A 144,179-nucleotide genomic window follows, 5' to 3' on the forward strand; every position below is an offset into this window, starting at 1 on the left:
CAGTTTTCTTATGCCAGCAGCCATGACAAAATTATTTAACAATGCAAATTGCCTCAGGGTGGTTGATGTCGAGTGGATGTTTGAAGTTGCAGCCGGTGCACGGCTTTTTGTCTGGGCTCAAGTGGGCAGCAGGCAGAAAGAGACGTGTGACTGGAAACGAGCAGCGGGCGCCGAGATCTGACTTGCTGACGACAGGTGATTTTATCGGCGCCCGCTGCCAGCCAAACCCGCACACTAAAACACAGACACTTGGGGTGGGAGAGGATGCTATGCATGACTCATTGTTGGATTGAGAGGCGTGTCAGTAGGTGCCAAGGAAGTTTTTGTATTGCATATCACGTATGTGTGTGTGTGTGTGTGTTGGAGGGTTACTTAGTGGGGCAAGTCCTTGCCATCTGTCCTCACTGTGAGAATCGTGAAAACGGCGCTGCCAAGTCAGGCATGGAAGCGACGTGAAGTCTGTCAGTGTGTGTCACACACACACACACACACACACACACACACACAAAACGCTCACATGAAATGCTTGACTTGTTCTCTCTGAGCACATAAATAGACGTCTGCTCCCCAGTCTGCAGCTACATTAGTGGAGATGGGCCTGGGAATAAGGCACGTGGGTGTACTTTGATTATAGACTCTCAAATAAAGCTTCAATACCCAATTTGTAGGTGAAGCACTCCAGAGAGACCTCTTATGCACAGCTTCTTTTTCATTTTCAATGTTTTCTCTTAAAGTGAAAGTATTGTGTTAATCTACTGATAAAACAGCAGATCTGATACATTATTAAATAAGCGGATCAGGATGACTTTTAAATCTATGCACACCTTGAATTTTCTACATTAAATAGTACTGTGCCAACATCTAGGATGTTCTCTAAAGAGTTTTCTTCCAGCAAAGGGAAAGAGCAGTGGATGTGAAACAGATGTTGTTTTCCTTCTGGAGACCTTCACAGTGACTTGAAATATTGTCCTTCCTGCCAACAAGCACACTATGAATACTTTTACAGTACAAGGACACTCATAATAAGCAAGTTATTTCTTGTTTTTGTAAAAACTGATCATAAGTGAAGTGAATGGAATATTGAATACCCCATTAAAGCCACAAGCAGACAGACCATAACATTTGTGAAATAAAATGTCTGTTTTTTCGAAGTGCATGCAAGAAATATTTAATACTTTTTAATTTCATACCATCTGGTTTTGAGTTTGTTGATCCAAATCCAAAACACACAAGAAATAAAACTCAAAGAAAAGCTCAGCAGCTGCGCTTTATTATATTCTGAGTCCAAACTGGAAGCACCAAAATGTGTCTTAGCACACAAAACCAAATTGTCTCCCTTGTATGTTTTCTACGTCGTGCTTGCAGGGTAATAACTCAAATCCCCTTCTGCATACAACCCATAACTCTGTGCTAGACTCTGCAGTACAGGATCACATCATTTCAGCCACACTGGCGCAGCTCGAGGGATTATCTGTCACTTCGGTCCAGAAGGATTTATCACAACTATCGGATAGATTGCCATGAAATCTTGCACAGTCATTCATGCTCCCCAGAGGATGAATCCTAATGGTAATCCTCTGACTTTCCCTCAGCGCCACCATGAGGTTGACACTCGTGGGTTTATGAAATTTCCCCATTTCTAGTGGTTCTCAAGCTGAAACCTACACAGATGAAGTTCAGCTCCACTTGAAGCATTTTAACGGTACTAACCTTTTAATTTGTTTGGCTGGTGAGGACCCATCTTTCTGGTACTGACGTTAGCGAGCACAGGCCCGCTTAAACATCTCACGTCCCAACACCCACTGCATCGCTCTGATCTCACATGGCAGTTCATTATCACCTCACCTCTGAGGCCACTCAGGAACCCGCAGTGTCTTGTTAGTGAGGCAATTAATTGTGCACCTACTTGTGACTCATTAACAGCTATGATTAGAGTGGAAACTGCAGTGACATTGTTGCGTGTTTGCATTTTCAAACGGTACCTGATACAGTGAGCGACGTCTCCCAGCGAGCGCTGGCGAGAGCGACTCGTTCGGCTCTCTGATTACACAGGACCTCAGTCAGACGGGGGAAAGGTCCAGGAAGCACACTTTCTCTCGTCAAATATGAATGATCCCACAATCCAATTATCTTTGCCCTTCTCTCCCCCTCTTATTTTATCTGCCTATCTGCCTTAACCCTCATTCATTGTCCTCCACTTTCTTTCTCTCTCCTGCTTTTCTTCCACTTCGCCGTCTCTACTGCACAGGTAGGGTTGAGTGGAGACATCCAAGATATAACACACAAATAGTGACTCTCCGGCGGGAGTGCGGGTCTGGCGCCATTTTCTCTGAGTAAATGCAAAGAGAGGTGGCATTATGGCCCCCGAGAGAGGAAAACCAATGTATGCTGTGTCTTTCTGATGAAATACTTTGCCTCCTCTGATCTGTTTCACCAGCAATTTTGTGCACTGACAAATTCGGTTTAACCTTTTGAAATAAAGGTCGTCACCCTCACTCCTCACAGAGCAATTGCCTTGACATTTACAAAGAAAAACAAATTAAAGGACTTGGACTTAGTTTTTGATTATTTCTTTTGTGTAAAAAAAAAACTTTGAAGTTGAAGATAAAGGGGATGAATTACAGAGTGGATGTGGTGAGGTGAGATAAGTGTGTGTGAGTGTGAGTGAGAGAGACAGAGAGTGAGAGAGAAAGAGAGAGAGAGAGAGAGAGAGAGCAAATGGTTTATGATCGCTGTGGTCCAGGAGGACATCTTCCAGGTATAAGCACCAGCTGCTGCAGTTATCTAGCTCTCAGAGCTATCCTGCCCTGCGCTATAAAACCCATTATCACCACTGGCTATCGTGCAAGGGAGCAGCAAAGGCGACAAAAGGCCGTACATCACAAGCAAACCAAAAACTTAAATTCACACCTTTCCTGCCACCAAGGTCAGGAAAGGTTTGTTGTTTTTTTCCCGGCGCACATGTTCTGTATAATCAATTCCAATCAGGGAAGGAAGGTCTTGAAAGTTGAAGGTGATTCACGCCTCTGGCTCTCTCTCATTTCCGACCATCTGTCTAATCTAAATTTTTGCATCTCCTCGATCCTCGTTTCCTTTACTCTCCAGCTGTAATATCCTTGTCCTCTTCTTCAGAATCAATCTATTACAGCCACATCCTCTTTCAGAGGAAGGCCCCTCCTGGCTGAATAGAAAACATACGGCTGGTACTTTAATACTTTAATGGGCATTCACAAACAGAACACATGCTCGCTCAGAGGTTTAGGGACGTTGGCAACGCATGCATTAAGATGCCACACACTCTGAGACCACAAAATCTATTTGGCAAAATGTAGTTTTAATGGCACAGCAGAGTAAAGCGGTTTGACTCTCAGTCCTCTTTGTCACATTGTGTTTGCGAATTGGTGGCTGTAGATGCATTTGAATATCTCTGTTTGGGGAGCGGCTATTAGAGCAGCTGGAGCCTATTTTGCATTTTTCAAATTAAAGTGATTTGTATTACAACATGCGAAGAAATACGATTATTTTATTTCGTTGCCAGAGTTCCTTCCACTTGGTTTTATTTGAAGGAAACTGAGCCACAAGAGTGAAAAGACGGATAGAGAAATATAAACAGACCAGTGATGATGCCCTTGTTTTAGCTTCAGTATGTAGTGGTACATCACTTTTATCTTATCGATTTGACCAAAAGAGAGAAAGACTAGATATTAATAGCACACGTGTCTGCACGTGTCTGCATCTATGTGAGGCTTTTAGCTCAATGCTAACATATGCTCACAATGACAATGCCAACATGAAGACGTTCAGCGGATTTATAATGTTCATAGTTTCATGCTAACATATGCTAATTTGCGCTTGACACAACGTACAGCTGAGGCTGATGTGAATGTAATTAGCTTTACTGTTATTTAGCAATAAATCAAGCCATGAATTTAAAAAATCCTGTGATGGTTGATGCTCTTAAACTTCATCACGAGGGGGCCCAAGTGTCCAATTGTCCGAGCAATCCAGCTCATAGTTGTTGAGACATCTCACTCAAAGCTACACATATAGATGCCGCGACGGCATTTGAAAGTTCAGAAGATCACCAAAGTCCTTAGGATTCCTTCTAAGGGCACAATGAACGTTTATACTGAATCTCACGTCAATCCATTCAACAGTTTTGAAGATATTTCAGCCTGCACCAAAGTGCTGGACCGAGCGACCGGCCGCTCACACTGAAATCCATATGCGTCGTCTCACTTTTAGCAGATCAGTTTGTCCTTTTGTGACCTCGAGCCTCAGTGAGACAAAAAGCAGAGCAAGGTTCAATGCATATTTCTCAGGAGTCATTACGCTGTCATCCTCGACAATTATTCAAATTTAGGGCACAAGGAAGGTGATGAGACAAGCTGCGCTAAAGGCTTTCTTCATTAAAAAAAAAAGAATAATATCCTTGAAAGGCGTAATTGCCACTAATTGCCACACTTTATAATTCCCAGAACGGCTGTAGATTTCTCTCATAGCTGTTTTTTTTTTTAACATCAGCGGGGGACTAAAACAAGAATTGGTGCAGCTTTTAATTATTTCAGGAGATCTAAAAGGAATGATGTGTCGTATTTAAGATTATAACCATAGTAAGACTAAGCGTCTATCGACTTTATGTCTCTGAATAATGATTTAGAAAATGTATCCTCCAAGGACTCTGAAATCTGCCTCCCAAAACCAGCTCCAGGAGTGCTGCTGGCAATAACATAATATTAAAAAAGAGAGAAAGATGATCAAGGAAATAGGCTTGTGGGTACGTCTGAATTTTGTATCTAAATCTATATAAAACAATTCATAATAGTCTACCTGTTTGGATCCATATACTGACCCTTTTACTTGTACGTCCCTGTGTAATATGCTGAAGCCTTCGGGGGCTAAAGTAATACTGATCATACCACGAGAATAAAACAAGAGGACTAAATAGAGGTTTTCCAATGATTCTTTATATACAAAAACAATATACAGAGTTTGGACGTAACAGTAGCTGTTTTGGGGATATATTACATCATTCTATGACTTCAAAGATCAATAAAATGAATAAAAAAAGAGAAATACTTTTCAACGCATTTAAAGCTGGAAGGTTTATATTGGAACTGACACTTGTGATCCCGAGCAAATCACGAGACCTCGCTGGGAATTTCACATGATCAAGAAACGATTGCATGTTGAAGAATAAAGGCTTCAGGGTCAACAGCAGCAGCGGTCTGATTCTGGCTCTTTGATATTTTTTGATAAGGGGCGAGGGGGGTGATTTGTGGAAGTGATAAAAGAAGCCTGGAGCGCCACGACAGCAGCAAACATCCTCAAATGTAAACATTTTCAAGTTCATGGTGGAGGGCTCCAGCGCTGCACATTAACAGCAGCAGCCGAGAAAAACAAGAGTCAACATATCGGTGAATGCTTTAAAACCAACTCAGCTGGAATTTTAGAGATTTTTTTCCGAATAAATATAATGGCAGGAATTGTATCTTTAATAGTTTAACGATGCTAAGACATGAGGGTTGTGTTATTCTAACGTTTCTTTGGGTTCATTGTGTATATTTCACAGTTCCATACCAGATGAGATGAAACAGACTGCAGACTCGCTCCTTCTGATTAATACTGACTGGTTATAACTTAATAATCCTGGACTACAATATGGATGTATGCATCAGTGTTGCAGGGAACACATGTATTAATAAATGTGATGACAGTCCAGACCAGGACGTTTTTATGCTGTGTGTTGGTAACACTTATTTTTTACCCCTCTATTTATTTATAAGCAATATATTAACACATCATAAAAGCTTTGAAACCCACCACCTTAATTTGTCTTCAATTCTAACTTATTTAATTATAACTTGTTCTTATGAATGATTGCTAGCACAGTATTTCATGACTGTGTAACTACGAGATATTCACACAGATTTAAAATCATTCAGAAAAAAACATTGACGAATGTGGTAAATATGTGTGATCAAATCAACTAGACAATCTGCAATGATGAAATGGTTGTAATATGTGACATATTAATTAACTTTTCAGTTGACGTGGCAAACATCGACGTATTTACTAATTCAGCAGACTGCAGACGTCACATCATCATTCATTTGAAGCCATGTTTGAGGCAAACCGGCAAATATGAATCAAATATTCACTCTCTTTTAGCTGTTTTTGGTGTCTATCATCTCCTGAAGGACGAATATGTATATTTAGCTGCTGAACGCACCAGTAGGTTCACCAGCTTGTTGCTGAGCAGACGCTTTAAAGTGCTGTGGCAGAAATGATGCCATGAGGGCGGCGAGAGTGAGCTATATACTGCTTATAAATGCTTAATAGGCTTAGTTAAAATAAATGTTACCAGTAATGCTTTAGAGATTAACTTGTCTTTTCAACAGAGATGCAAGCAGCATATTTATGTTTACTTAGCCACAATGGGATAAAAGCTGTTCCACCAACACTTTATACTTGTGCATCGAAAATGTTCATTCGTCTTTGATGCATTCTGTTCACCTTTATAGAAGCTCATTTTATGTGCAACCAGTCCAAATCTCATGAAAGGAATCTAGATTATATACTGTGCCTGAACCACATTTAAGTTCAAGTTACGTCCGGTTTGTTTTTCTTAAAGTTTGTGCAAGACGACCTACGGTCGTCTGAAGACATAAATCAGAAGTGAAGTCTCGAAAGGGTTATAAATTGCTTTTAAACAGTCTCTATCCATTAAATACCGACTGCACTTTAAGTTCATGTGAAAGTGGAACAGAATACAAAATAGGATGTATCATTACCTTCCCATATTCTGGCTTGTCCATGGTCTGTTAAGGTAACAGGTAGGTTTGGTTAAGACGTGGCAGTTATTCAACATACTCAATATGCTGCCTAGAAACAGCCCGTATACATGAACTGCTCATTTCTTTCTTATTGTCTGGGGGAAATAAAACAAATAAGACAAATAAAATCAAGAGTTTAAAACATTTACATGAAAGTTCTATTGTATCATATTGGTAGTAACATTGATTTCAATGTATGCACATGCTCGATATACATGTATGTGTACAAAAAAAAAGTATATATATATATATATATATATATATATATATATATATATATATATATATATATATATATATATATATATATATATATATATCAACATAGACATTGACATGAATGAATACTGTTGGTTCTTCTCCATCACTGTACATCATTTCATGTTACAAACCCATTCACATTCAGAAGCAGAAAGAATACATCTGATTTTTTCAGTTCTTATTTGTAAAAATGTCGAGGCTGGAGGTCTATTATAAGAACACTAGCCTTTGGACGTCAGCAAGTTTAATATGTCAACCGTCTTTCAGTCAACATCTCCTCTTTAGTGCTGGGAAGTTTTGGGGAACTGTTTTTCTCAACAGTTTAGTTCAATTCTTACATGAACATCTAGACCGAGGTGTGTTTTATTTCTGCCCCAGCTTCTTATATTAGTTATATTATATAGCTGAGAGCAAGATATACGTTCAGGTTTTCTGTCCTCCCACATTTAGCCTCTGACTTTTCTTTTTCTGCTAGCCAATATTCTGGCACTCAGACAAAAACAAAGCATTATTAATGGATCCCCTTTGCATTAACATCCATCTTGAGTATTGGAGCACTTCAAAGAAGAAAATCTATGAATGCACCGAAGGTGAACACCAGGGATCCATAAAACAAAACCACCTCAGCCACGCTGCCAACAAATCATCAATTTAAGGTCGAAACATATTTCCGAAAAATACATTATTCTGCTTCATAACCTCCCTTGTGTCTGCTTTATGACTTGATTTCTACGTTGCTTTACACGTGATATTAAAGGAAGACCTCAACCTTTTGGGTTATACTCTCATTCATATTCCTACCAGGAGTTATGAAGCTACAATCAGCAGGAGATTATCTTAGTTTAGCTTAGCATAAAGACTGGAAACATGGAGAAACAGCAAGCCTGGCTCTGTTCAACGGATAAAAATGTCTCTCTGCGTCTCTTAATCAACATCTTTTTTTTTTTTTAATGTGTACAAAAAAAAAAATAGGACAGCCAGGCTGTTTCTTTTTGCTTAAAGTATTCATGGTGAGCTAAGCTTGCAGCTTGCTGCTGGTATTGACCTTTACACCTAACACTCACCAAGCAAGTGTGAGACGGTGTTATTGTGCATTTCCCAAGAAGTTGAACAATTCCTTTATATCCTCCGGTTCAAATAATAAATCAAACTGTGTGTCGATAAAAGCAGATCTTTGGATTCAGTGTGCGTGTTAGGGCCAGATGTAAAAGGTCTATGGGCTGACAGATTGAGTTGCAAAAGCACATTCAAGGAAATGAAAAAATAAAGCGCGCCTCGACTTCTTCAAGGGGACTGTGGATTGCTTCAGTGGGGAGAGTCTTGGCGCCTGTCGGCCATTAATAAAAAAAAAAAACCCTAGGAAGTCCGCCACACTTAATCACTTCCAAATAAGAAAACCAACATAGAATCAAATACCTGCTTTTTCTTTGGCACCAAATTAGAGCTTCAGCCAAAAGCCTAAAATGAAAAGTCAAAGCTTGAAAAGTAGATCCCCTAAACAGCAAGTCCAGCACTTTGTGAACACAGGTTAGCACTTAATAACTCAACGTAAGATACAGTATATGATGGCGCATGGTCACCGTGCATCATCAGGACTGCCGAGGGATGAGAAGTGTCTCGACCTGGAGTGATTCCCGTTGCACGCCACTGCGAAGAGCCTCCGGGGGCCCACTGGCCCCCGAGGCTTCAGCAGTTTGAAGTACAACACTTGCAGATTATTCTTCATCTACATTCAAATCTTCATCCTCACAGACTACTCTAATGATATAATGCCCCCTAGTGGCAATATACTTTAAATATGTCTAAATCTGAACTGCAGTATTACAGATCCAACTCCGAGAGGCACTGAGACCAGTAACCATCCAATCGCTGCCGTTTCCTGTTCTAGGAGGATGCCCATATATGGGCATTTGATGGTTTCTACCAAGGCATACCTTGGCAAGGACACAAACTCTTTATTACAGCTGAGCCACATTGAATATACTAAGAAGGTAATTTTGCCCACTTTTTTTTCCTCCCTGGAGTCTTTTTATGATGAAGCGAACCGAAACAACAAATAAACAAAAAAACATCACATACCAGCATCTGGCCATCTACAATAAATATTCTAATCAGAGTGCTATACACACCACTGTTCTGACTATAGATATGTGCAAATGTTTCACTGGTGTCCACGGATGGCCAAGGCCTTAAGACACACCTGTTACTGCCACTATGGACAGAAATGTATTTCATATGCTGCAAGAGGGTCCCAAAGAGAAATGGACTGAGCTGTGTACTGAGGGTCAGGAGGGTTGGGCGAGGCTGCTGGGAGCTATGGACCGGAGATCTTGTGGCGCTGACGTCCAGCTGGCAGCGCGGAGTGCTTAGGGCCGATGGAATCTGGAAGTACAAACACAAAAGCGTGAAAATACAACACACACACGTGCATAATATACAATCTACGAATCAATCGGGCACGCATACATTGTGGTTTCGGGTTGCAATTGGTTGTACGTTTTTATTTGTTCCAACTTGATGTTTTTAAAAGTGACACCACATGCAAGACAAAATATTTTAGCAGGTGTTTGACAAAGCAAGAGATACTAAGAGCATAATCAGAATCTGCAGATTTTTTTTCTGCAGTAACACATTTGATTATCTACTGCTGCTATGTTTTGATCCAATATGGATCTTTATCAGGCACAGAAAACATGAATTTATTGATGCCTTGAGCTGCAGCAAATTGCTTGAGAGAATGGAAATCGTCTGGCGTAATGATGTTTTTGTGTTTTGTGCTGAGGATCTACGGCTAATCGAAACACTGCAGCAAGGATAAATGTGCTATTTGCTACATAAATTATTATGGAATACAAAATATAAGCTACAACTTCATCTTTCCAGAGGGAAACTGCTGTGCAGCTGTTGCAATGCAAAGTGGGATAGGTGCAAATATAAAATGTGCATTTATAAAAGTCAACAAAAACAACAACAATAAAGTGCAAATCTAAAATATATATAATGTTAAAATCAGATTAACAGCATGGGTCATATGAATATAAACATGTAAACGGTTACAGTGTTCAGATTAGACTTTTTTCTGAAATTGCAAAATAAATTGACATTTTCAACTGAAACATTATGTCATTACATATTGTAAATGCACCGTGTGATAGTTTCTACAGGTGAACTTGATCTGTGCAGTGATACAATATGAAACCATGTCACAGATCTCGCCTGAGAAACTGGAGTCGCCCCAGGTGTGTGTCATGGCTTTAATGTTCGTGGAAATGGCTTTGTGGGATCAGAGTAATAAAGATATTGATCAATGTGAACTCGTAAACGGCAGGATTCATGGTAATGGATCACTAATAAAGTGTTAGTTATGGTCCGAGTCGACTAAATGGTGGTCTTTAACCGCTCGAGTACCTGGTAAACTGTTTGCTGTCTTCATGAACCTCCATCTCTCGGCTCTTAAACTCATTCAGCTCCTTACGGATAGCAGCCTAAGGGGCAGAACACACAAGAACACACACGCACACGCACACACACACAGACAGAAATCATAAAAATGCGACAAGCAGGACAAGGCAACCGGATCCTCAAACCCACAACAAAAACACCGTTATTACACAACTGTGTTTTCTACTCTATACCTCCCATGAATATGAATATGTAGCTTCAGGGGAATACCCACAATTCATCATGAAATGTTGCAATGTGCTGGCAAGCACAATGTACACATGTACACAGCGGGCATTATTCTCCGTCCCCCTGAGGGTTATGTTTGAATATTTGAGTCTGTTGTTGTAAAACAACATCAAAATGTTGCTCACACAGCGTGTGGCCCCTCCTCTTGCTCGCAGTCTGGCTGTGCAGCTGAAGCGGATTAAAGTCGGTGAGGGTTCAGCGCTCAGGAGGCCTGTGGTCTCTGATTTTTCTCTGTTGTGCAGTATTAAACATCAACAGCAGAGGGCAGGTAGGACTTAGAAACTGCCCTCCAGCGATCCCGAAGGAGCGTTCTGCTTCTATAAACACTGAAGACGCTTGTTCAGTAGATCTGCTGCATGCACACACTTATTTGTGTCTCGACACGCGGCTCATCGCACTGAGGGGAAATTCATCAAGCGCAACAATAGCCTCCGCAGAAGAGAGAGGAAGCTGTTGTGTCGTCAGCTTATGTCTTAGAATCACAGTCCACGATCACACATGGGTGTAATGTTCAGCTGTCCTCGTCCTTTTGGTCCCGTTGCATTTGCAGGCTGATACAAAACGTAATGTTACAAATGTATAAAGTATGTAACCCAACTAGCAACAGCGGGATACGTTAATAATCTAATAAAGGAAAAAAAAACTAGTCAAACAATAAGAAACAAATATTACAGATATTACAAATGTGACGTGTTAACTTTCGCACCTTATCAGCGGGAGTGAGCCGTGTCCAGGGTTTGTCTGCCCGCCGGTCATAGTCTTTGGCGTCCGTTACCTCCACGTACTCGTTAAAACACAGAATCCTGCGCGCAACGAGCTCTGCCACTGTCGGCCTCACACTCAGCTACACGCGCACACACACACACACACACACACACACACACGCACACGCGCGCACACACACAGAAATAAATAAATAAATTAGATCATAAACATCACATTTTGCAAATAGCCCTTTCAGCGTATTTCTTTTTTTAGTCTCAAGTTAAAAGTCCAACATATTGCATATATGCCGATATGCTTATGCATAATGTATTATTACACCCTTTATTTATTATTTAAAAGGTTTCTAGGAAGCAAATGGTATCTTTAATCACAAGAACTAGAGACTAAAAACATTCAGTTCCATCTGTGTCCACTAGAGGGGGCGATCTCTGCACAAAGCATCTATTCTGCCTCCTAACTTGACTCACAAGGTGGAGCAAATCATATTAGTAGCTAAATATAGACTTGCTGTTCTCTCGTCTGCTCGTGTGTGTGTGTGTGTGTGTGTGTGTGTGTGTATGTGTGTACACAGTACCTTTCTGGAGAGTGTCCTTTTAATCTCTTGCTTGGCTTCTTGCTCCTCTGCTATATTCTTTTCTGCATGCACAAAACCAACAGAGTCACGTTACAACTACTGTGTCTGCTTCTTTATATAACATCAAGATATGATTTTCCATATTAAAATGTGTCGGTAGCTGGCTAATGAAGCCGTGTGATTGCCTTCATTTCTACCCTTTGATTACTTCTCGAGAAAGAATGTAACATGTGAGTTGAATCTGTAACGCAGTCTTTCTTGTGACGTATAATATGTACTGCACACTCTCACAAAATGCATTTGGGCGTGAATACATAGTTACGACCATCTGCTGAAGTTCAAACCAAGCACCAGCATGGGGAACAAATCCAATTCAAGTGACTTTGAACTTGGCTTGGTTGCCTGCTTTTGAGTTCACAAACTGCTGATCTCCTGATTTACACACAGAGACATATCTTGGGTTTACATCCAGTGAGCTGCAGCTCACTAGGCAAAATGCCTTGTTCATGGCAGAGGAGAATGGACAAACTGGTTTGAGCGGATAGAAAGGCAACAGTCACCAAAAAAAACAAACTATTTTTACAACCGAGGTGTGCAGACAACGGCGCTGGTGGAACACAAGATTTGCATTATGGACGTGCAGCCGACAAGTTTGCAACCACTAGATGATTGTATCATGTCAATATGGACTAGATTTCCGAGGAATATGCATATGTTGGCGTCAAAAAGACTTCTCTGGGATGCTGGTAAACCTACATGACCTGGAGTGGTCCCATCAGAGACTGATGTGTGTGAGATTCACAGCACAGAAACCAGTCGCCGAATTTCTTCCGTCCCATAATTTGAACTCGTGTGCAGAGCTAGTTTTTGCTCTCAGCTTTTCTTGCGAACGAAAAAGTTCCGCAATAAGTATTTGTCACCGCGCTCTTCGTGCCGTACCCGTCGGAGGCCGTGTGTAACACTGTAAGCCACAACACCTCCAGATGGATGCCAAGCGCTGAAGTAAGCCAGCGGGTTGCATAAGCTGGGTACAAAGGTAAACACATGCCCTTCAGCCCTCTTTACAGGACATTAGTGGTGAAGCCCAGGGGTCACGCGGCAGTTTAACAGCTGTTGTATATTTCAAAGTATTTTATGGACAACGAATGTCGTAACGAATGAATGAACTTGATCAGAACTACTGTTCCGATATCTTTGAGGTTCATACTTGTTGTACCAATCAAAGATTTCTGCGTTAGACTTTTTAATTCCTGTGTTGTATCCACTGGACTTTAACTTGTGGTTGTGGGTTGCTATTTTCACTTATGTCCCACTTAGCATAAAGCATATTTACTTCGCTTCTAGAAGGAGAAAAAGCAGTTTGAAACTGGTTTTGTTAGACCGAGAGCAAATTGACATTGAAATTAGAATACTCAGAGCTCTCTGAAATTGGCACCAAACGCGATCCAGCAGTGTGTGTGTGTGTGTGTGTGTGTGTGTGTGTGTGTGTGTGTGTGTGTGTGTGCATTGTGCACAAATTAACTCATAACTTAGATAGACACATTCTGTCTCAACTATTTGGTTAATAAGACACACAAGTTAAATAGTACCTGGAACGTCCATTTTCTTGCACATATATTTACATTAGACAGACACACAATATTGCTGTTGCAATTATGACCTTTTTCTTAAAAACAGACATGAGGAAAGCTTCACAGAAAAGGTATTTAGAATTGGCAAGAACATTCATTTTGTCATAATGAATATTTGTTCCTTGCGCTCTTGTTGTGAAGAACTAAAAGTGTGGCATCAGTAGAATACGGATCTTTATAAACATGCAATAAAGTTTAAGAGTTAAGGTCAAGGCTGCATATTGCATTAGCTTTAATATCTCTACCCGATGTGTGTTATCTGGGAATAAGGTTTGGTGACTTGAATAGAAGCAACTGCACATGTCTATGCAACCTTATTGATTTTTTAAATAAAAAATATAAGATGTGACTATTGAAGTATCTAAAAATCATGAAAATGGTGCACGACATCACCGCTAAGTTTAAAAGCTATTTCAGAAACTTACGCCTGAGGATGTTTCTCTGCTCCAGCTCCTCTGTGGATGGTCTTTGGCTCAGGCGCCTGGAAAGACAAAAGTGGGTTCACACACTTCTCGAGAAGGAGCACACACGACTGAACATTTGTATTTTTACAACTCTGTTTCCACAAAATAAAAAAAATAAAAATAAATATTATAATAATATGTTTTTATAGTATTAATTGCCATCAATACAAATGTTGGCCTATTGCTAAACTGAACTTACCTGTATTCCTAAAAACATATACAATATCCATTCTTTCATAAATTGCACAGATCTTTCGATTGATCTTATTTTTTATTTCACACACTTGTTTTTCATCAAAACGCTGAAGTTCTGCTTCATCTGCTACAAAACTAAACTTAAGGACAGATTTTTGAAAGTGCATCATTTGTACCAGCACACCGCCCACAACGCCACAAAAAAATTAAAATAAAAAAATGAACTGTCTGTTGTTTCCCCACTAATCTACTATGAAGATTCACAGCTTGCCACATTTTCCCAGCGTGCTGTGCGTGTGTAGGCGTGTGTGTGTGTGTGTGTGTGTGTGTGTACCTGACTAGTTTGGAGCCGATCTGCTGGCGTATGGAGTGTCTCTCCGTCACAGAGCTCCGCGGCAGAATGTTTTTCTCCTCCAGCTCTCTCTTGCTGGGACGGTTCCCCAGCTTGATGTTCAGGGTGTCTCGTCGGCGAATCTTCATGGCCAGAGCGCCTGGAACAAAGTCACAACAATGAGAACTGGTCACGGCCATCTTGTCAACCTGTACGGACAACCCAGATGCCACCGCAGTAAGGGCGGCTTCTTTACGCCCATAGACAGGCCGGTAGCTAAAGAGGTCGGCAGTCCGGGAGGTTCTAGAGCTAACATGCTTAGCATCAGCTATCTCGATACCCTTTAAGTCTGTTTGTTCTTTCTGTTCCGAAAGCTCCAGCTGAGTGACAAATGAAACAGAGGTCAGACTGATATACATCACAAACAGCAGGTGCTTATGACCACGACTTGTTGGAATGTAAAGATTGTGAAACTAAAAGAGATACCAAATGAACCGGAGACTCGGTGTCAAATGGAAAACCTCAAGCTGCTTGTTCCTCCGAGCGTTCACATAATAAGTACAATATCCTTTAATAAAAACTTCATACAAAATGCCAACACGTCCAAGTTAATAATGTGCGGTCACGAGGCGCTTCCTCTTGACTGTTCGCGAGCGAGTTCGAGGAATACAAAGTGAATCCCGTACTGGTGGTGTACTCGTCTTCCTCCTCGTCTTCCTCCTCATCGCGGTACAGGATGGGTCCGTCGGAGTCGGAGTCGCTGGTTTGGCTGTCTCTCGGCCGATCGGGGATCACCGTCACCATGGCGCGCTCCGTGTTCACGCTGAGGCCCTGAGGCCTTTCAACCTCAGCCGGCGCAGACCTGCGGGGAGCAAAGACGAGACGGCGTGAGCGCACATATTTACGTTTTGTGTGGGGGGAAAAAACATAAAAAAAAGAATAAATGATAAGGTAATGATACAACATTTTAATAATAATCATACACTATGAGACATCATTGGTCATCCTTGTCAGGAAAACTTAAAGTACTCCTCGCTCTCTCTCTCTCTTTTTCTCTCTCCTTCTCCATCTCTATTCTCTTTTTCCACTTCACACCTCCAATACAGCTCCGCTACACCACACACGTCCTCACAGGAAGCTTACGCAACAGACTGCACTGCAGCATCGCTAACACACACACACACACACACACACACCAAAACAAACTTTTATTTTTTGCCTATTCATTTTAGTTTGATTTATTTTGCGCTGCCATTTTGATCCTGTCACCAAATGTGCTACATTCTGTCTTGTCTATCCTCACCTGTCATGTCTCTCACACATACTGGTTATTTGTAGAAATGGGACAAATCCTGAGCTGTGTAAATGTTCATATGTCACAGCCATCCCCTCAGCGTTTACCGTGTGACTACAGTAAGACGGCTGTGTTGAAATGTACTTCAGAAGAACAAGAGGCAATGTGCAGAGAAGACGAACATGAAGGAATGTTTCACCAGCTCTCATGTCCTTCCTACATTTTTACCTCGGGCTGTTCTCCACAGCAGACTCCGTTTCTCCTTTCTTCTTGTCTTCTTCTCCACCCTCCCCTCTCGTTCTCCCCCCTTTCTCCCCCTGTGGGCTGCCGCCCGTCTCTCCCACGGTGAAGGAAGTGTCCTCTGTGGCGGTGTTGATATGGGGAGACTGGGCGGTGGGTCCAGGGGCCGTGCCCTTGTGCGTTTCCTCACCCGCAGTGGAGCCATTGGGAGCAGATTTCGGCTCTGCTGCCGGTTGAGGAGCAGCATGGGTCCCCTCTGTCTCATTGCCGGAGGCTTTAGATGAGGCGGGCTTGGTGTCTGAGGGAAGGAGCGAGGATTTTAACTCCGGCGGCTGGCTGGGAGTCTCCGCGGGGGCCTTTTGAGGTACGGAGGAAGAGGTGGGAGTGTTTGATTTCCGGTTCGTCCTTGCATCGGTTCCCTCAGTCTGTGCTAAAGCGTCCTTAGATCCACGGGAACGAGGGCTGGGAGTGGAGGTGGAGGTGTTTTTCGCAGTGGATCCTGTCTTTTTTGGATGGGAGGATTTGGCTGAGGAGAAGCAGGAGCAAGAGAAAGAGAGATGAGAAATATTAGACTTTTTCTTTTCCCCAGATGCTCCAATTTCCTCCCACAGAAGACACAGTTACATAAACAAAAAAAATCGCAATCTTCTTGTGTGAATCCTGTCCTATCGCTACAGATTATGTCATATACCAGGATTTAGTCCAACTTTAATTTTTTTTACAGTAACGAATATCGTCAATATGTTTTATAAATGTACAGTTAATATTATTTGTATGGTTAAAAGCAAGAAAAAAGGGTCTATTGGGGAAGTTTATTAAATGCTCCTTTTTGTCCCAGCTCCTTGGGGCAGAAGTATTGAAAAGTAAGTGCCACACCAACATCTAAAAAACAAAAACATGTTACATAAGTTTCTCTTTTGGTTGCTGATTTTCACACAAAGGCCATACCATTTGATTTTAGTATTATAATAACCACTTCTAATCATTGTCAATCATTAAACCTGCCTCAAATATGGAGAGGATATCAATATGGGCCTAAAGCCGTGTTGATTAATTAGTCCTTTCAATGTCTGTGTGTGCTCGTAAAAGCAGCCCTGTGGAAAAGAAAAGTGCTTAACTTGTTATGAAAACATGAAGAAAACTACTTTTGTCCCACTTCCCCAATAACTCAAGACTAAACTACACAGCAGCCTCCAGAGAAGAGAGCATGAACATCACGTGCAACAGTCTAGTTCTGGTCTGTTTGCTGCTTAGTTCCACCATGCTGGACGTTAATGGAGTACACAAGCACACACACGTACACACACACACACACACACACACACACACACACACACACACACACACACACACACACAGGAGAAAGGGAGATAATCATGCCCGGGCATCATGCCGTCAATCAAAACCACATGAGCGCGACAGACCTCAGTCACACTTATGTGCTCTTCTGCACACACACACACACACACACACACACACATACACACACACACACACACACACACACACACACACACACACACGCACACACACACACACACACACACACACAGTTGTCAGCGTTTACAAAGCAGAGAAAATGCGTTTTCACTTCTGCTTTCTCAGAAACGCTCCGACAGTCACGAAGTAACACTGGACATCTCTTTCAATTGGGAAAGGACACACTCAAGAGGGAGAGACAGCGACTATTTTGTGGTCGACGGGACAGAAGCTTGGCTTGACTGACTCTTACAATGCATGGCGCCATGGTTCACAGGTGCAGACAGCTTTACAGCGAGGCTTCATCCCTTCAAACAGTGATTCAAGCACATTTTTCCATGCAGGGATGCAGGCGGGAACACCGACAGGCAAACCGGCTTCAGGGCCCAACGAGCCGAACTTACCAATCCCGCGACTAGTGTTGTTAGTGCTCCGTGGGTTAGCTTTAGCTTGAGCGGATGAGCCTGCCTTGCCTGCGGTTTTGGCAGCCTTTTTAGTCCCCGAAGCACCGTCTCTGTGCTTAGTTGTGGCCGCAGTGCCGCCCGCCGGTTTGGAAGACGAGGGCAGAGTGGGGCTTTGCTGTTTTTTAGCTTGACCGTCTCGGGGTCGCACCTGCTTTGCCCGGGCGAGGGGTTTAGTATCGCACCTTTCTGAGCAGATCAGTGGAGGCAGGATGGTATTTAGAGGTTAAAATGGGGACTGAAAGCAATATAAAAGATGCACATGTGTGCAAAGAAATGCACAAATGGGCATGGAAGTACAGCATAGGAAGAGATACTGATGGATGAGAGGTGAGTCGGACAGAGAAGCCGATAAGAGACGAGGTTTGATCTATTAGTCTTGGGCATGTTTTATTTAGATTGTTTCAAAATGAATGATGTATAAGGCTTGAGATAAGACAGATAAAATACCCATTAACCTTCGCCATCCTCCAATGTGAAGGTATGTGTGTTCTGCTCCTGATTATTGACAAAAGAACAAACAAATGGCTCTGAGTTCAATGCTAACAGGGTTGAGATGAGAACAGCACAACACTTAGGCAGCATCAGACAGGAGAACAGTGGCCGGTCTCCTGAGGGCGAGGGAGGCATTAGGAGACGGCTACTGCACTGTTCAGACTGTGAGCTCCTGCTGCAGGCCGATACGAGGGGAATATCTATCTGAACACATTAGACCCTGTCAGAGGATTCAATGGCTGCCAGAAAACTGCTGCCGGTATAAATGACCGAGAGGAAAAGACTTCAAAGCACCCATCTAAAAGAAGTTAGTTCCAGCATATAATCATGATCTTTGTTCTTTACTGGACACATTGATACCACTGTGACTGTGAAGGTTTTTTTTCCACGAAAATTGGGCCAATATTTTATTTATTTTTTCCGTGGCTTTCAAATTGTATCATTTAGGCTCAATCCAAAGTGTTGTCACTGGGATAACGGATCTTCACACAGTAACAATCAGCCACTTTGAATTATTGAAATGGAAGCTTGTCATATTCAAGAACAAAACAAACACCCCAATGAAGTAAATTCTCAAGTGAGAAACTATTATTCCAACTACAGTACAGAGATCCAAAGGTTTAGGACCAACGACTAGCCCCGGTGTCACAGAACAGGCTCATCTTAGATACTGCGACTCATCCAAAAGTTACCCGTTTTGTCCTCCGTTGTGTTGGCCTGCTCCTCCAGCGCAGTTTCTGGAGACTCAATGTCAACTTTGACCTCCTCTGATGTCACACTAGATGTGGCGTGCCCGTTCAGATTTTCACTGCGGATCGTTTCATCTACAGGAGATAAACAATCGTTACGAGCTGAATGGAATCCTCTGCTCTTGAGAGACGTTCAGTTTTGCTTTCACTGGCAACAGGCAAACGTACACACATTTCAAACAGCTGAACTTCCAAGTTTGAAGGACAGTGCAATGAAATGAATGAAGAAACGTGTGAATACATGATCAGACAAACCTTGGTCAATGATGAGAACTCCTTTCTGGATGAGCTCCTCCCTCGTTTGTCTGGTGGAGATTTTTCTCTCCAGAACTGAAAGATCAACACAGTCAAGACCTTTATCTTGTCTTTTAGCTCTCGCAATCAATTTACATTGAAATCTATGAGCGCATTGCATAACAGATGCTTTCCCCGTCTCATTGCTAAATGTCTCGTGTCAGCGTCACATCTTCAGAGTCAAAGATGAGGAACTAAGCCACTTCTGTCGCCCTGCCGCAAACTAACGGCTGCTGCTTTCCTCTCATTAGGAATCAATTGGGTTCACACAAAGTGTTCGAGTCCACCGTTAAACCAGTGAGCTATTAATTTAAAGACTTTGTCTCATTTGAGCTCCTCAAATGTGTGAATGTGGTGCTTTTCTTTGTCATATATGACAGTGAAGTGAACACTGTGTATTGGAGGGATGGTTGGAAGGCATCACTGTGCGCTCTGGGGGAAAGAACAAAGGGAATCCTTCACGAACATTATATCTGACAAAATATGCAGCCCGACTAACAAACCTCTACTCCATAGAGACTGAACAAGCCAGGTGCGGCTCCAAAACAATGTTATATTTCACTTTCGATGTCCACGTGTGTTTTTATTTCCATTTCCATGGTTTAAATAACTGGGTTCAAACATTTCAATATGTACATAATGGAGGAATGATTCACCTGGCAGCCATGAAGAATAAGTGCTTTTTGTATTTACTTCTGTCCCTTTTCATTTCCCTGCCAACCCTTCAGGAATGAGTCAGTGAGAGCTACAAACAAACTGTTTACTCTTTTCCTATTTAAAGCTCCTCTGGGAGCATCACTTCTCCTGTTCACACATAATGTTCAGCACAAGACATGACGTTGTAAAGACACATTCGACACACAAGGCGTCCTACCCTTGGAGAGATCTTGGAACTTGTCGCTGGTCTTCTTCTTCCTCCACTTCCAGGGTTTGAACAGTTTGCCTAATGACGACAGCTTGCCTCGTTGCTGCCGTGTCGCAGGGGCATTCTGGGTATTGGTGGCGCTGTCCACCAACACGTCACAGCTGGCCAGTGATGATGATTTCTCCAACCCATCAACTATAAGATACAGGTGCAGAGAAACAAAAATACAACATCAGCACCATGGAAGAAACATGCATTACAGTTCTCGATATGCACCAGATGGAGCTGCATGGATATATTATATATATTTACCCTTCAAAAAACGGGAATGAAACAATCTGCATGGGTAAAGACGCCTCTTTTGTTGAACTCTAAATTTGCTTTGTTTTAAAAATGATGATGGTGTGCGAACACTAAAAGAAAATGAATAGCGATGGAGCATTTTGCTGTCAATTGCTGCAAAAATCTCTCGTTTCTCTCAGCACTCAATGGCTGAGCAGGAATATCATTCCTAACTCTGTTTCCGCACAGTACGTGCAGTGTGTGCGTGTGTGTGTGTGTGTGTGTGTGTGTGTGTGTGTTTGTGTGTGTGTCTTGGCTAGATCCCTGTCCGTCCACAAGTCCTCCTCTTCCTGTTGAAAGATAAGATGTCCTGTGAACCCTCTGGAAGACTTCAGGCGGTGTGCAGATAGTGTATGTGAGCATTGTGCATGTGCGTATGTGTGTGTGTGTGCATGTGTGTGTGTGTGTGTGTCGAACCGGAACCTTACAGAGGAAAGAGAGGTGGTGTGTGATTCCTCAGATTCAAGCAGAGGAAGGTTTTTGTTTTTGCAGTTCTGCTGACTCTCTCTCGGGAGCTCAGCGGGGACCAAAAGGTTATTATTTCTGCTTACAAACTTCAACAAATGTTTCCCTGAACATCATAATTTGTACCTTCAAATTACTAAATTAATTCCCTCTAAGGAATGTCAAGTTATTGTAGAAGTTAGGAGCTGAAGTTTGAGTCTGGTCAGGACAGTTTGGGAGAGTTAACAGCAGTGGTTTTAGTGTCCGGATGCCCTCGAACGACTGAAGTTATTCCCTCAAATGAAATGTGTTGAAAAGAATACGTCACTGATTTAGCTTTACGCTCTTATGACATTGTTGGACAGCAGCAGAAAAAGAGATGGTCTTTTTTTATATTCCATGCATTCTTCTTCCTTGTGAAAACCTGATGCCTTCATCACCCACAACTCAACCACTGACAGTTTCTTCTGCGATTGGGCTGTGTTATGCTAATGCTAGTAACGCTAACGCAGCCTTAGCTGCGAGCCTCAAACATTTTCTTTTGTCATTTCCACTTATTTTGTGTTACTCATTTCAGATACTTCACTTCCTGCCCTCGTGTATTTTCCCGCCCGTGTGATCGTCTCCCCCACCCTCCGTTTGGATTCACCTGTGCCGAATCATCCTCACCTCCCTTGTGTATTTAGTCTGTTGTTGTAGACTTTGTTTTTGCCATTTTCTTGCCTGCTTTTGTTTGCCTGATTACCTGTCCTGTTTACTGAAGCCATTTGATAAGTAAAGACTGTCTTACTGCACCTCGACATGCTCTCTGGATCATGCCTTTGAGTCATGCCTTTTCCCTGCGGGTTTGCCATACAGTCGTGACAGTTTCTACTGTACCACACTGCACTGACTGGATCCTTATGCAAGTTGTATTTGTGTGTGTGTGTGTGTGTGTGTGTTCACGCTTACTTCAGTTTAAACAAGTAAAAAAAAACAATTGTGCCTTTTAGAATAATATCATTTGCACGCTATTATTATCTTGCGTAGATGTCCCTCTAAGAGATGCTAACTTATACACACGCCCACATTTTTATTATCCATGAAATGCCGATGGGTGAAGATGCAAAAGCCAAATGCTCTCAGCTTCTGTCCCTCTCAGTAACTGACATAATAAAGGTTGGTTGAAAAGGCAACAGTGCAGTGTTTTCTGAAATCCATTTAAGAGGCTTATGCAGCAAAACAGTCAGCAGAAAAACAGCTGAAAACACACTCTGCAACATTTAGCACGAATGATTAGCTAGTGCTGTTGCCCAAGCGCACAAAGCCAGCATTTGAAAGGTAAATCACAAGAATGCAGCTGAACTCCACGTAATGGAAGTCTGTAATCTGTAATATGTTCTCATCTGATGGAGATAATCCGTGTCCTGGTCTTCAGCTGAATCGAAAACAATCAATAGCCTGTTAATTTGTTGGCCCTCGCCAGCACTGACGGACAGATGATGCCAGTGGATGTTGTTGGTCATCTGGTGCTGTACGCCTCCCTGAAGGTTACCGGCTGAACGCTATAAGAACAAACTGTCTCTGGCCGCTGCTAACTGGTGGTGAGAGATTAATGCAGAGCTTCCTGTATTGCTGTATCACATGTAAAGATAAGGCTCCAGGCATTTGGTCATCTGCAGGAGAGTTATGTCATCAAGAAACAGATGTTCAATTAGCATAAATTACAAAGTAGGGCTGAACGTATTTGAAAAAATACAATTTCGATAACATTCACTCTTCATTCAAATAATATTTAAATGATTAAAGTGTGATTTTTTTGCAGGGATCCGTACCAAATAAATATAAGTTTATATTTGTAAAGTATAAAGTGTACGCCAGGCCATCTCTGCAGCACATTGTGACACATTTTGCATGCTAACAATGATTGTTTCCCTTGACTTTATTAAGATGTTGATTATTGTGCAGCCCAATATCAAAGTGGGGCTTCAACAATAAAATCAGTAAAAGCAACACTGCAGCACGTTTGTTTTGTTAAAGTATTTCAAATCTGCTCACCTCACAACCCCGACTGTTGAGGGATGTCGCAGAACAACATGTACATACACAAGCAGGGCAATTAAAAGCACAAAAACCCAGAGCAAAGACATGGAAAAGAGGCCAGTACATGCTCTCCCAAGACACCAATTTAATTCTCCCTCTCGTGTGCGCGCACACACACACACACACGCGCGCACGCACTCATTTCCTGTTCCTGTGTTGATATCAAATCGCAACAATAGGTGCATTTCAGCAGCTGCTTTGTGCAGCTAATGATGGGAAAATCAGTAACAGCGATTATCATCACCATTAGACCACCGATTAAACCTCGAATGGGGACCTAACGTGGACAATGGACAGGCGTATTACTTGTAGAGAGAAAAAGAGAGAGAAGAAAGGAAAAGAGAAGTAGTGGACGGCAGTGAAAGAAAGATTACGGTTGACTGAGAATAGAGAAGACAAAATGGATGGTGAACTGACAGTCTTGTGAGGAGGAGGTGGTTTGCAGAAAATGATCTTCATCAACATTATTCTCTAAAAAAGTCCTTATACTTTTCATTAAAGAGGTTGAAGCCCAATGAGATCCAGATGGATCCCATTTTTTAGGTCTGAAACTTTGACATTTACGTAAGCCTACAGCCCCATGACACAAGAGCAACTGAACACTAAATCATCTCTTTATTGTAATGTACAGTTACACAACTTTGCACTACGTTAAAAGACATTTACTGTGTCTTATATGTAACATTTCCAGACATATTTTGGACATCAGAGTCACCATAAGTACATTATTGTTACTATGTTATAAAATAAAGGAAAGGCCGAGTGCCATACCTGATCTAATCCAATTGTTTGAGATAAATAAATAAAATAATTATTAATTTATTCATAAATGCACAAAGAACCAGAGTGTTAAACTACAATTGGGAATGCAACTGTATTCATTCACCTTTTTTTTTTTTTACTGTTATGGAGAGTAGTTGCTAGTTCTTTGGGAGCTCTGTTGCCCCTGCACAACCTGACATAAATACTGATCCTCAACTGCGAGCAACGAAAGGAAGTAATAACATCAACCACTGCAAGTAAACAGACAGCTAAAGAATACAACACAGCTTTGCCTCAAAGCTCCGGAAAGACAAACTTGTACTCTACAATATGACCAATAAACATACTATAAAGGACGCGTCCTCTTGAAGGGGGAAAGATGAAACAAGGGCAATACAGAGCTTCGGGTTATCAATCTGCTGACACAGCGTTAAGTATTATGCAAACCCGAGTCAGTTATGCCAATTAAAGTCCATTCATTACACACAGGAGCTGCAAGCAATCACAGTTTTACAGCAATCCTGCATTTCAGGCCAGACAGATCCATCCAAGAAAAGCAAAAATAACACCGACTGCAGCGTTTAAAATCACAGCAATGTGGCTCGAATCCACCTCAGGTTAACTCAGGGATGTTATTACGCTTTACAACCGCCGCTGACTCGACTCCATGATCCTTCCACACTGGATTTCACACGGAGGCCTTTTTTTTACTATTATTTTGGAACAGATGACTCGCGATGTCATGCTCCAGCGGTGAGTCAGGACTTGGATAAAAAGCAGCTGTGAAAATGAGTGGGAGAATCAGAAGACACGACTTGAGACACGACGGACACCTCAATGAAGCGGTCAGGAGTCAGTGAGCTGTTTCTCATCGGCGAGATAACTGTAAAAAGAAAGAAGTCACTGGGATGTGAAGGATGAAGTGGCGATGTTCGGTGACAAAGTGGCAGCCCGTCTGTGTCTGTGCCATCTTTCTCCAAGGCTGCAGGGCTGATAGAGGACTAGTCAGTGGCATTGGACACACCAGGGCCCGCCGGCTTTCATGCATTCAAGCGTTGAGCCGTCGTTTGTCGGCAGATCTCCTCTCGCCCAAGAACCTTTGTTCGGTTTCTTCTCTGTGTTTTCACAGCGCAACCTATTCCTCCCGTCCATTTGTTCCACTCTCATTTACTTCATCCGTTGAGTGTACCCGTGTCTCTCTCGTATTTGTCACAGTTTAAGAGCCGGGCTGTGACAGCCAGCATGTTTTGTTTTTTTTTGCTTCAGAGGTTATGGCAGGAGCATGTGTTGAGGAGAAGGAGAAGGAGGAGGAGGGGAGAGAGAGGAGAGGGAGGAGAGGGAGAGGCTTCCTTCCTTCGCTGCATGTCACCGGGGGACGTCGCGAACAGAGGAAGAGGGAGAAAGAGGCAAAGAGGGACAAAATCGAGGAGAAGTAGGGTGAGAGAGAGAAGGGGAGAGGTGGAAAGAGAATGTGGGAAGGCCGAGGAGAAGGAGGAGGAGGAGAGTAGGTACTAGCAGGGAAAGCAGAAGAAAATATGGCAAAAAAAAGGAGGTGTTGGATGAGAGCGGAGGAGGGAGGGGCGACCCTGGGCATTAGCTGATGTTTTAACACTTGGGTCATTCCTTCCAAACTTTTCTCCAATGTAGGTCAGAGAAGCACAGCGCTGGGTAACTCATGATACTCAGAGGGTCCGCTGTAACAGCCCGGAGTAACAGGCCCAAAAGAAAGCAAAGAGGAGACTGCAGCTTCACAGTGTTTCAAGGCACAGTCGTAACTCATGAGGGCAGAGAGGTTATCAGTTTTATATTAATGATCGTTCAATAAGACTCCGACAGACCATTTCCCCCCCGTCCTGCTCTTAGGACTGTGGATTCAGCATTTAAAGCCCGGCACAGCATCGTAATGTAACCCACAACGCTGAGCGTGTATAGATTATTATTATGGCCTCAGGTCCCTATGCATGTCGGCTTAAGTTTGCTACAAAACAGTCTTTACTTTGAATGCTGACAGCGTCATAAAAAAAGGTCCAGTTTGGTTTTCATCCGGAGTCCTCCGTCTCTTCCTGTGCCTCGCTGCCTGAAAGCGTTCCCATAAAAAAATGTGAGCAAATGGGAAATGTTTACTTTTATGGCCCACGGACAGACAAAGGACTACAGATGACAAAGGAAGAAAAAAAAAGGCGATTTGTAAGCGTGAAGGTACAACACGTTCTCACGCACGCCTGTGCTAATGTAGTCTATATAGTAGGTACGTTATCTTTTAAGGCTTTAAGTGACTCTGCACTTCATTGGGAAGTGAGGTAGTTCATCATGCATCCATCCGTTAGTTTCTCTTCAGTTACAGGCTGGGCGACCTTTTCATGTACGCAACAACCCGGGCAACTCCATTTGCCGAGGACAGCAACGGAGCAAAATTAGGATTTATCAGCTCTCAACCCACCCGATTTTGGAGGGATACTTAAGACTATGACACCACCATTAAAACATCAAAATTAGGGGAAATCTTTTGGAAGAACCGTGTGAATCTCTCTGGGACCTGGAGATTCCAAGCCGAGGCGTATCGGAGTTGACTTGTGTTGATTTTTGCTCCGACAGTCTCTAAGATCAAACACTCGTTCCTCTGAAGCAGTGATTCAAATTTGTGCGATGCGCGTTGAATTGGTGGTTTTCTGTTGCATCAGGTGGAGAATAGCATTCACTTTGTGCTGCAGGTGTGAGACGACACTCGACATCGAGAGTGGGAATTAAACCCGCCCTCGGTTACCAGAAGTGAGATAAGGAATATATTTAAAAAGATAGAATACTTTCTTTTTTTTTATTTAGGAGTGTAAAGAGTAAAAACATAGATAATATCCAAATAGAGATGACAAATATATAATTTGACATTTCATGGTACAAGTGAGGGCTTTCTGCTTTTTTAAATTTTTTATCATATGAAAATTGTCTGAATATATTTAGAATTTGGACTTTTGGCCAGACAAAACGAGACGTTTGGAAGACGTCAGCTTAGGCTTTCGAAATATGTGATTTTAAAGACCAAAAGAATATAAATAAATGTATTAGATAATCTGCAGAATAATCAACAAGGAAATTGTTCGTTCAAGCCCTAAATTAATCTTTCATGTCATTGTTCAAGCAACAACTATGTAGTCACATGTCTCTAAGTGTCTCTCTCTATAGTATATCACTTTATACTGAACATGTTGGGGGGTTTTAAGTGTTGGTTGGACCAACAATTAGGCAATTTGGTAACAGCATCTGGATGAATTTGATGGGCATTTGATAGACGAAATCATAATAAAAATACTCATTAGTAGCCCTCGTGAGAGCCCCAGCACTACATCTAAAGCGGTGCTTCTGTTAAACCCAAACTATAAGTCATATTTCTTATGAAACCTTATCAAAGACAGTACATTCACACGTAGACCTTGATTTTGTTTCTCGTTGCTAATAAGGTCCTAATGTAAGTCTGCACCGAGGCTTCAGAGCCCTAGAGGCTCTTGGAGGAAAACAAACTAAGCTGTTCATCTGGACTCGTGTCAAACTGGTTGCAAAACACATACACTCATATTAACTAAACAAAGCCATCATTATTATCCAAAGGCAGCGGCGGACAACGACACAACTCTGCGGTTGCACAACAAGTCCCCGCCTCAAAAGTTGGGCAGCAGCAGCAGCAGCAGCAACAGCAGCAACAGCAGCAACACAGCCCGGCGATGCGTTTAGAAACCGAGAGGATGCGCGAGAGGGTCACTTCCTTTCAGCAGGAAACCGCCTTGTCGTGCGCTCAACTGGGAGGAAGTTCCCGTGAGTTGACTTATCCGACACACATGGCGCAAAGAAACGCGGGCAGAAATATGAGCGCAGTGAAGATAGCGGAATGTGTGTGTGTGTGTGTGTGTCCGTGTGTGTATGTGTGTGTGTGAGGGAGGCACGTCCGTATGTACACGCACACACACACACACACACACACACTCACCGCTCGCAGGCTGAGACACAGCAGACACAGCGGTCTGACCCATATTCAGCTCCTCCGGACCGACACCACCGCGACCACCCCTCCTCCTCCAAGAGAAACACCCAGGTCAGGGGCTCCCTTCGCCGCTTGAATCCCCTCCGCGGCCGCCGAGTGAGTTCATTTCACACAACAAAGTTTCAGACCCGGGATGGCTGAGTCGCTGGAAACTTGGTTCACTCACTGACTGAGTCGCTACTATTACGTCGTAACTTCCCCTAGCTCGCGCCCTCCCTCCCTCCCTCCTTCCCTCCTCCTCCTCCTCCTCCTCCTCCTCCTGTGAGCAGCTGAAGAATGCCTCTCATTCCTCGCTGCAGATTAGAGGCGCTGTTGGGGTCAGAGGGGGGAAGAGGTCCGACACCTTCGGACACTGGTTTACACAGTGATGGATGAATTATTGCAATATGCAATACAACACTGTGCTAAGTATAGTCCTACAATACTACAAGTGAGAAGCCCTGCGTTCAAAATCAGAAGTACAAGTCTGAGGAAGCATTCTTCTGCTTTTTACTTCGACTCTGCAAATGGAGATATTGTTTTTTTTTTATTTGACGGATGCTGCTGACGTCATATCAAATCTACGTGATGATGCTATGAAATCCAGACATTTTATTTAAGACCCTTTAGAAAAGCTGATCAGCTCTACACTTCTCTGATGGTTTCGTTTAAATAACTGTTTGAGGCCCCGAAACAAAGGGGAAATCCTAATTTTCCAAAAAAAAAGCAAAGAGAGAGAATATTTTCAGTCATGAAAACTATTTTCTTTGTAGCTGTTTTTCTTATTTCCTTCTGCCATTTATCATCTCATAACCCCTCACACACGCACACACACACCCGCACACACACACACACACACACACACACACACACACACACACACATATATATATATATATATATATATATATATATATATATATATATATATATATATATATATATATATATATATAGTGACCTTTAGGAAGGACTGAATCCTGGGTTGAAGCTACAGGACACAATGACCTATATAACGATGTATAATGTGGATAAAGTAGCTCCACTCTGGCCAGCAACAGAATTATAGAGACGCTTGCACGCACATTGATGTGTCAGTAATTTTAATGTCATATCAAAGAAATGAAAAGGAAGAAAGAAAGAGGAACTTTTTGGTTTTAGTGTCACGTTGTCTAAATGTTAAAAGAGAGCAGATATTTCTCATCAGAACAATAGATAGGTTTTGCTGATAACTCCTGTGTTTTTACTTAAGTTGGACTTTTACCTGTAATTAAATAGTTTTACATTGCTGTATCGCTAGTAACACTTGAGCTAATAAGATGTGTGTACTTTTTTCAATAACTGACTATAGCTTTTAAAGAGCAAATATACGTTTGTGTGTGTGTGCAGACTATATACTGTACAGCTGGGGGTGCAGATCTGCAAATGTCAGGGTCTCATATTTAGATCTACAAATGGACCTCAATTCTTATCCGGTGAAGCTGGGATGGATAAGACGGGACGATGGGATGATGCTTGTTTGAGTAAAAAGGTCTGATGTAATGCTAAAGCAATTAATCGTTTACTTGATATATTTTCAGTAAGTTGAAGACCAAGATTATGCCATCAAATCGGCTGCATATATTTAGTTAATTATCATATGCGACCAATAAAAGCAGATTTTTTTTAAATTCTCGATCCAGTTATATACAAGGATAGTTTGTATTTTATTTATCTTTTTTTTGTATCACATGATTTGTTAATGGAATGTCCCAAAGGCCTTTTTATGTGAAGAAGAAGAAGAAGAAGAAGAAGAAGAAGAAGAAGAAGAAGAAGAAGAAGAAGAAGAAGAAATGAAGAAGACATTTATTTGTTTTGGTTTCACTGCCGCTGTGATAACTGTTGCATCATCGACATAGAAAACAGGCTTTAAATAAAACATTTAAAGATATCTGTGGGATCAGAATGGACAAACTTGCGGCACGATAAATTCAGCTCACGGTCCATGATGAATAAATCAGCTGAGGATCTGGACAGCGTCTGCGGCTCCAGATGAGCAGCGAGCTCTACCGGGGAGGCGATTTATTTTGAAAAAAGGGAAATGACAGTGGACCCTGAATCCAGCTTGGAGGAGGTCAAAGGGGAGCAAAGGCTGAAATATGTCACGGCTGGTGAGCACAACCTTTAAATGTGTTGATGGCAGGACAGATAAATACTGTCTGTTTAATGTTAGACATACGAGCTCTCAGCACTTCTCTCTGACAACTAACCAAACACTCCTGCCCCAGACTCTCAGGATGGGAGTCAACAGAGCGTTTAATGTGTGTGTGTGTGTGTGTGTGTGTGTCTGTGTGTGTGTGTGTATGTGTGAGAGTGTTAGTGTGTGAGTGAGAGAGAGAGAGAGACACAGAGAGAGAACATTATCTGTCATTACTGTCCACAGAGTGTCAGTAGAGATCTTTCAAAACCCAGCCAGACTAAATTGCACAGCCAGACAGCAGTCACAGACACACATATACACACTTAGACACACAAAGTTGAATTTTTCATAAGTTTTGTGGACAGTTCATTGACCTGCATTCATTTCCTGAGGAGTTACCCTTAGCCTAACTGTAACTTAGCCCAAACCCGCCTTAATCTAAACCTAAACCTAACCTTAAATCAGGTCATCACACCAATGTAATGATTGAAATTAATGGGATTTGCATTTTGTCCTCAAAAAAAACAGGCCAGTAACTACAATATGTCACACTTATGTCCCCACAAGATCAGAACACGCCCAAACATACACAAACAGACACACAGTTTCAGGACAATACTGCCATCTTGTGTTTTTACACAACTCCAATGACTAAAGGTGATTTGTCATGAACTCATTTTGATTTTTATTGTAAAACCGTTTCTTGTCTGTGTCTCTGTCCTTTTCTCCCCATAGTCATTAAAGTGTAAGAAGCCACAGACAGAGTTAGCGTGTCATAAAATCATATAATGACATTCAGTGAAAGAGCACATTCTTGCTTTGGATTACTACAGAACTCAAAACAGATGCTTCACATCCACATTTGCTTGTATACAATAATCCATGTACACATTCACACCTGGGAACGGACATGACGGCCGCAGTCGTACAGGGCGATTGTTAGCAATTGAGATGAAAGTGGATAATTGAGACAGGAAGGAAGTCAGTGACGAGGTAGAGGGTGGAAGTACTTAGTAAAGTTAACAGAGGGAAGTGACTGCATTAGTATTGACTGGGAGGTAATGTCATTAACTTGATGTATCAGCGACGCATGCTGAATGTGTTGGAGGCTACGCGTGTGTTAAAGGACCGTGGTAAATTCGGTGTAAATGTGTATTTGTCTTGTTTGGTGTTTATGTGTTTTATATTTCCATCTTGAGTTAGTTTTGTGAATTTGTTTTGTGTTTTTTTTATATATATGTATTTTCAGGCTGCCATAAAAAAAAAAACTGGCCAGGGACAGCAGATGAAAATTAGCCTCTCTGGCTAACTCTGGCTCACTTATGATTGTACTGTTGATCAGTGTGCATTGCCTCTGTAAAATAAACAAATAAATACTTAGATCAGGCATTATTTGGTCTTTCATGATGTCAAATTGTTAAATTCACAATGGTTAAATGATGATTCAGTTGGATGTGCTTCAAGTTTAATGTTTTTATTGTCTGTTTTTTATGTTCAAGTGTGTGTCCTGTTCCATCCGGTTCCAGGTTGGGTCGTTTTCAGGGAACAAACTGCCAAAATTTGGGAAAACTCACTTTTGACGACCTATCCTAACTTCAACAATCAGGTCAATGTCAAACTTTGATCATCTCACGAGAGTTTCGTAAATTCGACACTTGTCAACAACATTTTAGTTTCATCTCTTTTTAATTTCAATCTGTGTTAAATTCATATAATGCTTTCAGTAATGGAAAGTAAAAAAAACAATGGTTCTGAAAAAGGTAGAAAATGACATTCATCAAGAATTCCACCATTTAATAGACTTGTATTTTCCATGCACTCAGTACACCTCGTATTTACTGTACATTCACTTTAAGATATTGACCTGATGACCAAAGGTCCATGCGTGAACTTGTGAACGTGACGCACAAAGAGAAACGGACAAGAAAATCAAAGCCTTTCCACAGACAGTCCAAAGATAGAACCATAACATGTTTGATGGCATGTTTTCTTTGGGACCTTCTGGTCACTAACTCACTATTGACCCTCCTGGCTTCCACTGCTTCAATCTCTTAATTCCTTTCAATTACTGATCAAACAAAAGTCAGGGAAGAGCTCCCTCTGGATTCAGTTTAGATCAATCTGATGCTTTTACTGTAAATCTGTGCAAGAATACAATATCCAAAATGGAGCTCTTTGGTGAAATACTCAAAGTCAAGAGGACACCCGCATTAAGCATTGGAAAGTGACACTTTTTAGATGCAGAGTCCCGTTTGTCCTGACACTAAATAACAAAGATCAACTGAGGAGGGCTGACCTTTTCATTGACCGGAACAGAGAAAGTAAGGACAGGCGAGGAGGAGGAGGAGGAGGGCCAGAAGAAAGGAAAGGAGTCATCAAATATTAAGTAGTAGCCTCAGCGGAACAAGGGGGTAATAATTGTTTAAGTGCTACTTTCTCCCGTCCACTTGATTTATCCATTAAACCGAGGTACTGCCAGTCTTATAGTATTGTCATAGGCAAAGGACAGGGGGTCTTTACGCGCGCGTGTGTGTGTGTGTGTGTGTGTGTGTGTGTGTGTGTGTGTGTGTGTGTGTGTGTGTGTGTGTATGTCATTTGGGCCAATTTTCAAAACCGTCTTGTGCATTCATGACCGTTCAGTGATTGTCTAAAATAGAAAGGAGCACAGTTACCGCGTGGAGTAACTCGCCTTTTCAAGAGTGAGGGACGGGATCTCTCTGGACCACACAGTCCTACCAAGCTGTCATAACACTCAAGTGTGACTCAGCGAGGACCAGACTCTGCTTTACACAACTATTTTGTTCTTAAATGGTCTCAGAACACAACCAGGGAAATATCATCCTACTGTGGCACTGTGAAGTCTGTCAAATGTCATGTGTGTCATTGTTGGGATTGTTTATGACCCGCAAAATACACTGTGTGTATGGGGTTTTATGTCATTTGATTTTGCTCCAGCGTTAAGAACTTTCTTTATTACTAAAAACTTCTTTCTCTAGTTTCCCACTAAAATCTGCAAGAGAAGATGTGAATGAATGCACATTTTCATACGTTACTTTCATACAAGTAACACAACAGTTGGTGGCGCTAATACTCATGGTGTCTCATGAAAGCATTGCAGAAGAAGACGCTGCCACAAGAAAACGGAATTGTTGCTTATTGAGTCATACATATTAAATGTTATAGCTAAATATGTACAATTTGTTAGTTTTCAGGGGCTTGAACTGGGAAGTTTTAAGTCTGAATATTCTTCCTGTTTTTGCAGTCGAGCCACGAAAAATATGAATAACTGACTGATACTCAACCGTGTGCAGGAATTCAATGCCTGTGGCTGCGGGTGATAAGCTAAAGTGGTAACTTTATGTTGGACAATTTTAGATCCTGCACCACATGCTCACAGTGAAAGAAAGCCTGTATGCTGTACCTAAAACCAACTAATATTCAACTCTGTCTCCTCACAAACACAACTCTGTCCCCTCTCTCCACCTTTATAACTCTGTACATCTGTTTACCTCAACTGTACGGCCTTTTGTTGCAACAATACAGTCGTGGCTGCTGTCATTTCTCTTCCTCTTCACATATGCCAGCCAGCTCGTCTGAAACCTGATCTCCTGTTTGTTGTATTCTGTTTGGCACAACCCATAAGCCGCCATCATTGCTATAATGTTGCCTGTATAAATCAATAGTTGACATCCTGCCAGACAGGCAGCCAGAGAGCTGAAGATAAAGCGAGCTCCAGAGAGACAGAGAAAGAGACAGGGACAGAAAGAGATGGATGAAAGATTGATATTGTAGTGTGGGGGTCTTTAATAATAACCGCAGAATAAAGGCCACAGCAGAGAGAAAATGGAATAGCTCCATCAGATCACAGACTCTGTGTTTTCATAAATACGCCGTGGCTTTAGAAGGGTGTGACTGGAGGCCACAAGAGGACAGTGAACGGGGAGCGTAAACAAACAGCAGCCTGAACTTATCAATACAGATTCATCCGTACAGATGTACTGGAGTCACATCGGAAAAACAGCTGTCCTAAGAACGTCAGTTAAGTTTGCCTGGTTGTGACGTGTGGCTGATAGTCAGGACATTATGACTCTTTCGGGGACTCAACAGGGTTTTTCAAAGGCGCCACTGGCTGACAATGTTGCTGCTTTTGGGGCAGCGGGTTTTAACAGATTCCTCCCATGTGTACAACTGTGAACAATAATGGAAGATTTACCGGCCAAGATGAAAAAAAATGATACAACTTGCCATGAAGCCATTCAAAAAAAATCAATGTATTAATGCAAGGATATCTGAGTGAGTCATACAGACCTACCTGTCAAAACAAGGAGGTCCATGTGCCAAGATAGAAGTATGTTGTTGTACCAGAGCAAGTCTCTCGTGACATGGAATGAGCGTGTGAGAAAGAGGTGAACATAGTATTTGTTTTTTCAACAGCATTTAGGTGTATCCTTCATTATTCTCAAAGAGGGTGAATTCAGTTTGTGCAGAGAGTGGATGAGGCTCTATTAGACTGTATTCATGACAAAAGTGCACTGGTAAATAACACACATGGAGGGAGTTTGCCCTCAGGGCTTTCTGCCCGAAAGGTTCATTAACCCAACCACGATCTCTTCCTCAAACTAACCAAGGTGGTTAGCCATATCAACCGAATGAGATTTCTGGCAGAAGGCAAACTTCTCCAAAGTGCATATATGACTTAAGTCAAATGGTCGCACGCTAATACGCACATTACGTCGTTTCACTTTACATTGTCCCCTGAGAACACGCTCACAAAAAAATATGACTCGATCAACAGTGAGCTGAGGAAATAGAGAAGAGAAATAAAATAGAGAAAACACACACGCACATACACACACGCACACATCACAGTACAGGCATATGCAAGTGTGCACAGATGCTGCTTTGCCTTGCAAAATGCCGTTTCACAAACACACAACATTGAAGATTTGTCATGTAACCATTCAGTCCATCCACACACACGCACACACACACACACACACACACACACACACACACACACACACACACACACACACACACACACACACACACACAAAGGAGTGTGGATTAAAGTGGATTTATTGCTGAAAAGATTACCCAAGACAACAACAGAGAATGAAAAACAACAACTGGAGTCCAAACATTATCTCTGCCTTAAATGTCTGTCTTGATTAAGAAATAAAACACCGTGATGTGTTCAGAAAACCTCTGCAAACTGTAATTAAACCATATGACATAACGTAGGCCTGATATAGCCTTGCCTGCCTCCTCCAGCTGAGTATGACAGCAACCAATGCACTGACGTATCATTGTCATTTAGTGTAATAGTATCATGCACCCAAGATGGCTGCACCAGTCGAGCTGTCCAAGAATTACCGGCCTTTTCTTTCCTCTGTAGAAATATTTACAGTAAACGTACTGCCATGGCTTTGTCTCATTTCATAAACTCCAACGCATTAACGCAAATGTGGGCCGACTTACAAAAAGACTATAATTGCTTTTAAAGTTGCGCAAACAATCATCATGGCCTCATAAGTATTCATCACCGTATCCGCAGCCAAACCGGCCCTCACGGCACACCAGAAGCCTGGTTAAGTGAAGATGTAGCCAACCTTAATGTTATTAAGTGTTCTACTTGCAGCATTAGCATCTTATTAATATTGCACACAGGGCTGTTGCTAGTGTCTTTAAAGTAGTGTTCCTGTACATTATGCATGACCCTGTTGTTGTTGTCATTGATAGCACAGATTTATTTCAGATTTATGAATCACTGCAAAGAAGCCACCTGATAAATGAGCTCTAACAAAAGTCAGATACTCATTTTGCATTTAGTCAAAGCTATAGCAATACTGACTGACGTGCATGTTTAAATACACCATGCCCTCTTTTTTATTTGTTTAACTGAGTGGTTTTTAGGAAGATAACTTCAAATTAAACACTGAAGGCAGGCTGCTTCATAACTCACATAATACAGGCTGAGGATGTACAGTGTGCGTGTGTGTGTGTGCGTGTGTGTGTGTGTGTGTGTGTGTGTACACCTCGAGCAATCGCCAGCAAACAGGTGACAAACAAATAAGGACAGTGTGGGAAGAGAAGTGGTGGAAATAATCTGTCTCCGTGTCCACGACGCCGCGTGTTACATGAACACAGACACAGAACGCCAACACATGCGGAAAGAAAAAGATCCAGCTCATTATACGAGGAGAAAACTCACCGTCATGTTCCATGACTTGACCCGGGGAATAGTATCAGCAATGTGAATTGAATTGATCCTTGCCTCTTCCCGACACACCACCACTCTGCCTCCCTCCCCCGACTGACTCCCCCTCCTCTCTCTCTCTCTCTCTCTCTCTCTCTCTCTCTCTCTCTCTCTCTCTCTCTCTCTCTCACCCTTCTTCTCCTATTCTCTCTCGCCTTCCCTCCTCTCTCCCTTGCTGTCTACTTCCTCTCTCTCCCCACTGTCTGCTCCTCACTCACTCACCCCTCCTCCCTCCACATCCCTCCATCCACCCATCCCTCCCTCCTGCCTCCCCTCTCTCCAATAAAGAGCATTAAAAGTTAATGTTTGTTTCCATCTCAGTTCCTCGTTCTCCCTCCTAATCTGTGTCTCCTCCTGCGTTTATCTCCATCTCCCTGCATGTCAAGTTGTTCCTCCTTCCTCTGGCTGCTGTCTGGCTCCAGTCTCACTCCTTTTTTTTCACTCTCACTCCTGTGCTGATGTCCCACAGTGACGTAGAACGTAAGCAGAGGAGGGGAGAAGGAGAAAAGAAGAGAGATGCATGAAATGCTCTGGCAGTGTGCTGTATGTTTAGTGTGTTTACTTTTCAATGTGGCACTTTCCTGTATATGTTTTTAGTGCAGCGAGCGGATGTGAGCCGACTTCACACTATCAATACGATACAAAGGGGTAAACAGAAGACATGTTTGTTATGTGTAAGTCTAAAGTGCAGATTCAGTGGCACCGACATGGCCACCTACCGAGTGATTCTTCGAACATTACAGCTTTCTTGCTGCCATGGCGGTCTGCACCTCATGATATTCTAACAAAGCGACTAAACCACTCAACATTCATAAATTGAAGGTCTTTTCAACCTTATTAACCAAAAAATGTCCAATAATAATTACATTTACGATGGTCTAATTCTTTCTCTGAGCAATTGAATCGGCATATCATGGAAAAACCGCTTCAGTGCTTGTGCTCATACGTTCTGGTATCTAGAGCGCCTACGAACCCAAGAAATGTGAAATGGGACAACCCAGTCAGTTTTTAGTGGGCCGCCAAGATCAGAAAACATGTGATGCAACAAGCCATTCAGACCTGGCTCTCCTTCCTGTCACATGCAGGCTCATTATAATATATCTCCACCTACAGCTTGAGAAGTATTTTTTGCAAAGGTGGACCAACACAGCCGACTGGACTTTTTCTGGAAGAGGGCTTGAAGAGACATGCAGTCCACATTTCAGATAGTGGGTGAATACAGGTATTCAGACATATAATATGTTGGCGTTTTACATTGAAGCATGTAAACATGTTCTTGTGCAACCTCAAAATACAAGTATTAACCTGAAAATGAGCACAATATCTCCCCTTTAATTTATTTTTGCATAGTGGAATAGAAATATGGAGGTTATACAACTGAAAGAAATCAGAAATAAAAACTCAAGTTACATTTGAATCTTTTCAGTAATACAGTTCTTTCACTCGAGGTCCTGAAAACTAAATAAAATCAGTTTTGATTATTTCACATGAGAAATTTCTTCAACCAGAAACGTTCTTGTTTCTGTTTTAACGTGTGCTGTGCTTTCTTAATGGAGCGCATTAGTTAGACTGTGAGTCAATATAATGACATTGTTGTTTCTTTTAAACTTGATTGTTTTCTTGGCAGCACAATTTTCAATATTGTGGAGAAATATTTCAGTTGTACTATAATTTGATTTTAAACCCTTGGCTCACAAAACAACATCACTTATTACAGCTTATTACAGCAATATAAACCCTAACAGAGACGAGAGCTATAAATCAATGATGGAGAAAGAGGAAGACAGATGGTCATTTTCTTTCTGTTTTTATGGCACGCACACTCAACATTGTAAATATGTCATATGTATGCCAGTGACTGAATCCCGCAGCTCGCACGATAGCACACGACTGCTATTTGAATGAATGAATCAAGCGCAGTTGATTTTTAATTTCCTGTTCGTTACTAAAGACAATGTTATGTCTACACAACCATTATGTTATTGAGTACATAAGAGCAGCTGCTATCATTATCATTGTTGTACTGTAGAAGTTCTAGTTTTATGCCCTCTCATTTCCTCTTCTTCCCATTTAACTTCCCACTTATGTGTACAAATCCAAACGCTTACACACTTATGTTTCCTGTTTTTTGTCCACAATGTCTCTGTTTTCGCTGACTTTTTTTGTCATTAACAGCAGTTTTAAGCGTTAATTACATTTCCATTACGCACATACACTTACTGTACACACAGCATGGTTTGAGGCTGTGCAGTGTATTGACTCATATTAATAGAGTTAAAGGCTGAGCAAGTAACCGCACAGGGTTACTGATAGATAGATGGAGGGTGAGAGCAACAGAGAAAGTGAATGAGGGGCCGTTTAGGCCATAACTATTGAGACATAATATGAGGGGCTGTTTAGGCCCCTCATACAAGTGGGACTTTAACTTTTGATGCAGTCCAAACAAACCGCTCACAGCACGCGACAAGAAAAACAACTGGCTCATCATCTCCAACAACACCCACCCACGCACACATGATCGCACACACAAGACATGAAGTAGATGAAAAACAAAAAACAGTGCCATACCGCACACGGTATTTGAAAAGACATGTTGTCTAACCATTATTTCTCACCGTTAAACGTGAGAAAAACACGTACAGGCACCCAAAAAAACAGGGAGACGATCACGTGCAACACAGAGAGTGTGATAAGAAGAGAGAGGGAGAAAGAAGAGAAAGTCTATTTTGGTCAAATATCGGCCTCCGTGTGTTCAGACGACTGAAAGATGAAGACCCAGCTGTCTGTCATGACGCAATCACCTTAATTATCCTATTACAATCACCTGTTGTCCGCTGTCATTGTAAGCATGTGGTGTAGCTTCAGGGCACCAGGTGCTGCTAATTAGATCATCAAATCTGTTTGTAACTGTTGTTGAGAGGAGCAGACAGAGACATCACTGGCTTCCTCAACCCAACCTGACTCTAAACCCGAACCCTAAACCCTGACCCTAACCCTACCTAACCCCTAACACTCTAACCCTAAACCCTAATCCTAACCTTAAACCCCTAACCTTAACCCTAAACCCTAATCTTAACCCTAAAGCTAACCCCTAACCCTAACACTTTAACCCTCACTCGAAACTATAACCACGAAACCTAACACTTTAACCCTAACCCTAAAACTTAAACTCCTAACCTTAACCCTAAACACTAACGCTAACCCCTAACCCTAAACCCTAACACTTTAACTCTGTGACCTCCTAAACAAAGAAATAGGTCTGTATGATTTGACACCCACTGTGGTTGAGGTTCAGTCACCTTGAGGCACAAACATGGCCATGATTAAAATAAACCATTGTTGAATGTCAGTTGGAAACAGGAAACTAACTGCGGTTTCACTTGTAGAAGTCTGTTGTTTGGTTGAGCCGTCCGTCCACCTCGACCTCCTGCTGCTGAAGACTTTGTGTCTACAAGTTGCTCTTTTGTTCCCACCAGATACAACGGTCTAAGAGGGCTTTGTGACTTAAACGTGAACACTTGCTCACACATGATAAAATAACAATGATAGTTTGGAGCAGGAAAAAACTACAGCCACTACATACCAAAGAGTGTTGTGCTATAAAACTCCTTTGAGGAAAAAATAAACTGAAAACTGTTGGCCTTTGGCCTTGCTGTGACAGCAACGCCAAATGTTCTAACCCTATCGCCACAATAATTTGTTGATGTTTTTTAATGGAAATAATTTCTCAAACAATTTAAAATAATATTTTTTTTAAAGTGTAATTTAAAGCATTTAAACCAGAAGTCTCAAAGTACCGGTGCCATTTCCCTTTGGTCTAACAGTTGCTTACTTTGTTAGCAGAAGTTAATCACATGTATACCTCCGGCAAAAGTGACTCTTATGTGCGTGGGGATGTAAAACAGTGACGCACATGTCTGACTATCACAGCCCAGTTCTGTCCATAGCGATAGTTTGTAGACGCCAATTAATAGGCCAAACTAATAATCTGGCGACTTTGGATTGTGTTCTTTTTTTATGAATTAAAGGGATGATGGAAGTTATGTGAGAGAATTATTAAAGACGTGATTTTGAACTTTTAAATAAGGTTACTTTTAGCCATGCTAGTGATGTGGCTCTTTGGATGAGCTTGAGACTGAAATAACTCATACGCTACCAAATAAATCAAAACGACAGTCTGAACATTCATAAACCCCCAGAGGATGAAGTAGTGAAGTGAAATGTCCCGACAACTTGAAGGGACAGTCATGACAATTGACACGTCGTGAAATATGTGTTCAGAAAGATTTGTAATACCTTTGGTGACCCCTCAATGTTTCTCGCACATTCAACATTCAAACTCTACAATTTGACATTCTGAGGCAACAGCTGAAGGTGGTGATAATGATTCTAAGCGTAGGCCTTTAATTACTGAAGAAAACCTAAAGCAGAACGTTTGGGGTCTGTCGGTGGCTGTTAGCAGCTCCCACAGTGGCTGAGGATTGACTGTGTGTGGGCACGGAAGGGGACGGGCCACTCTCCGCATTACAGTGCATTTAACAAGTAGTTATTGCGGACTAAAAGGGTCTGTAATCAATGTTATTTCGAAGAGAGCCCGCACAGAGTGTACCAGCAAGCGGACACTCCTCTGCTGTCCTCTTCTTCTCTTCAGCCTTTCATCTGTCCTCTCCTTCTCCTTAATCATCCTGTCCTTGCAACCCTTGTTGCCTCCTCTCCGCTTAAAGCTGTTTTCATCATTACTTCATCCCCCACGAAAAACCTGTCTCCTCTAATTCATCTGTGACTCTCTTCCCTCTTCTCTTTCGGTCCCTTATTTGTTGCCTTTTGTCATTGATTCTGTCATCAATTGGACATCCTTTCATGTTCTGCTCATTTTTGTTTCACCCTCTTTTGTCTTCATCCCTCTCGTCTCTTCTTGTCTCTGACTGTGTAATTATAAGAGCGATAAAGCACCCATCCGGAGGACAGCATGCTATTTACAACAGATAGCAAAGAGCATCTCAGCCTACACATTATCACAAATTGTTTTTTTTTCACAAGCACATACTGCATGTGTGTGAGTGCTCAAGTTCAGATGAAGACACACATTAAAGTATCATATTCATATATAAGATAGCGATAGAAATTAGCATTACAAATCATCATTCACTCAACACACATTTGGCTCTTCAACATAATCTTCAGAATAGAAACAATTATAATCTTGTTTTGCATGCTTGAGAACTTTCAATATCTTTAACTATTTTTGTTAAATGTTGTTTGCAAAATTCAAAAAGCAAAATTGATATCTAATATCTTTTAAGTTTTGATTACAACTTGAATATGTTTGAGGGGGAATATTTTTTCTCTGCACATGTTTGTGTCGACGCTGACGTTATATTGGTAATAATATTGTGGCATGAATAGGTTAACACATTTTTGAAAAGCAATAACAGCTTCTAAAGTCATCCACATAATTTACAATGGCATATAGAGATACTAGTGGAGGGATGATATCTGCTAAGTGGGTTTATTGCATGTAAATGCACCAGCGTTAAAAGATCAAACTTAATCAGTGACTTGAGTTCTCCATATCCCTGATTTAAAAAAAGTCAAGAAATAATAAATACTGTTTACTTGTTATCAAGCCTGCAGGCTGCATTGCCTTTTTAGTCTCATGTTTTCTAAGAGTTTTTTTTAAATACAAATAAAGTACATGAAAATGACAACCCTCCCTTCAGCTTATTTATTCTGGTCATTTTCCCCACAGGGGCATTTTTCGCTGGGCTAGAGAAATATCTCATCATATGACCTTCAAGTTTATAAAAAGAGTGCTGTAATTACAAAAATAACTTTTGAGAGACTCACTGTTCTTTTTATAGTTCAGCATGTAGCATTAATAACTCTGCATGCTCTCCCTCTGTCCCAATCTGTCTCCTTTGTGAGACACTATTTTAACGCACATGGGGAAGTAGCGCCCCCTGTTGCTTGATTTACAAACAGTTGTGTTCACTGAACATTACAACACTGTGTACATGTGTGTACACTATTTTATTTTTGTGAATGTATTATACATGAAGCGTACTCATTTTCTGGCTCAGTCAAGTTAGTCTGAGACGGTTTGAACCTCAAAGCTTCAAAATCCAAAACCAACAGAGACATCAACAACTCCGGACATCTGATTTCTTGACTGCTCCGCTTATGATTATTTCCTGTATTTACAACTTTAACCAAAAACGCAGAACACTTCCTGCAGCTGAACACCAGCAAGATGACTGCAACATCTAAAATGAGTATTACCGAAATGTTCAAATAAACGGGCCGCAGAGCAAGACGGCCCTCATGGAAAAGCAGTATGTATAAACTTCATGCCTTCAGTAAAAGTCAGACTGCAGGCTGAGTTTGAGTCTTAAAACTGAAGACAGGATGACAGGAAGTGGTTCTAACCACTGACACAATACAAACCTCCACAGCAAAGGCCTCAAAGCAGCAAAACGGTGACAGTGACATTTAAGTACGACGCTGAGGACGCACAGTGGGTTAACACCGTGGCCAAAGTCTTACAATGCCTGTAAAAAGATTTCTTTTTTTAACAGCATTTTGACATTTAACACACAGAACCTTGATGTTCAAACCAATTCACACACGCACCATACCAAAAATTGAGTACAAATGTATGTACACTTTAATGATATACTATTAGAACTATTCAAAAACCTTGGATTTGTTTGAATTGTTCATTTGCCTTCATGCTATTCACAAACCAGTAGCCGGATATTCCAGTTACTGGTGTATTTAAGCTGACATCCTTTGTCACAGCTTGTATATTCAACCCATTGTGCAACTTGTGGTGCATCTAATGCGTTTAGGTAGGCGTGTCGTAATATAGGAGTAAATATGTATTCAATGAATTATTTCTTTTTGTGATGATGAACTTCAAAATTGCAGTCTCCTGTAAAGGGGAAGAGGAGGGGCTCACTATGTGAGTGTTGTGTTAGAAAAAAGACATGTATATTAGCAGTAAGGAACGACATGTTGTGTATTACAGTATTTGTGGCATCCAGAGCAAAATGTGAGAGGAGGAAGAGAGCAGGAAGCCACACTTGTTTTATCCGTTAAGTTGAGATGCTGTCTGTCTGGTCAAGAAAAACTAACTTTCTGCACTCAGAGAAATCGTTGACGTTTCATATTGGCAAGGAAAAACAGGTGGTTTAGTCATGGCGTCTCAGTTTGGTTTGGGTTTTTCCTACCTGAGCGGGCTCCCCGCAGCCTGAACAGCACTCGGGAGCGAAATCCGGAGGTGTCGCTGAGGGACCGGATCCTGGGGAGAGGCCACAGACTAAAGTGTTTCATCTCCGGGTGGGAGTCCGTCTCCTCCACTTCCATCTTCTCCCCCTCTGTGAGCCCGCAGGCGGGATAGGGGTGGCTGATTCACAGTGTCAAGAAGACATCAATGTGACCCTGATTAACACCAGCAGCAGTCTGACTATCACTCCTCCCGCTCACACTGATCTTCTGCAGCAGAGCAAAAGGTGTACGTGTGTGTGTGTGTGTGTGTGTGTGTGTGTGTGTGTGTGTGTGTGTGTGTGTGTTTCTGTGTTTGGTAACGCCCATCTTCTGAGACAGGTTGCTCATACAATTACTTAGAAATGTGATCCGACTACAAAGTCAAGACTTGTGAAGGTATTGGTGGCTGCATGCTCAACCTGATCTTATGAAATGATAAGTTTACGCAGTTGGACCAGAGGCTAAATTTCACTTTTGGCAAATGAATGCCCTGTAGGATATTTGCACAACAATACAGATCATATTAGCACCCATGGTGTCCGTACACCCGGCTACACATTAGATATTGAACGTGTGTATGTAGTATACTGCGAGATATATTGTTGCAACAAAAAACAAAAGAAGAATGATTGGAAAAGTCGCAGTGTGACTATTCTCACCTGAGTTAAAATAACACCTGAGAACCTGAGTTAAATAAAGCAAAAATATTTGTATGTATGTACGAATACGTATGGCAATATAACGCTATAAATTAACAAGGGCGCCATTTGTTGCCCTTTTAGTTTTGCTTGCATGCATATCAGTATCTTCAGTATATCCAGTGGGCATCCAATGCGAGTGTTTTAATATCGTGGCATTATCTTCAGGAAGTCTTCAGCTGGTTCCCAACAAAAACAAAGTATTTATTGAAGCATCTCGATGCAGTGCTTACAGTCCAAGCTGAAATGAAGACAGATACAGAGGAACAACAGCAATAACAATATTATCTTGTCATTGTGGAGAAATACAATTTTAAAAAAAGCCCGCTTGTTTGAAGAAATAGTTCTTCTGTTAAAATAAATGTATCGCAATGACAAAACGTCAACGTGACATTAAAAAATAGACAGACCTAAGTGGCTGCAGCTTTGAACCGCAAGGTGTCGCTAAATCTCCTCTCTCCGGTTCCCTAAATGCTCGTTTCAGACTTTACACCGACAGTAGAGGTGATGAAAAAGAAGGGCTCTCACTCCAATCTACTTTTCTAGGCACCAGAACTTTTAAAGAGTTTGATGTTTGAAGATCACAACAATTAAGGAACATATGTTAACACCCAGAGCTACTTTTTGTCTTCTTCTTCTTCTTCTTCTTCTTCTTCTTCTTCTTCTTCTTCTTCTTCTTCTTCTTTATACAGTCTAACGGTCCTGATCCAAACTAAATACTAGGCGTGTGTGTCATGTGGCTTCATCCCATGCTGACAGTTATCTGTACTGCTTTGTGCTAGTGGTCACCTTATCTAATAATGTGGCTCAGCCTGTAGCACAGTTTCTGTTTGTATCGATTGATCTGCAGTATTGACTGTTGTTTTAGTTAATGGAGCTGAACTAGACAGTCAATTTCATGGTGGGAGAAAAGCATAAAAAAATCTGAAACATTTCTGCAGCACATTTCATATTGAGCACCCATGTTTCCAGTTGCAGAACTGGCAATATTGTTTTTTTTAGAAAGGTTTAGCCTATTTGCATACTTTCATGCATCACTGCCCTAAGCACCATTGCTTTGTTTGCACTTGGCCTATTTTAAAAGAAGATAAGATAAGAGAGACTTTATTGTCCATGTGTCAAATGTGCATGCAGTGCAGTGCATTACATAAAGGTTTTTCTCTGGTACTGGTACGAAACAAAAAGAATGAATGACGCAACGTTCAACGGGAGTGAAACAAACATTCAGATGACGTATAAATGCAAATGACATATTAAGTGGTGGTCCGCTTATTACCTGTGATATAATCTTTAATGTGGCATAGTCTGGAGATGTTTTAATCAGCAGATTTGTGAACTTTGTATCTATCAACACCAGCAAAGATTTTGGAACATGGAGGTAGACAATACTAATGTGGGTTTATAATGAGTTCCCCTCACCATTTATACTTTTACTTTAATTTCTACACTTTGATTAGGTGACGCTTAAACTACTCACGACCCATTTTCGTTTTTTTCCCCCTACAGAGTGATCATCTGTATTATACACAATCTATGCTCCACCCTTGCCAGCAGCAGCAGCAGCAGCTCTGGGATCAGTGGAGATGGGTTGAGGCAGAGAGGACCCAACAACACCGAGACCAAGTAGCAGTTACAGACTCGGGTAAGATGACCCGTTACGTTTAGCTAACACAAGTAGTTCATGCTTATAAACGCAGCCTTGTTGTTTCGTACGGCTTAAGTTGCCAGTTATATATATTTTCGTGACTGGCTGAGACGAGTCGCCGACATTAGCGCGGGTTGGTTATCGTGCGTGACTAAACTTCTTTGCCATAACGTGAGATTCCGTTAACCTAGCTCGCAGCTAGTTGACGTTAGTAACGCGGGTTCAACAATAAACGAGTGGCATTTTTTCGGGGGCACGATAACATGATGCAATGTGGTTTCCTTGAGGAGTGAGGGGGAATCATTTTACAAGTTTGTGGTGTGAAGTCGTAAGCTAGCTGCTAACAGCGGGCTAACCCGAACCACATCTTCCAGTTAACTTCAGGCCGTAGAGTCGCAGATGGCGCTAACCAGCTAACCTAGTTAACTAACGCTATCTCGGACGTTGTCCGCGTGTCGTGGTGATCTGACGTCAGCCAGCTGTGACGGCAGCTGGTCGTGATTTGCTCAGGTAAACGGTAATTTGACGTCCATCTGCGTGCAATTTGGAAACTGCACGACTCGGTCGTCCGTTCCAGAAACCCTGAACACTGAATCGGTGTTACTGGTGATCATCATCTGCTCCATGTTGTCCTGCTCTGAGAGATGTACAAACCCACACGGGCATATTTCCTTGGTGCACGGGTCCCTGTCTGAACGGGAAATCGTAAAGGCCGAAGCCTGCCAAACCTGCTGGCCTTGTGTGCTGCTTTCAGAGAGCAAGACTGACAAGAAATCTGTCTTTTCAGCTCAACCAAAATTACCTGTCTGACCTTTGCCCCGGAGAGAGCTTAGTCCCCAAATTGCCTCTGGTTTGCTTTCACCACAATGCCTTTTCTCCTGGAGGATTTTCTTTCACTGGAAACTAAATGCACAGACACTACTTGGTAGTGCACTATGAAATCTGATCTCAACACCTAGATTAGTTATTTGGTAGGTAGGCATTAAAACGAGATATGCTTTCTGCCCCACAGCTATTTACAGCTGTTGTGTGGCTTTCAATGACACGGCAGTAGTCTAAATCATGGAAAGAAAATATTGCCCCTGATCCTGGGCTTTCCAGCTGGTCCTTACTGTTGTTTTATGACTTGTCCTCATGTTTGACCAGTTGGCCGCCATTTGATGTGGACAAAGCCTTGCAGCAAATTTAAAGTGAGTTTGACGTGGGAAGGTTTGACCCAGAAAGAATAATGTCACGCCGCTTTTGTCCTCCTTCAGAGTTGGACCTTATATTTGGTTGTATGCTGACTCCTGGTTCTTACTTTGCATATTTTCATTTATTTTGTTAGTCTGTCCCTCTCACTTTCTCTTGTTCACTTTCTCAGTCTTTTTACAGTATGTCTTGCTTCACACAGGGAGCCCTGCTCTGTAGCCACCCAGGTGTGAGTAGACAGAATGGGGGCCTTTGTACTCGTATCCTGGCAATGATCTGTTTTTGAGGTATCCTGGTTATGTATTTGAGCATGTGAAAATCATATCCTGGCTTCAAAAACCGAGATGTGCTACCTAGACTACTCAAATAGAGGTCATGCTGTGTGTATTTGTCCTCAACACAATGGGTAAGTTAACGTAGTAATCTGACTGTAAAAAGTGGAAAACAATTCAAACATACATAATCCAATGGTAATGTACAAACTAAAATAAATTTAAGTCTGAATGTTAGGCGAATAAACAGTAGAGTAAGATTATATTGCAATAAGTTTGATTGTCAATTTCTTATTTCATTACGGCCGATAAGCCAAATCCAGCACTGTGTACATGCAGTCATGTCCATCAGCCAGACAACACGCTTTGTTCATCTTTGATTACTCATTAGTTGAGTTCAAAACATCCACGTCATATTTATAGGTACAAGCTAAATTCAGATATGATTACAGAATACAGAATGGTTGGTGCAAATTTGATGTCCAGGAAGTAACAAGAAGTTGTGTACAGAATATGATTTAATTAATGATTTAAAAAATGTGTCAGAATGTGTAAAAGTGTCACCTTTAAGCTTGTATGGCAACTTTGTTCGTGAAAAGTTGATTATTTATACATTAAGCTGTTACGGAGCAACATTGTCATTCATTTGGACTCATATTTCTGGCCACCTGTCGAATGGCTCGTCACTAATGGCCATTTGGGGCCGAGCAGGTGGTGTACAGTAGGTTTATTTGTGCTTTTTCATGATAAACAGCTGCCTGCTGAGTTAGAAAGCTACGCTATGAGAGTGGTGAGAGAAACCAAAAATAGGAAAGTTGCAGGTCAGACAGCTGAACATGATCTGAAACTCACATTAGCTCATTAAAACTGAGGGGATCTGCAGATTCACTGGATGATTCTCTGTATGTTCATCAAGATGTGTGACCTGTTTTACATTGTCAAAATGTTTTCATATTGTCATTTGCTACATTGATATTATGAAAACACGGATTTTTAGCCAATTAAATGTTCGACTTAGTACATATCTTGGTCACGATTCTTAAAAACAAGTAACCTTTAAAAGAAAAAGATCAATCACATTTTTTTAAACTCTCAAATATCAGTAATCCTATCAACTTCAAAACTTCAATATAGGTGACTCTTGCCATATAGTTAGTACCTATTTTTCCTAAAAAAAATAAAGGCATTGAATTAATGCTGACTGTTCACCATTTTGGGATGCTGTTTTGCATTATTCCTAACATATGTTCTGCATCACTGCAAATGCAGAAGAACTTGTGCACATCACCTCTTTTACAGGATCACTAAACTCAACAGAGACGTCTATCACATAACAATCCCTATTTGTGTAGTGTTCAGATAGTGCCCTCCGACAGCGTCGCTCCCTTTCTCGTGCCTGTGATGACTCGGGTAGATGCAGGGGCTAACTGAGATGCTCTCAGCTCAGTCCATGCACAACAAGCAGGCCTTTTGTCCCTGCGTTGCCCTCGCCCGCCCACACAGCGCTCATAATGTCCTGGAGAAAGAGCGTCTTTATCTTTGCTTTCCAAAGACTCATCTCAATCACATATTTTAGGCTCAGTCCAAAAGGACAGCAGCTTAAACGGACTAATGCGACAATATGCCTTCAGTAATGCTGCAACCGCCCACACAGGGTTTGACATGCAAGCACTCTCACTCGTAGGACTAAATGAATGTACCGTAATCATTTACTTTTTCCAGAGAGCTGTAGGTTTCAGGGATGTGTCGAACCTCGGCAGGTTAAATATTGCACATTCTCTCCCGCGCTGCTCCTAAGGGCGTTTGTGTCGTGTCTTTGTGTTGAACATGGCTGAGCTCAGTGGCGCTTTCTTTTTTTTTTTTGACCATGCACAAGTGGGTGCTCAGCTGTGGAGGGAGGGGAGCAGGAGGAGGAGGAGATAAAAGGGGTTGGCCAGAGGCTTGCCAAATCGGATGAGAGAGCAGAAGGGAGGAGATAGCACATAAAGTGAGAGAAGAGAGGACTGCGAAAGAAGAGAGAGAGAGAACTCCAGGGTGGGCGAAGAAGAGGGATTGACGGTGTGTAGCGAGTCTTACACAAGAAAAAAAGAGGGACTCTGAGAGGGCAAAAGTGGGAGAGAGAGAGTGGGTGAGGCTGATATGAAAGGATAAAGGCGGGGTTGTGGTTTGTGTCACGTGATCTCGCTGGCAGGCTGTAGCCCAGTGAGCTCCAGGTGGCAGAGAGACCAGCGATTCAGTACACGAAGAAAGAGGGAGCGGGTCACGCTCTCAAGGCTCACCGCAGAGACAACTGAAATTCACACACATCTCTTTCCACTCTTCTCTCTGTCCTTCAGGTTTTTTCTCCCGGGTCCCGCTTGCCCCTGCTCCTCTCCACTCCCGGCCCCAGCAGGCCAGGGAATGTCCCGGCGGCGAGATGCCTTACGTGGACCGACAGAACCGCAACTGTGGCTTCCTGGACATAGAGGAGAGCGAGAGCAGTGGGAAGTTCCTGCGCCGTTACTTCATACTGGACACGCAGCAGGGAAGCTTGGTGTGGTACATGGACAACCCACAGGTAAATTACACATGGCTGTGTTAGCTTAGCTTAGCACTTTGCTTTATGTTCTAAAACAAATCCCCCAGGTAACTGCATGGGCTAATGTTTAATTTGTTGATGGAAAAATTGACAATTTACAGGCAACCGGACGCCAACTAAATGAGTTAACCGTAGTGAGGGAGCAGCGTGAATGATCAGCTCTCGTGCAACTGCAGAGTAACTGCAGGCCACTTCTAGCTAAGCTGTCGTCATTCATTATGAACACAAAACTAAGTACAGGCTAAATGTTTCCATCGCCAGACAGTCATGCAAGGATGGGAGAACTTGTATTATGTAATTCTAGCTGAAGGCAGTGCGGCCCATATTAAAGGCACAGGAGTAGGTCAGGGCTAATGGTGAGTACATATTTTAGGTACCAGCAGACATTTGTATAAATCAGTTAGAATGAGCTCATAGTTTTACTCTAAACCTGGGATTAGTTTGTATTTGTCTTCCAGTGGTCTAGATAAGCCTGTGTTGTGAGCACCCATATTTGATTTGACCACAGTAGCCATAATGTTCTGCTCTGTGACCCTCGGGTGTCACAGTTATTACAGCGTAACTCTCCTCTTAGTTTGTTCGTCATGCTGGTTTGGAGATGCTGCATTTTTAAGTGCTCTGTTACATGAAGTATTCATAAATCATGTCGCGCAGGAGGATTTTTAAATAATTCAGTAAGTCTCTTTCTTTTTATAGATATGAAAAACCTTAAATTTTAATGATGTTAAATCTGGATCCCGTAGTTTCAGAAACAGAACAACGATCATGGTGTGCCTAACGCATACTGTGCTAAAACTCTGTAATATTGATTTTCTCTGAATATGACTTGACTCTCCCACCACACTATATTCTGCCGTTAATTCACACCTAAGGCTCCTGCCTCATTAAATGGTTATTGGTTAGTTTAAACTTCCGCTGCCTGCATACAATATTGTTATTTTTCTCCAACAGAACCTGCCTGTTGGTACAGAATGTGTTGGTTCCCTGAAGCTCACCTACATCTCTAAGGTAAGAAGAAATATTACCTTTTGAAGCTGATCTCACTCTAGACAATTATGCATGAATAGAAACCATTTATAGTATTCAGTTGAACTGGGAAGCTAACAATTGTGAGCTTTGTCCACCTTTTAGGTCAGCGACGCCACCAAGCTGAGGCCTAAGGCAGAATTCTGCTTCGGTAAGAAAACAAGAATCATCAGTCTAGCGATCTGTTTTTAGTTCCTCTGCATTAAAATACTAGCTAGTTTGATAGTTGGAGGAGCAGGAAAAAAGACCTATTTAGAAATAATTAAATAGTTTCTCAAACCCTGTTTTACGGTTTAAATCTATTTACTTTTTGCTGTGTCTTGGACAATAGTATTGACGGTAGGAATCGGAGGAAACGATAACCCAACGAGTCAAATAAATGTACATCTTGTTCAAGTATAAAACTTGCCTGCGGTGCTTTGCAAACATCAGCAGCGATGGTGTGCTTCATCACATGTTGACTAAGCTGAGTACACTTCATATAACCAAAGGGAGGAATGTTTGCTGTCCTTCTCTGCCCTTTATACCTGGTCAAGCATCGCTCTCCACATACTTCCTCCACCATTGACCAGGCAGCCTTGTTCAAGATTGTTTAGCCAACTCACAAAGATGCAGGCGGCCACAGCAGTTGATGATCTGAGTTTGTGTTTATCAAGTTGCATTTCAAGTGTGTCAAACGCGTTCCCCACCCTACAATACATTTGCAAAATAATTTTAAAGTTTTATCGTTTACATCAACTTGTGGTTTTCTTATTCTTCTTCTGTTCTACTGTTGCGTCTCTTACTTTTAAGGCCAACTCAGGTTGACAAGCATGTGCTCTACAAAATAATAAACCTTACGGCTGGATTTTGCTTGTAATTAAGTAGTTTGTGTCAGTTTGATAAGAACTTTTTGGACACAGTTGTCCCAGTGTTTCGGCTTTGTGTGTCGGGGGGGGGGGTTCTGAAGCTATTCAACCACCCAAAGTCATACTGATGAAGTCCACTGGCAGCTTCAACCTTCTGGCCATGACTCGTATCCTACCAGGCAATATCTAAAATGAAAGATATTGGGTTTTTTTCATGACATCTGTCCTTGTCTTTTCACCGTGTACGATCAACACAGGAAGGAAAAATGTTGTGAGTAAATATGAACCATCAGGTTATTTAGTAGTTAACCTCTATTCTCTGTTATTATGTACTAGCCCTCCTCCTCTTCCTCCTCTTTCGTCATCCTCTTCAATAGCAGGAAATACTAGTGTGTTGAGTACCAGGACTGAGCGTGTCTGGCTGTGTGTGCGCACCAGTTGCCTTGTTGAGGTTTCGACAGGATGCCTGCATCCTAATCGGAACCTGATTCGGAGATGTATGTAGTTATTTTTAAACTACTGTTTGTGTGCCACATGTTTTGCAAATATCTATGAATCCTGCTGCTCCCTCTCTTCTTTCACCGAGCAACTAGAAACAGAGGGGGATGAAGTTTTCAGAAAAGTTAGATCAACGACGTCCCGCTACAGATCTTTTTACAGTCAGAAAGTAGAGACTTGATTGCCGTCTGTGATTTTGAGATGGATATGGGTGTGTGTGTGTGTGTGTGTATGTGTGTGTGTGCGCAGGGTGGGGAAGGATATCAAGAGTGGTGTATTCGTGTGAACTTTGGTGCTTGGATGCATTTCTCTGCAGCACAAATTGTTTTATGATGTGTAACTATGAGTCAGATCTGATACCCGGCCTCTGTCTTCCCAGTGCCCACTAGAGACCACTACACTTTCACCACTACCCAGCAGTTTACCAAACACACAGTGGACACATCTGAAGGTTAAGTGAGACCAGACGGGCAGATTTATTTAACGAAAAATGGAGAGAAAAAGAAGGGAAAGCGGGGTATTGCGTATGTCTTAAGAACTGGACCAAACACACGGAACAAGGAAGAATGACCCTCATTGTGGCACAGAGTTTGAGCTCCCAGTGGCTTTTACAGCTCGCCCCCGCCGGATTTACCAGTCCAGCTTTCATGTAATTCATTCCCATGGTGTCGAAAGGAAATGGAGGAGACACAAGGATGGTTTGAGCTGCAGAATTGAAGGATTTATGGCAGAGAGAGCGAGAATGAGAGACTTTAGTTCTTTCAGCTCCTAAATCCTGATCCATAGCTAATCAGCATTTGACCCAACATTTTCTTTGTGATTTGTAAATGGAGTATGCTCATGTTCACATGGGCGTGAAAATGTGCGGGAAATATTTAGGAGTTTGTAGCTTTGGGCTTTTTTTTTTTCTCCTTCGTCCTGGTGAGAAGTGGGTAGGTGGCGGCAGACTGAGGCAGCTGGGTCATCATCCACACGGAGAATGAATGCTGCTGGGAGAGTCCCTTTGCCCAGTTGCTCTTCACTTCCAGAGAAATCTGTGGCAGCGGTTCTATTCTGCTGACACTCAATCAGATTTTCTATTCAAGACGGGCCAAAAGCGCAATTAGTCAACACCCATGCCATAGTACTCCTTTAGACCTCGAGTGCTTATTTGCGTGTGATTCCTGTTAAACACAGCTGAAAATACTTTCACTCTCTGAACCATTCCCCTTGCTCTTTTGTATTTTTTATCATCCATTAGTCATCAATGCTGGGATGAGGAAGTTCTTCCTGCAGGCTAATGATCAGCAGGACCTGGTGGACTGGGTCAACGCTCTCAACAAAGCCACCAAGATCACTGTGAGAAACTGCACAGCTTGCACAGATCAACACGCATGCAGTCCACCCCTGAGTCAGCCGTACTAATCTGTTTTTTTGGGCTCATGTTTTATCACTTGGAGAGACTTTCATTTTTTCCCTTTTTCTATAGAAATGAATGACTGGTCAGTCAAGACACTAGATAGGAGTGAGTCAGAGCATGACTAACAGGATGCTCTATTGAGTGCTGGGATAGCTTTCCATTGTTCTCCATGAGGCCTTAACATCCAGAAAGAATTATAATAAATATGTTAAAGGTTTCATACTTGATTTGAACTATGGTGAAACGGAGTATGTTCCATCAGACAGCTGTATTTCACAAAATGCACATTTCTCTTTAGTATTTGTGTGTTTTAATAATAATAATAAAAAAAAATCTGATTTGTGTGTGTGTGTGTTTCAAAGGTGCCAAAATTGTCTGATGGGCAGCAGAATACAGAGAACCAGAAGGCTTTACCGGATGTCGTAGGACCCAAAAAACAAGTCTCCTATAAGACAGAGATCATTGGCGGAGTCCCCATTGTCACCCAGACCCAGGTAATCATTACACACACACCGCTGCTCTCTACATGTCTAAAAGACGTCGACACCTCGAGGGAAACAACAGTGACAAACTGTGCGGAACACTTATACAGAGTGTGATATGATGCTGTCTTTAATGAAAGTAAGATAAATGTCATTATGAAAAGCTTAACTTAAGCTATAAATGCATATCTTTCAAAGTTCTTGTTTTGTGTCATCATGAAACTATTAGAATCAGAATCAGCTTTAGTTATTGTTTATTAATCAATTGGGCAACTATTTTGATAATTCATTGGTTATTTATCGAGCAAAAGTCCCCCAACTTTGCTTTATTTAGGTTTATAAATGTCAGTGGAACTTTTCTTTGTTTTGTCATTTCAAACTAAATATGGTTAGTTCTATACATTGATATAGACATTTTATGTTTTCTGAATTAAAATTTGACTCCTAAAGAGATTAAAATAATTCACAGATTAATTGTTCATTAAAACTCTTCTTGTTAGACGTAAGAGTTCATGTTAACAGAGGAAAAATGGCTTTGTTTCATTCGTGAGCCGGTTATTCATCTCTCGTAATGATTATACAAATGTATTTGCTAAACTACTTTAACTTTTACTCAAATTGTATTTCTGACATGGATTATGGCGAATACATTTTCGTGCTCATAAAATCCACAACACATAAGTATATAAAAAATGTCAGTGATTGTCTTAAAAGTTGTTGGAACTTGTAATTACAATATTTCCGTTGTCCTCTTCCCCTCAAGCATGACGGTGGTGACGCTGCAGGCAGAACGGAGCGTGAGGCCATGCATCGGTCCCACAGCCAACTGCCGTACTTCCTCGGCAGGCCAACTCAGGAGCACACCGTCATCAAGTCCGGCTACTGCGTCAAGCAGGGAGCTGTGGTGGGTCGAGTTGAATTCAGAAGAGAAATGCGATTCTCAAAACATCTTTCACATTACCCACGTGGTGGTGGCCGGCATCACAGTCTGCACACAGTGACACAACACACTTATCTAAAGGATCCAGTGCATCTGTTATGATTGACGGCACCGTTGCAATTAAAGTGACATCGACAAAAAGATATCGCGCCATCGTGTGTGAGTGAATGTAGAGTCTTGACTGGTGGAATGTCAGATGAAGAGATTTCCACTTTAACTTCTCCAGTGTGTTTGGTTCTGTTCCTCAGAGATCCCCAAGAATGATTAACTTTGGCCAATGTGGCATCTTGTTTGCTATTAAATTTGTCTGAACATCTTCTCCCTTCTTTTTCTTTCTGCCCCCTAGATGAGGAACTGGAAACGGCGATATTTCCTTCTGGAGGAAAACTCAATGAGTTACTTCAAGTCAGATTTGGTAATTAACTTTGATTAGGTTATGTAAAGCCTTTAAGGAATGAATTTTTTTTATTGATGAGGCATGCCGATTGGATTCACCCACACAGTCTCAGGCACTGTAGCAGCAAACACACAGTCTCGAGTTTGAACATGTTTTATCTGCCGTCTGTGGAATTCAATGCTTTCACTTCACATGTCCTGTCATGCCCCTGCGCCCCCTCCACCCGCCCCCACACCCCTCAACCCCTCCCTCCACAGACACACACACACACACACTGTCCTCAGGATAATACTGCACGTCTCATACCCTGTCCTTGTCCGTGTCCGCCCTTATTTGACAGCTCTATCTGTCTATTTGGCTATCAACAGGCCCCAAGGACACCGGCTCTCTGTCTGCTGTATAAATGGCCAGGTCAAGAAAGTTACAACTATCAGAGTTTTTAGTTTGCAGTCTGCTACTTGTGAGGATAGTTTTGTCCCTCAGTAACAGAAGAACTTGGCAAGAAGGCCTCTTTTTTTCTGACATTGTATGAGGGGAAAAGTATTATATGGTAATAGTCATCCGGTGAATTTCTGTTTTAAATTTTTTTTTTTGTCCTACTTTTTTAGTATTAACAGTCATTTTCTTAACTTTAGGAGAAGGAGCCGCTGAGAATGATCCCACTGAAGGAAGTTCACAAAGTCCACGAGTGCAAACAGAGGTATTTAACATGTCCCAGCATTTTCACATTCCACAAAAAAATATCTTTAGTCCAGGAGCATTGCGTTTATCTTTCCCGACGTAGATACTGATATAGATGAGATAAACAGTCTGGCTTGTTTTCCGCCTTTTTGTTGTAGTGACATCATGATGAGAGATAATCTGTTTGAAGTTGTCACCACATCCAGGACGTTTTACATACAGGTAGGTTGTTTTCTGTACATTAGTCACAAACACCGATGGCTCTGGTGCCCGTCTCCGTGTTGACCAACCGTCTCCCTCTCTCTTACTTTTGTCTCCACTAGGCAGACAGCCAAGAGGAGATGCACAGCTGGATTAAGGCTGTCTCAGGGGCCATTGTGGCCCAGCGGGGCCCTGGGAGGTCTGCTGCCACAGTATGTATATTGCACGACCCTACAGTGTCACCATAGAACCTAGTCATGTATTCAAGTCATGATAAGTGGCCTTGAATCTGACTGGAGACCTCAAATGTACCCGGGAACAAGGGAACTGACTTCAGACCCGACATGCTACTGTACTTGAGTCTTACTTACCGAGTGACATCAGGTGGGAGGAGGACACTGTTCCTTTGAAACGGATGCAGAGTAGCAGAAACGGTAGTTCGACAGTATGTTTTAGTTGATTTTGCCCTAAAATGCATCAAGCCCAGCTCTTCTAGTTGTGGTCGTGCAGTCGGAAAACAAGGTTGATGTAGCTAAATTTTACTTTGTGTGCTCTGCACCAGTAGTCGTAAACTCCCAAGCCACAGACTGGCGCCGGGCCGTGGGCATTTTCTTCCAGGAAATTATTATATGGATTAATTTCCAACTTTGTAAGCAGTATTTACATAGAACTTGGCACAGCCTGTTCTGCATTTTCCTCATCCCTCCTCGTCACCACCCAACAGCAAAATACAGGTTGATTTATTTTTGGCCATGTTGTGCTTTTTTATTAGGAAATCAACAGATGACAGGAAATGAGGGGGGGGGGGGGGGGAGACAAACGTCCCCAGCTGGATGCAAACTGGGGACATTGTGGTTTTTGTTTAGCGCCTTAACCCCTGAGCCGCCAGGCTCCCCTGAACTGATTTTTTGACTACAGTGGGGCGTCGGTACAAAAGTCATCCTTTCGGTTGTGATGACGGACTGGTGTAATCACACAGACCACCAAATCTGTGTGATTATTGCCAGAACCGCTTGATTCGGTTAATCCGCAGCCTACATGCAAAGAGACGGGCAGCCGCACTCGAGCAGGGGAGAAGAGAGACGTAAACCCGTTCCACAGTCCTGACTGCAGAGGAGAGAGTGTCCTCTGACGCAGTCGGTCCCTTCTGGTTAGACTGGAAATATTCTCAACACCTCTGCGCTGTCGGTTTCTCTACAGTTCTTTCCTTCTTCCCTCCTGTCTCTCTCTCTGTCCCTCTCTCTGTCCCTCTCTCTACCTCTCTCTCTCTCTTTCTCGCTCTCTCTCTCTCCACACCCCCCTTCTTTGTCACATTCTCTCCACCTCCTCCTCTCCCTGTGGGCAGACAGCCCATCTGCTCTAATACTGCTTTGCACTGTGTTGTTGCAGATGCGGCAGGCCAGACGGCTGTCGAACCCCTGTATACAGAGGTATACGTCTCGAATCGGGGAGTGCAGCAGCACGTATGTCAGCTCCTCTAAATCCCCCCCTTTAAACTATAAGTTCACCGTTTTTTTTTTAATACTGTTTTCCACTCACCGGCTGGCCCTCTGTGGTTCTAGACCTTTTTGAGAGCAGATCAGATCTTGTGGCATATCTGATGCTCCCTTTTTTCTAAGACCCCAACCACCATGTATGGCTGTGATAACCCAACAAGCGCTCCTCCCTCCCTTCATGCCTTCGTCCTCGCTGCTTCCCTCATCCACTTCTCCTCATTTGCTTTCCTTTTCTTTTTGCCGCGCTGTCACTTTAAACTCGGCTCAAAGTTTGGGTCCATTTCATTCAGTGCGCTCAGACAGTGCCCAGTTAAAACATCAACAAAAAAACTTGGGAACAGGAACTTTAAGGCTTGAGGTGTGCTTGATTTAGCTTCTCTCGCATGTGACGGCAACCAACAACAAGAACACCTCAAGTTGTACATATGCTAATAAGTCATATTTTTGTACAGAATGACCCCCTCCCTCACTTACAGCTTCACTTGCACAGCTTTCCACCTGCCCTCACCATTATTTATGACGCTTCAGTGTAAGAAATAGGATGGTTTCATGTACAATCCATGCACATACGTGACCAGTTTAGCTCTGAATTCCTTAAGCCTGTATCTTCCGTGTGTCTATATTACTGGGTACATGTGTCTTTCACACCTTCTGTTTCTCTTCCCTTCATGCTCTGTTATCTCTGCAGTCTGCTGCAGCTGTGTACCTGTCTTAGATGTGTGACATCCTGCTTGTCTCTCCTCTTCCCTCCTGTTCGCTGCCTGTATGTTTTTGTTTTTTTCTCTTCCTGATAGACACAAAAATAAGATACTTGTTTCCATGTTGACTACCGATACCGTTTTGTGTGCTAAATGTGTTAACTGCTTTGAATTGATGACTCGCCAACGCTGAATCCACATGTCCAGAGTCTCAAATTTTTGGATTTCAGAGTGTTGTGTTGGTTTTGCATCTGAATATTTGTGTTTTGTAAAAGCTAATCAAGTGTACAAGGGGCTAATAGTAGGTCTTCAGTATTGTATATAATCTGATCTTCTAAACGGCATGTGAAATTCAGCATGAGCTTGATTTTGGACCTTTGGATTCAGCATTAAGCATCCCCCTGGGACCTTTAGATATGTTTGTGTTCAGAAACTGGTTCTTAAATCTTGTTCTGCTTAAGTGGTACTTTGTCCCAGGGTGTCATTGTGCTTCTGTGGGAGAAACTGTGTCAAAATACAGTATCTTGGAGGTTGACACAGATATTTGTTGGCGTCTTGTTGCTTTATAGTTGGGATGTTTCTCTAACCAACTTTCTACCAACTGCTCAGTGGCTTCCCCTCTTTGCTTTCATTTTCTTTGCTGTGTTTTCTTTTTCTTTCTTTTCCATTTGTCTGTTTTGTGTTTCAGAGATTGAAATCTGACAATGAAAAGCTGTGAAATAATGAGCAACAACCAACCACTGCTTCCTAAGGCACTCTGCTCCTCCACTGCAACCTGTTGAGACTACCCAAACTAAAACCTGCTGACACTACTACCACTACTCCCTCTACTACTGCAACTTCTACTACTACTACTACCATCTCCCCTCTTTAGCAATGCTACATTCTTCAGCACCTACAACTCTGCTAAAGCTGCACACGGCTCCACACGCTGGTGCTAATACCAAGTCTGTAACTCACTTTCGGTCCCCCCTCAAATACACGGCACACATCCGGATTTCACTTTGCTTACTAACAACCACTCTCTTTGTCTTCTCGCCGTCTCTGTGTCCTCCCGCTGTTTCTGCTGCAGGACCACGGCGGCCGCTCCACCTTCTATCGCAGCCCCGCGGGTCCCCCCGTCCCTCGCTCGCCCATATCTGCCATGCCATCATGCTACCCAGAGTGGGGGGCTGCTGTCACGTGCGGCACACGCTCGCAGCCTGACGTGGGACAGCGAGCACTTCATGAGCCTGCTGCCACGGCCCAGTCGCGGCCACACGCCAGCGCGCCTGTCCCTGCAGGAGACGCGCCTGGCAAAGTGACCTGCGAGCCACCGGCGACCACCATTAGTAACTCCGAGGAGTCACCGTGGCGGCGACGGAGCAACTTTGAGCCCCGCATGCCTGAAACACCCGTGGACCTGGATGACGCGGACCTGCCAGTGAGTGAGGTCTGAGCCGTGGAACTGGACATTGAAACTTGCTGAACTGGTTGGACATTAACAGAGATTTAAAGAGGAAACCGTGCGACGTGATGGCGTTTAGAAAAAGGGGCAGGCATTGGTTGTCACACCAAAGCTGGCAGAAGACGATCTACAATTCCCGTTTTGAGCTCCGTCAGTGTGCTGAAGATAAAAGTTGGGTCACCGCCACTGAACTGCACTTGTGTGCCAAAGACGACCCGGTCTTCACCCACACCCCCTCCGCCTGCTGTTGCATTTACAACGATGTATTTATTTACCAAGAGTTGATCTTGTCAAACAAAACTACAAATTCTAGTAAATGTGTGCTGATTTAGAATTCGGTGCCGGAGCTTTATTTTAACCTGCACAGGCACAATGACGTGACGGAGGATTTTTGTAAACCACTTTGTGCCAAGAAAATAAGGGAACTTTAAAAGTTGCAAACATTTCCTTTTGTCTAAGAGATAGAGAGTCTAAACTGAGGACTGGCTTGTCATCACCTCTCTTATCTACTAATTTTACGGTGCGGTCCATTCACACACTCGCTATTGTATTCCTGGATTTGTCTAGTGTTGTTTTTCAGCGATAGAGATGTGGGCCTAGCCTGAGAGCATATTCTCTCTCTAATTCAAATTGTTGTTCAAAGATCCATTACTGTTCTAGGAAAAGATGCAAAATATTTGTATGTGACCTGTAATAATGCAGCTGAATTGTGTTGCAGCATTGTTTGTAAGTTGCCAAGCCTTTTCTCTTTATTGTTTTAATGAATCGGAGGGTTAAATTAAATAAAGTTGTCCTCCTCCGTGTGATTTTTAGTTGACTGTACTTGACTTAATGCTAAAGTAGCTTAATGTACATCTACAATGAATAGTTTGTACAGTTATTCACAGTTGCTGGTGAAGTGAGAGTGCTGTGCAGTAGCACAACGGGGGAAGAAAACAAAACATTTTGAAACAAGCATCACGTAACATCAAGTAGCCTCTTTTTTTTTTTTTCTTCCTACATTTCAACATACTAGACTCTGGACTCACTTTTATGACTGTGTGACGTGGGAAGTTCAGAAGTACAAGGAGTACACTTGTGCGCTTTTTGTAGTTCACAGTAATAAAACTTCAACAATAGAGCTCTGTCTTATAGATGCGCTTCATGTCCTGATACATCGGCTCAGTTGAGTTAACTTAACCTGCAGTCCATTTCTTTACAGATGAGTACTGTATGAACACCATGCAAACATTTTCAATCAAACAAAATAATAATCTGTGTGAAAACATCCATAAAATCATTCAAGCTTAGACACTCCCGTTGCATGTTAACATTTTAATAGTTCCTCAGATTCTCTTTCTGTTTCTAGTTTTAATCTAAGACCGCTCTGTGCGTGTTTGCAGAATAGAGCTGGGTGCAGCAGATTTATTTTTTATATGCTTTTAGACGTTTCCTGATCTGATTCTGTGTAGCTGTGTAACCAACCCAGCAGCAGGCAGCTGCCTCCTGGTTTTATTTAAAACATGTCTCACTGTAGTTCTGATAAATAATAGACACTAATGTTTTCTCTTTTTTTTTAAAGTGCCTGCTTCCTTTCAGCCCAACTAAGTCAAGCAATTTCACCCCTTTTCAGTCTGGTGTAATTGATTTGAATTGTCTATTTATTATGTGGATGACTTGAAAGAAATAAACACTGAAAATGCGCTCAGGTCTTCCGGAGTATCATTCAGTTTTGTGCCTTTCTGTCTCAGAAGAGCACAATTAGTCTGCGCTTCAGTAACTGGTGAAGGATTTGATGATGTGGTGTAAAATGCTCGTCCTCTGCCCTCTTGTGGTGAGAAAGAGGAACTTGCTTTGGGCTGACTGCACAAGTGCAGTAATGCAACGATGCAGTGATTTAATGATCAGAATGGAAATAAATTCCACTGGTTCAAAATGTAATCTACAAGAATAAAAGAGTAAAAAATTAACGAATACATAGGAATAATTGTATTTACTGTAAGCAATAAGCACACCAAAAAATGTGTGTAGACACCCGACGCTTCAAAACCTTCAAAATAAAATACTTTCCTGCTGTATTCAGCCTCTTTTATTTCCCTTATATTGTCTAAGTGTTTCTTCCAACAGATTAGAGACCAGTGTGTATCATTGTTGGTGAATCTCTTAACAGAAGTGGAATATAATATGCATAACTGTTTTTATTAATGTATTAATACCTCAAACTGAGAATCGTTCTGTTTCTGGTACTCAGAAACACTTCCACTTGCGTCCACAGGGAGTAGCATAATCAACACAAAAAGAAAGTAGCTTTAAGTAAAAGTAGTAATACTCCACTGTGAATGAACTGAATTGAAAATATTACTTTAATATAACTTTGTAAGTACCATTACTGGAGATAACTGAGTTTATCATATGTTTTGTAGATAACATCTTAATCTGCACTATTACTCTTCAATAAGTACAGTATTTATTTTTGTTGTGGAGTAGAAGTATTAAGTAGTATAAAATAGAAATATAGTGTATGTATTTAAGTAGAGTACCTTCAGTAAATGTATTTAATTACCTTCCACTATACTGCACCGTCCCTCCTCATCCGTTAGTCCTGTATCCTGCCTCAGCTCTTCACGCATGCAGCATCTGGCTTTGTGCAGTGTGTGTAGATGGATTTACAGAGTGAGCTCACGCAGCAACACTGAATATATGTAAAGCCTCTTTAATCAGTCAGATAAACAGCTGTGACATGGTCTGGGCTCCAGTCTCTGTGTGTGCAGCACACTGTTAATTCCCACGTGGAAACGGGATGACGGTTCATGTGAACTTCTTATTGGAGGATGAAAGCCTTTGGTGTGGCTGCAGACGTGGAAATGAAACCCCGTTTGAACTCTCGAGGGCTTTCGCTCACAGCCAGAGACAGCGTTGTAGACTGCGATGGTCGAGATCACACAGACCTCAGTGCAGTCCATCCTCGGTTCAACTCGCTGGCCTTGTTTGGAGAATGGGTGTTCCGTAGGGATGAGGTTGTTTTCATGTGCCCATTTTCCCACCGATTCTCGCCTACGTCCTCCAGCTTGACGACTTCTGCCACATAATGAGTCTGACGATGATGAAGTACGGTCTGACTACTGCTGTACGACTTTCATCCATTTTTATAGCAGCCGACTGTGTATGTGTGTGTGTGTGTGTCGCTCTTGTTTAACTGCAAACAATCAGCCTAACTTGAATTCTGGGTTACAGGTCTCAGATTGTACCCTCTCAGTGTTTCCTGTGCGGCACGAGGCAGTCCAGTCTTTGAGAACGTCTGTGACCTCCATCCCTTTATGCCCCTCTCTAATTGCCTTTTGGATACAGGGGCTTGTGTTACCCCGAGAGCTGGCGCACGGCAGGAGCCCTCGTCCCACAATCCACTCTGCTCCCAAGCAGCAGTGGCGCTCCACACCAGAGCCATTAATAACCCTGTTTCCATAATCAATCACGTTACATTGGAGAGTTTTATTGCACTGATTCACTGCCTCGGTGTTAACTGCATTCTTTTACAGCTCACCTATAGGACATTTAACCCAAACAGAGATTAGTTGTTCGCCAACATTAACATTTGGATACTTAGAATGTGCTTTTGTTTAATATATAGTTGGATATCCAAGAGAACTTTATGTGGCACGATGGATCTGGAAAGATTTGTTTAAATGGATCTGATTTGCACTTGAACTTTGGCAATGAGTGTTAATAAGTGTTATGTGGATGTCCCCATTAGATGTCGTTTATAGAGCTGGGATAAGATCAGAAATAAGGATTTTCAAGATGTTCTCTTGAAATTGGCTTTTTTATAAAGTGTTGCATTGACTCCACAAATCCCACAATCCACCCAAAAGGTTTCCAAGCCTGATTTTCATAATTAGCCAGAGGGCTTGTGCGGATGCCAGGAGCAACTTATTCATAAAGGGAGTAGTAAAAAATAAACATGCAGGAAATAGGCCTGCAGGATGTGTGGAGGTCTGTGCAGCGTGTAAAACATCTGGACTGCTGAGCTGTGGCTCCTTCCACCACTGGGTTTTTAATTTTCTATTTTTATTTGTTTGTGTACACGTACGTCAGGGTCAATGATCAGCCAACATTGGTCTCAAATTAGCTCTGTAGGAGTTAGATGACCGTGGCCTTCTTAATTAATCCATCCTTGGAGGGAGTCAAGATAAAATATCATATAACTTATCCTGTTTAACCTTCTTGAAATGATGTTTTTCGCTAAATATGAAGCTTTCTGTCACCGCGCTGAGTACTGTTCATTTATTTATTTAATCCTCACACACTTCTGGAGGCACACCGCTGCCGCAGCTCTTCCGTTCTGGTGCGTGACGTGAACGCACCAATCACCAGGCTTGTTGTGATTGTCGAGAAAGTTTGCTGTCGATGTTGTGGTGCCAGCAAAAAAAAAACCCCGTAAAGTCGCGTAAATGGTTGCGCAGTGGAGTCTCTGTTAAATGCCTCTCCATGAAGTGACTCCCCTCTCATTACTACTGAGCTCTCTCAACCCATTACACTGCAAGCAGAGAGCGAGCCTTTGGAACTCTTCTCAACGTCCTATTTAACTTTTGAAACTTGTTTTGTAGCCTAGTTTTTTAAGAACCATGTTTTGGACACTGTGGTGCGTAACCGTAGCGTTTGCGTCCGTGCCGGCAGACGCGCAAACCTCCAGCCGGTATGCAATCGGATGTCCTGCTCGGTGTGACAAGTCGATGTGTCCCCGGCTGCCAGCCGACTGCCAGGCGGGGCAAAGCCTCGACGCCTGCCACTGCTGCCCGGTGTGCGCGTCCGGCGAGGGCGAAGCCTGCGGCGGCTTGGGGAAGCTCGGGGACCCGGTGTGCGGAGAGGGGCTGGAGTGCTCGGTGCCCGCCGGGGTGCCGTACACGATCACGGTGAGGAGGAGAAGCAAGAGCGGGACTTGCGTGTGCAAAGCCACCGATCCGGTGTGTGGAAGCGATGGGGTGTCCTACCGGAATGTCTGCGAGCTGAAGAGAGTCAGCCGACGGGCGCAGAAGCTGCAGCAGCCACCTGTTCTTTTCATTCAGAGGGGAGCCTGCGGGAAAGGTAACGCTCGGGGCGTGTAGAAACATTAGATTACAGCACAGAGTCATGTATTGACCCGGTAGGACGTTGCATGGTTATGATTGTGCTGCTACTCGTGATTATTTGGAACATTTCACGCTTCGATAAACCACTTTTAAAGACGAACGTTTGCCTTTAAGACCCACTGGACTGTTGGTCCCTCTCAACATATGCATGCTCATTCACAGCATGTCCAGATTGGCTAAAGTACATGTGTAAATTGTCTTTATTGTGTTGTCAAAAATCACTCTCCACGACTTGCTCGTGAACGTGTGACCCCCTCAAATCCTCGCAGGACGTCTGTGGCTTGAACCACGCACAGATGTGAGAGCTAAAAGCTGCATTCAGTGGCACACAATCCCCATGTGTCTAGGATAACAAGAGCCACCATTGAGCTGTGTTTCTGCATTATAATTAGGCTTGATCAGAGAACTGGTTTTTTTTTCCCCTCCCTATTGTCCGGTTGAATGAAGTCATGAGCTCTCCTCCCCGGCGTAAAGCTTGATGTGAGCAGTCACACGGCTATGATCCCATTGTCTTACACCACACAGCTTCATGCCAGTGAAGCCTGCATTAGCTGTACAGAAAGGAATTTCCAAAAAGCCTGATAAGTAGGATGTAGTGTAGCCGCGATGAAACAGCACTGAAGTGATGCATTTGTAATAACTGCTGTATGTTAGGGTCTCAGTATGGACCTGCACTTCATCAGAGTGTCACGTGAAAAGTATTTTCACCCAAAATGGTGCAGCTCAATACTAATCAGACATCATTCTTCATGTCTGCAGCTGCACGAAACAGCAAAGAACGCTCATTCTGTCCAGTTTCATCAGTGAGCCGTTCGTCATCGTTAAGGATATCTTAAAACATCATGTGAAGTACCCGGGAATGAGCAAACGCACAAGGCTGCAGGCGGTAAAGGGATTGTATCACTTTTTGGTGTATGTGTTTTACATGTGTCCATCTGAAGTGTGCGCCACATCTGCAGTTTGAAAACCCCTGAATGAAGGGCTTCAACACCTGTGGCCTCGAAGACCTATAACTTACCTCAAAGCTTGGAAACTTGTCTCGCCCCCTCCCGCAGCCGCCCAACTCCTTCCTCTCGCTCTTCTTTTCCTCTCTCGGTGTCTCCCGCCCTCGCCGTCTCTCTGTTGTCACTCATAAATCACACCTCACAGTCACATAAAGGAATGCTTGGCGCTGATTCAAAGCCGTAATTCATCGTCCGTTGAAGACAGTTTAGAAGAAGCAGGAGACACCGAAGGAAAACACCAAATCGGCAACCTATATTTTTGGGATGGGTTTGCGTCCATAAAATACTGTGCGGGGGCGCGGTGGCAGGGCAGACTCTATCGCCACATTTGTTTGTCAGTCGTGTAAGCAACTTACAGAGTTAAGTCATTCCCAGGCAGCTAACCATGTCTGAAACAGAGCAAGACTGTGGCGAGTGCTCTTGAGGTTCCAAGAAACCCGGTGCAAATTTCCGTCGCTGCAATAAAACAAGTCATTTGATAAATCCCATGTCCAAGCTGTTTGAGTATAATGCTGCCTTTAGTAGCATCTCCGCTGGTTAATTCTTTTTGACATTTAGCATAAGCCGCAATCGAGGCTGTAGAAATTGAATAGCAAGGGTGGACACTGAAAAGAAACTCGACCCCCTCTGAGCTCCTCTAACTACCCTGCAACTTGGCCCCATGTTAAGAAAACATGCAAGTACACTTTGCATGATGTCATCTTGTGTCTGGGGGGGTAAAGACTTTGATTATGCAAGTGTGCAAGTATGCAAGAAAATGGGGACCAATCTTTCTGTGACCGTAGGCTCATATTTGTTTGAGTTGACCCACTTTTTTTTTATGCTTTTGGCATTCGAACGTCTTCATTGACAGTGATAATGGAGAGACTGCGTGACTGTGATGGAGCATGCAACAGGAGGCCTCAAACATCCTCATATTTACAGAGAACTGCATCTGGTGGCCGCTGAAACAACCCACACAATTGAAGAAGTTGATCTGGGCGAATAAAGATTGGGCCATGCAGATAATCTGTTGAGATTTAAATCCAATTGTAAACCCAATCCAATGCATAGCTGCTGGGTAACTGTGCCGCTCCAGCAGAATGCACTCTGTGACTCCGGCTGGTGACATGTGCTGAATGTGCACATTCTTCCTGGACTTGTCTCATCCACTAATAATATTAAAACATCATCTCTGTGCGTGTGTCTTTTCCTTTTGAAATGTTGTTTTATCAGTCTGTCCAGGCTCCTGTTTCTGCATGTCTCTCCGTCTGCTTTTCTCATCATCTTCCTTCCTGTTCACGACGCCAGTGATACTCTTTCTCATTATTTCCTTCTGCTCCACCATCTCTGCTGCAGCTTCTTTTATAGACATCCTTTGCTTTTTATGCTCTCATGAATCTCATTTAATTCTGACAACAACATGTGTGTGTGTGTCCTTAAAAACAAACAAACAAACAAACAAACGTATGACTTCCCAAAGCCGCCATACCTCCTGTCTCTGCCAGAATAGTCACTGCTGAACAATAAATCTGCATTTTTTTTCTGTACATTCGACAGTAGGTGTGTGTGTCTTCCTATCCTGAGCCCAGTGCATTACGTATTACCTCACTGTTACTATGCTGCTAAAACAGACCCCTTGTGTGTGTTTCTGGCTTTAGTGTGTGCTGCCAGTCTTGGTTAGTCCCTCATAAAACAAAAAGTTTTCATTAGAATCGAATTAAATTTCAACAATTGCAACAAAATTAGAAATGGAAAAATGATGTTATTTGCACACTGGGTCACACAATGCTGCCAATGTGTCCACGTGATATTATAACCAGCAGCAAAGCTCGGCTGTATCCTTTTACCTGCAGAAAATAAGAGCCACATCCAGACTAAATAAGGTGCGTTGTTACACTTTAGAGCCCTAACGTTCACATCTATTGAGTCACATGTGTATTGAGCCACCAGTGACCAAATTATATTATATATTAGTAGACACAAAACTGTGTTGTTGTTGTTTTTTACCAAAAGAAAGATTTGCTTCCATTTCAAACATTCAGCGTAAGCCTGTTTCTGGAGGGCCTCCGTTTGCTTAGCAGTGGAGAACGTGTGTGTGTGTGTGAGAGAGTGTGAGTAACCGTACACAAAGAAGAGGAACCGACCGTACTGTATTTGCCGAAAAAAAACTGCTTCCGCCTTGAAAACACTGGGTGCTATGTATGGGAAAATGAAAAAAGACAAGAAGCTGAGGTCTTGAGGGGGACGCGTGTGGTGGAGGTCAATGTGGAGGGCAGGGAGGTGGTAATGGGTATATGGAGCGGTGAGGATAGGGGGCCTTTGTGCGTGAGTCAGTGAAAGAGAAAGAGAACAAGAAAGAGAGGAAAAGAAAAAGAGATAATGAAAAAAAAGAGAGCCACTGTATATGTACTTTACATATGTTGCACTTGAATGGTTTCCTGTCATTTAATCCTTGATGTGACTCCAGACGCCAATCTTTTCGACATTTGATGTCAACTGGTGCTCAAAGCCGCTGTAAACCCAGACAGGCGTTTTGGGAACATTTGGCCCATTAGACCTCTGCTCAGGTGGAAGATGAGCAGGAGCAATCTCAGAAATAGAATTGGAGTCCATCGCACACTCAGCGTAGCAGGATGGTGAAAGTCAGAGTAAAGGGATACAATTGGACAACTTGCTCGCTTGCTATCTGAGTTTTTCATCAGAATATTACCCCCTCCCTGACTCCATCATTATGATCATGTAATTACCTACAATGAATGACCCTCATGAAGCGGCGTATCAATCTAGCCTTTCATTTGTGGCGTCCCACAGGGTTTAATTCTTGGCCCAGTTTTTACTCTGACTTGGACACTTGTAGTTTTTGTCAGACAGACTTTTTTACTGACTGACAGTTTGGCTTGGTTTTAATAGAGTGCTTATCTGCTATTATTAGCAATTGGATAACAATTGGCTAACCCTTTTCCTCAATTAAATCACATTTAAATGAAAACCCTCAACGTCAATGTTAATGGCAACGTCCACATCACATCAACAACTGAGTTTTGGGCCACACATTGCCTCTACAAAGTTATATTCTTAGAATCTAAGGGTTACTTTTGATCACTTTGCTATCATGTTCCTGTTTTACCAGGTTTGAAATAGCCTTTTTCCAAATGACTCAGTCATGCCTTCGTCTGTAACTCGCTCACATGCTTAAACTGCAGCTGATGAAATAGAGCTGTTCAATTTCAGGATCACCGAGACACGTCTTGTACAAACTGACATTTGATGGATGTGTTGGCTTTTTATTTGGTCGGTTATGTCCCTTGCTCTTAAAAAGTGCTACAATATGTGAAAACCTACTTAATGTAGATTTCTTACGTACTAGCAACTCATTTGTTCCCCATCAGCTTGTAAATCAAGTCAAAGCACATTTGTATTGGCTAATAATAGGTAAAGCTTTGTTATATGGTTGTGTCGCTAACAATGTCTAACCAACGGTTTAAGTTGAGCAACTCTAAAGCTCAGTTACAGTGACAGCACAGTACATTGTGGTGTTGTCCGGTAGCAGTTACTGGTGTCAAAGTGACCTACAACTAGAAGTAAATCCATCCTCTGTCCTCTTTGCATTGGCAATATCAAAACATCATCCTCTAGTTAAGTTAACTGAGCTTCAGGCTTCGGAAACTACTTTACAGTCCAACTCAGTATCAGAGGGGCAGCAGTTTGATGTGTCACAGTGACTTACAGTTGCAACCAAGTCTAATTTATTTGTTCACTTTCACTTCCTAAACACCTACATAATCTGAGTTATCTCCATTATCCCTGCCCTATAATTATCATTTTCAAATTCAAAATTCCACACAGTGGAAAGTCAATTATTTGTTAACTATATAAGACCCGTAATTACAGAGCTTCTGGAGTGAGCCTCTGGCAACGATTCAGTAGATGGAGAAATGTTACAAAAGTACTCATGTGGATTAGACGCTACTCTAGAAGCTCGACACCCAAAGTTAAATATGAATTAAGAGTTTTGGGCACTTAAGGAGACATCTGCTCGTAAATCAACTTCATTCTACGACAGTAAAGCCTTCCTGAGCTCAGTTCAGCCGTGAAATAATCCCACACAGTGTATAAATCATGCAACAATAGCTTGGCCGGGCTCTTTAATGTAACTGAACTGTGCACAGCATCTGATTCATGATTTCCCAATAACTCGTCACCAATGGGCCTATGATTCTACTATCGTCACGTGGCGTTGCAGTTGATGCGTGTCTTGTGCGTGAGGGGACAGCGCTCATCGTGACACGGTGAAGTGGAAGAGGCTGAGAGCCTGTAGCATCCAGAAACAACAGCTTCTGGACACTGCGTCTGCTCTCTTTAATCATATTCATCAGAGTGAATATTAGCATTGGGGAAAATTACTCCAATCTTTCCATCACTCCTCTCGCTTACTGTGGGAAGAAACGTGTGTGACATTTACCAGATTTAATGCTTAAATTTGGAGCTTTAAAGGTCAACTAGGAAAATACATGTGTGGAGGTTTGGGAGAGTCAGTCCCGACACTTGTGCACATCCCAAAATATCTTAAAAAAACTAACAGATGGATTGCTATGACTTTTTGTACAGACGTTCATGCTCCCCAGATGATGAAGCCTTCCGACTTCGGTGCCACGACGAGGTTTACATATTGGGCTTAAACGTCTTCACAGCTATTAGATGAAGTTCGCAACAGATAACTAAAGCAGTTGTTCTCAACCTTTTTCGAGTCTCAACCCCCCCAAAATAATCAGGTCGGTGCACTCGACTCCCCAATTTACTTTAGTTTGAATAGATGGCACTTCGTTGTTGTCCAATCTGCTCCAGCCTTTGTGGATTTTTGATACGTTCTGTGACTTTTTCTCTCCCACCGATCCGCAGGAAATCCCCCATCATAAACTCACAAGCATACTCACTTTGACTCTCACAGACACTCAATAAAATCTGCTGCGAGGCAAATTATATCCCTGGTACAGGCGATGTAATGCAAATACATTCCTCAGCCTAAAACATGTTATTTTGTGTTTTATATTAAATATAACCACAACATTGAGAACTGATCAAGAGGCCATTATTGTCTCAATAATGATTCTGGAGTCTGATAAAGACATTCATTCTAACTGTAATCACTTTTATGATCCTTTGGCTTTTTATCTGGCACAGTCATGGGGTCCAAATTTGAATTTTTCACAAATAAGATTTCCATGATTTCTCAGTTGTACTTGTGTTTTCTGCCAGTAAGCAAATATAACACACACATCAGCATTCAAAGCTCCACTGTGTCAAAGTCCAGGCTCACATAGTCGTGGTGGTCGGCTCGTCTTCTCGGCAGACAAACAGACGGACAAAGTTGAGCTGAATGATCAAATAACACTAGAATGTTCCCCCTGCGGGTTGTCAAATGCTTTCATACTGTATAATTTAGTGGCATTCAGTTCGGCAAGATGGTACTCATTCCATGCTTCTGTTGGCTTAAATGCATCTCAAGCTGAAAGACTCTTTCTCTTCCCTTAACCCTTCACTGCAATCAATGATATCCCAGAGCTTATGGGCGCCTTTGACTTTTGTAAATGATGCTCTCTTGGAGAATGCAATGGCGAAACATTGTCTTTGTAAGACAAAATAGTTGAAGGCACGTGGCAAACTAAGGTTTTACGCTTCGGGAGGAATAAAAAGCTCAGATGGAAAGGTCTGGGGAGTCTTGATTCGTGTCTTCTGGCCAGACCTTAATTACCAGGTAAATCAGTCAACATTCCCTGACTCGCGTCGGATAGGTGGTGGGATGGATGATTCAGTGAATTTGGCAGTCCTCACACATACGGTGTCAGACAGTGTGTGTGCTTGTAAGTCTGAGTGGTATTATAATTGTGAGGACCAGTTTGGTTTTGACAAAAGATCTTTTGAAGGCTGAAGAATTTAGAGTCGGTGCAAACCATCAACCATGAAGCCAGAGGGTGAAGGTCAAGGTTGAGTATTCATATGAGAGGTTTATTGGCTAGTATTATGAGTGTGTAAATGAGTGTGTGTGTGTGTGTGCATGTGTGTCAGACCTGACCGAGACAGTTTCCACCACAGAGGAACCGCCATCTTTTCTTTTCCCCTCTGTGTTATGATAAAGGCCCGTTTTATTTGTTGGTTCTCTATTCTCACACAGTTTCTACATCATACAGTATTTCAGTGCAGATTTTGTTTGCTTTTTCCCGTCTGACATCCTGACTCATGTGTGTGTGTGTGTGTGTGTGTGTGTGTGTGTGTGTGTGTGTGTGTGTGTGTGTGTGTGTGTGTGTGTGTGTGTGTGCGTGTGTGTGTACGTGAATTGTATTTCCAGCTCAGGACAACCCAGACAGCCCAAGACACAAATACAACTTCATCGCCGACGTGGTGGAGAAAATTGCTCCGTCTGTTGTTCACATTGAACTTTACCGCAAGTAAGAGCTATGCACCTGTGTGTGTGTGTGTGTGTGTGTGTGTGGCAGACTGAAACACACACCTGTGTACTTAAGCAGACCGCACCAGTTGGTAGAGCACCTCATTCTCCACTTCAGTCTTTCAACGTCTTTTCTTTTCATCCCCTCCACATCTTGTATGCTCTTTTATCTCTGCATCTCGTCCTTCTTCAGCACCTTTAATTCTTTGTCTGCGTCGTCTCCGTGGCGTCTGTCACTGTAGCTTGTAAAATGGTCCCTTGAACGTCTGCGGCTCTCTGATTTCCACGTTTCCATCTTCCCCTTCGCTCAGATCTGCCTCGTCTTTTTTTTCCCACTCCTTGACTTGAAAGCTGTTGAGGTTGCGCTGTATGTGTTTCTTCCTCTCACTGTTTTTATGCGTACTCAATCTCCCCGGCTCACCTTTGAATACTTATCTGCCTACTGTTGTAATATATATTTAATTCCTGTGCAGACACTCAAGTGCTTTACTTGGTTTGCTTTCAAGCTTGGAGTAACTGCTGTTACATCACACGTTGGTTTTGCTGCCTTATCAGTTTGTTTTTTTAGAAGAGGACACCTGTGGACAGAGTGAAGTGAAGAGAAATCCTCTAATCCCCTCCTCTTTCCTCCTCTATCCTCTCCTTCCCCACATAGGATGACCTACTCCAAGCGGGAGGTGGCGGTGAGCAGTGGTTCTGGCTTTATCGTGGCGGAAGATGGCCAGATTGTGACCAATGCCCACGTCGTGGCCAATAAGCACCGAGTGAAAGTGGAGCTAAAGAGCGGCGGCTCCTACGACGCCAAAATCAAAGACGTGGACGAGAAATCGGACATCGCCCTCATCAAGATCGACGCACCGGTCAGTCACAGTGACAGAACGAGTACAGTGACAGAGAAAGTGAATCTAGAAAGTGAAATTTCTCACCTTTCTCAGCCAGTTTTATTTGTAAAAGAATGGTTTTTGGAGCATTTTGGCAAATATGCTTCTTCACTCTCTTGAGACTTCAGTGAAAAGATCAATACGAGAGACGTCCATCCTTTAAATATATAAGAGCAATGAGGTGATTACTTTGGGTTAGCATAGACTAAGAGTAGCACCGCGTAAACAACGATGGCTAGCTGTTTCCCTCTGCTTTCAGTCTTTATTCTAAGCTAAGCTAATTCGCGCCTGACTAGCTGCATAATAGTGTGCGTGGGTTTGATCCTCTCATTAAATTCTGAGCAAGAGAGTGTCTCATTGAGCTGTGATTAGTTTAATTAAACCATAGAAACAGTTTTACTCCTTCACTGTAACTGTCTCTTTTTATTTTTTTTGTCTTTTGGCATTCATGTGTAGTCACAACCTCCAAATCAGGTCAACACAAAACCAGGCTTTTGACCGGGCTCCAGGAGGAGAACACTAGATGTTGGTTTCCGAAATGAGATTTTATTCAAAGATTTATTAGTCAATTGGAATGAAAGAAAATTGTAAAGATCCTCTCGACAGAGCGTTTTGCATCCCAATCAATGCAAAAGGCTCAAAGCAACAACTCAGTGTTTGGCAATGAAACTGTTGAACATTTGAACTCTGAGGGATTGAAATCTGGCATGAATACTGTTCAAAATTAAGAAGATTATTCATAGTGCCAGTGAAGTAAAGTGAGAATGCACGTGCAGCCAAATGGCTATTCAAAAGGCTGGCAGTCGGTCCAGAACCTGTTGCTGTTCGGGCACAACAGGCTGCAAAAACCTCTGACGGATATTACAAAACTCATGAGCAAGTTAGAGTTGAATATATTTCAACACTTAGCTGCACAGGACATATGTCTCTGCTGCACGTCTCTCCACGTCTCTGTCAGAGTTTATTCCTCCGTCTACTGGACCAGAGGGCTCCACGTTAGCGTGGCAGAGAGCCAACGCCCACTGAGTGGGAGGCATAGAGCTGAGAGCATTATGGAGCTCACGCTCATGGCTGGGTGACACTGGGCGACTAAATGGATGCTCATGACAGCAAGACAAGGTGTGTTACAAAGACCTCAAAGTCTGAATAGAAGGTTTTTGTTCAGCCGACAGTGGGAGCGAAGAGTGCGGAGAAGAGCGGTGACAGACACTTTGTTTTGGTTCACCCTTTCATTAAAGATGTTCCGTCTGTTTCAGGCAAGCTGATCATCTTTCGGGGGATTTGTCAGCGTCACGTGTTCAGTGTGTGCGGCCTTTGCGGATGGCCGCAGATTCAGAACTCACTGTTACTTTTATGTTGTCGGAGCATGACAAATAACTTGTGCTGGTCAACAACAATGTAATCTTCATCACTGCAGAAGTCAGGGGATGGCAATGAAGCGGGCTGATTATAATGAAATGACAACCTGATGTATTTAGAGTGGAACACTGGTAGAAAACAGATTCGCCATGACGGGTATACTTGTGATAAAGAGTGGAAGTCAGCGTGTAAAGTGAGACGAGGTCGTCCAGGCCATGAGTCACACTGATGAAGCCCCAGAAGACATGGGGTTTAGATGGAACCGGCGTTTCTGCTAATGAGGGGAAGTCGGTGTGTGTGTGTGTGTGTGTGTGTGTGTGTGTGTGTGTGTGTGTGTGTGTGTGTGTGTGTGTGTGTGTGTGTGTGTGTGTGAGTCTAATACTGAGTGAAATTAGAGGACGAGTAAGATCTAATGAGAGGGTAGGAGCATATGGAAACTTGTCATTTGGATTACATTTAAAAGGGAAAGTATAGTCATCCAAACCTATAGCTATAGGGTATTTAATTGCAGTACCCAAGAGTAATAGCTGTGAATTCCAGCTTTGAAATATACTTCTTTTACACAAAGACAGTTTACTGGATGTTTAGATAACGGAGTCTTGGCCAAGTCAAATCAAATCTGGAGACCTTGAGGGAAAGTCCAGGTCAAGTTTTCTTCTTTGTCAATTTCCATTTAAAAGCTGTGTTAATAGTTGAATTTGACAGTTTGTTCATTTGTTAGAGAACTCTCTGCGTCTTTAATCTCTGCAAGTTAAAATATTCATACCCTGACTAGTGCTGAATATATACATATAATATATATGTGTGTGTATGTAATCATTCATCCTCCTCTCCCTCATTCTCATCTGCCTTCACTCTCTGTTTCTTACTCTCACTCATAGCGTCGTGTGTGAGATGAAAAGCTGAATGCTGTCACTGTCAGCACTCCACGAGCAGCCATAGGTAATCAAACAATGGCACCAGTTTATGAGGGAGAAAATAAAACGTTAGCTTTTCTCTGAGCGTAAAGACTCGCTTCTGTCTTCTTTTTCTCCCCTTTTCTATGTGAAATTGGAGTTTATTGGTCGCCAGACCCAGTCCGTCCTCTGGGCTGTGGTCTAACCCTCAGCTCTGGGGAATACATTAGTCCGTCTACAGCAGATGGAACTTCAGAGGGGAAGGGAAGAGGGGGGGAAATGCTGTCCTCACTTGTTCCTGTGGAGTGAAAATGAGGAGAAAAGAGAACGCAACAGGGACAAAGCAAGACCGAGCGGTGTGGTCAAGGCCTTGAAAATGGATCCATATGTCTGGAGGACTTTGTGAGCTAATAAGCTAATGAGTGCATTGTGTGGTGTGGCAACGGCCACAATAATGATAGAACCCATTGTGCTTCAGCTTGTAGAAGGCCTCTCATTAACCTCATTCTTTCACTCAGAACTTGGATACAGCCACATTCACTTGGAAGTGCTCCCAATGAATTGGACCCGTTCAGATTAACCTGCTTTCACTCTGACTTGAAAGCCTGCTGACTTGGATGAACATTTATTTCATCGTATTGACTTATATTGACCCCGACGGACTTGGAAGGACTTCAAAACACTCAAATGTACCGTGCAGGGAGTTTTCCATATCATTCCAGATCATTATACTGCATGGCCTGTGCAGTCATTGACCTTGGGTTTAAGTGCTCTATCCTGCAAATGGAGCTGAATCCGGTGAACGCGTTGATCCTTGACTTTGTCCACACTGTCGCGCAAAACGGTGCATAGACACAGCAAAAAAATGAACTGCATATAGATGCCACGCTAGAATGGAAAGCTTCCTATTCATATTTTCGGCACCAGAGGCGGTGTAATGACACATTTCCTCAAAAGGAAGTCATTCCCACTGAAACTGCTGGATACAACTATAAATAAATTAGCCATTAACTTAACCCATGTGCTAAAATATTTCTTATGAGACGTTGGAGTGTAGCAGGGAAAACTGGTCTCATGTTTTCCTGATGGTCCCCTGAAACAATAGCTCCGTCTGTCTCTGCGTTACCCATCACCATTAAGAGTCTCAAACCCCGCTCTCTGGGACTTCTGCCTGGTGCTGGTTTGGAGTCGGCAATTATTGGAATATGTATGAGTTTTTGCCTGTGTTTATGTGCAGAGAGGAAAGAGAAGGAATGTCCCTCTCTGGAGCCATGCATTTATCTGCATGTATCGGTTCATCAGCAGCATTGTGTAAATGTTTACCCAGGAAGGGAAGGAAGAGATGTGTGCATTCCCCTTGATGGACAGTACTGACAGAGAAATGCAATCTTGCAATCTATTATTCAAATCTGTGTGTGTGTGTGTGTGTGTGTGTGTGTGTGTGTGTGTGTGTGTGTGTGTGTGTGTGTGTGTGTGTGCACATGGGTGGGTTTAAGACGACTCACTGCAGGGACGAGGAGGACACACTCCATTGCCAGTGGAAAGACTCTCCATGCCGTCCTTTAGAGACACGCAGAGGGGAAATTAATCTACATCCTCCTCTCCTCCTGACCCAACCTCTCCCCTTCATCTCTTGTCCCTGCGACCAAAATGGTTCCCAAGCTTAAGAATACAGTGGGGCGGGAATAGAGCCAAGGAAAACAAACACACACACACATACTCGTGTGCCCCGCTGGGTCTTGATGCACTTTCTCTTTTTGGCAGTATAATTGTTTTCCAACCCCAGCAGCCTCAAACTGTTTTGGGTTGCCAGTCAATGGCGTCACTTTATGTGTGTGTAAAAAGCATTTCAATCCAACCACAGCTATGGTCAGATGGTCAGATAACCAACGGTGTGTTTGAGACGTTCACTATCTAGAGTGGTTCAAAATAGATACAACGCTATGGCGTATTCTGGTGTATTCACAACACCTATTTAAAATGAAATTAGAGGCACAGATTATATCCTCTAGTAGGCCTTTAAGGGTTAGCTCACCCAAATTAGGAGGAAAGGGGGAAAACAACTTTGTTCCTCTGAAATCCAATGCAGTTGAGGTGAGTTGAGTTTTGTCTGTGGTCCTCACAGCATTGGCATTTAAGACAATTCAGCAGCAACATTTCCAACAAGTTCACTCTGCACTCACTCTCACAGCGAATGGTTTTCTGGTACTGCTGGAGGAATTGTCCCTTAACTATTGTTAGTGTTCTTCTTATCCAGAGATAAAAAAGACATTTTGCTTTTCCATTTTTAAAACCTTTTGGCCACCATTCACCTCTATTGTATCATCAAAGGCCGATACCTTTAAAACCTGGACAGATCAAACTTTCTGCACTATAGATAAATGAGAAAATATGTTTTCTCATTCATCTGGTTTTCAGACCGGGATCCAGGGTACCGCTGACTGACTTGAGCAGATTCCAGTGTGTTCTCTCAGCCATATAAAGAAGAGTCTAGACTAAGATTGAAGCTGCTTTAGACATATAAAACCTATATAACACATATCCCAGCACACACTGGGGTAAATGCTAAAAAAAAAATGTTGCCTCTTATTTCAGAGCACAGTGAGATTTTTTTAAAAACATTATATAAATAGGAAAAGTGTACTTCACATAGTTCAGTCAGTCTTCCTGAAACCAATGAAGACCTCATCGCCTCATCATTGTGATTTGTGCAATTCAAAGTTTTTGTGGTGTCTCGCCAGAGCCGAGACGCCCTCGCGTCCTCTGAGCTCTCACGCAAAACTACACAGAGTGGAACATACACAAGGAACTCACGGACATGTGTTTGCTCTTATACCGACCAAAAACCTTTCCGACAACATATGGAAACCATAGTGGTTTCCGTACTGGTGTCAGCAAGGATACTGCTCAGCCAGTGTGATTTGAACATGTTGATGCTACTGGCAGTGTGAGGAAAAGCTCAGTGGAGCGAAGACCCACTTCAATGTGTTGACTATTGCTTTGTGTGTAAATTTCATGGTTACTGTCACACTTGCACATACACACACACACACACACACACACACCTCTCTCCAACCCCTAAGCCTGATCTTCTGTTCCTCTGACGTAATGTTATGTATGAGCGTGCTGAATCCTGCCCCATTTTTTCGTATCTGCATGAGCACAACCCCCGGAGGGGCTCTGGTCAGCAGTAAAAACCCTAAACCTTTGTGTATTTATGAATCTCGCAAAGTGAAACTTATTAAAGCGTGTTCCCTGCTTTGAAGACACCTGTATGAAAAGGACAGGAAAGCGTGAAGTGACAGCTTAGCTTCTCCAGTCACGCTCTGACCCAAAGGAGCTTCCTAAGTCTGAATGTGTGTATTTTTTCTCAAGTAGTCCAGCTGTATATCTAAGCAGTGCCAGGTGTGTGGGTTTTAATTTACAGACTGGAGTTTGTGAGGGTTCATGCCCTGGAAAGCGACTCCTTTTTCCTGTGTGCTCATACAGTATGTGTGCGTCTGTGTGTGTGTGGACACGCGTCTTTGGGACACGTGTATGTTTGCACCTGCTCCTCACGGCCATGAAATGGTAGTGAGCGTAATGAGCTTTTAAATGAGCCTCCAAATGACCAAGGCTGTAACGTTACACAATGACACATCTGTAGAGCGGCTGTTTTCAAAGCGGACTGTTTTGCCGGTCTGCCAGCTTATCTGTCTGACTGTCCCTCAGGCAACTTGGCCCAAGAATCAGTCTGTGTGCAGGAGGCTGAATCAAAATCTCAGTGACAGAAGATGGAAAACTCCACGAGCCGCTTTTCAACTGCGCGTTTGGTCAAAGTTGTTTAGTCCTCCCTCCTTTAATCTGATGCCCCACTTTTCTCTCTTACCTAAACAATCAAGAACTTGGAGGGAAAAAAAACACTTATTTTTGCTTTTTTTTTTAGGAAGTAGCTGTTTTTCAAAAACTCTGAAGCACGTATGTTGTTGTTTTTACATCGTATCAAACTGCTGCACGTCTGGGTCCGAGACTAAAAATATTTCTCTGGTCCCAAATTGGTCTGGGCCCACGCGCGCTGCATGCATCACATAATATCAAAGTGCACTGCGCTTGACTCATTCGTCTCACATTCTCAGACTCTCCTCCCGTGGTTTGTGGTGTTTGTTGTTCCCCTCCTTCACCTTGCCTCCTTCCTTTAAGTGTGGCCATAGCGTCTTTGGGTGAAGTACGAGTGCAGCCGTAACCTTCGACTGAAATAGTAGGATGAGTCACTTGGGTGGTCAGGAGAGGCAGACTCTCATGGCGAGATGATTTTCCAAAACTCCTTCCAGATTGCTGACTCGTCACAATTAGTAAGTGATACGTAAGCTCGGGGTCCTTCAAAACGTTGGGCAGTCACCATGTTTGGTGTTTGTTCTGCCCTCGCGCCCCGCCGCTGTTTGTCTGTCAGCGTACTGACTCATTTTGCACTCTTCAAAAAAAAGAAAAAAAAGAATCGTGAATGCAGATTTTGCGTAGGCGTTTATGAAATCTGTATTACTCACGTTCATTAAACCCTTTCCGTCGAGCTGAAAACAAAGCCGTTCCCCGGAGTTGGCATTTTGAAGATACGAGGTTTTCGCCTGATAGCAACAGTCGCTATGACACCGCCAGTATCACTGACTGTTATCATAATCATGGCGACCGGCAGAGTCCTGAATGTCTTGGCAGGCAATAACGTCCACCTGACGGCCTCTCTCTCTTTCTCTCTCTCTCTCTCTCAGCTGTGTGTGTTTCTCTTGCTTCCTCTCTCCATCTGGTTATACTCTTATCTCGCATGGGCGTGTGGAGGGAGAGGGGCAATAGAGGGGGGGTTATACAGACTGCTGCTCCTGTGTCAGGTGCCTGTTTGTGTGTGTGTGTGTGTGTGTTGTGTTTGCACAGGGCATAAGCATGTTTATGTACAGACTTCTGCAGCCTGTGTGTTTCCCATGTTTGCTTTCAACATCCCGACAAGCCCACAGGATTCACAAGCACGGCCTTGGATTTTTGTGTTTTTTTGTATTTGTGTGTGTATGTGTGTGTGTAAGTTGTAAAGTAGGGTTGAAAGGTCCTCTTCCTCAGTTACTGGCTATTACTATCTTTGTCATCTTCTAATAATAACTTCACCTTCGGGGTCGAGATTTTTCGAGACAACAAAGTCAAACACGACGGCAACTGAATCAAAAGTGCGTCTTAAATGTTTTCCCACAATCCTATTTTTTATATTTTTATTTCATTAACACTAGTTTATGAAGCATGTGTCTGCTGTCGGTCCACGTTGTTTGTACCTGCAGACATCCAGAAACAGAGAGGAAAATGTACACATGCGTTGGCAGCAAGGAGTCATGTTTTATGACTGAGAATTGGGATTAGCGTGTGCTGTCTGGGTGTTCCTCTGGCCGTGCTTCTTTTACATTGATTCTTTTGTCTGTGTGTGCCAACTTGTGCTGCTTTCTCAGTTACCTTGCGGCCTCCTCCGGCTCCTATTTATAACCTTGAGTAAACAAAATGGATACATAGGAGAAGCACTCTGCATCAGTCCTTTAATCTAAGATATAATGCTCGCCTGCCGTCGGGTCGTTGGGTCCCAGCATGTGCTCAAGTTCGACTGGAGGCTGAGCAGCAGATGATTTCATTCAGAGAAGGAAACAGTCACAGTGGATGGATAGATACATATATCCTGTCTGTCTGTAGAGGCTAGCTCTACATAGCATGGTTTCCACTGCCCAGCACAACAGGGCTAACCAGAGCTTAAGGTTCTCATTATTTCCTGTAATATCAGTACATTTTCCAGCTTCTGTGGCCTGTTGGCACAAACACGCGCCTTCAGGAAGGATTTGTCTACGCTCTCAGTTTAACAAAGAACCTTTTGATCTCGATTATTAGCATTTTGAGTTGCGTTGTTGGACGTACATTTTACTTCTTACCGCGGTGGAAAAGAAGTACCAGTAAATTTATTTTTTTTTGGGAGCATTTCCAAGCAGCGTTGAATGGTTTGTGTTTTGAAGATTGTTAGTGCTGTTGCTGTGATTATTTTCCTGCTGTCCGCTCATAAAAAAGCAAATGATCATGAGAAATCCTTAAAGCTCAGTAGAGTAATTGCACTCAGTCTGAGATTTTCTTTTAGAGCCGTAATCATGAGAAAAGTGGAAAAAATGTAGCTTTACAGTATTTTTTGTGATGACGGTATATTAGTTACTAAAAACCATTAATACTATGAAACATACATATTCATTAGATCAGCTTCCACTAACTGGTCTAAGCATTAAAGCAGCTAAAGAATATCCTCAGGACAGCTCCTCTGCATACATATGCAAATGCTTTTTGAATGCTTTCATTTCATTTTTAATCATAAATTGTTAATTGTATGTGTTTATGTGGTCTCCATTAGCAATTTACTTTGTTTGGCCTCCAGTGATGTGAACATGTTGCTCTGTGTTTTCTCACCTGCAGACCAAGCTCCCTGTACTGTTGCTGGGCCAATCGTCAGACCTGAGACCCGGCGAGTTTGTGGTCGCTATCGGCAGTCCGTTTTCCCTCCAGAACACCGTCACCACGGGGATCGTCAGCACCACTCAGCGAGGCGGCAAAGAGCTCGGCCTTCCAAACTCCGACATGGAGTACATTCAGACAGATGCCATCATAAATGTACGTGATTGAAGAGGCATGCATATGCACTTTATTTCTTTCTTACAAACACAAATATTAAGTGATGCATCTTTTTGCTTTACAGTACGGCAACTCCGGAGGGCCTCTGTTAAATCTTGTAAGCCTTTTTTTTTTTTTTTACATTTCTGTGTTAAACCCATTGAAATCCATACAATGATTTTTTTTTGGGGAGCAAAAACTAAACTGGGCGTTGCTGTTTTAGGATGGCGAGGTGATTGGGATCAACACGTTGAAAGTAACGGCTGGCATCTCCTTTGCCATACCCTCGGACAAAATACGAGAGTTCCTGGCAGAGTCCTATGACAGGCAGTCCAGAGGTATGAGCTATCACTGACAAAATGTATTACGTTTTCATTTTATGACTTCTATTCAATCACCAAGACAAATTATAGGAGGCCCATTTATAGAATTGGTTGCAAGAAGTTGGACCAAGATCTCATGTGCACATATAGAAGGAACATATAATTCTTCATGTCATTTCTTTGGTTGCTATTTTTCACCTCTCTGCTCTCTTGAGATATATTAACCACATTATCTAGCATTATGAATCCTTGCCCAGCATTACCCAACAAGATTATGACATTGCAAATAAACTACGAAGAAGAAAATGCCAGCACATGTCACGTTGTGCTTTCATTTTATTGCTTCCGTTACCTCACGTAGACTTTTGGAACGGTACACGCACCTATTGCACATGTGACTGCCAAATCGACATCTTGATTTGATTTGTTTGAATGATGTAATAACGTTAAAAAAAAAAAAAAGCAAGATGATGAAACGCATGGAAGAGTACATGTGCACACTGTCCTGTGAGACGTGTGCAAGATAATCTGTGATCCACTGTCCAATTTAATGTAATGTGTCTATCACTCACATACAGAAAAAAAACACCCTGGGGGATTTTTATTGTCTTGGAGTTCAAAACAAACACCCTCATAAAACTAAGAATCCAGACTGCTGCGGGCGAGACGTTGAATGATTGTACCTGTGTTGTGTTGTTGTGCATCTCTAGGGAGAGCGGCTTCTAAGAAGAAGTATATTGGTGTGAGGATGATGACTCTCACTCCAGCGTAAGTTGCACACTTCATACACTGTATGTACGTCACCAGTTACGGCCTTCATTACGCTCAGACAATGAAACATTGCAATATATACACTTCTTGTTTTCTGCTTTTGATTGCTTAACTCTCTGCCCCGTTTTCCACCTCCAGGCTGACCAAAGAGCTGAAGACTCGACACCGTGACTTCCCTGACATCACCTCTGGAGCTTACGTTATGGAGGTCATCGCAAAGACACCAGCAGCAACGTAAGGAGGATGTTTTTTTTTCTCCCATATCGCTCCATGAGAGGGTGCTCAGTTCAAATTAATTAAACGATTGTAACATCTTGTTTTTTCAGTGAGGCACAAACGCAACTTGTCTTCGACTCTTTTTTCAGCTACGTGATAGCTTCATTGTCACTATATGCTACACGTGTGCTCTTATTTCTCTGTCATCACTCTCCGTGCAGCCGCCTGCTCCCCTCTCGCGATGCTAATAGACAGATTTCATTTCCTTCCTTGACTTTATTTCCCTCCTTTGACTACCAAGTGTCCACAGACACACACTCAGAGACACACAAAGCCTCTTACACAACTGTCCTAATGGGACATAAATTCATGGCTCACTCTGGCGTGCCTGGAGTGCACGCCAAAAAATATCGCCCTCCTCCCACATTCGCAACCCACTCCAATCAGCCGTCACCACAACTCCAGCAGAATGGGGCTCAGAAGACGCTGAGGTCAGCTATTTCCTTCAAACCTCATGTAGGGAGGTTACTCGCTGCGCTGTGGTTTTCCTGCGCCTGTTCACCCAGCCCACTCCAGAGCGGTGTCCCCTACGGGGGCCTCGTCAGTTCACTCATTGCCCAAACAACCCTGCTAAATATCATTGAATAATGACATTCCTGCGGCTCCTTCTGTAATGCGCGGTATTTTTATCCGAGGCTGCACTTTCATGCATTTGATCTCGCTCTGATTTGTGCCGCGTTGTGGCTTTTAAATATTCTTGACCTTGCTCGGTTGGAGGTGTTGAAGCAGCCGAGCGTAATGAGTGGAGCTGCACTCGTGTTTATGGACGCTGTGGCAAGTGAAGGTGTAGTGGTCTGTGTTTGCATGTGGCTCTGATTAAGTAGCCGCGTTTAGAGTTCACTTTTGATACCACCGCCGTTAATCGCCTGGTCGGCGTGCGGTTTCAGATTTACTGTTGTACGTTTGGCCTTCTTTTATTTGCAAAGCGCGCTAACCTCGCTGTGCCGTCGCTCCCATCGTCAATGTTCCACCGTTGCAATTCTAACAACAGATGTTACGTTGATTCAGATAGTGCTCACAGACCTGCAAACAAACCTGACCAAAGTACAAGTTAGAGTTGTTAGAATAAAGACTATAAACACATTCGGATGACTTGATTACAATTTGATTTATTGTGTAGCTAATCTGTATTTTTGGGATCATTTATCTGTCGGCCATTACATTTAGTTTATTATAAAATTGTAATATGTTATGCAAATAGAGGGAGGACATTGTCACTCAATTGATCATTGAATGATAAGACTAATTATATAGTAAGTTTTACATTTTGGTCTACAAATGGCCAAAACTCGTAGTGCATTTGTTGGGGACTATTTATAGCGGTGAAAGTTTTGAATGTGTTGTTTTACAACACCAGAAGAATAAGAGGAATATGATTCGTACATATATGATTTATTATATCAATTATGGTCTTTTTTATGGTCTTTTCATGGGATTGGCTGACAATCAGATAATAATGTATATTGCCACACACAATTTAAGTTTTTACACATAGACGACAAGTAGAACAGCATTGGCCTTTTTGTTGTTGTTTTTGTGGCATCTTTGCATTTATTTAATCGTACAAAGGTTAGAGCTCACAATAAATGAGGGCGAAGAGAGATGGGGATGACATGCAGCAGCTTTTCTGAATTAAACTGATGTTGTGAGGACATGGTTAGCGTCTTGAACCATTTAGGAAACCCTGATCACTGGCCAGTGTTATCTTTAAGTCCCATACACATCTTTAGTGCCTAAAACTGGGCCAGATAATCATTCTAATCAGCCCCAGATAACTACAACTGATATCATTTTGGCTGTTATTCATACCTATACATCATTCCTCTTATCTCCTTCTTTCCTCCAGCGCTGGACTCAAAGAGCACGACGTCATCATCTCGGTCAACGGCCAGAGGATCTCATCAGCGACTGACGTCAGTGCCGCCGTCAAGCGGGACGGCACCTTGAGAGTAGTTGTGCGGCGTGGAAACGAGGACGCTATCCTCACGGTTGTTCCCATGGAGATCGACCCTTGACCCTCCACAAATCACACGGCAGGCGCTGGAGCTAGGTTTGACTTTTCACCAGTGGACCTTATATTGGAGAGGGTCTTCTACTGATACGCCCTCGTCCTGTGGCCAAACGCTTGTGGCGCCACACATCCAGGAATATTCTGGGTTGCCTTGAAAGAAATGACTGCACAGATGCTCAGTGCTGTACTCTGTTCTCCGTGTTTGTTTTCACTTTTAGTCTTTCATGCTTTGATCAATGATACTACTGTTTGGTCACAAACGCAATACGTTGGTTATTGGCATCTTGTTTGTATCTGCTTTCTCTTGTTTTGTGTCTTTTTTTTAATATGGACGTATTCCCCGCCAGTGCCATCTCAAGCTATTTAGAGACTCGCTGGGCAAATCCGATTTGTTTAATTGTTGTTTTCTAAACTTCTTTTTTTAAAGTACTGTAAAATGTTGTTTTGTTGATTATGTATTGTACTGAGTAATAAAGGGTTTATCATCTTTTGTTTTGAGACTAAGCATGCTGGCTTTCTCATTTTATTTCCATCTTTCTTTCACTTCATTTTACAGTAAAACACACATTTTGAGAGGGACTGTGCTCAGTTTGAGATTACATCAATTTCACAAAGGCGACATAAACAAATCAAGATTTTTGTCCAAATTGACTTTATTGCCTTCATATGAATTGGGGTCTGGTGTGATTGTTGTGCTTGGAGCTCTGCAGGATGACCTCAGAGGCTGGAGTGTGAGCCAAACACAGATCTGACCAATGATCCAGTGGTTTGCATTAAAACGCTTCATGTTTTGGTAGAGATTTTTGTTCACCACATACATTTTGGAAGACGATGATAAGTAGACCTCATGAGAACAACAAAAAAACAGCACACACAACAAAACGCTTTATGGTTTCCACGACGCTCTTTCTCTTTCACTAAACGTGAAATCGGCTGTGGAAAAACTGTGCAGAAGCTTTTTTTTTCTTTCTATTGTAACACACCATTACTCAAATAAAAGGTATGCTATGCTTCATTGTTTACAGAAACTTTAACTTTTAAAGCTTTAAAAAGCATCTTTTACAGACAGACCATGCCTCTAATAACCAGTGGATCCTTCACACTCCATTTTCAATTCCCTTACACCACATTGAAGCTATATTACAGATGCTTACCCATGTTACGCAGCCCACAGACGTATAATTATCACACATTATTTGCAGGCCATACTGGACATTATAAAATATGTTGACTTTCGGTTAAATAATATCACTCATTCCCAATGAAAGGTGCAATTTCGAAAAACAAACACAAAAGGGCACTAAAATTAGAAGCGTGCCAGGAAGTGATGCTGCCATCTCATGGTTCTGTTTAAGTGTTGCAGTCTTTAATTTACCTGTTATATATGTTGCGATATTTTAGGCAGACGTCTCACAACACTGATGTTCTATGTTTTAATTACACCTGGCAATAGCACTGATTCCTGACTCATTTATTCCACAACTGCAACACATTCTGAGAGATTACAGAATGCATTGTACTCAGCCGTAAAGTTTGCCTGTTGAAAGATGTAATGACTAGGAACTGCCAAGACCTGAGCTCAAAACATCAGTCACCCGGGGCATGGCTGCATATGGCTGTATTACCTCACCACCTCTGAGCCCTGATGAGGAGTGACTCTCTGTCACATTCTCAGCCAAGAAAAGAAATCTGACTGAATATGGAGGGCGGTTCTAGTTTCTTACCTTAGTCTAAGTCCAAGTGTCGCATAATTATGATAGAACGTGAAGATTTTGTAATTCAGTTAATTGTGATCTAAGACAGGACCCTTCCTCATCTGAAAAAGTAAGAAATGTTTTCATGGATTTTTCACTTAACCGTTGATATCATTATTACAGCAATATAGCTCTGACCTCATACAGCTGTGACCTCAGTAGGAGTATAATTATTTACTTTGGGTCAGTTGGCGAAATATAATGAAAAATACCTTTCAAATGCCTCCCATGAGAAATGTGTAGGCTATCCCTCTGTTTCTGAGCTAAGACCAGCCATTTCAGAGCTGACACCTTGACACATCTTTAAAAGACGTTCATGCTTTGATGGAGAGGTTGTGATGTCTGTCTGAGCTGAGTAATGCTTCAGTGTTGATACAGTTGGGACTGCTTTGCCCTGCAGACCCGGGCTGTTTATAATTCATTCATTTGACACCAGCTGCGCCACAGACCAGTGCCAGTGTTGGTGATCTATGCTTTCTGATTTTCTAGCCTGCAGCAGGTGTAGTGCAGTGAATACACAATAATCCAACTTGACCCCAGTGTTTTTTGTTCTGTTCATTGCATAATATATAATTGTCTGTTATTCGCCCCTCCACTATATAATAAATAATTCAAATCGTCAATGATGACAATAGTGATGACAATGATTATTAGTCAATATTCCCTCATATGATGAATTACGAATATTTTCCAATTCGGGTCTTATAAAGTTGTTCTCGTAAATAACAACATAGTGAGCAGAGCAGGTATAGTATCATTCTGAAATACACTACGTATTTTAAAACCCAAAGAGAAATGGTCGTCTCCGGCACGTCTTCGAGATTAAATCATCAATTAAAGTGGAACACCAGCGTCCCCTATCGTGTGTTATGGTTTCAACTGTCAGCCAATCAAAATCCCGTTTGCTGACAGAGTCTCGACGCACTGGAGAAGGTACCTTCTGCTGATTGGTCTGCTCCCTTCTTGCGGCGCACTACATTCGGGTCCTGCCAAGGAACGAGGAGGGAGGGGATATTTTAATGGCCGTCAGTGGCACTACATAATGCAAAAAGTCCGGATTATCCACTCTATTTAGACTATTGTATATACGAGTAAGTTTGGGCCTATTTTCTTTGCTTACGGGTATTGCTCTTGGGCCACATTCGGGTTGGAGATGTGTTTCTAGAGTTGTTTAAACGGACTTTACCCGCTTGATTTGAGAGCGAGGAGAAATCAGGCCTAGCCGGCTGGCTAGGAAGCAAGCAGACGTTAAGCTAGTCGTCGGAGTTGAAAGGTAACAGTGTGTGCTGCTATTCTTTTGTACTGGCGACGGTTTTTAAAAACCAAATCTCTTTATTAAAATGTGTGCTTTGAATTTACTTCATCATATTTAAAACGCAACGTTTTCCACATTCGATGCGGCCAAGTGTGTAAAACGTAAACAGGACCGACGTTAGCTTAGCAGTAGTGGAGCTAATTGCTAACGGCTAACTTTATAATAACTTTACAAGCAGCAGCGGGCCTCGCTCGGGGGAGCATATGTAGCTTAGTTACTGTCCTCTCGATGCGGCGTTATCCAATGCAAGTAACTCAAAGTTTTATTAAAGTCCATCCAAGTCGCTCGAGCTCTTTGTCGTATTTCACACACACGAGCGATATGATATTTACTAGCTGTGCGGTTCGAGCTGCGAGCTAACTTGGCCATGCGAACTTGGTGTCAACCGATTGTTTACACGCAAGTTATTGAACTGTCTCCAAGAGCCCGACGTTGACTGGGTAACGGCGGGCGATTGCATGTTGGAAGACGTGGTCCAGTGGCCGCGTGTCGAGCGTTATATTTAACGTTTACATGAAGTTATCAGTCAGTCACATTTGTCGAACTGACGCGCCGCCTGACGTTTGCACAGTTTTTTTTTGACGCATGAGCGATGTTGCACATGTTGAATCGTCTCTGCTTCTGTTCACAGGGAATATGTAACATAAAGCAACCATCATGACGTCTAGATTCGGTAAAACATACAACCGCAAGGGAGGGGAGGCTAACTCCAAATTTGACGAGGTCTTCTCCAATAAAAAGCCGACACTGACCACCAAATGGGGGGAGACCACCTACAAGGCTCAGTTGGGGGCCAAAAGGCCTGCTTTAAAACCGGAAGTGTCTGAGCTTTCCAAAAGGCCCAGACTTGAGGACAGCAACAGTGACGAAGACCCATTTGGGTTTGACAGTGACGATGAATCCAAGGATGTAACCCGGGTGGGAGTCACTGAAGGGGCAGTGACAAAGACCACTGCAGTGCAGAGTGGTGGGACAGCCACTGTCGTTCCCTCTGCACAGGGCTCTGCAAACTCAACAGCCAAGTTCACAAGTAAGTCATCGATGCATACACTAAACCAACATAACAAACAAGTCTATTGATTCACTTGCCACTAATGCGTGTCCTTGATATTTCATTATTCGTCTCCATTTGTTTATTTAATTGATATCTCGGCAAGCAATTTGTCGCAGTGTCAGCTGTTTCATGTCACCATCTGTCATAATTGTTTTTCCTCCATTCACAGCCAAGCAAACATCTGAAGAGAGTGTTGTTAAAAATACCCAGCCCAGGTACAAAAGTACATCAGATAGCAACCAAAAACCTGCATTCAAGGCCTCCTCATCAAACACAGTCCCCTCTGATGAACAGAAATTGTCCATGCCCCAGGGGCCAATCTCCTCCACTCCTAACACAGTCACCTCCCTTAAACTGTCCATTGATGCACCCGGTGGTAGTAGAGACTTCCAGACCTCTTCCACTCATGATGAATTGCCTTTGGGAGATAAGAAAAGAGATGAGTTGGAACCTCCACCAGAACCAGTGGACAACCTTCCCCCGTCTCCATTCACCCTTAGGGCCTCAAACTGCAAGAAATACCTGCGACCCAACCAGTCTAAGAAAACTTCCTTTGAACCTGCTGAAAACAACGGCAACAAGCCCACTGAAACAGCGAGTGCCCATGATAAACCCAACAGTGCCCTTTCTGCTAGCGCAAGTAGTACTGCTGCCAACGCTAAACCAGCAGCCAAGCCCGCAGGCAGAGGAGGCGGGAGGGTACGGGACTACACAGTTCTGCATCCTTCCTGTCTGTCAGTGTGCAACGTCACCATACAAGATTCCATTGAGCGGAGCATTGATGAACTAGTCACCCCAGCTACCCCTGCTGACCTTGGAGAATCAGCCCAAATGAAGAAGAAGTCAGATGCTGCCACATCCAAATCTACCAGGTAAGTCATTCCAATGTATGTGTAGCTTAACACAGTCCTGTGACTTTAGAATTGCTAAGGATAGCACAATGGTTTATTTTATATATACGTAGTAGGAGGCTAATATCATTGTATACAATGCCACATTACTCACCATGACTGAATTTACTTTAGTGGTAGTAAGTAGACTAATTTTTACTTTGACTGTCGAAGTTGGCTCTTTGGAAATACTGTCATTAGTGGACGTGGTCTATTATAGTTCTATAATACATCATGTTTTAGTGGTTTTTAAACATTAACATTGTGTTGTCCTCCCCAGTCTTAGTGAAAAAGATAGCAATTCAAACAAGAAATGCATCCACTCGTTGTATCTTCCCAGGTCCAGACCCACCCAGACAAAGACCAAGAAAACCAAGACTGAAACCAAGTTAGAGTTTTTTGGCTTTGAGGACAAAGAGGACCAGGGGGGCGGGGATGGTTCAGAAGGTGGCATGGCAGGCAAGAGTAACTACAAGATCAAGTACTTTGGCTTTGACGACCTGAGCGAAAGTGACAGTGACGAGGAGAGCTCTCAGGCCAAAGAGAAAAAGGCCAAGAAGGCAGCTGCAGCCTTAGCTGCTCTGAGCTTTGCTGTGGACAGCCCTCACACCAGTGACTCTCAGGACAGCCAGGCCAGCAGCAATACAGGTAAGTTTATCCGTAATATATGGACACTTAATTAACTTAAGGGTTAACTTTTGTGCAGTTTGGGTGATATTGTGATCAAGTTATTTGAAGCCTGGCTTAGATTTAAACTAGAAGCTTCTAAAACATTCACTTTATCAGAACTTTAAAAAAAAAGCTACACTATATGAGACCTAGTTCATTAACACATTGATACTTGTTTACTTGTTTTTCACCGTCAACAATCTGGTTTATCCGACAGATATATTGGACTATGCTGATGACTGCAGCCCTGGTGGTGCTGAGGGGCAGAAAGGACGCTCAGGAAAGTCGGGTGACAAATCCAAGGACACTGTTGGTCTCAAAAAGATCTTCAGTGGACCCAAAAAGGTATAGGAGCATGCTTTGTCTGCCGTACTAAAAAGTGAATTTGTCATCTAACTTGCCTAATGGCTGTCCTCCTGGCCAGAGTTGATCTGGGTCTGACAATGCTTGGCTTTGAACTGGCTTTTCTTTAATGTTATCAATATTTAAATTACATTCACGTAACAGAATGCCCAGCCTGTTTAAAAATAGATAGAGATAATGGGAGAGGGGATAGCACCAGAGAAATTGAGCAAGGGTGCTAGAATTAATCTAAACTAAGAGTAATTTGGATGCCATTTAATGTATTGGAATTGTTTGTTTCTTCAGCTGTGCTAGACTTACATTTGCATTTTGAGATTGATTTAACTTTAGACAGTCTCGTCTGAATGGGTTAAATGTGTGTTCAGTAGCGTTCACCTTAAGCGGTCTTTCAGTAGGCAGGGGTTTCTTGGTCGGGCTCATATTCAGCTTTGATTTGTGGTATTTTGTGTAATGGCTGTATTCGCTCTGCTTATTTAGATCATATTTTGCAGTGGCTTTGGGTTATTTGTGGTCTATCTTCCTTATTTTTTGTATTAACTTTTTTCACATCACCGTCAAAGCCCTGCACATTGTCTTTGCAATATATAATTGAGTCGCACTCGTGTCATTTTCAGGAAATGTTTTGTGCTGCTTTGGGACTGTTGTGCTCTACATTGAGGCTGCTGTTGTCTTGGTCTATCATCTTGATGGCAGGATGCAATATTTATGTGTGCAGTTGTGCTTATTCACAACAATTACTTGAGCTTTGTGCTGGAATGTTTTATGGAAATAGTGTTGACAGTTATCCATCAGATGAATAAATTGGGTGTTATGCTTTATCTCTGTTCAGATAACTAACCAATTCTTAAATCCTCACTCGGTTCCAGTCCCCTGCTAAAGCTGTGTACAACGCTCGTCACTGGAACCAACCTGAGCCTGAAGAGATACCTGTGCCTCCACTTTCTCGATCTCAAACGGCTCCGGTGAGATACCGCTCCCGTAGTGCTTATTGATATTGAATTTTGCTTTATTTCGTAGAGAAATAATGTTAGCACAATTATGGTTACTGTGAATAAGGTTCATTTGGGATGTTTAAAGGTTTCATTTTAAATGTATGCATTCATCTGCACAAAGCCGGCAAACAATATTACAAGGTGTTATGTTAAGCGCATGCTAACAAGCAGTATTTTTGTTTCCAAAATGTCCCATTCCCTACTGTTCACAGCCAAGGATATAGTTTATGGTTCTCTTAGTAGTCAACAGTTTTGTTTAATGGCTTAAATTGGTCTCTTTTCTTTTCCCACGGTTGTTTTCCCAGACAAGTCAACCTAGGTTTATTTGTATATTCTATGTTAAATTCCCCCCATGGAAATAAATAAATGTTTGTTCAGAGACGGGGCCATTAAAAGAGAGGATTTAAAAAGTAGTTTTTAACTTTGCACTACCTCATCTGACATGTGTTAACAACACTTATTAAAGACGTGTGTTTAACAGATTATTCAGCTGTGGTAAATCTCGCGGATATGTCGTTAAACAGATTTTGTTGCTTTGGTTTGAACCCCATTCCTCTGCCTCTTTTCTTCCTCAGGCAGTTTTATCGAGCAGCAGCAAGGACAGCAACTCACATAAAGATGATGGCTTGTTCAAAGCCCCTCCACCGCCGCCCAAAGTCATTAAGTCAGAGACCATCCCCACACGACTCAACCAGGATATTGTCACGGCACTCAAATGCAGGAAGGAGCACAAGGAGGTGAATCCAGAGCAGACAAATGGTTTTAGACGTCTACTAAGGAATGCAGCGTAATGCTTATTTGTGTTGAGTTTTTTTTACATTTGTTTGCATTGCTGCTATGATTTGAATCTTATTTTCATACTCAGACAAGCTTCTGCTACCCATTGATGCAGGTTATACAGTAAAGGCATAGCGTTCTTTGGATCCATGTCAAGCTCGGTGTTTGTTTGAACCCCTTTGTGGATTGGAGGGAGCAATGGGGACTGTAGCTGTTAATTTAAAATCTCCTCATTTACAGATGGGCCTTCTGGCCCCAGATCAAGCTGTTAAGCACAGACCCCCTAAGGTAAAATGGCTTCAGCTAAGCTGTCGCCACACATTGGTGTTATCTGAAACCCGGGTCCTTCCTCCTGTGTCATGTTGTGCACACACAGCATGACTGTTGACTCTGGTAAACATACAGAGGCAACTGCTGATCTGGCCCCAACTCCACACGCTGATTCTTTATTGATAATAGGGCATTAGCACAGTCAGCTATTTCTGGTTATTGAACCGGTGAAGAGGATTTTTTTAAATGAGAGCAATTCTCTCGTCGTTTAGGTGTGTCTGTGCTTGTTTCAGTGGCCTGTAATTCTGGACAGATGCGAGGCTTTCCAATTAGCTGTAATTAACCCTGTTCCCCTCCCACCAGCTGTACACGGTGGTGCAGCATGTGAAACACTTCAATGATGTCGTGGAGTTTGGAGAGAATCAAGAGTTCACGGATGATTTTGAATACTTGGAGACAGGGCTGAAGAGCAGTCAGCCACTCAACACAAGATGCCTTAGGTGAGTGGAATAAAACACTTTTTTGTGCACGTCCTTTTTTGTAAGTTTGCTCTGACATAATAATTTTTTTTTTCTCCGGGCATATTGATGTTACTAATTTGTATTGGTATCAAATACCTCACTAGGTTGATTGAATGCTATAAGCACTTGTCACCTAACATTTGCTCGCATATTAGCCTGGCCTATTTATAAAGCAATTACATGAACAGCTACTTTAGTTAATCAAAGCTTGATATTTCATACTTCATTAAATAAAACAAAACTAATAATTGTTCTAAGAAAGCAGCAGGAGGTAGTGATACAAATATCTTTAAAGAGAACTCTTAATGGTTTTAGTTTCTTGTCTCATTTACATGCAATTTACCAAAAGGTTTTAAATGTATGGTATTTTTGTAGGTTTTTTTTATTTTAATTTTAACAAATGTTTATTAAAGGAACACATTAAATGCTATAGAGGCAGTAGATGTGTACCTATATTTTAATATATTCTCTGCACATGACCCCAAAAGATGACAATGAAAGAGCAGAGATAAACCATATATTTTTCTGGAGTCTGACAAAGAACAAAGCCTCCTTTGGTGCTTCAGTATTTATTTGATGCTTGCAGAGAAAAAATAAAACAATGGTGTGGTTGGTTTTGGAAGTGGGCTTTCCAACATTCTCAGTCATGTGCAAAAATGTGCTTGGGTCAAATATAAATATTTATATTTGACCCAACATTTCAGTAATCCTCCCCTTTCTCTGTTTCACTTGCTGCTGCAGTGTAATCAGCTTGGCCACACGGTGTGCCATGCCTGGTTTCAGGATGCACCTGCGAGCCAGAGGGAAAGTGGCACAGGTCTTCAAAATGATCAGTGATGCTCCACAACACCCGGTCAGTAGGGAATAGTAAAACATGTTTACAAATTGAGTAATTACTGCTTTTGTTGTTTGTTTTTGTCCTTAAAGGGGATCATATTCAAGTTTTAGTCCCAAAGTTTTTGAGTTTTTTTCATCGGAAGTAATTGCTTGCTGTACGTGCAGACATTATTCTGTCATGCATTTGTTGTTTAATTATCAGTATTGTATAGGGTCTAAGTAGCAGTGTGATCTGGAGAAGCTTTATAAAAATGTCACATATATTCTGGTGTGGTTGATGTTTGTTTTATTTCAAAGCACTGAGAGCTTTGGTACAGTTTTAGTTCTCCTCAATGTGTCATATTTTCTGTGCATTATTTCTATTGATAAACTTCTTAGTTGTACATTTGCATGCACAACTATTGGCAACCCTCGGAGCTAAGTTCTTCTTACTTAGAGAATACTATAGTTACAGTGGAGAGCTATTTAACCGCTGAAGAGCACAGCTCACCCGTGTACAACACTTTGTCAAGTCTTTCTCCATCGTTCCATCAGAACCTTGCTCTGTGCACGGCGTCGCTGATGTACATCCTGAGTCGGGATCGTCTTAACATGGATCTGGACAGGGCCTGCCTGGAGCTTATGATCAAGCTGCTGGAGCTGGACTTGGACTGCCCAGCGGACCAGGAACAGCTCACCCCAAAAGAGGTGGAAAAGGTCAAGGAGAAGATCAGGAAGCTGTGCGAGACCGTGCACAACAAGCACCTCGACTTAGAAAACATCACGGTGGGTTAAATAATGAAATATTTAAACTTCACCTTTTTGATGTATTGGATGATTCATTATGTAACAACCTTCTCTAGGTTTAATGATTATTTCTGCAACAAGCAAAACGCCAGTAATACTTAAATGGCTTCATTGGAATTGTTTTAGAAAAAGCCCTATCTATCAAATTGAGCAAAATGTTCTTCTCTAATTATTTTTTTATGCACCTCGCTCTTTTATTCTCTTCTACCTTAAGAAATACTGAATACCCGTTTGTGGAAAATATATTGATTTATTTAAATAAATATTCATACTGACGGTTATTTTGAAAGTTGATGTGAAGAATCGCAGGTATTCCCATGAAGATTACGCTGTTGAACTGCACTGACATTTTTAGATCCAATAAAAGCGTCTTTTGAGGCCTGTATTATAAAGTGTTGTCACTTTACACATCAGCAAGCTTAAATTGACAGGAGTTGGATGATATTTTGGATGGAAATGCCAATTAGAGAGTCAAATTGTAATGCATTCATTCATGACAAATATGAAAAATGTGTTGACGTGTAGTCTCTTTACACTGTCATATTTCTGGTTTGAGAAGATGAAAACTCTGTGTCATATTGCAGATCTCACATGTTGTTTTTCTGTTGTAGACGGGCCATCTTGCCATGGAGACGCTGCTCTCGCTCACCTCCAAGAGAGCAGGAGATTGGTTCAAAGAAGAGCTGCGACTCCTCGGCGGTCTGGATCATATTGTAGACAAAGGTAGGTTTTGTGGGATGAGTAGTACGCAGAAGGGCAGTTTGCGTGTCTCTGTATGTGCAAAGATTTTCTTTCCAATATTACGCGTCACAGCTGTGGACTTTCATGTATCTGTCAGGATGTGCAGTAGTCAAGTCCTTTGTGTTTCAACAGTTAAAGAGTGTGTGGAGAACCTGAGCCAAGAAGATGACAAGGAGAACCTTGTGGCATCTTTATGGGGGGCTGAGCGGTGTCTGAGAGTACTTGAGAGTGTAAGTACTGCCCTGTTGGGTTTCCTCTTTCACAGAAGTCGTACAAGAGTTAAACTCAAAGACTAAATGAGTACTGTGAAGTGAAATGGTTACTTTTACTGTTCCCTTTATGAAAGGCGCCGTTTAAAGAAGAAAAAATACATTCTTATTAACTATCTTATCTGATCAAAAGACAAAGCAAAAGTGCCTGTATTGATTTTTGTTCTTTTCTTTCATCTTCTGCCAACAGGTGACAGTGCAGAACTCAGAAAACCAGGGTTACTTGATTGCCTACAAAGACTCGCAGCTCATCGTGTCCTCTGCCAGGTGAGCACCAGATAAAGCTTAAAGCTATTATTGATCGAACATGAACACATACTGAAGCACTGACTAATATAACAGTTCATTTAGTTTACCTCTGAAGAACAAAGATACATGGTATGATGGTGTTACAAAAAGTACAGTTTCTCTCATCAGCGTGTTTTTTTTCTCTTGCATTCCCCAGAGCTTTGCGGTACTGTGAGGATATGATTCAGCGATACAGCAGAGCGTTAAACAACAGCTCTCTTTCATTGTCGGGGGCAGCGCTGCCCCACTGCAGCTTCAGTAACGTGGGCAAGGCTGTGGAGGACTGCATGAGGGCCATCATAGGAGTGCTGCTCAACCTTACCCACGACAATGGTATCTCATTTACCGCTGTATATGTTTAGTTCTATTTTTTTGCTTTTATTTGGCCTTTCTGGATATTAAGAGCTGGACAATGACTCAGTAATAGGTCTTATTAATGTAATGCATAACAATGAAGCACAGTTAATTGCACTGTTGGACTATATTCTTCTTAATCTGCTCAACTGGACTTCAACCATATCAATCAGGCTTCAGGTACTTAGCATGGTATTGACCAGCATAAGCAGAGTTTATTAATGTTGTTCTTTCTATCTGCAGAGTGGGGGAGCACTAAGACAGGTGAGCAGGAACAGCTAAACGTAACCGCTCTGAATTGCGTCCTCCGAGTACCACGCTACATCCCCCAGGAGCAGCGCTTCGACGTGCGAGTACTGGTAAGATATCTTGAACAAAGCAAAACGCACCATCATTGTTAAAAGGGCATTCCTCCAACCTGTTTTTGCCCTCTTTTTGTCTGTCACCTGATGTACGTGTGTCTCATTTGTGCATTTTGTCGTGTTTACCAGGGTCTGGGTCTACTCATCAACCTCGTGGAGTATAGCTCCAGAAACCGCCACTGTCTGGTGGACATGGAGTACATCGTTGACGACACCTGTCTGGAAGACAGCCTGATGCAGCCTGCTGACCCAACACAATCGGACACAGCGGCAACATCGGAACCGCCAACCACAGCTGTGACTCAGGAAGAAGAGGCTGTCAAGCCCAAGCCCTCCGGTGCTTTGGCTGCTCTGGTGCAGGTAGGAATTGTGCCAGGATAATAAATATTTTAGGTTGTTTTTATCCGTCTCGGGTATAGTTTTTCTTTTAGGATGTGAGCAGAAACAATTGGTGATGAGAAGAAGAAAAAAGTAAAGGCTTAAGTTTCATACATTTGACAGTCTCAACACTAAATAATAAGTATGTGTAAATTGATGCACACCGATTTTATGGATTTAAAATTCAAGATAACGTTTTTGCTTTATAATTGATGGTCCTTAACAAACTCCTTGCCTAACTGACTTATTAGCGCAGAGTTTAGTGAAAGCCGGAGAGGAACCTTTTGAGAGTAAAGTAGTGATTAACTTTAAAACTACCTTAACTGTCATGGGAGGTTTTGGCATACCAAGTTGCTTTCTGACCTCGCCATGAAGAAATACCTTGGCTATCATGATTAACTACTATCCTTTTTGTTCCCTTTTAAATTATTCAAAATCTACTCTGTTACTTGGCTCCAATTAAAAAGTTTGTGTTTTGGGGTTCACGTCTGTTTTTCTCTCCAAACTGTAGCTCTTCCTGGAGAGGGAGCGCGCTGCCATCCTGGCTGAGGCTAAAACTGACGACCTCATCAGCGAAGCACCCAAACCGGCACTGGACCAAAGCGGAGAGTGGCAGGAAACGTCGGGAGAGATCCAGTGGGTGGCAGCCGAACCCACCAACGACAGTCAAAATGAGAACAAAGATAATGAGAAGAAAGAGGAGGAGGATGGAGAGTTGGATCTAAATAAAGGTAGACGTTTGTGTGTGTGTGTTTGAAGTTATCTTTGTGCATGTAAGAGGGGCTGTTTTTAGCTTGAGCTAAAATCATAATCCAGATACATGTGTTTATTGTTGCAGTGGTGATTACATTACGTTTTGTTAACTCAACTAATTAGGATCGGAGCAAGTGGGGTTTCTTTCTCTTCCACAAAACTGCACAGATCTCAAGTGATTTACCAATGGATGTTGGCCTGAAGGTCTTCAAGCTAATTTTACCCAACATTACCTGGTTGCACTTTGTCAACTAGCATTATTCCATCATTGTATAGAGTATAGAAAATTGTCACAGTACGAACAACCATGAAATCCCTACCATTGAGCTGCTTTATCCTGTATAGAACATTGTTCAGATGCCGTAGCATAACTCCCATTGAAACACCTGAATGTGCACCAATTGTATCCTAACAGGATGGCAGTGTTGTTCATATGGTTGATTCACAAACTGAGAAATGTAAACCAGTTTAGATTTTTGCTGTTCCAACTGAATATGGTCACCAATAAGCACAGTAAAACAAGTATTCATTCAAACTTTATTTTAACTCGACAGGCAAATGCATAAAATTAGAAAAATCACAAAAAATAGGCACCAAGAAAAACAAAAGAAACTTGAATAAATAAAGCAGTTCCAGTTCAAGGCAGATTAATCAACTTAAATAGAAGCGAAACTAACTCAAATAGGATTCAATACAAAATTGTAATTGCCCTTTGGATTAAAGTGAGGTAAGCTTTAAATGTTACTCCATTCTGTAGTTGAGCAATAAGAAAAATTAGATTTTCCAAGCTCAGAAAAAAAGATTCCCAACACCTGCAGCGTAATTCAATCAGTCGAGTGTGTTTGACTCGGTTGAGGGTGTTGGACAAGTACCCACATTCAAAGAAAACAAGGAGGCAACGTGAGGGGGTAAATACAAACAGTAAGGACCTTTTGAATAAATAAGTAAAACCCAGTGTCTTCCACGCCTCATAGAGAGCGCCACCCAACCATAGCGTACAGCTCACCATGATGAGGATAGTAATTATCGCTGGTAATAAATCTTAGTGCAGAGTGATAAACGGCTTTCAGGGGCATCAGCTGAAGCATGCATGTATAAAATGTCACCATACCCCAATACTGAGAGGAAAGTTGTCTCAATAAGTGTTTCCCTACAATGCAGAGGATATAAAAGTTACCTTCCCATTAATTGAAAATAGAGACACTTGGTGTTGGACTCAGTAACTCTTTTAAAACAAATAACTAGATTTAGCCTTTCTTATTGCAAATGTGCGTTTGTCTAAAAGCAAGCAAGTCTGGCAAGAGAAGTGATTTACAGTTACACACCAAGTCCTGTTTCCAGACTATTTTTATGCGGCAGTTTTACCTTCGGCAAGAAAAGGGTTTAAACCCGTCTTCTCCAATAGAGGCAGTGTATGTATCTGTAATTGTAAATCTTGTTCTTTCTCCCTTGTGTTTTCTGTAGCTCTGCAGCATGCAGGCAAGCATATGGAGGACAGCATTGTTGCCTCTTACACCGCTCTGCTGCTGGGCTGCCTGTGCCAGGGAAGCCAGGTGAGACTATCAGACACGCAGGCACAATATTTAAGGTTATTTTCTCCCTCCAGAGATATTCCTGTCGTTGCTCACCCACCTTACTGTCCCTCTCAGATAAATGTGACTACTGTGAGAGAGCATCTACCTAAAGGGGATTTCTCCATCATGACAGAAATGCTGAAAAAGTTCCTGAGTTTCATGAACCTCACTGTGAGTATCGGCATTGCATGATGATGACTTTAACATTAGAAGTAAAATGAATGTGGTGCTGTCGTCACGAATTGAATCAATTTCCTTCCTAAAGATAAGTCATCATTTTCATGCATGACATAAAAGGTATGTTTTGTAAACACCTAAAAATGTTGATGTGATCCTCAATCCAGACACATTTTATTAAAGTTACAAAATGCCTTGAAATGGTATTAATTGAGGGAGAAGCACATTTTTGTTTTACGGTGTGGTCTGGATCAAATTAACATTTTTACGGGCCGGTAATTCCACATTTCTTTTTAGTTTCAAAATGTAACTGCAGTGTTTACTCTTTTTCTCTACGGCTCCTTTCTGAGAAATTTAGATGAAAACAAAAGCTTTTATTTCATTAACGGCCCGATTGAGGAATGCATAATGTCTGATATGCTTGTAAAAAACAATATACAAAAGGCTCTGTGATTGTAGCTCATTTCTAACTCGATGGCTGCTTAGCCGGTCTGAAGCACAGCCTCCAGTGGCACTTTTAAAAGGCTTTTGTAGCAGTAATGTGCCACTATAATACAAAATGTGACCAACACATTATCAATTGAATATGACTCTTGTATATCCAAGCAGCACAATTCAAATAGTGATATAAAGGATTATTCAAAAATAAGTCGAGCATTAATATTAAACCGAACAGTTACACAATCCCAGATGTGCATTTTGTAGCAGCTTTGAAAGTGACTCATCTTGTCAGAGCTGCAGACCGGAACCATCTGTTTCATAAATATCGCCTTTTCGAGTGAACAGAAGCTCGAAAATCCCCCCTGTCGGCGCCTGAAGACCTCAAAAGTACACTAGTACACGTCTCACGCGCTTGTTTTTGTTTTTCTCATTCTGTCTCCGCACGCAGTGTGAGATGGGCACCACGGGACAGAAGTCCATCACGCGGGTCATCGACTACCTGGAGAACTGTTAACAGACAGCCAGACAGGGAACTCACACTCTGCACATTAACGGGATCCCAGGCAGTCCTGGTGCCCCTTTTTACTCGACAGGAGCCACACGGGGTCATTGGAGACTCAGCCCGCATTCCTTTGACTTCACCAGATCACCCGCCGCTGTGATCACTCTGAATTGTTTCCGATAAAGGCGTGTTGACGCACAAATGTAAAAGTTTCACTCCCTCTCTGGAGCACAGACTGAACCAAAGCCCTGCTAGCTGACAGACACACAGTTCCACTCCATTAACGCCACATCCAGAGTCCGATGGAGATTCATCCTCAGGTTACTGGGAATCAGTCAGAGGCGAGCCTTCCTCTGTGGAATGTCAGACACGAAGATGGACTGAAAGCGGACCTCTTCTAAGAATAGTTTGACAGTTAACGGGCCACCGAAGTGGAGTCTCCTGTCCTGCTGCCTGGTCTCGATTCCTTGTCACTTAGCTGGAGTGTGAACCTCTCAATCAAATTTTATGGATCATCACATTTTAATCTCCACTGATCCACATCAAAGCCAAGGGTGAAATCATTGATTAGCATGGAAAACCATAATTTTCATGGATGTTAGAATGACGTCTCTATGTGTAAACTTGTGTGGAATGATTTTGAATGCATACATCCATTTAGCTAAATGTTTGCAGTTGGCTTGAATGTTTAAGGGAATTTTTAATCTTTTGGTTTTTATCTTTTCATTGTGCCCGTTTGTTTTTTTGAACACCTTTTTTGTTAGCAAGTCGCCTGGGTGATCTTATGTTTTTAGATTGTTTTCTTTTTCCCTTTGCATTTTTTTCTTTCTCTTCTTCTTCTTCCAAATTAGGAGTAAGTTTAAAAGGAACCAGGACTGCGTGACATGCTGAATTTGACAGGGTGTCCTTCATCGACCGATGAGGGCACCTGGAAAAGAAATGCTATTGTGAATTTCAGATTTCCCTTCACCATTTATCAATTTCCTCACATTTTACTTTAGCTTATTTAAATTCCAATTAATTCAAGAGTATGTAAGTACAGTATGCATTGAAACTCACAGGTATAACAGATGTGATGTCTTACTCAAGAAAATGTATTGTTGTGCTTCCTTTTGAATTTATAATGAATTTAATTTTTTAGAAATGTATTTAATTTAATGTTTTCTCCTTTGTAAATGCAAAGTCTTTACCTTTTGTGAGATGTTCTTTTGTGTCTAAAGCGTCACCTCATGTTTTGTTGAGATATATCCCATCTGTCCCAGCTCAACATAATTAGTTGATTTATGGTTTCGGTTTGAAAGCGCAACATTTTATCAAAACTTTCTGCATTTAATAGAAAAGGAGGTCATTTTTATTTTCATGTTAACCGATGTGGAGGATTTCCTGATGGCTTCTAGTTTCTGTATTTTTCGCCAGCTTTTAGTTTGATGTTTTTACTCGTTCTATTATGATGCGTCTGCATTGGACAACGTTCATAAGCTCCCGTTTATTTATTCGTTTGGTGTCATTTTACCTGTAATGATGCACATGAACCTTCAAAACGCCTCTGTCTTGTGCTGCTCACATGTACGATCACTGATTTGAATGACAGCCATACCTGTGTAAGCAGATTATCTGGTTTGTAAGGCTGAGTGAACATGGTTGCAACTGTGTCTACTGTTAATTACTTTGCAAAGTTTTGGTCTGAATGAAATTTTAGAATGTAAATACTCCTGTACATAGCGGTTAATGGACATTTAAAAAAAAAAAAAAAAAGAAAAATGCTTAGACTACTTTTTTTCCCCTGAAGCTTCTATTTTTTATTTTATATGATATTTCTGAGTTGTCATTTGGAAAAACAAAATCGCAGCAAGAGGAAACAAAAAGAAGTTTGTACCCGTTTCAAGGACATTGTCTTTGGTTACATGTAAATAGTTGTATCTCCAAAAAGAAAAAAAAAAAGTTGCTACTTTCAGTACATACCCCCTCGCCCCCCTATGTGTTTTCTTCCTTGAAATGCTTAAACTACAGACGTGATTTCTTTCAGTCATCCTTTTCATTATGTTGAAGGTTTTGGAGCGATTAGTGCTACAGGAGGCGAGCACTCTACCATTCAGAAGAGATGTTTAGTTTACTTTTGGCATTCATGCATGTGTCAGCCGCCGGATGCTTAACTTTGTATTCTAGCCTGCCTCCCTGTGCCTGCAACCTTTCAGGGCTTTAAGTGAAAGTTTGGGTGGTGAGGGATGTCTCTCTTTGTGTGCACGTACACACAGCCGGCGTTTCTTTCTCATCCCTGACAAACTGGCAGGGGATGGACTGAGAGTCCGAAGCGTGGTCCGTATACTTAACAGCACTCGGCGGCGACAGTTTGTGGACACGGCCCCTCAGCTTGACTGACTGCTGCATAATGGAAACAAAAGATTCATGTTGCAGTTGCTACACGAGTCAAACTTACAAATAGCTCGGGGAGCCCGGGGAATGCAGTGAAACACTATCTGGCAACACTGATTCCACGCAGCCGACAGCTGTGTCAACTGTGATACAACGAGCGGGGACAAACATGCGCGCTAACTCTGAAATGTCAGGATTTGGTCGGGGAACACATTTGGTAAACAGTGCACACATAACATGTAATTATGTCTTTATGTCTCGTCGCCCCACATGCAAATACGTAATTAGACGGGGGTGGTAGTGCAGATTTAAAATCCAAAGGGTGGTTATGTAGATGATGAACACCGCTGGCTTTCATCCGCCTCTATACATTATACATGGCGGTTCTTCAGTTGTAGGAAGTCAGAGGTAGAGTTGTTCCCTCTGATGATCAGTGGCAAGGAGGTGGACGAGGGGTAAACGGGAGAAGGAGAGCGGCGCTGCCTATAAGTTTACAAGATTGATAAGATGTCCTCTGCTGAGAAAAAGATGCAAAGGAGGGAAGCGTGAGCCACAAAAGGATGCAGAACACAGGATTAGCGATTTCAACCTGCCAATCAAAAGCCTCTGAAGCTTCACAGCCTGAAGGGGGAGAGGTACATGAATGCTGCAGGTTCCCCACGATTCATCCTTTCATCTTCCTCCGTCTCTGTGTGCCTTTTTACCTCTGCACTTATTTGTCTTTTCAGCCATGCCTCTTCCCCGTGCACATGTTTTACTTCTTCATAACCTGCTGTTTTCTTGTTTCTGGGATGCTGCGGAGAGCGCGACGTGCTCCCGCAAATCTTATCTGCTTAACTCCATGTGACTCCTTTTTTCTGATGTTCAATCTCATTCTTGCTTTGTTGTGAGTGGCAATGTTGGAATGGTGGTTGAGCCTACATGTAAATATCCTGTTGTTGGGCTTCTTTTTTTGTTGTTTTATCTTCCTGCGGTTTCCTTTTGAAGGTACGGCGATACAAGGCCTCGATGCCACTAGGTGGTGTGAGTGCACTGACCGCAGTGCCTGAACAGCTAAAGTGAAGCGCGCGCACACACACACCCACATATCTTTGGTGCACACACACACACACACACACACACACACACACACGCACACAGATCTTCTCATCGGTGGTGTTGCCTACTGATTTCCCCTCAAGCTTTAAGATCTCTGCTGTCTATGAGATAAATGCCCTCGCCAAAACAGTCACACGCACACAATCGAGCACGGCCAGCCGAATGGTGAAACACTTCACGAAGAAGGCTCAATAGTTGCTTCGCTCGTCATTAACCTTATTCAGTGAATTTATAAATCAAGCTGTCACATGTCACCGCCTGTGTGCCGACACATGAAACGGAAGCGCGGAGAAGCGTTCATCTTTTGAATCCGCGGCGCTCTTGAGTGCTTTTGATGAGTTATGTGGGTTAAGATAAATATATCTAGATATATATTCAGTCTCGCTTTATTCTTAAGGATGAAGGTTTACTCTCACTGCATATTTTACTTAAGCATATTTAATTCTTCAAGGAGCTTCTTTTCCATGATTAAGTGGAGCATTTATAGGCAAAGAGAAATCCGGCTTTAAAACAGCACTAGAAGAAAAAGCTGTTACTAATGGAAAAAGTAGCAATACCACAATGTAAAAACATGCCCTGCTTTTACTTCCCCTGCTAGCTATGTATAAAAAAAATGTGTGTTGTATATCATTAATTAATATGCACACACAATTTTGAAGTTGACGTGAATTACATTTACAATTCAGAAGCTCCTATTTACGGTAACAGATATGGCATGAACGCAGCATAAACCCCAAACCCATTGCATTCTACTGATAACGTGGCCTAAAATAATTTTGTTAAAGGCTAGTTTGTTTCCTAAATATCCTGGGAGCAGTGTAGGTTTATGCAAATGTTGTTCAAACATGATTAAGCAGGGCACTTGTTGGGGACTGTTTAATGTTGTCGATTATGTGCACTAGTGAGTCTTAATGGTAGCAAGAGGGAGTATGTGGGATCAACTCAAATAAACCATATACCCTCCTGTTCAACATAAGAAAGCACGTCGCACTAACGAGTGTGTTTTTTTTAAAAGTTTTAGATCATCTATCAGTCGATAATTGTTGGGAACAATTCATGGTTTTGCTTTCTAGAAAATCCCAAAAGCATAAAAAAAAGTACTCATTAATGCAGATGTCTCCTTGCAGTGTTTTTATTTTACATCAATTATTGATGCGGATGCATTAACATGTCTGCGGTATTATGAAAAGCTATAACATAAATAAATGCCCTTATTTACTAAATCCTCTGCATTCCCTGTGGAACACAAGGCTGCGACAATCCGCTTCCATCTGGTTCCTGTCCTGTGCGGCACGTTGAGCATCGCACTGCGTTAGATCAGAGCTCTGTCAGTGCCGATCTCCACCAGGTTGTTTTTAGCCTCCCTTGTCACCTCTTTGCGGGTGAAAAGGTCAAATAATTGCAACAAGTATCTCGGAGCTGTACTTAACAACAGCGCTGGAGTAATTGTACTTGGCTACTTTGCACCACTGCTGTTAAAACCAAGTGCAACTCTTCCCTCTAACTACTGCCCTTCAATTTGTACGTCAAGACAGATTAAGTCAGAGGATACACTGGCTGCACTGAGCACATTATCTTGAAACTGCAGGAGAACTTAAAGCCAACCCGGAGCCTCACACTGTCAACTGAATGGAGAACTTTGCACGTGACCACACAGCAGCCCGATGACGGCACTCACTGATTTGTGTACAGGTCTTGAATTATGTCGCTTTTACTACAAAGGATTTATTCGATCAGTTTTGTCCACCGGTGCTGTTCTATTCTGCTGCCACAGCACACAGGGCTCTGCAGCACCAACAGGACTTTTTTTTTTTTTTTTTTTTTTTTTACACGGGTGTCTTGTTTGCAAACACAAACACTTGCAGGTTTAGGTACACACGGTCAATCAGGCGAATGAAAACACACACACACACACACACACACACACACACACACACACACACACACACACACACACACAGGCCTGCAAACACCTCACACACAAAAATCAGCAAACAAAAGGTGCAACAGCACGTTCACCATGTCAAATGTGTAAACTCACTGCCACAAACATTTCCACGTCTGAACAAAACAAAGTCGGTGCACAGCGCCGGCTGCTCATACACGTGCGGGTTGCTCCTCTCGTTTAATCTCACCCCCCCCCCCTTGAATCACTGAGTGGCAGGACAGAAAGACTCGGCAGCCCATCTGTATTCCTGGATGTGCGTGACCTGCACTCTAACGGATGGGCTTTTGTCCACAGGCAAGCCAGATGAGGAGCGGAGCAGAGTGGTAGTATTACTACCCCACACTGCCCCTGCCTTTTGTTATTCTCCACCTCCAGACGCCGTATGCCTGCTGTGTGTAGTAGCTGGTTAGTGTGGATATCAGCAGAACTGCTGTTTATGTGTGTGAGTTTATGTCCATACGTCTGTGTGTATGTATTAGTGCTGGAAGCACACATTGCAAACACCGTCACTTGAACCCTGTGTCTGCTGCAAAGATAATGTTTCATTTCAATGCATAGCATAAATCACTAACACGCACATTTAATGCATGTTCACCAGGAAAGTCCCGGAGTACAACCTCGGAATACACATTCACAAATCAGACCCTGAATACTGCCGGATTTTCTTTAGCTTTGTATTTAAATGTTCATATTTGTTTTGGTACACAACTGAATCCGAGGCTGGTTGCTGTGTGGCAGCGGGCTAAGTGTGTGGGTTGGGTTGTGCGAACGTTATGAGGAGCTCAGGGACACTTGCTCATTCACCGCGTCTGTGCCTGTGCGTTGCTCCTGAGATCACAACATCGAAAGGGAGTCTGAGAAATTTGTCCAACAGAGGGAATAAATTAATGTCAATTAACAAGACACGTGAAAATGTATCTCGCTGTGCGCAACATTGACGATTTCCTCGCTGCAAAATAGGCGCCAATGAGGCGACGCATGCCTGGGCTTGTTCTTTTGACATTTTACCTGGTAATTTGAAGGTCTCTTGTGTGAGCTTTTCAGGAAAGCCAGCAAAAGAGGTTGATGACATGCAACAAAGATCCTTGGATTTGAATCTGGGTATCTTATGTGCGATACATTTATTTTAGATCCTTCGTCCTCTATGGTGCCTGCTTGTACCTATTCTTCAACATGTAACGTGTTAATATTATTGAACTGTTATTCTCAGTAGTTTGTCGACAATATGATACAGGTTCAGATTTTTATCGGTGGAAGATTATCTCCTAATGGCTATTGTATATTATTTTTAGTGTGTTGTTTGTTATGATCGTGGAATGCAGCCAATGGCAAGTGCACAGCACAGATGACTCAAGTGGAGTCCAAAAATGGGCAGAGAGTCAGACTCCTGAAACTGTTTTCACAGCCTGCTCCCACCGGTGAAAGTCATCTTTGTGAAATAGTTGAGTTCTCTAAGCTCGGCTATGAAACTACTCACAAGGCTAGTTAGTGACCTCCTGTAGCTCGAGAGCTAACGGCTAACACGCGGGCCAGTCCAGAGTATGCTTGAGCTAGTCAAATCACAACTGTTTTTTTTCAGGATTGTACATCATTTAATTCAGTTAAAACTTCGAGGAAAGGTTCTCCACACTAGCAAACTTGTTAGCTTAGTTGCTAACAGTAAAAAATGACTTCACACGCAACTAGCAAGTTCGTTAGCTTTGAATCGCAGCACAAGCTCAGTTGTCACTAGAGGTTTTTGCCTCGTGTATTCAAACAGTTCCCCTTTTCTAAATGTCTTGGGTTTCCTGCTGTAACAGACTGGGTGACGTTTTTAGTTACAATTATGACTCAGCATTTACAGATTTCAGTTTGGTAACAGAGGAACAAAGCTGTTGGGTGCAGCTGCAATTATTTCCAGGATGTCAGGAAACATATTGTGAGACTGTCAGTCATTTCATCTATCTCAGCGGAGGATTTCTGAGTACTGGTGATTGGCAGAGATGGGAGGAATGTCTGTTGTTTTTTCCTGCTTTTTTTCAAGGACATGCATTATTCTAAATGCAGGTATCTACGTCAGTGATTTTCAACCAGTGTGCCGAGGCACAGCAGTGTGCCGCGAGAGATCGTCACGTGTGCTCTGGTAAAATGTCCAATTTCACTTAATAATAATAGTTTATCAAATAATTTTCCATTGTTGAATTGTCTGAGCCTGCAAAATAGTGGCTGGCCATCAATTAAATACTCTTCCATGCCAGTAGGTAGCACAATAATTATGGACCATATATGCTGTATTATGCAACAATGTGACTTTTTGTAACTTTTTTGGGTTGTTGGTGTGCTGTGGGATTTATTTGTTGTAAAAAATGTGCCAAAAAACACTGATCTACATCATTGATCAGGTGGTCAACCGCCTTCTTATATGCTACAGTAGAAAAAAAAAACATGAACATATGTTTGCAGTAGCCACATCTGCACCATTTTTTCCCCTCTGGTTTCTCGACTTTGCCTGACAGATTCTTCGCCACTTTTTCCTGCCGTGGTCTTTCTTCAGTTTTATATATTTCTTTTTCACTTAGCTTGGCTATTTTTGTTGTTGTTGTTGTTGCTGGAGATCTAAGTGATTAACCGCGAGTGAGAAGCATTTGAGGGCATGCCAGCCCAACTAGTTCAGACCCCCGTGGCTTCAGAAAAGCAAATCAAAACATCAGCAGCACAAGCCTCTAAACGGAGTTTGGAGACCTCCTGTTTTCCGATCTAACGGTCTCTGTGATTCCTCCCTGGGGGCTGGCGTCCAGGGAGGCACAAGCTTCAATGCAGCACTGAGCGATGACGAGGCAAAAATGGCATTCTGATACTGAAGCTGCATTTGATGGTAAAGGTTCGGGAGATGGCAACATCTCCCTGATATCGTTACCAGTACACTAAATATTTCACCAACACAGAGAGGAAGCCTGAAGGTGCATGTAGAAAAGCAAATAGCCGTGTCAGACAATGCTGCTCCAGTTGGCAGATTTTTTTTATTCTTTTGTGTTTCTAGGAAGTAGATCAGAACTGAAAGACTCAGTATTTGCATTATCTTGCATAATTGAATCTCCGAGTAATTTGGAAGGAATTAATATTAATCCTTTCCTGTGGCAGGGTGCCTTGAAAGGCTGTAACGCCTGGGGGAGAACATTAAGACACTGGGAAGAACACGCACAGATCCTCTTAAAGTAAAATAGTCAGCATCGTGGGGAAGGCGCTTTGCAGGGTTCGACTTTAAACCCCTTGAGAGTTTGGCTCTGTGGGGGGGACATCATCCAAATCTGGAGCATTGATAGATTAAAGATATGACTATATATATATATATATATATATATATATATATATATATATATATATATATATATATATATATATATATATAAATAAAATGTGTGTGTTTTTCAACACCAGCAGTGAGGATAAGTTGCCACAAGATAGGGAAACTCGTATATATACACTGTGAAAAGTAAGCTTTGAATTTTGTTATCCAACTTTGTGGATGCTACAGGCCACGAAGCACATTGCTCTGTAGTCTGCAGAGGACATATGATTTAATTATACACTTGTAAAAAATTCACAGGCGGGTAAAAGTGTTTAAAACACGTGTTGAGTTTAAACTCAATGTCCAAATTTCCTGGAAATTTTAGCATCATCGCATGAACTTCATCAGCCGATGGAGTTCGTCCAGTTGTCATGAAGAGTGCAAATTAAGTATTTATAAATAATAGTTTTTTGGTAAATATCTGCATGAATGGATGAAGATGAATTAATGATAAATGCTGAATTAATACAATGACTAGCCGCCACTAGAAATATGAGGAATCTGTTAACATTATGGAAAGTGGATTTAGGTAAAGCTGTTCCTTGTCGGTGGAGGACAACAGTACTCCTCAGGTGCCTCTTGTTGGCTCCAAAGGTAGAGGAAGAATAAAGAGGAAAAAAGGTACTGTGAAACTTTTGAAAACAATGAAGCCCCCGAGGGTGAGTAAAAGTTTGTGGTTACACTTTTAACAAAGGAAAGCATCGATCTGGGAGTGTTTTGTCTCCTCTGTCGCAAAATGGAATATTCTTTGCATTTGTATTTTTGCTTGAATGGATTTGCTGCTGGACCGCTATAAAGGATTTTCTTAACAATCTAAACTGAGAGTTTTTACAAATTTTCTTTCAGGACCATGTTTTGGATGTTCCTTTAAGCTGCTGACACTTGCACACAAGCAGTTAATTCCCTGTGAGAGTGTTAACAGTTTAGAGCGAGGCAAACTTTCAGGCCGGTTTCTCCCAAGTGTGATGTTTTGCTTCTAGCCTTACTGATTACAACTCCATGACAAGTCTAGAACTTATTCACATTTTTACTGTTTGTTGGGGTTTCTAATCCCAATCCTCATCACTCCATTTCCTGGAGACAACTCGCATTCATCATCATCGCAATCCAAATGTCTTTCAGATCTATAATATGGAATCCAGGGAGAAGGGGAGGTGTTATTTGTTTGTGAGCACAAACTTGTACACACTTGTATACAAGCAAGAGATTGGTGTGTTCACCAGAGCCTGAATGGAGGGAAGAGCTGATAAACACCCTCTAGGCACATTACGCTCCTCGGTTCAGCCTTGTTACCTTCTCCATCTTCAGGTGCTGCCTTGTCTCATGCTGTAGTTGTAGCTGCAGTTTTAATTTGTAAACATGACTGTCTTGCGCTCAGACAAAAAAAATGTAAAATTAATGATTTGAGTCTGTTATATAATTAACAAATGATTCTCCTCAATTCCTTAAATGTTGTTATGCTCTAACACATTATTATTTATTTGTTTAAGTTATGGTTAAAACAAAGTGATAGAAATAGATAACATATAAAAGTATATTTTAAATATATTTAAAATTAGCAACATATTTCTAGAAATGGTGTAAAATGTGTACTCAAAGGAAACATCTTCTTAGAGGTGTTAAACAACAACTAGTTTGCAGTTCTGAGTATTTCTTTTGTTTTAACTTGTTTTTGAAAGCCGGGCATTTTGCTTGCAGCTGTTGTCCTGACAAAAAGGCATTTTCAGTTGTCCAAAATGAATATATATATATACTGTGTGTGTATATATAAAGTGTATAGATTCTTTTTAAACACTATTTTCTTTTAGACTTAACAGTTTGCACCAGCAGTCAACAACCATACGGGGGGAGTTTTATACTCAGACTTTATATAATAGATCATAGCAGAAGCAGAGATGCCAGTTTCACCTCCAGCAGCACCTGCACCACCGACCCTGATGCAATGGAGAAGACGTGCAGTGTTTGAGTACAACCTGCATGATTATTATTTGTTTTAAATTGTCAATGTTGCTCGTTATACCTTTACTGTATCACTAGTTTTCCACTAATTTCATACTTGTCTTCCAGAATTTATTGGAAGTCTGAAGCAAAAAATGTAACCAAATACATTTTTAGGCAAATAGGGAAAATAGTAGATTCTGCATAATATACTGAGTGAGTGGCACAGATTGGTGGCATGTGGTAATCTCTGCACTCTGTCATCCTCTGAAGTGGTGAGAGATTATTAAAATAATGTTCAAACTAAAGAACCAGAGTTGTTGTGGAGAAGGCTGTCATCACATGGTGTACAACTTGGTATTATTTGTTATTTTATTTCATTTTGTGTGCGCGTTACTAAAGAAAGGCGTTGGTCTGATAATAATGATCTGACTCAAGCTTTTCAATAACTCAAATCTGTCTCGAGTCCAGGCTTATCTAAAGTTCATCCCATCAATAAAGTCATATTCAGGAAGGACTGATCACTGGGTTTATAGGCTGAACAAATGTAAACATTTCAAATGGTTTCCAATGTTTTTTGATAAGATTGATTAATTGTAGCCTTAAATTCATCATTCACCCTCACCAACGATCTTGTAAGCAAACACGTTTTGAAGACTTGTTCAATATTTGTACATTTGTGGTTTGGGTCTTCAAAGAATAATAATAATAAGAATAATAATAATAAGAATAATAAATATATATATATATATATATATATATATATATATATATATATATATATATATATATATATCTCACACTGGGCAGACTGAAAATATGCAGTCATGATCACAGCCAGACAAGCAGTTCTGTGGGGTTGTAGACATCTTTGAGCTAAATGCTGACCTTAGATCAGAAAATATGTGATTCAACAAACCATTCAGATGTGTCTCTTCTTTGTATGTCACATACAGGCTCACTAGAATATACCGCCGTCCATCTCCACCCACGGTTTGAGAACCACCACAATGGTGGATCATGTTCTCCTCGCAAGCCAATCAGAGCAGACTGAGCTTTTTCTCGACTGGGCCTTCTCGAGCACCTGTGTGTATGAGACAGACGGTAAGTAATAAATAAGAAAATAATACACAAAGGTATACTCATAGAGAAAGTATAAGAAAAAAAGTGTTTTTTGAAGCATGTTGTAAAAACCGAAAATACGTATGGACCTGAAAATCAGCATTATCCTTTAACAATGCCGCAGTCACAGTTCAGCTTTCATTTCCTCCTGTCACTCTAACGAGTTCATTCAGTGCACCTGTTGGTCACACGCCTCTCATCAGCTCATTCTGCACACCTGTTGGTCTCACCTCGTCAGCGCTATCACACTCACCTGCCCACCCACTCTGATGCACCTTCAGTATATAAGCGCAGGCGTCACTCTGTCACGTCTAGCACGTCTCTCTCCTGTACGACACTGCTCGCTTGGACTTTGTCGCCTTGCTGCTGTCCTGATAACCGCCATCATTTTCTGTCCCTGACCCTGAGGTTCCTGCCTTCTTTCTTGTCTGTTTCCTTTGTGTTTTCTGCTGGAATTAATCGCTGCTCTCCGTTCTGTTTTGTGTCCGGGTCCTTCCACCACCCGTTACAGTACGACCTGGCCGTGAACGTGGATCCAGCATGTGACACCATCACAGGCCCAACTTCTGACCAGATTCCTCGGAGCAGCCCCAGCCGGTTTTGTAATCCCTGGAGCAACCCCAGCCGGTTTTGTAATCCCTGGAGCAACCCCAGCCGGTTCCGTAATCCCTGGAGCAACCCCAGCTAGTTCCGGAGGCGCCACTGCAGCGCCAGCCGGTTCCCGCTCTCTGGAGGCACGACTGCAGCCGGTTTCTCTCGTGTGTTCTGCCCGAAAACATCTCTGCACTCTATTCCGCTGTATTGCTTTTTAGGTCCGAATTTAAATTCTTCCTGAAGGGCTTGTGGATGTCTGACTCAAATTTCACAACAATCGATCCACTACTTGAAGAGACATGTCACTCTAATCCACACATTTGATCCTGATTGTGTCATTAGATTTAATTGGAGAGTCCAATATAATAAGAATAATGTAACAAGAAAGTTTGGACAAACTTTTATGGCAATCCATCCCAATAGTTCGATATTTCAGTCTGGACCAAAGTTGTGGAAAGACGGGCGCCATCTCAAGAGGCGTGCTGCTATTGTGGCTCAAAATTGGTCTTTTCAATAGTTTAGAATTGACCTTTATGCCTGTTGGCCTTCATGTCATCATGAGCTGACGATAGATCATATTAAATAAAGATGGCCTGGTCGACCCATAACAGGAAAATCCATCACCATGTATTGCACCGCAGCGGGAAAAGAAACCAATGTGTTTGACAAATGCTGAGAGCTGAAATACATTTGTTTTTGGTTGCTGCTGTGCAGTTTAAAACTACGAAGTGATGAACAAGCTGCAGCAATGTCATGAACTACTACTGTGCATTAAAGCCCATATTTTCTTCAACAAATGTACAGAAAGAGACATTTGGATTACTGTAAGTAATTACAAATTAAGCAGAGTAGCGTTTGATTTGCCTTAGAGCAAGAAATGAACATGGAAAATAATCATTTGCTCTGCTCCACTGTTACATCGCTCTACAGACGTCTCTGGGGATCACAAGTCTTTGCATTGAACGCGTTAATTGCTATGATCTGGGTCTGAGCCGTAAGACCTCAAGGGGCGAAGAGAATAACCAGTCTACTTAACATCTCAATCGTATCTCTGGAACAAAATGTCAGAAGAAATGTTGCTATTGTGAAGGGAGCCGATACATCAATAGGATGAGGTCTTTTCTGCTTGTAAAGGTGAACCTGTGCATCATCTTCCTTCAGAGTCGATCAATGCAGGGCAACCTGATCGCTGCTGACACTTTGCTGGACCTTTTTTTTTTTTTTTTTAAAAGTCGAGCTGAGTCTGCCAGCCGTGAAAACATTTTAAAGTGAGGTTGCTGGTGTTAAAATGGCTTTGTTGTTCTTATCCAAGTGTGACTAAAAACATTTGCATGGTAAATCCAGACAACAATGTGGGTCTCCCTTCCTCTCTCTAAGCTCCTGCTTGCACGAAGAGAGCCTGGTAGACTTTGCAAAGTTCAATTAAAGTTTCAGCATCTCTGCTCTGATTATCCTCGCTTGTCCAGGCACAGCTACACCTGAACCCCAACAACTCCAAATCTGTTTTCACGAACAAACTATGCACCAGCAGAAGAATACATATTCTTTATTTTTTTATTTTTGGCTCTCTTCCCGCCCTTCCACTCACACTTTTGTTTCTGACTACCTCATACATTCTTATAAATCCTGACAATCACACTGTTTGCAGTGTTTCCAATCTTTTTTCTCATATTCTGCTCTTGTTATCACTCAGACAGCACAAAGTATTTCCATAGACGGCTGAAACAAGAAATTATGAAACATATTGAACATAGAAAATACTTGCCTTTGCACTTAATTGTTACTGTGAATGCAATTACATGTCTCCCATTTGATGTGAATTCCTTTTGTTGTGTTTCATCGCTGTGTTTTTTTGTTTTCATATTGAATGTACTCTGTGCTCTTATTAATTGTGTGTGTGTGTGTGTGTGTGTGTGTGTGTGTGTGTGTGTTTCTGGGTGTCTTGTTGGTTGCCATGGAAGCAGCTGCAGTGGTTGGTGTTAATGTAAGGCAAACCCCCCCCCCCACCCCTCCCTGCATGCCGTCTAACGGACCCCTCTGACCTATTGCTCACAAATAAAATATGGTTTATGAATGGTTGTGACAGTGTGTTTCAAAATGTGAAGCCTTTTGTGTGTTCCTACAGTCACGTGTATGTAGACAAAGAGAAACAATGTGTCAAACATGAGCTCCATCCTGCTCTCCTTTTGACACACACACACACACACACACACACACACACACACACACACACACACACACACACACACACACACACACACACACACACACACACACACACACACACACAGTCGTATGCACTATTAATGTTCTCATCTATTTTAATTGCCCTCTCAGCTTCAGCTCAGCAATCAGCAAAGGGAACCACGTGCCTCTGGGGATCACCGGCCCAACCGCCTGCTGCACATCCCCGGCCTGCCGAGCTGCTCGGGTGTTTGGCCGCGGCGATGACAACTGCGCACGGTGCACAGACTCGCGCCGTAGTGAGCGCTTGGTGACAGGGGTGATGACAGCAATGCTGCGTATCAATGGCACGGGGCTGTGAGCCCCGCGAATCAGATATCAGAGGTTCCGTCACGGTTGAAAAAGCAATTTGGATTTTAGATGTGCGAGGAGCACCTGGGGAGGACATGCATGAGTCCTCTGATTCAGTGGAGCAGTCGACTCATTAGCTTTTAACGAGACAGAAACAGAATGTACACTGCACTGCGTGAAATCACTAATCAAACAGCTAATTTCATTAAGGTCGCCTCAGGAATGCCATAATCATCCCTGTGAATTAAACAATAATTAGATCTGATTTACTTGACTCAAATGTAGTCACCAATGGAGTGATGTAATGGTAAGTAAAATGATTCAATGCTTTGCAAGATGTCCAAAATACTTGACTTGTTTCACTTAGAAAAGCAATTCTCCTGCATGCTCAATGCAGTAGAAAGCATCAGCATTTCCTTCGAGAGAAACACGTTCCCCTTTGAAGCTGTTCCTCTGGATGTAATGCGACGCTGCTTTGAGGAACGCTACTGTAACGCAAAACTGATGACGGGGAAGCGCAAGCAGTTTGAGATGCATCATCAGCTTCACCATACACCCGGTCAGAGTTGATGCCAAGGGTTCTTAAAGAAGGACCGGTCAGGCTGTATGTGTAAGTGTTCAAAAGTACCTAAAAGCACTTGTGTTTCTGTTAAAACGTGCTTGGGCTCAGAAATGAGACTTATGTGGTTGAAATTCAAAGCGAAGTTCAGGCAGGAAGTCAACAAAGGCAGCCGAGTGCTAAAAGAGAGCAGGTAAACAAGAACAGAGGCCGGACCACCATGACTACAGTGGGGCAATAATCTGGCAAAGAGCCAGTGTTTGTGAGCGGGCGTATAAAGTTGGAAGCTGGGAGAGGAAATTGGGAGCAGGTTTTGCAGGCACCTGGTGATGAGCTGAGGGGAAGACAGCGGATGACAACATCTTAAAAGGAAACGTGAGAAACCAGTAGGAATGGGAAACAGAAAGAAAAATGCAAAGTTACGACAATGAAGGTTTTTTCCGTGACCAAACTGGGAGACAAGATTGTATATTCGAGCAGACAGATTCACATTCTTAAATTAGACTAAACCAAGCACCTCTTTAAGGAAAAAAGACGGATGATCTTTATATATGCCTGCTTTCCTTCCACAGTCTAAATACTTCCAGTTCAAAAGAGATAGGCATGAAGTGGTGACTAATATTGCCAATACGTGTTCAAGGTCTATAATGTAGATAACAAGTTAGAAACTCTTAATGAACCATTTTTTAAGTCAACCACTTTCTTAGAGGTTATGACTTTTTAATCATTAATCATTTGTCATTAGCTCCGAATCAGCTATTTAATGGCAAACAAAGAATAATCAATCATGACTTCCTTATTACACACAAATAAATTACATTTCCATGCCTTCTCACAAAGCAAAATAACATTTTGTTATTTAATGAGTACCGCATCATAACTTAACATTTCTGTGCATCAACTAACACATCAGGTGCTGATTATTTTTTTCTTTTTTTGCGACATCTCAGAATTGTGTGTCTGTTATTGCTATAATGTTGCCATCTCTTGCAGAGTTCAATACTATCAGGCACCCAAGATAAATAGTATTTGTCTGTGTTATTTTTGGCTGCATGCCTTTTCTTCTCTCGTGTTTTGAATTAATTGTAAACCTCTCTATATCCATCTGTCTCCTCCTGTTTTATTGCTGTGCTGTCACTCAGTGCACCAATCACACCAACGCTCAATCTGGGTCTCATCTCAAGTAATGCCACACGAAAAGACCAAAATAGTATTCAACCTCATAAGACCTTTGAAGTATATTGTGAAAATCCAATGGGCATCAATCAGTGATGGGGAAAATTGAGCTTTCATGTTGAGGCTTCAGAAGCAGTGATTATGATTTCCACCCTGCAGTAAACTCAGATTTGATTCAGGAGAGAGATAGAAGAAAAAAGCCCCTGACTCACCTGAGGCAGAAGTGGAGAATCAGGTTTTAGGGGACGTGCAGTGATCAAGAAGCTTAAGGATGTTCAATCAAACAGACTCAACTGACCAGGAGCTTTGGGATTGGTTAAAGCTGAGATTGCAGTGAATGGTGCACAGTCCACCCGAGCATCTGCTTCACTGCTGTTTCAACTAATTTTGCTAAATTAATTAGATGCTGTGCTATTGTTGCAATCTTATTTTCAACTATTGTTGAAGACCCTTTTTTTTTTTTTAATAGTGTATTTCTTCTAATATCTTTATTGTATTAAAGATGTCCATTTGCACCACACCACTGATGTACCTGCTTCTTTTCTTTCTCACTGTAATGGAGAGTATCATGTTCAGTTCATTGAGTAAAGCTTGTCTCTGCCCATGATCTATGCTTGATGGGAATCTGCTACTACAATTGACTACTGATTAGTACAATTTGAAGACCATAATACTTTAATTCTATATAGCGCTTTTCAAAATGCTCAGAGACGCTTAAGATAAAATGATTGACAGGTGTAGTAAAATTGGTTAAGACAGTAGATATCTATGTAGTTTTTAATCCTGTATTTGGTCAGAAAACCCATTTATGTTTCAGCTGCTCATCTATGACATAATTCAAATAGCTGGAGGTCATGCATTATTGATAAGGCATTTCATTATTTACAACACCAATGTTCTCTTTTAACGAGGAGAGTAGCTCTTGTGTTACCAGGGGCTCATTAGAGAATGTGTGCCTGTCACTTTAAGAAAGCAATGCATTATGGGTATATGAGTGGTCTTGAGCGAGTGATGTGTAAAACTGCTGCCTAAATAATCAAAATGCTAATAACAGAACATCTTACAATGGCCACAAACAGGTGAGTCACATCATTTATTACAGATAACTTTGAACAAACGCTTCACAGGACTAAAGGCTTCAGGACCATGAAGCTAATTTGGCAAATGCATCCTCAACACTTTCTCACACATAAATGTGCACTGGCTTTAGAAAATGGAAAACATACACAGCTCTAAAAAATTAAAAGGAACACATTAAAAACGCATCAGATCTCAATGAGAAAAAAAAATATTGGTGTCTTGTGGGACATGCTCCCAGATCAGCCTCAGGGCATCAATGAGCCTGTAAAGTCTGAGCAGCAACCTGGCGGCGTCTGATGGACCCAAACATAATGTCCCAGAGGTGTTCTACCGGGTTGAGGTCAGGTGATCGTGAGGGCCATTCAAGTGCATCAATTGCTTCATCCTCCAGGTTCTGCCTGCATAGACCGATCTGGGAGGACGTCCCATAAGACTTGTATGCAAACAAGCAAGTGGGGGCCACACAAGATATTGAGAAGCATTTTGAGTTGCAGAAATTACATTTTGGCAAAATGTACTAGCCTGCCACAATTTTTTCACTTTGATTTTCAAGGTGTCTATTAAATCAAGCCCTCCGTAGGCTGAAACCTATTTCCATCAAAAGATGTGGCATCCTTTTTCGTTCCCGAGATATTAAACCATCCATACCAGTATAGATTTCCAGCATTTTTTCCTCACATTGAGATTTGATGCGTTGTCAAAGCATTCCTTTCATTTTTCTGAGCAGTGTAGTATGTCCGATTGTATCCTTTAATAAATGTTTTTCAACCAAAACCAGACATTGTAAAAAACACTTAAAAGAACTTGTCATCTATAATATTTGGCCAAGTGAAATGGAGGGCAGGACTTTGGCTCGCTGCTGTTGGCTTCAAGGGAACGTCTTAACGGCTTTGACTAAACTCACTTTGTTGGGCTTTTCTCAATGGGGTATTTCCTGAAATATTGGTTTGGATTTGGTTGGTGATTCTTGTTTACCTCCTAACATCCCTGTGAACCCACTTACCAATACTCCCAAGCATCATTTGCAAGTATGATTTGAAGAAGTGCAAATAAGTACAAAGAGGGAATTCTCAATGAAACTCCCTGATTTCCGCTTCCTAGAAAAAAAAAAAAAATGGATATTCAAGTACGTTGCGCAGAAGCTGTTGTGTTGTTGCTAATGCTGAATACACATCAGGGGCCAGCTAAGATGTAAGCAGCCAGCCGTATCCTCTCCTAAAAAGTCTGTTTTACTTCTCATTCCAAGGCATCGTGGCGTCGGCCCCCTGCCCCTCCCGCTCTCACCCTCGCATCCCGCGCTCCCCAAAGTGAAAGCGGCACAGCAATCTCTGGGCTCATTGACTGCGGGGCCTGAGGGGCTTTGCGGTGAAAGTCTAGGCACGTATCAGCTCTGCGATGCTGGCTGACCCAGACCGGTCCCCTGGCCACATAACCACCGTCTCATGCCTCCTCAAAGGGCCTCTGTGTTGGAATGTGTTGCCACGGAGCTCGGCCCCTCCGGGCACGGTGACGGGCAGGTATGTAGGCTCAAGGTGGAGGGAAGGCTGCCCCGCCGACTCCTCGGATCGTGATTAAGATGCCCTTGCGAGGGGGTTTTATTCCCCTCAGTCATCCCTCCAGTCTCATTGTTGGGCTTTTTATGTGCAAATTTCTCGATCCCATCTCTTTTTGTGCAAATCTCTATCCGTGTCCCAATCTATACTTCTGGTTTCTTTCGGTGTGGCTGTTCCAGTCTCCTCATCACTGTGGCTCCTCCACTGCATGCTATTTGCTATGGCTCTCTCTAGTTGCCTCAGCATTATAATTAATTGATAAGTCCCCAGTCTTCCTGTCATCTTCTGCTGTTTTTTCCTTCCGTCTTCCCCACCTCTTTCCTGTTATTTGCTTCCTCTCTCTCTCCATTCCCCAATCAGCCCTCCCCCTTCCACACTTCTCCAGTATCCTCCCTCATCCTATCCTTCACTTGCAGTGTAGTTTCCTTACCTAATTAGAAAGCCCCCGTAGGATTTGGTTACAAAGCAGAATGTTAACTGGGAGCAGTTCAGTCACAGGTTTTTGGTTCATGTAAGGGTAACAGGAGACTCAACACTAACGCTTACTAAGTAACATTGATTATTTTACCATCCTAACTTCTAAACTAATGTAATGCATTATAGTAAAAATAATTTGTGTATAAATAAATACTGATCTAGCGAACGCAAATCTCTTTACGGGTAGAATTTCTTAATTTACCAGTCCACTCATTGCACTGAATATTATGTTGATAAAAAAAACTTAGCATGTACATGCAGGCATGAACTGTTCCCTAGCAACAGATTCTGTAAGTGGGTGAAGACAGATGAGTGTGGGGACGACGGACACTGAAGTTGGCAAATTTCAGAATGGCAGAAGTGATTAGGTGCTTTTGAATGTGGCGAGACACTCATTATTTTGAATTGACTTCCAGGAGAGCCTTTTTTGCTGGAGGTTGTACAATTCCAAGTCAGGAAGTCCTGCGCTCCAGCTGTGAGCTTTATTATACTGTGAACTGTTGTTGAAAGATCTGATTTTGAGGCAATTGTTTGAACCAGTATTTGTTCTGTACAAGAGCAGCGATGCATGCAATTTCAAACGTCTGACTTCCTTGAAAAGGTTTTTTATTTTGATGCAGTCATGGCTGTGCTTGCAACTTAATTCTAGACCTTGGAAACCATTGACAAAAACATGAAGTCCATTTAGATCTTAAGAGCTCTTAGTCGAGCCCTGAAGTGATTACTTTGACTGAAACTTTTACTGACTTCCAGTCCATGTTGACTGAAACTTTTACTGACTTCCAGTCCATGTTGACCTAAAAGCTTTTCTGCAGGTTTAAAAAAAACAACCAATATCCTTATTACTACCAATTTTATACAGTTCCTCCCCATTGTAAAGAAAGGTCATTTCTTAAGACAGTTCCTGCATGGTGGCAGCTCAAAGTGCTTTACAAATTGTAATAGAGTAAATAAAACTCGGTATAATTATATAAACACGCTGAGGATACAAACCATCACAAGTCGTTGATGCAATTTTAAAGTGGTCACATGACAAAAGTAAGACTACCATCTGTATACATAGTGGGGAAAATTATGAAAAGAATTATAGGAAGTCGTTCCAGCTGGCCTGTTGCAGTCGGCAAGCGGTCCCCTGTTGGCATCCCTCATTATCCGCAGTACTTAATCAGATGAGTGACAGGTGACTGAGGTTAAGCACGGCAAATTTGATTGACACAAATGGAAAGAAACGCTCATCTTCCCGAGGGGATCAGAGTGTCATGATTGCAGAGTGATGCAATTAAAGGATTCCCAGCAGAGGACTTAACTGCTGTGCTGCAGGCACTTTACAGGGACTGATTCAGGAGCAGCACCTCGAAGGGAATGGTGGAAGAGACGCAAACAATCCTCATGGCTGCCTTTCATGCACAGTGGTCACATAAGGCCGAGGCTTACAAAGGAAAGACTAAAAAAAGAAATCATCCTTTACGAGTTCATTGCACATGACAGTCAGATGGCAGCCTTGCAGTGCCATCTTCAGACTGTGTTCTTCAATATCGACAAGTCTCACAACTGAATACATCTTATTCTGAATCTGGGTCGGGGGGGATTAACAGCACCAGCCAGTTGAATTACAGAAGGCAAAAACCTGATACTTACATATCCGTCTGATTTAAAAGAGGAAGTCTAACATACCTTTTTATTTTAGTAGGTCAGCTTCAGAGCAGACTACAGCACAGCTTCTGGAAGTTAAGCTCACTTGTTAACTCTGACCTGGGAGTAAAACTTAAAAGGGCCAGCTGACAAACCCATGTGCAGGAATAAACGCCCTTAATACATACCTGTACCAAATTACTACACTCAGGCTTGGGTTGATAATTGTAAAATTGAAAATAATGCAGTTTAAAAAAGGTGCACAGTTACAGCCTGTCTAGGGTGTCGGGGTACACAATAGCCTTGGCAACGGTGGAACGGGCAACAATAAGGCAGGTGGGATATTTAAGCGGCAATACATATTTATTGGCAGCTTGTCATTTAACAAAAAAAGGCAAATTAACATGGAAGCGTAAGGCAGCAGGGTCTCAAAGGCCAAGACAAACAAACACCCCCACACTAGCTAGAACACAGCGTTTATAGCCTAACGTAGCAAAGGGGAAAAACAATACTCACCTCCCTGTCGAGCCACAAAACGGGAGAAAACAGAAATAACAGCGACTGAGAACCCCTACACAGCTTCCCTCAAAACTAAAACCAATGGCAGCCTGCACCGCAGGTCTGACCGCTCAGAGAGGAAGAGAGAGCGAGAGCGCTCGAGCTGGGGGTATAAATATCCAGCCCACTGATTGTCTGATGTCTCTCAGGTGGCGCTGCTCCAGGTGCGCTCCATCAGAAACAATTAGAACAGCTCTCTTCTCACGAGGGGGCGGGGTTAAGTCAGGGGGGGGCAAAACATGCGCCGTTCTAGACCCAGAGTATTAATATAGCGGAAAACGGCTATTGGCCGCGTTTCCCAGATTCGATCGTTCTTAAGAACTTGAGAAGGCACTTAAAAAGGGTTTGGCGAAGAAGGGGCGCTAAGATCGGGGTGTTTCCCTGACGCGTTCTTAGCAGTCTTCTGCTGTTAAGTGTGGGTCAGGCTGATCTTACATTTCCTTCTTAGTGAAAGATCTTCTTAAGCTCGGAACGACTCTGGGAAACACGTCCTTCTTTCACAGCGCTCTTAAGAGCGCTCCTAAGAAGCTCTTAGCGCTTAAGAGCTTCTTAACAAATCTGGGAAACGCGGCCATTATCCATGTAAAAGGTATAGGGGCGTCTACCTGAGAATGAAAACACTGTTTGCTTTGTCAGCACGGTTGCCGTTGTTGGCGCAGTTGGCCGAAAGCCGCCTGCTCAGCCACTGAGAACCATGTGGAAGCAATAGATTTAATTTAAACTGACGAATCTGAAGGCATGTCTCTCCTCAAAGGCATCGGGGGTGTTGCACATGAAAAATGACAGAAGTAACTGTTTGAAGAATGAACAGCGAGAGCTTGAGGGTTTCAAATGCTCCGTATGTACTTACTCACCTTCGCACGCATGGCCAATCGCTGCATGAAGTAGCCGTAAATGCCGGATTGTCGGGTTCAGAAAGTTACAGAAATTGTCAGACCAATGCTCCCCAATTCAAACATCAAAGAGGTGTGAGGAGAGAGGGTTTAAGACTCTGTTTGACCATTTTTGACACAGCACTTAACGAACATATCGACACCTTCGGTCTGACTTTAGAGCAGTATTTGATTTCTTGTATTGAGTCTTGTTAACATGGCTGTGATTAATTCTGCTGTATGTAGAGATACGTAGCTCTCGTCCTTCTACATCTCTACTAAGAGCGTGGCATTGTGTTTGATGTATAAAAGTAAAACGGTAATGGTGTATTAGTATTCTGCTCATCGAAGCATCTTATTGATTTCCTATCTGTGTTAATGCTGTGAAGCGTTGCACAACACTTGCATTCACGCATGAATGCCTGCCTGAAACATTGGTTGAGAAAACAGATTTTCTTTATCGAAAGGCAGCTGGAGCTGAGGGATAGGTGGAGGTGTATCAGATGTGTCAGATGTAAACCTCATCTATCAGAGATGGAAGGCTGTTTCCATGCTGTTTTCCCCAAACCCACAGCAGACTATCTTGTGAATAATGCAGTGCCTTAGGTAGAAATACAGCCTTGGGCATTTTTATTTTGCTTGCAGTATGAATCTCCAGAGCATGTGGATTTCAGCCAGTTGGTTTCATTATGAGTAATATTACAGATTGAGGTACTCAAATGTGTATTGTTAGTTGTCCTATAATGGCATCCACAGTTGTTTTTTATTACACAAATAATTGTTACATGCAGAATGATAATGAATAGTGATTGGTGCTGAAACATAATCTTTTTTTTTTTTTTTTTTCAAAGGCAAGAATTGTTTTTGCTTCTGCGTAAAAGAAAATGCGGTGGCCCTGAACGATCAGAAGTCTCACAAGGAGACTGGATTCAAATCCGAGGGTCTCTGAAGTTCTCATCTTTTGTGCACTGGCCAGCTGAGTCTGCATCTAAAAAAAAACCCGACATTTTTTTTTCTTCTTCTCTCCTCTTCTGATGCAGCGGAGAACATGCCTTCAGCGCTTCCTCAGAATTCAGAGGAGGTTTCCAGTGAGTAGCTCGACCTCTCAGCCTAATCACCAGATCTAAAACTCCAGCAGAGCTCCAGGCCGCACCAGGAGGGATGAAACCCCGTCTTGCTCTTGCTTCCGCCGGCCCCACATGCCAGGACACAATTAATTCATACAGCTAGCAGCCTTGGACTGTCCCAATAGTACAACTCTCATCCCTTGAGCTCATTTTCTGTCCGTATTTGCATAATATCAATTTGGTGTTTAATGGCCTATCGGGGAACACGGTCTGCAAGTCTGCATAAATAAGAGAGGGGAAGAAAAAAAAGCACACGCCTTTATCATTCAAGTTCATGTTTATGGTCAACGGTGCAGTGGAAGTTGTAAAGGAATATATGCTTAACTCTGCAAAGACTTTCACTTACCTTGATTTGAAAGTTTCTGTGTGAAGCTATTTCTGAACGTCTCAATCAGAGGTCTCTCATCCTGTGTGTGTGTGTGTGTGTGTGTGTGTGTGTGGGTGTGTGTGTGCGCGTGCGTGTGCGTGTGTGTGTAAGAAGGAGGGTGTTGATGAATTAAATCACGACCTGGCTGTGGGCCCGAGAAGGTGAGTGAGTGGAGAAAAAAAAGCTCTGGATGAATAATCATACAGTCCTGACACACTCCTCCTCCGCGGGCTGCTTCTGAGGAACACACAGAAGAAAAAAAAAAAAAGAGGGAGTCACAGTCGGAGAGACAGACAGGGAGAGAGAGAGATGAAGAGAAATAGAGCGAGAATGATGAGATAGGATGAAACGGTGCAACAGCGCAGAGGAAAAGATTAGGTGAGGGCCAAACTAAATCTAGAAAGCAATCCCCCCGGCTCGACACTTACAGTGGAGCCAGAGTCTGTATTAACAAAGCTTGCAGGAATGAGTCCTGATAGAATCATAGTACATCGCATGACTAAATATAAATCGGCAGCTCGGTTCGAATGTCCTTTAAACCAGTGGGAGACAGACATGAGGACGTGGGAGGAACGTTTGAGTCTCTCCATTTTTCTTCTCCTGTTTTTTTTTTTTGTGTTGAAAACCAGACTCGGGCTTCTCTGTGCCAAGTGGGCGTGTGGATGGTGTGTGTGTGTGTGTGTGTGTGTGTGGATCATGATGAAACTTATCCCCCTTGGGACTCTCCCTGCAGGCGGAGTAAGTAAACGAAAGCCTCGTGACCGGGTGTGGGGGTCTTACGCATGCGGCCGTTTCCCAACCCTACACGCGACCGTGTTGACATGGAAAAGGGGGAATCCTCTTCATGCCGCCTCCACTGGGAGGTCTCGAGAAGGGAGAAATGGTCATATTTTCAGTTGCTCAAGTTTGCTTTCATTCTACTTCCACCTGTGTTGCAGCGTGTGTGTGTGTGTGTTTAAACGCGTTCATTACCATTACACCTCATTCAGCTGCTCCAGTAGTTTCATGGTGTTTACTGCAACGAGTTAAACTAACAATTATTTTCACTATTGATCTGGAGGTAATGATCTTGAATCATTGATTGCTTAGTCTAGGAAATGAGAAAAAAAAAAACTGTCAGAAATCGCTCAAGGAAATGACAATTAAAAGCAGCACAGCCTATTATTTGAGGCAAGTGGAACTTCTGAATATTTGTCATTTTGAAAAATTACCAAAATAGATGAATCAATCAAAGCGGTTGGAGATGAATTTTCTCCCTCCCTCCCATGTAACTGTAGAGACTCTGCCCGGGTTACAAGATGCACGACTAGATCACCTAATGATCCTCCTCGCTTCATCCTGTTTCTTTGTGTGTAATTAAAACTGTTTCTGCGGTTATTTGACCTTAACGTTGAATGAGCATTTACAACTTTAACTAAGAAGCTAATAAGCTTCTTCATCCCCTTGCATGTTTGTTTGATTGGGATATTGGGAGTCCACTTTCAGTCGTTGCAGCTTCCTAACGTAGTTATAGAAAGATCAGATGAAGGCTTTGCGTGCATATTGAAATTATGTAAATAAGAACAACATGGTGGTGAATTTAATAAGACAATTTGCCTTTGCTTATTCAATTACACAAGTGTCTCCAATGGAAATACACGGCAGCAAAAGTAATCAAACATTTATAAACTCTCCCATTAAAAGACTTATTATTTATTAAAATATTGTAACACTTGGATGGAAGAATTCTGCTCAGAGAAGATCAACTTTATAATTTGCAGTCCAGATAAAATCTGTGCAAATCAGAGCATTTCTATCTCTCAATTTTCACCTGCAGCATTGTAGGCTGTTATACTAGGATAACTATTTTCAATCGTCCTAGTATTTAGCATGGAATACAATATTTGGGAGTTTGCTAACAAAGAAAATTTGAATAAACCAGTCATGTGCATTCAAGATTAAGAAATAATGAGTCCAAATCTTTCAACTCTTTTGTGTAATGTAATCTTCTACAAATCAAAAACACAAACATAGTCGTGCTATACTTTTCCAAATTCCTGCAAAACTAATGCCATTCCCATCAGCCTCAGTTGGTGTTTTGTGCTGATTAGCTAAAACAACAGGATATATCTCCAAAACGTGAGCATGTTTGCGTTGCCACTGTGAGCATGTTAGCATGATGATGTTAGTACTTAGCCTAAAAAGCATTGCTGTGCTTCGGTACGGCCTCACAGAGGCAAGTCAAGCATATGCCGTGACTCAGTGTTTATCTTTGTATCACCGTGGCTTGGAGGCGTGACCCTCAACATGTATAAAGTAAGGCTGTGACTGTTGTTTCATTGAATCTTGTGTCACAGACTGCTCTGAGTGGCTGCTGCATACTTTTCCTTTCTTGCAAGAATGAACGGACGAATGATTTTGATTCAAAGATGGCATTCCCACATGAGCAGAGAACATCTTCCATTATACTAAGCATATACTTCTCTTGTCACAGGTCAGTTGCTGTGGAATTTGGGCCTCCAAAAGATGTCTTATCATCCAGCAGGGGCCACGTGCAGACCCAGTGGTCACGGCTCTGCCGGGGTACCACACTGTTGCATTGACCTGACTCTTCAATGGCCTTTGAAGTTCCCCACCATTCTGCTGCACTTCTGAGACCACTTAGTGTCAACAGGACCTCACATCATCCTTACGACTACACTACCATCGCGCAGGGGTAACTGCACTGTATTGCACCCTGCTGAGCATCAGACATTGATCCTTCACAAGCTCTCTTGCACATGAGCACGCTTACTTTGCAAAAGCCCTTACTGATTCATTCAGCACAGATCTTTTGACACTTCTTTTGTCGAATCCTCTCGTCGTGCTCTTTGAAGATCTCAGGAGTGATGATGATGTTCGTGATAATCGCGTGTTGTGTTATCATAACCCTGACTGGAATACTTGAGGCCACAGACTCCCTCTCCTCCAGTCCAATTTCTTTGGTGTTTTTTAAGCAATTTGCCACTGGGACTCTGCAAGGCAGCACACGAGAGAAGACAGGCAACAAAATGGACATAATGACCGGCCTAAGGGGGGAGACGGAGACACAGAGCACTGAAACTGTTAGGCAGTTTTAACCTCATCAACATTGAGGCCACGTCTGAGGGCAACGAGGTGACTTGAGACTTATGAAGAGATAAAGGTTACGGGGTTGTGAGGCTTACCATTAGAAACAAAATGGAGAGAAAAATGTGCTTGATGAGATCAGAGGAGCATCTTCATGCAGATGTTCAAAAAGAAACGACTGTCATTCACCCTTCTGATTTCATTCTAGCCTGAAATACAGCAAGCATCAAACACACCCTCTGGTGTATCGCTCAGCAGCTTCATGACCTTCTTGATAAACTACTTGTTTTGTTTTATTCCTCTGAGATATAGACCACTTCATTTCCAATGCACTTTATGAATCCCCTACATGCAGTATTATGCATAAACGCAACATAAACGCCATACAGATACACTGAGGCTGACGCACACATACATCAGAACATATGAATTCAAGATGTTTTACAACACCAAACATGCTCACACAAAGGGGCCTGGGGTGTACATGTTTTTTTTTGCCATAGATATGAAACGGTAGATAAGACATTACGTCTTAACTCGTGCAATAACATGTTGACCGTATTAGTTATAATAGACATTAATGGGCAGAACATTTGTCGGCTGTGCAGCATATGCTTTATGAAAAGGGACCAGGAAGGCTGGTCTTAACTTTGTACTGGCTTTCCACACGCCAGTACAAAGTAGTAGATATTTATTCATAGGGGTCAACTAAACCTCCCAGATATTGTAAGACAATTGACGAGTCCATGAGGAAGTTCTGCTGCAGGCAATAACCTCTTCAAACTAAACTTTATCAACGAAAACAACTCCTCATTTAGAGTGAGGAAGGTTCTTCAACATCTTCTCATTATCAAAGCAAACTCCATACTGGTTGACCAGAAGAAAAGCGAGAAACAGGAAATGACTCAATTCATAAGCTTATTATATTACAGTAGGTGTTTTTCTCTCTTGTTTGTCTGATTGTAATTGCGTGCCTGCAGGCCATAATACTGAATCTATTCAGGTTGAATTATGTTCCTTAATGAAGCACATTAGCCATTCAGTCTACCAAAGACAATTTTAACAAATTAAGATTCGGAAAATTGACAAAAAATAAAATCATCGTCTGGAATATAAATGCACAATTATGATATCATCCTGATGATTCAAAGCATTTTGGTTACCTTAGAGCTGTAATAATGAAAATTCAAACACAATTTTTATTCTGAAAAGGCAGAGTTGTATTACGCTAATTATCTGTTAAATAAAAAACGGCATTGGTGGATTGGTAGAAAAATACAAGGATTATGAAGACACCATAAGCCTCTTTCACCATGTTCCGTTTATGGCAAGTTTAAAACTGGACCCGGGTAAGATGCCCACTCAGTTAGCGGTTAGCTGTAACAGCTTGCGTTCATGGTAAAATTGTATCGGCGAGAAATTTTACTGGCTCTGAGTTTCATTAGTTTGGTCAACTTTTGTGCATCCTTGCCCTGCTGCTGGTTAGTAGTTAGCTTTGCCGCTAAAGCAGATATCTGTGCAAACATAAAAGAAGTCGACTGCTACAATTTCTCTCTGCTATCATACTTGAGCTCAAAATAAAGCAAAAAGGTACAGAGGTTGAACTGACTGAATACTTTATTACATTTCTCTTGCCTGTAAGTTATATATAACGTACACCTACACAGTAGAACAAAGGGCAACATGGAGCTGATATAGGTGCAAGAAAAGCATGTTCTCGCACATTATTCAGGCATAAATATATTTCTGTAATTTACAAATGTGCATTCAGAGAGATTCGACAACGATGCAGACACTATGCATTATGCACAGTCACTTACTAATACATGCAAAGACGTACACACACGTGCTTGTGCAAAACAAACAAACACACACATCTTGAAGTGGAGATCCGCTCTGACAGCATGGCTCTGGATTCAGAGAGTCTGCTCAAGGCCGAATGCAGCGAGGAGGGGTGACGAGGACGAACAAGGAAGTCCAGTTACACGCATATTTTCCGCACAGTTCCATCTACCTGCACCTTCAACTTCACATATATAACCCAAATATGTGTATTTGAGAGGTGTGTAAAAGAACATGAATCAAATATCGTTCAGAGTTTCAGGATGGAGCTTCCAGAGGCTGTAATGCTGATGACGCCTCAGACAACAAGCGTTGGATGGATGGAAGATGGAAACACAACGCTGCAATTGTTAGCATGACCGCTAGTGGTGCAAAGCAGGTCAAGGGTGCCCCGAAAGGAAGGGGCAAAAGAAATCAGTTCCTCATTTGTACTGTGGGTGTTTTCTGACATTGTTACAGAACAAATGTTATTAAAATGATTCACACATTCATCCTCAACAAACTCTGTCTTCACGTAACTTAATTCAAAGGTTCAGAAATTGAATGAGCTTCATCTCCATCCTCACTTTTAAATAACTTCTATTATTTTGTCCTTAATGGCTAATATATATTGAGTTTGCAGCCATTTATATTGCTCCAAGGATGCTTCTCGCATTAATGTAAATGTAAATAAACTTACTGGCAACTTACCAATGGAGCCTGGCCCTGTAAAATGTACTGTAAGCACAGCATGTACTAGCATAGCTAATGGCCCCTCTTTGTTGGACAAAAGGGAGAAATGAAGGTTATTGTCTCTGGCTCCTTTCTTTAGCTATAGCAGTAATAAATATCATGTAAGCTGATATATAACTTGAGCACGAGGAGCTCAATAACTCTAGCTGGCCTCCAGGGAGGCATTATCTCCTGCCTAAAGGCTTTATATCGTCCATAGGAAAGGAAAAACATATGCATAGTCTGCCTCCCATCATTACGCTGCGGTCCCTGTGGCAGTGTGCATCTGGCAGAGATGGATAGTGGTTTCTGGAATATACTAATGCTCGGATCAAGGGTCAATTATTCCAATAAACACTTCTTTCCCATTAAAACATTCCAGAGTATTGCACTTTGGTGAATTAGCAAATTTATTTTTCTACAACATCCTTTTTTTTGCCACCTGCTAAGATGGATTTGAACTCGCCATTGACTGGGTACTTAAAGTAAAGTCTGACCAATACTGGATTGCAGAGTAGATGCCTTTTTCCCCCTCCTGACACACCAGTTTTGCGCGGGAAGCGGCATACTTTACTTTCAGTCCCAATTAATGGGTATTATTTGTGAAATTATTATTTTAAACAAATATGTTGTGAAGATATTTTGTTGGATTAAAGTAATGGAAGTGAAGTCATACATTACAGGAAAGAGGGTCACACACTGTCAGACTTCTCTATAACTGGATCATGGCCTCATCTCAAAACATGGAGCTTTTCGAGCTGAAACAGTTAAGTTTGCTGCACAAAAGAAAGTACAAGTGATACGTTTCACATGCCGCTGCAGCCATGATGTATAAATAGAAGATTCTCGGAGATCTATCAATAGTATCCCGATTGCTGTGTCAATCAGTTGTTAGCGGAGTTATTTTTAAACTTATTTTTAACAGAAAAGTGGAGCAGACTGAGAGGATATTTGGTCTGCTTAGATGTGTGGAAGCTCAAACTGAAAATAGATCTGGATTAAAGAATATCTCTTTTTTCACACACACACACACACACACACACACACACACACACACACACACACACACGCACGCACACTAGTCTCACCAAACTGCTTCACCCTCTGTACTGGATATGAGTATTTTTGTTAAAGACTTACAAGCTTATTTAATTCAATCAATCAATAAACCAATGCATGCTCTGTTTGATGGTCACACACATGTGCTTGAAACTAACATCATGTCATTTTCAATTATTTTGTGGCGAAAACTCATTTCATTTGTTTTACGTTGCAAAACAAATCCAGGTTTCAGTCATATGACGCTCGCGTTACATCCGGCCCAATTATTCACCGGCGTTTTATTGGTGGCGACACATTAGTCCTGATAGAAAGTCAATAGGATATTAGTCCTTTTGTGGTAAGGCTGGCCGAAAATATTTAACTGTGAATTCACTGCATACTGCTGCGAGACCGTAGCCCATTCGCAATACTCACTTGACTTGAATGCTGACCTGCTGGGCTCACAACAGGACACACATTGAGCTCGTGGGATCTCGCTAATAGCTTTTCTTCATCCCTCGATCCTACGAGCACAATCGGGTGAGCAAGAACAGACACGCACCTTGAAGCACGCTGTGTCCATTCGGTCTGAATATAAATGTCCAGTGAGTAACAGTAAGATGTAATTAATTCCAATGTTCTCAGATTATACACTGCTTGGATACATGCGTCAGTAATTTAGTCCATAATTTCGCCATGGAGGTTGGCGGGGAGTGGTTACAGTTCACCCATCTAATAGAAAGAGGTTTCAATGGCCTGCTCGCATATGTGCACATGGCAGAACGGTTTTCCCACATTGAGAAATGAAATTCATGAACATGTTGGTCCTATTTTATTGAGAAGCAGCCGAAGCCATGCCATGTTGTTCAGATCAAAAAACCCACCTTCTGCCATGAATTGAGTGACTCTGGATTGAAATGACACCATAATAACTGTGTGAAATACAGAATCAATTGTCTGATGAACTGTATAATAGATTTACTGAAGACTGAAGCATGGAAAAATAATCATCTTAATTAAATGAACACATGGGTGAAGGCTGGAGGAGTGGGTGGCTCTTGGTAATAGCCAGACATAAAACCACTTCATGTGAATGTGGGCGTAGCTGGCAATCAGTGGGATACGTTTAGAAGTAGTGGATGGAATTACTACATATTTGTGTTTCTAACAGGGCTGCAAATAACTATTCTCATTGACAATTAGTCCGTCGATTATTTTCTGAATCAGGAAACGGTAAGAAATGTTGATCCACGATTCCCAAAGCTCAAGAGGATGTCTTCCGACGTCTTGTTGTGTTAAGATAAGATACTCAGTTTACTGTCACTGAGTAAGTGTACCAGAAAATATCTGTTATTGGAGAATTTTTTTTAATATATATATATATATATATATATATATATTCTCAAAGAAAACAAATGATGCACCTATCTTGTAAATACAAGTAAAGATCTCGGAATTATGACGCCAATTATCGAAACTTTGACAAAAGATGTCGTTATCACGTCACAAGATCTCATTATTACGAGAACAGGATCTCTTAAAAAATCAAAATAGAGACAACTGTGTTTTATGTTAACTGATCCTTTGCCTTGAATGCGAGCTGGCCAGCTTCATGTCCGTCAAAAAAAGCCTCTTAAATCAGCAGTGTGGGAGCTTTTTGTATAGAAAACCCAGTGAGCCACGTGAGCCACAGATTGTCTTCACAATTGAACCATCAACCATCATGCTTTCGAGTCTTCGATCTCTTATAATGGTACACTGTGAACAAAAGATTGGCACGAGGAGAGCTCGTAACGTTGGCAGCCACAGCTCACAGCTGTTGTATCCTAATGTGCTCAAAAGTAATCTTAAAAAATGTCGTTTGGGTGAAAATCTTGAATACATCCCGTTGTTTAAAAGAGATATTTTCACAGCTCTATAAAATAGATGGATGACCTATTTAGTAACTTCCTAAAAATAGTTCTACGCAGCTTATAATACATATTTAAAATAACTAACGCCGAGATACATTTTTTTCATCAGAAACAGTCTTTTAATGATTGTCGAAACTGGTTCAACGACTAACTGAGGTTTTCAAAAAGCGTGAACTGTTTTTAAAAACTGTTGAGAGCATTTTATTATTACTAGACTGTGTCAACGTCTTGCATTGTCTTAATAATGTATTACATGTATAAATACTGTATGTTTAAAGCAGCGACATGCTTAGAATATCTGTCCAAATAATAGCTTATTATCTCTTGTGGGGGCTGCAGAGTGAACAAGTTCTCCCACTGATGAAAACCCATCGTGTAATGGATCGGAGGACAGACTTGGTAGCAGAGAAAGCTCCGGGCAACACTTCTAAGAAAACCAGTTCTCCCTCTCTTTAATTCTGCAATTCTTCTTCTCCCATAAAGGACCCTTCTTCAAAGGTTCAAAGTTTATTGCAAAACCGCGTTTGAACACTTTTTCCATCTGCCTTAAGAAAATGAGATGAAGGAATAAAATGTTCACTTCTTTTGCTTTGATTGCAGAATTTTAAAAGGGAGATATTGTGCACAATGTCGGGTTTGTACTTGTATGTTCGGTTTCTACTAAAACCTGTTTATATGACTTCATGTTCAAATAACGCATTATGTCCCTCCGCCTGTAATAAAACGTTTCAAAAAGCCGTTGAATTCTACCTTCATGGGACCTTTCAGAAGCATCGAGCAGTCAACCGGGGTTTAAGGTTGCAGAATGTAACCAGGCGAGTCTCTGGTTTTAAAAAGTATCACCAGACATTGTAGAATATTTCAGTTTTGACAAAACAGTCCGTCGTGAGGCAAATGAAAATGGCATGTTATGAAAATAACGTGATGTTCCTAGTCTTGGATCAACCGGTTATTTGTTCCCTCTGTGGAAATGAGCTCATTAAAAATGTGTCTTGTAATAAACACATTAGGCCTGTGAGTCTTTGGCATGTTTACCGGGGTGATGCAAACCTTACAAGAACCATGTGTTTCTGTGTGTCGCGGAGAGAGTGGATCTTCACTGCGGTGGCCAAACGGCAGCCAATAATGACTGGATGGATATGCGCGAGGTGTGAAATCTAATGACTGTGGCGAGGGCGATGAGTTTCACACGTACAGACATTATATATTAATACACTTGTTGATAATTCATGTGCAGTCACATAAAGGTTGGCGCAATTATTAAAACTAGATAACCAACTAGCCCATCGTGGAGTTAATATGCATTTGCTCGTAAAGGCCAGATTCCTCGACAAGAATATTACGAAACATTATGCAAGGTGAACACCTGCCATCACCTAAACTTAACCCTGCAGCAGATTTAGTCTCCTCTGCCTTGACAAACACATTGAGGTACATCAGTATGTATAAGTCCTCGTCTATACTGTGTTTGGATACTTGAACATCCAGGTAAAATATCTCACCTTTTACAATTGCCGTGCATTACAGTTGTGGTTAAAGTACGGGAAAGATTGTGGTTATGGCAAATAAGCTGTCGTTAAGGGTATGTGTTAGGCAACTAACCACCGGTTGAGGTTCGGAGAGAGACTGTATTTATGACGAATAAAATGTCAAACATTGATTGCAGAAGAAAGCTTGAAAGAGTGTCACGTAATGATTGGGGGAAAAAACAACATTTCATTCGGCCACATTTGAAGGCTGTTCGTGTTACATTTCATAACTTTCCCAAATGATAAATATAAGCCTGAGAATCAATAACTCTTTTAAACATGGTGATAATACCGCATTTAGACTCAGTGTTGCACTCTATGTGGGCTACGGAGGAAAAGTGACAGAAATAGTTGTCAAGAAAGAAAACAGCTTGAAAGAGAAGATCAAACTCGGCTGAGTTTCCTTCCTCCACACACACCTGGCCAAATGGGCAGTGAGAATTTCACAATAAAAAAAACAGTCATTGATATAGCAGGTTCTACTGCGTGGACACTTTATCTTTTTTTTTTTTAAACTGCCCATCTTGAGTCTGACAGGAGTCCAAATCTAGATCCATAGAGCACTCTTTCAAGAGGAGATTAGTTCTCCGAGCCAAAACTCTCGTTTCTGCTCAGATTCTTTGAGAGCTGCCTCAAAGAGCAGAGCCGCCTCTACCACTAACTGTGGCGCCTTTTGCTATAAATAGTTGATTCCTTGATGTAAATACGTCCGACTGAAACAACATCTTCACTCAAATTTATTTATCCATCTTCAGAGGTTCACTTCTTGACAAGACCCACACCAGTGTTCACTGTCTCTCAGTCTCTCTGTGTGTCTGCTGGTGGGGTATAACTGTTTTACCGGCCTGCTAACTCTCAAAAAAGGGGAATATTTGTATATATATATATATATATATATATATATATATATATATATATATATATATATATATATATATATATATATATATACATATATATATATATATGTGTGTGTGCGTATTTTTTTTATCAAGGTTATCTTAGATCAATAAGGTCTTGCGATTGAATCCAGCGGTCGGTTTGGGACTTTCTGTGTTGAGGCTTTAATTTAGCCATTATAGAGGGCGTGGCCACTTTGGGTGACGTATGGGTGCCATATATAAAGTCTTCAGAAACCTATGTGTGTGAAACTGTGTCCAGTTTCCAAAGAGATGAATTGGTAACTTAACATTTCCTGTCAGTGGGAATGTGAGTATGAGTGTGTGCGTGTCTCTCTGAATGTAATTGATAAGTCCAGGTTGCGCTCTCTCTCCCAGTGCGTGATGGGAGAGGCTTCGGAGCGATTAGCAGGTGAAGACGATGCATAAATGGATGAGTCTGCCGGGTCTTTCAGCAGCGACACGGTAGCCTCTCAAGCCAATGAGCACACGACTCCTCTTCTTTTTTCTGCGAATAAGCTGACGTGTTCAATCTTGATCTGCTGGTCGCTGCGTGTTATTGTAACCGCATTTAATAAATGGCAAATGTTCACATATCTCCCTTTTTTTTTTTTACACAAACAAGTCCACACACAATGACACATTTCAGCGCGCCGATACACGACCACTAGAGCCAAGAGAGGTTCTCTGTTAGTGGTATCTGTGCGGGTGGCAGTGCAAGCCTGTCAACTCACGCGGAGCCCAGGGTGCAGGCCTGCGCGGCGGAGATAGCAAGGCTCAAACGCACACACGCACACACACACGCACGCACTCACACAAACGCACACGTACAGTTCCCACAGCACGGTTGACCTCGGCGGAGACTCTGACTGAACTTGAATCCGGTCGAAACACTGATGAGAAAGGGAGGCGCATTTAATGAGGACAAAATGTGAAAACTGTATTTTGCTCCAAGTTAAGACAGTTCAGCCTGAATTTGTGCCCACGGCGGGGAAATAAATCTAAACATGTGAAAACAGATTAAAATCACTGAAGCGTGGCATCTGGCGACAACTTCTGGAGGGACTAGCAGCCTATTTGGAGGTTTTCACACTTCCACACTGCCATTTGGAAGAAGAAAAAACATCATAACCCCCAACCACCTATTTACTTTATGAACCAGGAACCACCTACATGAAGCAGAGTCATTCAACTTTAGTTCCGCTCTGCATTTTTCACACCTTTTAATGTGTGCCTCTTCTGCAAGGCGGGGTTGATGAAGGGGCATTTAATCACAATAAACACTTTCACTTTTCCAGTAAAATATTTAAAGGGCTCTAATTTTTCAGTATTTTTGGTTTAAAGTCAAATGTTTCGACAACTACATAATGGATTTCACACAAATTACACAAAAGAATAAGATAACGTTGGTGATCCCCTGACTTCCTAAAAACTCCATGATCAGCCTACATTGGCTTTAGACTCAGTTTTAGACTGAGGCTTAGTCTTATTAATAGTTTTTAGCCAAAATGGAGGTCTGTATATCAGGCTTTTGCTACACAGGCAGTTGTTGTCAGAAGGATCAATTTATTGTTGTTTTTTTGGACTCCTTGGGATTTGTGGAAAATTAGAAAAATCCACCAAACCCCTGATGCTTCAGTGACATACGGCATCGCTGATTACTAGCCTGCGAGTAACTCATCGTTTACCCACTCCATTTTTATTGCTTTTATATATCATGGTCACAGATTTGTTGCGAGCTTGAGCTTAGCTCGGCTGTAAAAATGTCCCACCGGTGAAAGTCGGATCCTATGATGATAGGTTTCCTGAAGCACTTGGTTCATAGTCTTTAATCTCCCCTCCCGAATCGCATATCAAGCCAAAGATGGTGAAAACGAAATGAAAACGCAAAAATATTTCATCCACTGACTGCTGCATGTCTGACATTCAATCAAGCATATCACGAGGTTCATAGGATCACTCGAATCCAGCTGCGATGTGGGCTGTGTTTGTCAGCCTACGCAACCTCTGTGGCTGCTTGCGCAGTGGGAAGCTTGTATTTCAAGCATATGCTCAAAGATGGTTTTCCATCACTTAGGCTTGTTGTGGATGTGTGTTCAGAACGCAGAGCGGGTCCTGAAAGTCCTAAGGAGATGTTTTCCACCCAAACTGTCACCATAAACGACCTCTTTACTCTCGCATGACCTCCCTTGTGGCCGCGGAGAAGCCGCATGCGGTTGGTGTGTGTCTGTTGACTCAGAGGTGAGCGCGCCGCACACCCTCCGCCGCTCTCACCCCAGCGAGTCTCGTTGCAATAACCTCGTCACCGTTGTTGTCTTTACTCCATCGATTATAATTCCGTGCCCTCATGTTGATTTTTTTTCAGGCCGTCATCGATGCATCAGTTGCGAGTACAGCAAACACAGGTCCACACACAGTGAAACTGATGCTAACTCAGGTTGGTATCAGAAGTGCCTTTTCAGAACGATCTTTTCCTCTTTCTCTCTTTCTCCCTCTTCCTTGGTTTTATCTCGTGATGAAAGTCACAAGAACTCCGTTTAAATCTACTCTTGATTCAGCGGAAAAACATTTGTGCGAGACATTTGTTCGAAGTTTATAAGAATAACTAGAAGCAGATACATGACAGCATGTGGTTAAGACATATTTCTACAAAATCAACTATTCATCTTACACATTTGCTATCTGATAATTCAGCTGTGAATGATAATCTGGTAAGGTTTATCTTGAAAATAGTCCTTTTTTTACAGATATGTTTCATCCTTCAAAGAGTGACATAAAAATGCATGCATTGGTGATCAAATGACCTGGATTAACATCTGCTTTCATCATGAAAATGAAAGGTTAGAAAGAACGAAATATCTTGGAGTCAACGGGCAACTTAGCATATTCACACTGAATATGGATAAGATTCATTTCAAGTTTTTTAAGCAAAATATAAAACAATATTTGTAAACTTAAGTTATATACATTACATAGGGCACATCTTCTCATCTTTAAGGATTGTTAGTTTCATAAATTGAAGTCAAGGAGCACTCAAAATGCTATGAGCAGGTACATAAAGATATATAGCGACTCTTTCTTGCGAGATGCTGGTCAAAGACTGTGAGGCATTTAGCGGTAAACATTGATATCAAATGGATTGCATTGCATGTGTAGTGATTGTTTTGCTTCTGCTCATGCTTACATTATAAGGGATTGGTGTTGGTTGAACAGAGGCATAGCAGCAGATCGTGTGCTTTATTACGCCGGTCATGAAGCAGCAGTTATTGAAACAACAAGAGCAAGTTGCTTATTTAAGCCTTTCTAAATCTCCAAGGATGAAAAGGTTAACTACATAAATATTGAATCACTCTGAGAAAATCCTATCATATGAGCCTTTGGCTGATGGGGAGAACGTGTGTGTGTGTGTGTGTGTGTGTGTGTGTGTGTTTCTCTACTCATTTGTTGACTCTAAAATGTACGAAAAGTCTACACTTTCTACAAACCAAATGGCTTTCCAATCAGCCTGAGCTGTGTTTAATTGGCCGATATTAGCATTACAGTCCAAAATCACAGCAGCTGTCTCTGCACCATGATTATTACCTTCCTTTCATTCTGCTAACTACAAATAGTGGTACTCTAATTTTTAACTATCGCAATAACTGATACCTGCACAGCCCTTGTGATACAATTTGTAAAAGAGTAGAAAGAAAGAAAAAACCCATCAAATGTACAGAAAACAATATTTTATACAACACCTGTTGCACAAGGAACAGAAACTTCTTGTGCAACAGTTCAGCACTAATGGTATTTATGAAGTGACGTTTGTTGGCTGCTGAAGGGTCTGTACGTATAATTACAAATAGATTAACAGCTGATAGTGTGCTTAAAGTGTGTCCACGCTCACACATACGATCTGTGTGTAAGCACATATAAGAGTGCAGACAGCCGCCCCAACTAGGACATGGACGTTCTAATTTGTGTGCGTGTGTGTCCTAATTTGACACTAGCAGAACAATTACTAGCCCTCTGCGTAACCCCGTAAGCCATGAAATCGGTTTTACGACCACCTATCAGTGGCCGTGAGGGAATGGTCGGGGTCGGGGTGGGGTGCGCTCTGCAGTCTCCTCCAGGAAAGTAGTGTCTAGAAGCCGCTTCCTCTCACGATGGAGACGGGGTGTATAGGTCTTGCAGAATATGCATATTGTGTCCTTTGGCAGGATGTCGAGGCTGCTTATCTCCTCCACGTCCCGCTTGCTGCCCAGAAGACACCTGGCACCCAATTTGTATCTGCCGGTATGGCCTCGACAGGGGAAGTCTTATTCAAAATATTGGATCGTTAATTACATGGTCTGACAGCATTTCTGTAATGTTTTTTCTTTTTCCCAATTAGCCACGCACAGCAAATTCTCCCTCTGGGCGATTACAAATGCAACATATATTGTATCTGCACTGGCAAGGCTCATCATAACGTCCAGTAAAAGCAAAACCCTGACTTTTAAATGTCTGTACAACTTGGTGTAATCTGCTTAGTGAGCTCCTTCCCATTAGAGCTAAAACTTTTTTTTTTCTCAAGGTTTATGAAGTATGTAATATCCCATGTAATGATTTGTGTATCTAAATAAACAGAGACCGGAGCCGAGCTTGTAAATGTGTTTTGGCCAGCGATGGGGGTGTTGTAAAGAAAGCATCTGTCACGCTTAATGTGTTGCAACTTGGCGTCTTAGTGTTGTCACAAAGTAGCGATGCTTGTAATTAATAAAGGGGACTGTAACCGTTTAATGACTTTTCTAAATAGTTTTGCATCTTTTTTTTTTGCACATTGCAGGAAATTTCCCGAGCATAATTGACTTTTCTGTTATGGGCTGGTTTGTTAGACACCTGCCCTCTGGGCTTCTGTTGTCCGGTCATTCAAAAGCTCTAAAAGCACCGAACACGCTTGCCTGCACTGAATGATCTCCTCTAAAGGAAAAATCAATGAGCTTTGTCTCGTTTGTCACTTCTTCTCCCTCCTCCTCATCCTCACCGCCTCATCCTTCTTGCGCCCTGCCCATTTGCCTCTCTCTCTCTCGACTAATAGGCTGATGATTTGGAAAGTATTATGAGGCTCAAAATCGGCTCAGGGAGCCGCACAAGACAGCGTGGCCAGCTTATTGATGGATATCCCAGGTCTGATTGCCTGAGCTCAGTGCTGTATAAGGAATCTCTTCGCTGGGGCCCTCCAGAGTCCGGGAGACTGATGCAGAGATCAGGCTATCGGGCTACTGTAGGGGATCAGCTTCTGGATAATGAAACTCTCCAGCAGACATGCATGCCCGCAAGAAAGCACACGCTGCCACAAAGACACACACACACACATCAGTGTTCCAAGACTGATAATTTCTTCTCTGTCCTTTGCCAGGTCTCTAGGTGGCGATGGTAGTGGTGTCTCTGCTAGAAGGGAGAGTGGAATAGCGGGAGGTTTTTTTTTTTACCGCTGGTTTATCTAACACCTCCACAGTCAATCTCTGGCTCTGTGCAGCCTCATTGCTGCATGGAGAACCTATTTTCTATCTGTTCTTCTAATCTTCTTTTTAATGGGCTGCTGGATCGCATGTGTCCTGAACACGATTTCGTAGAACATCTTGATAGTGCTCTTTTGCTTTAAAAGGAATTCTTAGAAAAGTGTTTTCACCTCGTCTACTGGACGATCGGCACCCCGTAAATGTAAATGAAGGTTTCTTTGAATTTTAATCAAATAATAACATTCTGCTGTGGCACTCATAAATCAATGCCTAAAATGCCACTCATTTGAGATGAATGCACAAAGGGGGATCTTTAATATTAGATTATATTTTGAACTTGATATGCATGAAATGAATCTCGTCTCATACAAATTTGAAATCTAAATGAAAGCAAAGATTTTGTTGGATTTCATTTGGCATACTTTACACTGCTGCAGCATTAAAGCCAGCTATATTGAGTTCTTAATTAATACTCTTCACACTTTAACATGCAGAATGTCCAAAGGTAATGGCACATGCTAATTGCTTCAGCGACATATTCTCAGCAAGCTCGCCCAGTTCACAGAAGCTCAGCAGTGTCTTGTTAGCTGTCTGAACACAGAACGTGACGTCTTTTGAAAAGTCAGCTCATTTGCATTATATCTCAGGGATTTTCAACTCAGAAAACAACAGTATAACAAAGACCAGTGGTTTATTAAAGCAAACACTCTGCCTCCCCCTCACACACAAAGCCCCTCCATGCCAGACCTACGATACAGACCCGACAAATGATACACTCTCAGAAAATAAACTGTGTTATCTGCACCTTTGGACCTCTTCAAACTAGCTTCTTTTCTTGAAAGACTTAACAACTCCACTCGCAGCAGGGTATTGACTGACAGGAATTGGTCCTTTTTCTTTGCTGTTATAGTGGCTCAGTTGGTATTTTTCATTGTCTTCAGAAATCAGACAAAGAACCTCAATCAGACTTCGATCTAAATCCTTCTGATGCACTCCAGCTTTGGAGTGTTTGTAGATGTAGAAAACTTAAGTTTTTTGGTAACTTTTTGCATGCTTATAGACACACAGGCAGACACTGGAGTGCTGGAAGTTTCAGCAGTTTATATCTGCCGCTTTTGTTCTTTTAAACACTACCATAAAG

General features: G+C 42.1%; 4 protein-coding genes across 13 annotated transcripts; 3 read left to right on the top strand and 1 right to left on the bottom strand.

Annotated features, from left to right (window-relative positions):
- Window positions 1–7,162: 7,162 nt before the first annotated feature.
- Window positions 7,163–36,710, bottom strand: phactr2 (phosphatase and actin regulator 2). Of its 3 annotated transcripts, none has more exons than XM_068567360.1 (13): window positions 36,621–36,710; window positions 20,595–20,780; window positions 19,682–19,756; window positions 19,370–19,501; window positions 18,126–18,371; window positions 16,231–16,768; window positions 15,395–15,570; window positions 14,712–14,868; window positions 14,144–14,199; window positions 12,088–12,149; window positions 11,494–11,631; window positions 10,506–10,582; window positions 7,163–9,479 (listed from the first exon to the last, which is right to left on the bottom strand). In XM_068567360.1, the coding sequence occupies exons 1-13, from the start codon at window positions 36,631–36,633 to the stop codon at window positions 9,464–9,466; spliced, it is 1,872 nt and encodes a 623-aa protein (XP_068423461.1). In that variant the 5' UTR covers window positions 36,634–36,710; the 3' UTR covers window positions 7,163–9,463. The 3 variants fall into 3 exon arrangements, with proteins under 3 accessions (XP_068423461.1, XP_068423460.1, XP_068423463.1); XM_068567359.1 differs by lacking the exon at window positions 36,621–36,710 and adding an exon at window positions 28,195–28,399; XM_068567362.1 differs by lacking the exons at window positions 18,126–18,371; window positions 36,621–36,710 and adding an exon at window positions 28,195–28,399.
- Window positions 36,711–46,196: 9,486 nt separating this feature from the next.
- LOC137779522 (pleckstrin homology domain-containing family A member 1-like) lies at window positions 46,197–61,234 on the top strand. 7 transcript variants are annotated; one of them, XM_068567363.1, is made up of 14 exons: window positions 46,197–46,271; window positions 50,074–50,294; window positions 51,267–51,323; window positions 51,447–51,492; window positions 53,928–54,025; window positions 54,449–54,580; window positions 55,332–55,472; window positions 55,855–55,923; window positions 56,541–56,605; window positions 56,745–56,808; window positions 56,910–56,999; window positions 58,177–58,250; window positions 58,972–59,046; window positions 60,054–61,234. In XM_068567363.1, exons 2-14 carry the CDS (start codon window positions 50,154–50,156, stop codon window positions 60,283–60,285), a joined length of 1,284 nt encoding a protein of 427 aa, XP_068423464.1. In that variant the 5' UTR covers window positions 46,197–46,271; window positions 50,074–50,153; the 3' UTR covers window positions 60,286–61,234. The 7 variants fall into 7 exon arrangements, with proteins under 7 accessions (XP_068423464.1, XP_068423468.1, XP_068423467.1 ...); XM_068567367.1 differs by lacking the exon at window positions 60,054–61,234 and adding an exon at window positions 59,670–60,045; XM_068567364.1 differs by lacking the exon at window positions 46,197–46,271 and adding an exon at window positions 49,694–49,795.
- Window positions 61,235–64,903: 3,669 nt separating this feature from the next.
- Window positions 64,904–86,591, top strand: htra1a (HtrA serine peptidase 1a). Its single transcript, XM_068567900.1, has 9 exons — window positions 64,904–65,489; window positions 72,866–72,965; window positions 73,620–73,824; window positions 82,554–82,748; window positions 82,834–82,866; window positions 82,972–83,086; window positions 83,782–83,839; window positions 83,981–84,076; window positions 85,965–86,591. Exons 1-9 carry the CDS (start codon window positions 65,030–65,032, stop codon window positions 86,131–86,133), a joined length of 1,431 nt encoding a protein of 476 aa, XP_068424001.1. The 5' UTR covers window positions 64,904–65,029; the 3' UTR covers window positions 86,134–86,591.
- A 2,263-nt stretch (window positions 86,592–88,854) lies between these two features.
- On the top strand, window positions 88,855–102,405 carry wapla (WAPL cohesin release factor a). 2 transcript variants are annotated; one of them, XM_068568028.1, is made up of 20 exons: window positions 88,855–88,974; window positions 89,830–90,228; window positions 90,422–91,124; window positions 91,483–91,790; window positions 92,029–92,156; window positions 93,041–93,136; window positions 93,742–93,903; window positions 94,577–94,713; window positions 95,476–95,587; window positions 96,106–96,336; window positions 96,969–97,080; window positions 97,231–97,328; window positions 97,558–97,634; window positions 97,813–97,988; window positions 98,253–98,368; window positions 98,501–98,731; window positions 99,261–99,480; window positions 100,967–101,055; window positions 101,152–101,247; window positions 102,143–102,405. In XM_068568028.1, exons 2-20 carry the CDS (start codon window positions 89,856–89,858, stop codon window positions 102,206–102,208), a joined length of 3,531 nt encoding a protein of 1,176 aa, XP_068424129.1. In that variant the 5' UTR covers window positions 88,855–88,974; window positions 89,830–89,855; the 3' UTR covers window positions 102,209–102,405. The 2 variants fall into 2 exon arrangements, with proteins under 2 accessions (XP_068424129.1, XP_068424128.1); XM_068568027.1 differs by having other exon boundaries at window positions 88,858–89,156.
- The last annotated feature ends 41,774 nt before the right edge of the window (window positions 102,406–144,179 follow it).

Source organism: Clinocottus analis, unplaced genomic scaffold (assembly GCF_023055335.1).
Source record: "Clinocottus analis isolate CAN_PGR_092001 unplaced genomic scaffold, fCliAna1.0.p SCAF_8, whole genome shotgun sequence".
Taxonomy (NCBI): domain Eukaryota; kingdom Metazoa; phylum Chordata; class Actinopteri; order Perciformes; family Cottidae; genus Clinocottus; species Clinocottus analis.

Coding starts and splice junctions, on each gene's coding strand:
- LOC137779522 (XM_068567363.1), top strand. CDS start 50,154: ATGCCTTACGTGGACCGACAGAACCGCAACTGTGGCTTCCTGGACATA. Junction 55,473..55,854: donor GCGTCAAGCAGGGAGCTGTG/GTGGGTCGAGTT, acceptor TCTGCCCCCTAG/ATGAGGAACTGGAAACGGCG. Junction 55,924..56,540: donor GTTACTTCAAGTCAGATTTG/GTAATTAACTTT, acceptor TCTTAACTTTAG/GAGAAGGAGCCGCTGAGAAT.
- phactr2 (XM_068567359.1), bottom strand. CDS start 28,237: ATGGGTCAGACCGCTGTGTCTGCTGTGTCTCAGCCTGCGAGCG. Junction 15,571..16,230: donor GCTGTGGAGAACAGCCCGAG/GTAAAAATGTAG, acceptor TGCTCCCCGCAG/GTCTGCGCCGGCTGAGGTTG. Junction 10,583..11,493: donor GGCTCACTCCCGCTGATAAG/GTGCGAAAGTTA, acceptor TCTGCCCCTTAG/GCTGCTATCCGTAAGGAGCT.
- htra1a (XM_068567900.1), top strand. CDS start 65,030: ATGTTTTGGACACTGTGGTGCGTAACCGTAGCGTTTGCGTCCGTGCCG. Junction 73,825..82,553: donor TCATCAAGATCGACGCACCG/GTCAGTCACAGT, acceptor TCTCACCTGCAG/ACCAAGCTCCCTGTACTGTT. Junction 82,867..82,971: donor GAGGGCCTCTGTTAAATCTT/GTAAGCCTTTTT, acceptor TTGCTGTTTTAG/GATGGCGAGGTGATTGGGAT.
- wapla (XM_068568028.1), top strand. CDS start 89,856: ATGACGTCTAGATTCGGTAAAACATACAACCGCAAGGGAGGGGAGGCT. Junction 93,904..94,576: donor GCAGGAAGGAGCACAAGGAG/GTGAATCCAGAG, acceptor CCCTCCCACCAG/CTGTACACGGTGGTGCAGCA. Junction 98,369..98,500: donor GCTTCGACGTGCGAGTACTG/GTAAGATATCTT, acceptor CGTGTTTACCAG/GGTCTGGGTCTACTCATCAA.